The sequence below is a fragment of the Anas platyrhynchos genome, chromosome 4 (assembly GCF_047663525.1).
Source record: "Anas platyrhynchos isolate ZD024472 breed Pekin duck chromosome 4, IASCAAS_PekinDuck_T2T, whole genome shotgun sequence".
In the NCBI taxonomy this organism is placed as follows: Eukaryota; Metazoa; Chordata; class Aves; order Anseriformes; family Anatidae; genus Anas; species Anas platyrhynchos.
Genome location: NC_092590.1, coordinates 54,975,937 through 55,120,115, shown reverse-complemented (window position 1 = coordinate 55,120,115; position 144,179 = coordinate 54,975,937). Strand labels below are relative to the sequence as shown.

Sequence of the window (144,179 nt, the reverse complement as noted above, 5' to 3'; positions counted from 1 at the left end):
TCCTGGTTGTCAGACCACTCTGGTTCTCTGCAAACACCATTGTCCTCTACAGAGGCTGCAATTGCTTGAAAAGAGGAATGTGAAATCACCATCTACACCACCAGGCCCTCTGGCTAAAGACCATCTGGGCTGCTCAGCATCCCTCATCCTGTCTCTGTGCTTCCACTGAGCGGCCTTGAGTTCAGCAACCAGTGCTACAGGGGCCAGAGATGTCAGCTGAGGAGCCACACATGTCAGTAAGATGAAGCCTACACATACGCGTTCTTAAAATTAATAGTTAGAAATAATCGCAATTATTGTTTAAATAAAGTTCTATGATAAAAAAAAAAATTGTCCTTTCAGTACATGGACAAGTCTTTATCATTTTGATCCTGCAGTTTTTAATAAAAGCAGCAAATTGAATAGTTTTGTTTTCCAAGATCTGACATTTTTCATTAAAAAATATATAAAGGCATGGAGGACTTGTGGGTGGCCGGGTGAATATTTTGATTGAAAAGTCTCTTTTTAATGACAGTGGTTTGCTTTATTGGAAAATGTTCACAGAAAAATGCTTGCCATCAACTTGTGATCTCCCCAAAAGACTGATTTGATTTTATTTAGTAGGTTCAGAGGATTCAGCAATAAGTGAGTGTCCTAGCATAAACATTTTTGGGACATTCATGAATATTCAGTGGCAGTAAAAGGGCACTAAACCCAGGTTTGTGTGAGGACTGTGGGATATTAGATGTGTCAGCATAAGGAGCTTTCTTGCCTCTTGTTTTTATTCTCCCCTACTCTTTATGTAAGCCCTCCAGGTCTTTTATGTATAGCTGTATCTTTCCTGAACATGGAGGACTGCTGGTTTAACCATCGTGGGATATACTTGAGCTGGCATAACTTGTAGATACAGACTAATTCAGTTTAAGTGCAAGTCCCCGAAAGGCACCGGAGAAATCACATCATCTCCTGTAGCACCTGAATGTCACCACTTCCAAGGAAGTCACCTTCAAGGAGAAGTCATTGCAGCATCTCATCGTCCCCTTGTGTCACCGCTTGGATCCCCATGCCGTTAAAAACCAACCTGTTAATTTCCCTGCACAATCTAATAAATGCAAAGGAGTCAGTATGGAACCATCCCGCTCACAGCTGGTTATTTTGTGTTTCTGTAATTAGCACCACGCACACAGTTACGGCTGTCGATACTCTTAGGCTGAGCCTACCTAACAACTTGCTTGCACTGATGGGGCAAGATCCTGCTCCATCCTCCCCAGCTCACCTCTCCCCATGCCCTAAGCCCCCATGAGCTCTCCTGTTCCCTTCTTACACCAGCTTTCTGTTGGCACATGGGCTCTCTGGTGTGAGCTGAAGCTAGAGCCTTTCTATCCGTGGGAGCCATCATTTGGACTTCTCAATTTCATGGTCTATGCTCATTCCATGTGTGGAAACATAATTATTTTTGAGTCTGTAACCGATCAAACCTGGTTGAAATCAGCCAAGGGGCTTAGAAGTTATTACAGGGAGGATAAGGAAGGGCCCAGACAGACACACAAACAGCATGATGGCAATAAGCTTCATTTCCTTAGGAAGCCAGGCAAAAAATTACTCTTCCACTGGGTCTAATTTTGCATGGACAGAGATACCAGAACACTAATGCATCAAAATTACAACTAACGTAGAGGCTCTGCTGACAGGCGGAAGAAATTCCAGCATGCTGCTCCAGACCCGTCCCTTGCAATGCTGTCCCTCCTCCCCAGCACGCATACAGACGGCGTTATTAGTACATGCGGGAGCTGTCAGGGCAAAACATCTGGTGCAATGCAAACGGTTTGCCTTCCACAGCTGCCGCAATCTGCTTCTAATGCTGCTTTAACAACCCTGTGAAGAACCAGCCCAATGTATAGGGTGATCCTATAGCACTGCAGGGCTTGCCTGGTGCATAGGGACCTTTGTCCTATGCTTCTGTTCAGCAGAAAAGAAAAAAAAAATAAAAAGGTTTTCCAGGGCAGTTTTGCTGAAATGTTTGGATAAAAATATATTGGATTGTCTAAACATTCATGACCTGTAGTTTTGACTTAATCTGTGTAGGTGTGAGTCAAGCTGGCTACAGATGGCCAGGACATACCCATTGCCCACCACACGCATGCAGTCCTGGATAACACCCACACCTTTATGTGGCTCTTTGTGTCAGGCAGGAGCATCTTCCCAGTTACTGCAGAGTCCTCTGGCTCTCTTACAAGCAAATTTGATTTTCCAGAGCACCCAGGTCCAGGCATGGTTCCCAGAAGCTCAGTTCGTGGATGAGCAGCAGCACTGCACCACAGGCCTGCAGAAACTGTCTGCAGGGTGTCCTGCCACATCCATGGGCCCTTCCACTCATCTGGGCCTTGCCCACCTCAAGCACTCTGTCCATCAATGAATTACTGCTTTTTGTCAGTGTTTTCACTCGTGGGAAGATGCAGGCCACTCTCTCTGGGGAGCAGCGTCTCCTTTGCAGTAACTCACACCGAGCTGTTGCTGCTCTCTCAAGTAGGCAAATGGCACATTTCCTACAGCAAATGGAAAAAACAGGGGAATATCTTCCTCCAGAAGGACAAAGAGGAGTGGGGAGAGCTTGCAGTGCACTCCCTCCTGTCTAGGGGAATTACTTTCTGCAGCTGAGAGGTGCTTTAACTCTGGGGCTCATTCACCTCTTGGCCTCCACGTCACTGCTCTAACGGCGGTGGGCGCAGGGGGATGCAGTCCCCCAGGATGACGTCCCTGCAGCACTTTGCACCTCCTGGGTGACATTCAGAGGGACTTCTTGCAAGAGGGACTTCTAGCAAGAGGCAAGACAACGCAGATCCTGGTCCCAGCCTTCTGAGCTGTCCAGCGCCCTGAAGGGTGTTTTGAAATGCAAAGTGCACTTCATTAGTATTTGCTGTAATAACATTATTTAAGCACAAATGTAGCTAAACTCTTTGAATATACAAGTCAAAAATAATTGGGAATTACCAACCTACCATAACCAGCCTTACTCCAGAATAAGTGAAAATCATCAGCCTGGCTAAATACCAGTGGTGTCTGTAAATGGTGGTCTGGTCTGAAGGGGCTGTGCTTCTCTGACCATTGCTGCCACTTTCTCTGTTAGTCCAGCCAAGTAACTGATACAAAAAGTTGTCTCTAGAGTCACTGATAATTCAGCTTCAAACACTTATGGTATTTTTCAAAAATGCACAGTGTCTGTGGCTTTATTTGAACCTTCTTCATTAAAGGAGGCTATAGTGAAGTGGGTGTCTCTCTTTTCTCAGGTGACAAGTGATAGGATGTGAGGAAACGGCCTCAAGCTGTGCCAGGGGAGGTTTAGTTTGGGCATTGGGAAGAATTTCTTCATGGAAAGTGGGTGAAGCATTGGAGAGTAATGGAGCTGCCATCCCTGGAGGTATTTAAGATATAGATGGATGTGGCTCAGAGGGACGTGGTTACACATCTGACCTCTGATATGTGTGAAGATGCCCACAAAGAGCCCACTGCCACTGCAGACAACCCCATCAGCTGAAGCGTGCACGTACTGTGCAGGGAAGTGGGGCACCAGGCAGCTGCCCATCCGTTTGGTGGTGACTCCAACATCAGCAGCATGAAATTTATAGGTGGGTCACCAACACAACAACAGGCAACTGGATTTGGGCAGTGTACACTGAAAATGCTACAACACCCCCCCAAAATGGTCTGAATCTCTGCAAGTTGGGCATCTAGAGCTACTAGTTTTGACCTCAGTCCCTCTGCTCCTCAGTTTCCATCTGTAAAATAGAAATAGTGATATCATATATATATATTTATTTTAATTTTTAAAATGTGACAAAAACAAATCCATAGATGTTATTTTCTGAAGCACTGAGTAACTGGGATGAAAGCCATACAAGAACACCTACCAAGAAATTAATTTCTTCAGTTCAGATGTTGAACAATACATGGCAAATAGCACTTGGGGATTAAGAAGTTTTATCTACATATATATTATATATATTTATATTTATTTATCTACATATATATATATATTTATATATATTTATCTACATATATTATATATATATATTATATATATTTATATATATATGATTTGTAACAAATATTTATTTTGCTCAGTTAATAAGGCAAAAATCCTGTGGAGAAAACACTGCTTGATTAAGTAATTAAAAAGCCTTGTCTGTATAGGCTTAAGGTTTCATTTACACAGGCAGCCTTTATCCAAAATCTAGGTGTTTAATTTTTCCCTCAGCATTCCTACAACTGTAGTTTTCTGAATGGAACATATATGTGCCCTCCCCTTTAAGGCTGCTTTCTTATCATTTATTTAAGAAAACATTTGAATTGCTTTAGATGTCTTATGAAGTTAATTAGATAAAATTAGGGATAATTAAGTGTCATAAAACATGATATAAACTTGCCGATGTCAAGGGGGATGTTTAAAAACAATGACAATGACAGGCAAATTTGACATATGTCAGTAGTTTTTCAATAAGTTTATGTAATAGATAACCGCATTTGTTTTCTTTTCCAAGCTTCCCTGTCCACATAATCCAGGTCTATTTTATTCTAGAGCCTGATTACAATAAACCCATTCTTATTTTTAAAGGTAAAACCATCTTCTAAACATGTGTCTTGAAATGCCTTTGTCAAACACCATTTTATATTAACATTTTAAAGGATGTAAACGATTGGGCTGAGTTAATTAAAATATATCATTAAGATTGTATTTTCCTATATTAAAAAATTGATTGCATTTTACATCTTCCTTGCTTTTGTTCAAGCAGTTCCACTACAAGTTGCTGTATACCCGCCTGTTGTCTAAGCCTCTGCACATTGACCTTTGTTGTAAGATCTGCTATAGACATCACAAACTCTCACATCAATTTACTACAATTGGATGTGGCATCTTCCAGCTAATTTGATTTACGGAGAAATGCACCTGGCTCTGTTTTTCCCTATAGAATGTTGAGGGAGTTCGGAGTCCTCCCAGATGCCATCTATCTGAGTAGCCCATGTGTTTTCAAGGTCTAAGCGGTTTGTCTTCATCTACCAAAATGTAAGCCACTACAATAGCAGAATAACTAAATTACTTAATGCAGAAATGCATTTGATTTTAGGTGCAAAATACATACTTATATATGCATACACATATGTGCTCGGGTATATATCTATATAATCTATGTATATGATATATATTATATATAAAAATATAAAGTACATAACATATATACAGACATATGTAAATAAAATCATACATATATTCCTATGCTACAGCATATATTTAATATTATGGCTGTTCTATTATTTTTTTTATTTTTTTTTTCACTTTTAGCTGTTACAGGAACTCTCTGCAAGAAGAAAAACGTTTCAAGTCCTAGTGAAACTTTCCAGGCGCTGAATTAGATCACGTGAATCAAGCAGGTTATGAAGATCAATCCCGTTCCAGTGGCAGGAACAGACAGAGAACAAGCCATAGACTTCTGTTTTCTATTTCATCCCACAGGTCCCAAAGTAAAACCATGATTTAAAGTATATACATTAACTGTACATGCATCTTGAGCAATCAAACAAATTAAATCACTGGATATACAGTTGCAAACAACTGTGGTAATTAAAACGAGTCCAGACATTTTAATGGAGAAGGTTGGTGTGGTCCTACTGGACCAAGAGCTGCAGTGAGCAGAGCCAACAGAGACCTGGCCTCCAGTATTTAACAGTATGCTGGATGGCTTCAGTGGTTGATTTTTTTTTTGGCACACTGGATGCATGAGGGGAAAGAATTGCTATCTGAAATATTTTCATGACAAACTACTTTATTTTCTAAATACACAGGTAAAATATACTTAATATTGTAAACTCACCATACTCCACTTTACCACAAGTGGAAAAGCTAAGATCATTAAAATGAAATGGCCTGAAAACTCCTAGGTTTAGTTTTTCAGAACTGCATTGATTGTGTTTACTGGAGAGCTGGCTGACAGTACCCAGAGCAGCAACCCAGTGCTGGACACCAGATTTAACATTCTCTGTGAACCCAGAAGCTTTCCCTGATGCCAGCTGTGGTCTGACTCTTGCCTGCAGATAAAAAGTGATTTTTAATGGAGCCAGAGGATGCTGGAGCTATGCTTAAAATGGGGTGAGGGTGGAGTGGAGGGAGAGAGCAAAATATTGCTTTTGGAGGTATTTGTTTGGAATAAGAATTCCAAAGGTTAAATCAGACCCTGTGAGAGGGAATCACAGGTAGCGTAAAACTACAGAAGTTTAAAGCATAAATGCCTGCTCTTAACACTGTGGTAGATATTCAGCATCAAATATGGCTTTGGAATCAAGAAAATAATATTAAGGTGATTATGTTGGCAATAACTTGCAAAATTAAATAATAATAATAACCACACAAATGGTACAGATTTTTTTTTTTTTGGTACTTTGATCTCTAAAACCATAAATCTCTGTGAAGAAGTAAAATGAAATAACTTGTTAGAGCTGAAGTTGGATAACTGGTTTATTCTGAAGTACTTTGACCTCCCTATCTGCTCTTTCTTTTCCTGTCTAGTGATTTGTGATTACAGAATGTATCTCCTTGTATTTCCACCTTTAATAAAGTAACTAAATTAGTGAAACCAATAAATGAGTACTGGTTGCACAGTCTGAGCCTATTTTGGTTATACCTTTACAACGAGATCCTTCAATAATTTCTGGACGTGTTTAGAGTAACTGCCTTTACAAATCCCAGGAAGTTAAAATAAATAAATTAATTAAAATGCTTGTTTAGAAAAGCAGCTTGCAATGACGTGTAGATAAGGTGCTGTTAGAATACAGCCATCATTTACTTAACAAACATATTTATTTCTCTTCTCACAGAGTAATCTTTGGTAATGGTTTCTCCTTTCAAACCATTTGTCTGTAATTTCCATTTACTGCAGTGACACCTAATGGTAGGAGAAGAAGAATTGATCTCCAGCCGCCTTGTTTGCTATGGAACAAAGGGGTTTTTGCATTTTAAGCTAGTGGGGAATGTATGGATTCTTTCCTCTCTCCTCAAAGAGCAAACAGACTCTACTGTGATCTGGAAAGCATTCAGCTGCAGGAACAAAGGCATCCAAACTAGAGGTCTAAAGCTATGGCCTTTAGAAAGCCAAAAACCTAACCTTGCTACTTTTATAAGCTTTTAAGAGCTAAACTTCCATTACAAGCAAGGAGGGACAGCTACAGCTGAATATTAAAATGGCTAATAAGAAAACAATCTTTCTCCATGGCATATGGTCATGACTATACATCTGGAAGTTTCAGGCTCAAGGGGGCTAATGTTTGTGATGGATATTTTAAATTCATCTGCACTAAATGCTGCCAGAAAGTGAGTTATTCAGGTCAGAATAAAAGTTGGCAAGATATATGCCAAAGATGTTCAGAATTTTGTTCTATATAACAAGCTTATAAAATACCTTTTTATGCAGCTAAGACCAGCTGGGCGAAAGTTAATCAGCCAAATGCAATTATAGGAGGTGTAAGTCTTATTAATGTATTAGGAATTCTCAGGGTACGACTGGACCATTCCAGATGTGCTGCTGCATAATGAGTACAGTGTAACCTTGATCAGGAAGCCAATCTGCCCGATCTCCTCATATCTTCTGATAATCTATATAATATTTACTTGTGATGGCTCAGAAGGGAGTAATAGAAGTAATAGGTTCTCATTCAAATTGGGACTTCATTTTGTAATAAATACAGCTCAGCCGAAGCCTGAAACAAAATTTCACTTCATCTGAAGTAGAAATGGCATTTCTTTAAACTTGCAGTTAAACAAAAGTAGCTCTTATTTAATATTCTGGCTAGGACAGGTGTATTTTGACAGTGTAAAACCCAGGTAAATGATGGGTTTTGTGTTGGACTAGTGACAGCTTCCACGGGATATTTTTACAGAAAACAGTGGTTATCTGCACGAGATGCATGGCTGCCAGCATTGAGGAGGGGGTCCTCCAGGCTGCTCCAGGGAAGTGACAACCAGGCAGGCTGGGAGGGAAGAGCAGACTGCAAATCCTGGAGAAAAAGTAAAAAATAAAAATCAGGACCTGTGAAGACAACTGGAGGTTTGTCTTTTAGGGTTTTGTGTTCTTGTACTGCAACAGAACTGCTCTGCTGGAGAGCTGAGGAAGATGCAAGCTGGGTCTCACTGAGCCGCTCCTTCCTCTGGGTTATCTAACCAAATAAGAGGCTCAAATCTGACCTGCCTACTGAAGGTACCCACAAAAACAACCCTACTCTGCTTTTACCTTCTGTTTGTTAGCACAAAATCTATAAATCAGCTGCCTTACCTGCAAGTGTGCTATTGACTGGGTAGCCAGGAGGACCAGCCCTTATCCTCAGACATTTGTGCTAATCAGTGGTCATTGGTAATTACCTCCCATTACAAGGGCTGCCAGCAGCCTCCACAGCACGCTGTTGTTCTCGGAGTATTCTGGCATCTAAAGAGACCACAACAAATCTACGTGTCTTCCCCATTTGTAATGACAGATTCCCCAAAGGAGACATGGCTCGTCTTAGGGACCTATTGTCCTCTTTGTACATACAGTCAGCTCCCATTAATCTCATTAACGAGACCTACATTCCCAAACTAGAAGGAAAAAAAATCAGCTGGTCAGAAACACAGATTTCCTGGGGAGGCAAGAAGGGAGCTAAGGAGACTGCCAGCCCTTTGACCCTCTGCTCCCCTCCCCACTGCACCCCAAAAATGCCTGGGGTGCTCCAAGGGGAGCACTGGTGGAGATGTGTGGGGCCACCCTGTTTCAGGCCACCCTGCTCAGCTCGGGCTGTGACTGATTGCACACGCAGAAGGGCAGGGAAGGAAGGGGGAGGAAAGTAAAAGAAAACTAGTGTGATATCCCTGTTGCCCCTTCCAGTCCCTGGTGGCATTCAGCGGGTGTTTGTTGCAGTCCTCGGGAACACACAGGGCCTAGGGAGGCAGAACAGTGTGGTACCTCCACTTGTTTTCATCTCAGGAGAGGAAACATAAGCAGCCATTTAACCTTTCATATTCGATAACACATTTCACTGAATCACGTCTGGAAACACTGTTGCAGGCTTAAAATAACCCTCATTTGGCTAAACTCCTTGGGAACAAAACTTCTCAGTGGTGTCTGCTGGAAGGGATGGGTTCTTGCAGGAAATATAAGCTGAATAATTAGTGTGTCACTGTGGCATGCTTTTCCTGCCCTCCTGATGCCATCTGCACAGGAGACTTTCCCCAGCTCCTGTCTGGAGGTAAGGAACCCCTTAGTCCTCTCTTATCAGCAGAAAGCCTAAGGAGGTGGCACATGCTAAGCATAAAGCAACCATCTCCTGGGTGTCGGGGTGCTAGAAGATGGCCCTGAGCTACCACTCTGTTCCTGTTCTTCGTTTTAGCTGGATAATTAATGATGAGAAACGTTACTGTGTATGTATGTACAACAGAAAGTTACCTGAGAACTGTGGCCAGAAGCTCCTGATTCTGGCTGGATGCTGATGCTCAGGGCTGGGAACAGGGTGGGAGCAAAGGAGGGGTGGACACGCAGGGAGAGGGGCCAGGGGAATAGGCTCAGCCTTGGTGCTCTGAGTCATCCAAGAAGGCTGGTGCCAAGGAGCTGCTCTGCTGCGACTGGAAAATTGAATTCAGCTTGTGCTTACTGGGAAGCCTTGAGTCAGCCCTGCTTCTGCTACTGTGTGCGAAAAAATGAGCATTGCCCAGATTATGTGGCATTACCGCCTTTATTATCTACGTCAAATGAGTCCGATGTTTTTCAGACTTCATGGCCTGATGATGGGGCACACTAATGTCTATGTTCAGCACTGAAGATTGAATTTAATTGCCTGCCAGCTGTCTAGCATACCGTGAGATGAGGCTGTAGCCCACATGTGGCAGGCCAGCCATGCCAAAGAAAGCCCACCCTGGCAGGCCACACGGAGCCTGGTCAGAGTGCTGTGGGAACACATAGCTAGGATTTAAACATGAACTGAAAGTGAGGGGTGATTTTAAGGGATTCATTGAACAGAGTTTGCTTTGATTGTATGCTCTGTTAAATCCTTCAGTAGAACTAGGCAGAAAGGAAAGGGGCGTCTGAAACAGACAGCCCAGTGCCACAAGCACAACAAAATGTTCAAAGTCCCACCACCTTTCTTCTTGTCTGTGAGGTGTTTGGCGTGGCTGATGTTGGCTGGTGATGTAAATCACCAGCTTTAAATGGATGCTTACGGGTGAAATGGATGGAACAATGCTCCTGCTGAGGGGCTCCTGGACTTCTTCCACCTCCACCCATCACCAAGATCACTGCCCTGCTGTATCCAAACTACACTATGGGCTGAGAGATGCCCGGCTGTTGTTGTCTTGGTTGTTTGTTTCTCAGAAGCATTGTTGAAAATTTTTGTTGAACTATAAATTTAAATATTGTTTAATTTCACCAGTCCACCAAGGTATGCAGTGTTCCCTGAAATATGGTTTTGGAGGCCTTGTGGAGAGTTTCTTAAGCAAGCATTTAATAAATAAAAATAAAAATGGATACCTGAAGTCTGAAATAAAATATCAGTGATACAGCTTGACACTAAGGAAAGTCCTTTTGGCCACTGGAATAACACCTCTCACCTGACTGTGCCCAGGGTGAGGTGCCCTTGCATGTAGCTGGGACATAAGCACTGCTGACACGCTGCCTAGCTGAGGTTAAGGTGCTGAAAGGAAAGTGCTGGGGGCTGGAGGAGGTCCTGCTCCATGCTGGTCAGAGGACACCCTCGTCTCACTACTGGTTTGGTCTCTACACTAAGAAAATGAGGGAGGAAGGCTCCTGTCTTGGAGCTGTATTAAATGCGCTCATCCGGAGACGTGTGCCGATATTATGGAGCCGAAGGAAGACCCAGAGCCACAAAGTTTGGATTTATGTCTGGAAAATCAGTTCCTCTTCAGTGTGCAAAATTTAGCTGGAAATCTAATTAGTAAAGATTTCAATATTTATTTATTTATTTATTTAGTGAGATGTCCTTATCTCAATTTCCAGTAAGGTATCAGATACTAAGACACAAGCCTCCCCATGATGATATGTCTGCTTCACTTCCAGTCACTGAGAAAACCCAGAAGTCCACTTATTAAAAAAAAAAAAAAGGCAATCCAACACTTCAAAAAATTTCCATAGCATTTTACCTTTAGCTTGTTTCAGAAAGATACAAAAGTTGGGTTTGTTTCAAATTTTACTGTTTCAAAATTGCAGGCAACTTGATACTTCGATTTCAGTGTGATTTGGGACTTTTATTTTCAGAAAGAGGAGAATCACCTGCAAGTAAGTAAGCTGCTTACAAATTATTAGCTGCAAAATGGCTAAAGCTATACTGAGGTGATGGGACAGCTTTAATAACCCAGTCCTGCTGCAGAGTGCACGCTAACCCCAACTCCTTTAGTGTCCTTTTATAATAAATATGAGGGACCGGACCAGTGTGGGGAAAACCTGAGCTGCCCTGAAAGAGCTGCTTTCTGTCCTCTTTGGCATATGCTCCATATTTAATCCAAGAGAAAAAGAAAGGTTTGTCCTTAGTTAGATCCTGCGGAATCCTTTGGTGTCTTCAAGTGATGCTGTAGGGAGGCAGCTTAGAGATCAGCAGTGTGTGGACTGATGTGGGAGGGTTAGTAATGATTTTGGAGAAGTATTGCTTCAACAGAAGATGATCTACAAAAATAATCCCCTTTTTTTCTCCATATTTTGAAACAATCCTCCCTAGGTTTTAAAAAATAACCTCAACTTTTGAAATTGCAACCAATGTTACCTCTTCCCAGAGCTCCAGATCTACCTTATAAAATCATCTCTGTTACCCAAGCATGACATGTGTCATTCTCAGAGACTTTTGTTTGTTTGTTTGTTTGTTTTTGTTTGTTTGTTTGTTTGTTTTTTCTTTCCCATTAATTAAATTACTTATTCATTACTTGTATTGAAAAGGACGGGGCCTTCAGATGATTCAATTAAAATGCCTGTTACAATCACAGCCAGTTCTCAAAGAAGCTCTTAAAAAACACCTATATCCAGCTCTTCTCCTGGCTACTGTGTTTTTTTCCTGGAAGTCAAGTTGTTCTGGGTGTCTGGTTGGGTGGGTTTATGCTTGGGAGCCCTTGTGGTAAACCGTGCCCTGAGACATCTTGCTTCCTCTGAGTACTCAGTACCAGGGATTAGCAAATTGCTTCAAAGCATTTCTTAAAAGCCAGGTTAGCATCAGCTCTACCTGCAATTTGACCAGAAGCTGATGTACTCCTCTTTTTTTTTTTTTTTTTTTTTTTAGTTAGTTATTTAGTTAAGAAACTGAAGGCAACTTCATTCAAGAAACTAGAGTTCTTCTGAAAAAGAGGCAAGAACAGTGCTTCTACTTTGGAGAATGGGAAGAGGATTTTTATGATCTTATTTCTGTTATCAGACAAAAAAAACACAAAGCAGCTGAAGACTGACCTGAATCTGGACACTGGGAAGAAGAGCACAAGGGGAAGAAAAGGTAGGGGGAAGCAGAGAGGAGAAGCAAAAATTACCATTACCGTACTGTTTGATGGTGACTGATACTGTGTACAACTTGAAAATTATGAAGTCTGTTCATTTTAGTAGCTATAAATTATATTATAATTAACTGAGCATAGTCATGGCTACTCTTCTTAGTTAAATGCGCTTAGAATAATATCCTTTTGCATTATAAAAATGGTTTAATTTAGTCTGGTTTTAAATAATAATGTATGTTCCCATCATCATTTTAAGCGACACACAAATTGCACTGCAAATCTGCTATTTGTCATGTTTTTAAAGCTTTGAAGTCAATATTACTTCTGATTGCACTCATCAGGGAAAGCAGGGACTTCTCCTTCCACTGCAAAGCAAGAAATCCCACCTGTGCCATAAGGGTCACGTGGAAGATGTGTTCAAGAAAAACCTAAATAACAATAAAATGCCAAAAGTTGGACAGAAAGCCTGAGACAGAGTGCCTGAAACGAGTCCTGCTGCTGCCTCCTGCGGTCTGTGCATCAGGTGCAGATTTCTGAACGCTCCCTTGCACATCCTTAGCAGCCCTGAGCGAGTTATACAATGACAGAGCCCGAGGTTGTTAAGTTCAGGAGGAGCAGGAATGAGCCATTGATGCTGCTTGAAACAAGGGAAAACAATAGGTCTTTAAGACAGCTTCCCTTGCTGAATGTAAATTGTTTTTTAATAAAATGTAGACAAAACCAGATGATGTCAGAAGAATTCCTCCCTTGTGCCACCCTGGAGATTGTTCAATAAACTGCAAGAAATGCATACATTTTGGGGAACGTTTCTGTGTTTGTCATGCCCATTGCATCCGTACATGTGACCTGATCTTGGAGGCCCTTTCTTGCATACCCAATTTGTTGTTTCCAGCAGGGCTGCTTGTGTGAAAATGCAAGGTATTGGGTCTGTGGGATAAGGCTTAAAGACAACAGGCACAGGGCTGTTTTGTTTCTACCTTCAGCTGTGCCTTGTGGGATGTTCCACACTTAATTTGCTGTGTTTAAATTTTCCCTTCCTCTCTTCAGCATTTCTTTTCCACAGATTCTGTTGGTGGTGGGTTCTTCCCCTGCTTACCAAAAATCACACAAAAAAATATAGACTCGCCTGTGTGTTTATGCATAGATTTATATGCACAGAAAATAATTCCAAAATAATACGTGTGCACATATGTATTAGTACATATGAGTGCACACAAACACGTAGCAGATGTATCTAGATGTATGTGTACACATAGAGTCATTTTTTGGAGAGTGATGCCTTGTGCTGGCAAGTTGTGCTAATGAGAAATAAATCTTCAAGCTGATAAATAATGTCCTTTTAAGACAATCTATACATTAACTGTTCATGTCTGATCATTTTTGTGAATGTTATCACCTAGCAGTTAAAGTCATCTGATTTCATGTGTCGCATCTGTATTAAAAATAACAGAGTTCCCTGTAATTCCTTCTGCATTTTCTTCAAACACAAGGGAGAAAGCACATTCCCTAATATGTTTTATGGGTACAGTCTCTTTGTAATATTTCCTTTGCAAAGGTCCTGCTCATATTTGTATCTTATTACTTTTCTTATACTGGATTTATTGATAGTTTCTAACAAAAATATGATTTCAGTATATTTACGGAACAAAACTCAATATAACAGCCCTCAATTCAATTTTTTTCATCAAAATGGAGAACAATAAAGAATCTAAAATCTTCAGTTCAGACACATAGCATCAAAAAACCCTATATTGTTAAAAGAAATAACTCAATAACAGGGAAGTGATAGATATTACTTAAAGAACAGCATTAGCTTTGTTTACCTTATCTGTGTTTCTAATAATCCAGGCTGCAACTTGGAGAGTTACAAATATTTTGCTCCTGAAACATGTATAAATTCAGTCATATCCTGTAAATGGGGAAAAATAATGCCTATACATTAAGGAATATTTATTGCATATTGTTACTGCTAGTAAAAGTGTTATATACATTCAGATGCATTTCACACGAAGAAGGTTTTTGTTCTTGTTCTCCCACACTTCTCCCATAAAGGCATTTTGTTTGTGGGGTTGAATTTTTCTGTTAAGAGTTCATATTCTGCATTTCTAATGGATTACTTGCAGAGAAACACCGTGGAGCTAGTTCAGGGGGGTGTTTTGTTTGTTTTTCTATTGACCACTAGCTAAAGATTTGATTAATAACTTTGGCTAACAATAGATTTTTAGTTAAATAGATGGATGAATTCATTATTTACCTGTTCTTATCCTCGTGTGTATTGCCCAGTGATGATTATAGCTGTTTTAGAAATGATCCTTATTTATGGTATGTTGCATCATCCAGAGATGTAGTAATGATTTTAGATTTTCCACCTAAATTACAGGGCACTTTCCACTGAAAATGGTAAACAATATTACAAACTTAAAAAAAAGAAGTAATCTGATTTCAGGGAAGAGGGAACCCAGTGAAAGATGTGTGCTTTTATAAGGATGGACAATGGAAAGCAAAATAATAACTCCTAAGTTTGATTGTTCAAATATATTCTGCAATACAGAGAGCTGCATGCAGGCTGGAGCAGGCATGGGGCAGGAAGGTTAAGTAGAAGAGAAGGCACAATACTTCAGATTGGCAGTAGACTGCAGCAAGAATAATCTAATCAAAACTAAATTAAATTATCTAGTCCCAGGGCAGGCTCCTGGGACTGCTGCACTGAATGCTAGCAGAGCTCCTCCTAGACATTTTTCCCCAGTCAAACTCACATGATGAATGCAGATGAAATTTGAAATATGAAAATCTGAAATAATTTATGGAAGTTGTCAGAAATTTGGCCTGCTTGTGGTGTAATTTCCTCTGAGACGAGGCAGGCTGGCTCATTGCTTCTAGTCTCAGAGCAGTTGCTGGTCTTCCAGTGGATGGATCAACCCCTTTAAAATGCTCTTCCAGACAAATTACAGCTCATTACAGACAGCCTTGCACCATGCCATTATGTCAGAGGAAATCTTTTTTCATTTGCACAAATTTGCTTGGAATTCTCATATTTATTTGAGCATCCATTATCGAATCTGAACATTGAATTATCCACAATTATTTTCTGGGTAGGCGGATGTTTGTGTATATGGAATAGATAGTGACTGTGTATATAAAAATATTATAGCATTGCTGGAAATCCTACATATTTCTAACAACTGTGTTTATGTAGAGAGTTGCCACGTATCTATAGAAAGGTTATTTCCTGAAGATGGTCTTTTGTGTGATGCAGGAGTCATCTACAGAAAACAGTTCACTTCCCAGTGACTCAGAGTCTGCTCCTTGCAGTTATCACAATTAGGACTTCTGTCTGTGCATATGTAATTTGCGTATGGTCTGGCCCCGTGTGAGACATCTCCAGTTGTTATTTACTTCAAATTATGTTCTGTAACAAACACGCTGGCTCCATTACCACCAAGCTCACATCTAGCACACTTCCCACCTCTTCCTTATGCTGAGAGTGGAAGTAAGGGGTGATGTGGAAGAAAACAAAGGGCCAGTGATGGAACCCATCCTGAAGTCCTCACTCCATTGCTCTCAGGTGAATTTTGCCTATCTTAGGACTATGAGCTAAATGATGCACTCAGTTTCTACATTTTCTTGTTACTCAACCCTGTTTCTAGGATACCAACATTACAACTTTATGGTTGTTTAACTTTAGAAATACTCTCTGGAAGAAAGATTTTACAAGTGGTAGATCCAGAGTGAAGTTGGCCCCTTAGTTTATCTCATCAGGACAACTGGGCTCCTAGATGCAGACATTTCTAAGGATAGGAGTTGCTATAGTGTATAAGGCCATTGCACCACTGAGACCATTTTTCTTCTTTGACTGTGGTTAATGTTAAGAATCTAAAAATCTTGGTGTTGGTCCTTCCAAGAAGACCTGCCCAATGAGGAAGAAGGTTTGTGTCACTGAAAACATGGGATTGGATCACTCACTGAAAACATGGTGAGTTATTGGCTTTGTTTTAAGAAGCATTCAATTGCAAACACTCTCAGTTCTCCATATAAGATTGATCAGATTAAAGTTTTTTTAACTGCCTTTTGTATCTCATTACATAGATGCCCTTCAGCTAACTCCTGTTCTATTCCAGCACCGTAGCCCTGATCCCATCTTTGTTCATGGCTTATGAACTGCTCATGGAAAGCTCTGTTGCAATCTTTACAGAGGAAGGGCTGTAGGAGAACAGAGAGCAGAGCTGCTGTTGTTTTTTGTTTGTTTGTTTGTTTTGTTTTGTTTTGTTTTGTTTTGTTTTTTTCATGATCACACAAATTCTCTTTTATTATTCGGTCAGGTTATTAAGCACTGAGAAATGGCTCAGATCTGCCACAGCCAATGCTTTACAGACTCATTTAGGACTCTGGTATTTCTAGTTTCTCAAAAGAAGTTTGGGTTTGAAAAATCTTTCACAGCATTGCAGCGAAGAGAGCAGACATCGTTTTAACAAATTACATTTACCCACACATGCTTGCTCAGAGCCCACCCCGAGGGCCCCTCCTTTGATTTTGCCAGGAGCCTGCCCAATGCTCATGGAGAAGGTGCAAAATTGTCTGTGGACTCTTCCTCTCCAGGTACTTGCAGCTAACCTTCAGGAGAGGTACTTGGCACTGCCTATGAATGGCTTTGCTGGAGCAACCACTTCTTGCTTTGTGCTAGCCGTAGGAAATGGAGATGGTCATGCTGATGCATTACTGAAGATGTGCTTTTGTCACTTTTACCCCTTCCAACTTTTTTTCATTACTTCTCTAGAAAGTAACTAGAGAAACTTCCCTTTCTATCAGGCTGGAAAGATTGTTTCTAGTCATGTGATTTTTTTTTTTTTTTACCAAGTCCTCAAAGGATAGCTTTCATGATGTTAGTCAAATACTATGCTATTGATCAGAAAACTTTCCACCCTGGAGTATTTGACAGGCTTTATGATGTACTGAACTTTCTGATAGATAACTTTGCACAGGAGGATCGAGTCCTCTGCCTTGACAAGGAGACTTTTCCCCATCTGGCAGTTCAGTCTGTATTCAGTCCCTCAGTGGAAGTTGGATATGGTGGGATTGTTTGTAGGGTGCACAGTATTTGGGACAGAATGCGAAACACAGATGGTTCATTGATCTCAGGACAGTAGTCTCTGCCTTGAGAAAGGCCTCCATCATTGCTAGCAGAACCATCAATCACTGTAATAAACACATGAGAACAAGGCATGATGGCAGAGGGTATGTGCAAGAACTTTACAGGTAGTGCTTAGTGACCTGCAGATAAAAACTTGGTCAGGGGACCCCCTTGATCCCAGCAAACAGACTCTAGAGCTCCTGGTCAATTCAGGCAGCGGAGGAAAAAAATTCATTACAGGAGGCCCTTGAAACATCTATTTATGACTGGGCCCAAGAGGTGTGAGTACTTGTAAAGGGTAATTGGCAGTGTGTCGGGGTGATAGCAGAGCAAGAATGAACCCTGATTGATTATGGGGCTTGTGAACATTAGCCAAATGCAGTCATCTGTGCAATTAATGCAATGATGCTGAGAACAGCAATATCTAGCACTTTATGGTAATCCTCTGGACAGAATTTTGAACTAAGAAGGAGTCATTTTGCTGCTACGGAAGTTATTTATGTTAAAGATTCATAATGATATTAGGACTTCAAAAACTAGAGCCACAAAATCATTAAACTGAGAAAGCTCCGAGCTATTCTGTATGACTTGTATTTGCATTTTACTCATAATAAATATAAATTGAGAAAATTCCATTTTAAAAATGTCAGAAGGAAAAATAATTACCTTGGAATCACGATTTGTGTTTATTAGGATTTCTGCTTCTTTTTGTGTTACGCATTTTGAAATATCACTGAAGTCACCTCCCTGCCCCCCTCTCCCCCTACAGACCCTTTGATAGTGTTGCCAAGAGGAGGGAAGAAAAAAAAAAAAGTCACAGAAACATGTAATTTATTTAAGTCACCACATTCTTCCTTTCATCCGGATAGCTGTTGCATGGCTGGAATAGGTTGTAGCCTCCCAGCTTCTCTTTGCTGCAGGAAACTTTGTAATAGCACTTAAATAAATAAAGAAACTGGGCAGGAGATTATTGCTTTCATTGTGCTATTGTATATGTGTATTATGGAGTCGCCCCACAGACTGACACAAGCAGTTGAAAGCGGGACAAGACAAATGTTGTATATGACAGTGGGGTAGTATTGAGAGATGACCCCATATCTGGAGGGCCGGGAGTTATGGATCCATTGATCGCTGCTGCCTGCGTTTCGAAGCGTGGCTGTTGAATTTTGCCTGCTGGCTTCTGGCTGCTGGCCTGCCTGCCTGCCTGCCTGGGCAACCGCGCGGCTGAATGGAGCTGCAGGCATCTTCGGCACTTTGTTCTCCTGTAACAACTGACCACTGGCAGGAGCAGCCCTGCGAAAAGCCAACGGGGACACGCTGATGCTGAGCTTTGTTGCTTGTCTCGCTGCCTCTGCTTCTGTTGTTGAAGCGGTCTGAAGGGCTGAGAAGCTTTCAAACGGCTGCACCGGTGGAGAAAAGAGTGCCTGACCACAAAGAAAATATTCTAAATAAAAGCGTGGATTTGGCATTTCCTCCAAGGAAAGAGGCACTATGTAGAAAACTTGAGAAAAAGACCATAACAAGATACCTAACAGTGACAGCTCAGCCTCTCTGAACACACAAAAAAAAACATTTTGCATGTAGATGCATACATGTGCCCCAGACACGTGTGTGCTATAGAGAGCCAACTTGACGTATAGCCTTGAGGACATTGGCAGAAGTTCCTGTATGCTTTGTTTTGAGTATCTGTCTTCATAAGTAATAGGTATAAAGATTTTATATCCCTTTTTAATATCCTTTAGTCTTTTAGCTGCCACTTCACCTGTAAATAGCAAGGCCACTATTTCCCTGTTTGTTTTTGTTTGTTTGATTGATTATTTTTGTTTTGTTTTGTTTTAAAAAAGGCATTTAAGTAGATGTTCCAAATTTTTATCAGCAAAAAGTATTTAGGAAATGTTCAAGAGAGTTGTCAGAGTTCCTGGGTTTATGCAATCTCACTCTGTGCGTGCATGTCAGTGTGTGCATGCACATTTGCCCCAGCTTTTCCTGTATATGTAAATGCTGGCACCCGGAGAATGGTGTGAAATAAAAGGACAGTGAGCCAGTGGGTGATATCACAGAATCACAGAATCACAGAATTTCTAGGTTGGAAGAGACCTCAAGATCATCGAGTCCAACCTCTAACCTAACACTAACAGTCCCCACTAAACCATATCCCTAAGCTCTACATCTAAACGTCTTTTGAAGACTTCCAGGGATGGTGACTCCACCACCTCCCTGGGCAGCCCATTCCAGTGCCTAATAACCCTTTCAGTAAAGAAATTCCTTGCACTCCCATTAAATGGATAAGAACTGGGTTTTTCCTTCTAAAGAAAGGAATAAAAAATAAATAAATAAAGCTGTTTGTGAAACAAAGAATCCATGCAAGCAAGACCTTCAAAATACATTAATCAGAAGAAGAAATCTAGCTGCATGTCCAAGAGACAGGGCCAAGATCTGGAAAGTCTGTAGGCATAAACCTCTGCTAGGAAAAAAGGGAGAGAGAGAGAGAGAGAAATGTCTGTTCGACTTTATATCAAAAAAGCTAGGCACTTGGTTGACTTTCTCAGGGGAAGCCACTTCTACCTCATCTCATAAAATGCTGGTTATTAAACATGTTCCTCACAGGATATATCCACGCTGGCTCAAGTTTGCTTGATTTTGATGGAAGAAATTCTACATTTGGAGGATGGTAGATGCTTTTGCTGGACTTTTCTAAACTAGCAGGAGTATAGGGATGAGTGATGCTCAAGTACGTGCTAAATGCAGGTTGTCACTCAACCCTGCACTTCACTGGGGGAATATTCTGCCTGTACTCACCCATGGATAACTATGGTGTAAGGAAACCTCTGTTGTCATAAGCTGAAAAAGTCATCATATTAGTACGGAGTTTTGTTATTACTGATGAGGAAGAAACCATCTTCTGGATTAAAAGACCAAATGAACTTACTGTTCCTCTCTTTGCATTAAAACCCCATGGAAGGGGGAAACTTACAGCTTCCTGTGAGCAGTTCCCACCAAATTACTGTGCTGGGAAGAAGCTGGGCTTTTGCATTTGGATTTTCCACCCAGAATGAAATGAGACCTGGCAGGCTCCAGGCCTTGGTGCCTTCTGTGCCTCTGGCTGCTGTGCTCCCTTGGCTGCTGTGCCTGCAGAAGCACCACGTGGGTGCTGCCTACCCCTATCTTTCTGGGCTCTCTTAACCTCTTCTTTTCCACCTTGCTTATTGGGAAGGGGTAGAAAACACTCAGAACAAAGTCACCACGTGTGAGGCAGTGTAGTTAGCCACAGCATTGACTCCATGCATGACTGGGAGATGAAATCACCAAGAGAGTAACCACTTTACTGATGAATTTACCTAGCCTCCCCATCATCAGCAAGTTTTAGAGAAGCTCTGCAGCATTTTCTGTGGAGCCACCTGGAAAGGAGAGGTGTTGTGCAGGGTGGGATGCTTGGAGCTTCCCCTTGGAGCTAGCAAACAGTGGTCTTCCCAACCAGGAGAAAGTTCAGTATTAGCAGTGGTAGAGGAAAGACGTGGATTAGCTGGTAAGAAATCAGAAGGTCTTTATTTAATACTAGAGAGCCTTACTTTCCAGTTCAACATGCCCTCTCGTGGCATCTCTTTTTCCATATAAAAAGTAGGTAAATAAAATTTGCCCCAATGTTGTTGCCAAATTGTGAAACTTTGCATGCTTTTAGATCTCCAGGAAGAAGATGGTATCTAAATATAAAATACTAGGTTTATTTTATGCCCTGCTCATTCATTAATAATTGTAAGATGCCTTGAGATCCTCGGATCTAGAGTAGGATAAAATATGCTGTAATTTTATTGTAAATAATAAAACAATGATAATTTAGAGATAAAAGGAGATTGATAGATGTAATAGAGTTCTTGTCTAGGAAGAGACAACCCGCAGTTTCTTGTCCCAAGTGTCTTTGTTTGCTTTTCAGAGACAAATCACAATGTACTAATAATTTCATTTAACTCACTGATTTCCTTTATCTTTTTTTTTCTTTTTTTTTTCTTTTTTTTTTTTTTCTTTCCAAAGCACTTTACCATGGCTTTTGCAAAACAGCAGCAATCCTGACTCACCCTTCATGCCCATTTCTTAACAAAGTTGTTCTAATATTCTTTCTCAACTTCTTTGTGCTCAGGAAATTTTGCATGGGGTAGAATTAGTGGAATTATTCTACTCGAGAGGGTTTTTTCTCCCTTGTCAGTGTGAGCACTCCTACCCCAAGGCAGAAGAGGAGGCACTTTACATCCATCAGGGTTGCTACTTTGGTATCTCTTAAATCTGCTCGCTCTGCTAGTGTAAATGGTTCCTTGGAAGTCCGTGGGATTTCATGAGTAAGGTGAACACGATTTTAGCTTTGCTGACTTCAGTAAGAGTTTATCTGATTCGGGATTGAGGTATTAGTCCCAAAGGTGAATGATCAAAGCCAAAGTGGTAGAGAAGAAGTGAAAAAATGAATAGTCATCCTTTTTCCTCTCCAACCTGTCCTCATTGCTTTATTAAATTCTATCTCTGTACAAGTAATTCCAACAGCCTCTTTTCATGGTGCACTTTCAAGTAGCATAAAAGATTGTTTCTGGTAGTTTGCTATAATGAAAACCACAGGATATTGTAAAGGACTTTTTATCTATCCCAGGAGCCCTAAGAGCAGGGTCAAGGAACATCCTTGCCTTAACAATCAGGCTGTGTTTGGTTGTGTTTGATTGTTAAGGGGAAAGCTGTAGACAGCTTTAGAGGATCGTGACTTTAGAGGGTATATTTTTACCCAGGACTTTTTTTCCTAACACTGATTTTATGCAATATTCGGGCACACGTAATGTCTGTCCCCATATACTTGAGGCACCAGCTTGCACATTTTAATCAGCGTTTCACTCACTTCTGTGGGACTTGAGGTTCCTTCATTGTAGAGCATTATTCTCAGTGGGACTTCTTGGCAACTCAGGTTTTATAAAATAAGGGCTTTCCCATCCAGTCATTATGTGGCATTACTTTTAGTCGTGGGGCCTTAACCCGAGGAGGCTTGGCACAAAGCTACCTGTGCCACCACAGTAAAACACTTGGCACTCCTTGAAAGTGACCGTGAGGATCTAGGGTTCATTTTGATGCCCTGCCTGCCGGAATCAGGCATCACCAGCAGCATCACCACCAGCACCACCCATCCTCTTGGGGTCCCCAGGCTCTGGGTGCCCGAGGGCTGCCGTGCCGTGCCATGGGGGGAACCGTGCGGGTGCGTGTGTGCGGGTGTGAGCGAGTGTGTGCGGGTGTGAGCGAGTGTGTGCGGGTGTGCTTGCGGGTGTGAGTGCTTGCGGGTGCCGGCAGTGCCCCCCCGCCCCCGGGCCGCTTCCTCCGCAGCGCCGTGCTGCTGCAGGCGGCTGGTGGCTCAGTGCAGGCGGTGATTAGGCGACAAGAGAGCACCTTCCCTCCTGTTCTCCATCAATGCGCCTGGGCCACGGCTTTTGAGGGAGCCCGGCCCTGCCACTATCCAGCCATTATGACGGGCTGTATGGGGCTTTATCCGGAAAAAGCTCAGCCTTGCCCCAGGCTTCATCAATCATTTAGACCGGTTCAAATCCCCTTCATCGCGTTCCGCCTCATTAAACCTATCAAGGGGGGACTGAAGAGAGTTTGTATAGGTCCAGAATGCCGCTACACTCCTCCTCGCTATCGCAGATAGCGCGGATGAAATAAAGCCGAAGAAAAAGGCCAGGAATCGATTAAGAGGAATTTCCCTGCCCTGGCCGCTGCCCGGCGGCCCGAGGAGCGCTTCCACACCGCCGCTGCTCGTCCATGGGACCGGGGGGGAGCTGGGGGCACCCAGCAGTGCCGAGGGCACCCAGCAGTGCCGGGGGCACCCAGCAGCCCCCCCGGCCGGGTTCCCCAGCCCCGACGTGCCCCTGCCCAGCGAGAAAGGAGCTGGCACAGATCCGCGCATCAGCCGGTTCCCACCGGGTCCCTCGGCTGTCTTTCTGAACCAACCCGTTATTGTGTGCCCTGGGAGAGAGGGATGCATCAGCTCCGTTCCGGGGGCGGGGGTTGGTATTTATAGCTATATTCTTCCTCGGAAAGGGCCTCGTTCCCCCGCCTCCCCCCGGCTGCCGGCCGCGCAGGGCCGCCCCGTCGGGGCTGCGCTCCGGTCCCAGCCCCGGCGCCCGGTTGCACTTAAACCAAAGAGGGACGGCTGCATTATCGCCCATCCCTTCCGGTATTAATAGTCATAAAACCCGCGGTGATTACCGAAGGGGAACGTGTTAAATGCCAGGAGCCTGGGCAGGGTTGGGTTTAAAATAAAAAGGGAGAGAGAGAGAGAGAGAGAAAGGCAACGCACTGAATCCGAGTCTGTATTTTAACTTTTTTAATAACGATTTTTCCTGTGCTGTAAGCTTGCACCGAATCCTGGAGGAATTGCTAAATCAGATTAAGGTTATATTTTGCAACAGACTGGATGGAGCAATAAAGGAGAAAGCGCGGAAATGGGACTTCACCCATCAATTAGATCTCTATTAGCAGCCAATGCAGGCTTCACCACAGGAAATGTCACGTCCCGGCAGAAGCAGAGCCTTTCACTTTCCCCTGAAATTAAACAATTCTTCATGCTCGCGGACCCGGGGCGAGCCGGCCCTTTGTTCGGCGGCCGCAGAGGGTGCGCGGCCCGCCAGCACCTGCCGCCTGCCCGCGCCGAGGAGCCGCGGCCGGGCCACCGCCTGCCCAGGTTGCCCCAACACCTGCGCTGCTCGCCCGCCTGCGCAGCGCCCAGGAAACCGCCGCCTTGCGAGGCTCGATTAATATGAAAGGGGGTTACCCCAGTCGCAACCGGGCCATTACCAACACAATGGGCGATATTTTCAATAGCAGGTCGGCTCATCTGCCTCCATAGATCATATCTGCCAAAGCCGCTCCCTCCTCCCCCCCCGGCGGCCCCCGGCTCCTTTGGGGTCCGCGGGACCAAAAGCGGGGCCGGCCGGGTACCGCATCCCTCTCCCGCATCCCCGTCCCGCATCCCCGCAGCGCAGCGGGGCCGGAGCATCCCGCGGGGAGGGCACGGGGCGGCCCCGCACACGGCCCCGCCGCTCGGTGCCCCCTCCCGCTCCGGGGAAAGAAAAGAAAAAAAGAGGAAAAAAAAAAAAAAAGCCCCTCGGCTTTGCCCATGAGCGAGAAAGGTGCGACAGGCAAGGAATGACCGAGCAGGGGGAATTTGCAGGGGGGATAAAGGGAGCTCTGTTGCTCCGGTCCTTGTTGTTCTTGCTGCTGCTCCATTCAGGCACCGAATTCAAATGGATATTTTACAGCTCGGCCCAGCTGAACGGGGGCTCAATGCCTGAAAGCTGCCGAGCTGCCTCCGCGGACATGCTCTGGGCCTGATATTATAATTTTCATAATGCGCTTTTATGTAGCTCCAGCCTCCTCCGGTGAGGAGCCCGCAGAGCGGCTGAAAGGGGCTTTGAGAGACCGGGGAGCGGGGCTGAGCGAGCTGCGAGCCCCCCGCCGGCCTGAGTGGCACCGGTGCCCCACCGAGGGCATCTCCCTCCCTCCCTCCCTGCCTCCCTGTCTCCCTCACTACCTCTTTCCCTGCCTCCCTCTCTGCCTCCCTGCCTCCCTCCCTGCCTCCCCAGCCCTGTCTCTCCAGCTTCGCACCCCCCAGCTCTATCCCCAGCCCCAGCCATAGCAGCCCCCTGCCCGCCTGGGGCCGGCCCCACTTCCAGGCGGTGAGAAAGGCAAGGGCAGGGGGATCCCCACTGCCAGGCAGGCTGTGGGGCCGGAGCAGGGCTGTCTCTGTTGGTAAAAGCCAGGTCGGCTGAAAAAAATAATAATCTTCCACGGTGTCTTTGTCATCCCGGGTAAGCCATCCGCTTTGTAGCAGGGTGCCCGGCTGAATCGTTAGGCGGCTGGTGCCAGCGGCTCGGGATGACATTCAGGAGCTGGTTATTGATTTCCCTTCGGGGCCAAGTCGCACGGCTCCGCCCCGAGCAGCAGGTGAGTGAGCCGCGCTGGCCGTGTGAAAACATGCGAGGTTCCCCTACGGAGAGGTCCCTGCAGCCCCTGCCCTGCCGGGGGGCACCTTTTTGCCGGGGGCCACGCCTGAAGAAAGAGCACCTGTCAAAGGAAGGGGCCAGAAATCCCTACAGTCAGTCTTAGCTTCAAGTGTGCCCTTGAATATTTGCCTAACAGAATAAAGGAAGAAAATAATAATAAGGAAGAGCCAACACGGGGCTCAGGGTGGCGGCACAGGGGCTTTGCTTCTGGATACAGCCGGGGAGGATGCAGAGAGGAGATGCATTTACCTGCTGGCGGCCACTTTTGAAGCTTAGTGCGGGGTGGAGGAGTCTCTAAGGAAAAAATTGCTATTTTGGTCACGCTAACTGCAACCCCAATACGAGAGTTTTGTTCCCAGAACTGTTGCAGCATGCCTCCAGCTCGGCTCCTGCTGGAGTCGTGGCTGCGCCGTGCCCGGGGATGCTCGGGGCTTCGCCTCCGTGCCCGGCCTCGGCAGCAGAGGCTGCGGGGAGCCTCGGGGCCTCCCTCCGGCCTCGCACACCAACGGTGTCACCGCTTGAGAAGAAGAAATGCAAAGAATGATATTTAAAAATACAAATGTAAAGTTGTCTGGTTTAGGTGGGGTTTCTACCCAAGGTGCGCCTCGGGGAGGAGAGCTGCAGCCTCCGCATGCCGGGACTCGCTCTGCTTCTCACCCACGGGGCCACGAGTGGGCAGGGGGCTCGGGGAGGGCCACCGGCTGTCCCCAGAGCCAGGGGACATCGCCAGGCCGGGGCCAGCGGCTGCCCCTTGCAGCAGGGCCGGGGTGCTGCGGGTGGGTGACTGCGCTCCTGCTGCAAAAGGCGATTAATGGCAAAGGCGGCCTTTATCTGAGGAGCGGGAGGCAGCTGCACACCGCAGGTCATCATCCATTAGCGGGGAGTGCTCAGCACTTAGCTGAACGAGGAGAGAAGGGAGGAAAAGCCAAGCCGGAGCCTGGTCTCTGTTCCTCCTCCCTCCGCCGCCTCCCCGCTCCGGCTGCCCGGCCCCGGGGTGGTTTTGCAGCATCCCGCCCTCTGCCCCGTGGAAGGAGAGGCTCCGTGCCTCAGTTTCCCCTCCCTGAGCACCCAGCCCAGCTCCAGGGAGGTGATTTTCCGAAACACCTCCGGAGCGGTGCCCTGCCTTAGCGCTGCTGATGCTACAGACTCTTCCACAGCGTGGCTGGGGCATGGGAGTGGGATCCAGAGAGCCACCCCAAGACCTGGAGGGCTTCTCCCCACCTAGATGAAAGGCCAGGTCTCCAAGTTCAAGCACACAGCGAGCGGTGTGTCCCACAGACCCGGCTAAAGCTCGCCGGGCAGAGCGGTGAGCTACCTACCAGCTGCTGAAGCCTTGGGATAAGCAGAAATAACCTATTGATTTAGCCGCTAAAAGAAAGGGGAGGACGAGAAAAGGAAAGGAACCAAAACAAAACAACTCTTTTCTGTACTCTGGAAGAAAAAAAAAAAAAAAAAAAAAAAACACCTCTTCGTAGCTCAGTGGGGAAAAAGGTCAAGTTACTATTGACAAGTATGTAAAGACATCTTCTAACCATGGGAAAACATGTATAAATTGTTTCGACTCACTGCATTCAGAACCAATGGAAGTGAATTACAAAACTGCACTTCTTGCATTGTTGGACTGAAAGGATATCTATTTATCATCTTATAAGACAGCTCGAATGATCTTTATCTGCTTTGCCCACTTTCTGACCCAAATTCAGGGTTTTTATGGAAAATTGCAGTCAGTTTGATTGATGAAATCCAAAGATGTCTAAAATGGCACCAAAGATCTCCAACTGTGCAGACTCCAACCGAGGGCTTCAATGTTGGCATTGTTCCTACGAAAAAAGTTGAGAAAACGAGCAAAAGTTAGGGAATTTCTGTTAAAAAACTTCAAATTTCAATGAGGATCCCGAACCTATTATCCCTATTCATGGGGCGAACTGTGTGAACATAAAAGTATTTCCCACACATGGCAAAACAACAACAACAAAAAAATCCCTTGGTTTTAAGGCGTGCAATAAACCTTCTTTGTATGAAACGCTGAATAACCCTCTGCAGAAAATAAACCCAGCCGTTCCTGGTTAGAAACCCAGTAAATTTAAATGGCTTAAATGGGAAGCACACGAGATGAAGTATTTATAGCGACTGGAGGATATATATATATGGATATATACGGATATATATATACACACACACATATATATATCCATATGGATATATATACACGGATATATATATGGATATATATAAAATCTATAAAATCTGATCTGTGCATTCGAAATTAAAGAGATTAATTAATTTAAAATCCGGAGATGCAATGGATGCTCTAATTTTATTTCTTTTATTTTTTTAGCGCGCCGGAGGAGGACTGAATGCAAATTTGAAGGGATGCAGCAGGTCCTGGGGACAGGCTCCCCCGCAGCCCCTGGCAGGGGGCTGCAGCACACCGGTGCCTGGCCGAATTTAGGAGGCGAGGCTCTGCGGTGCGGGCTGCGGGCTCCTGAGCCGAACGAGCCCGGAGCCGAGCGGCTGCGGAGCCCCGGCGCTGCCGGTGCCGGCTCTGGCTGCGAGCGGCTCCCTGTCTCGTCCGGGGCCACCGTTATTGTGGGATATTGTCACCTGCCTAATTGTTCTAAATGGCCACCTCCTATTATTAATAATAGCTGGAACGTGGCTCCTAGACACGTTGCCGAGGCCGGGAAGCTGATGAATGAAACCCCTACCAGGGAAAATCTTGGTAGCTGTCTTCTGTCGCATTACCCAAGGGGGCCGACTATAAATCTTCCTTCATTTTAACCACGTTTACCCTCATACTCCTCCAGGCTAGGGATGCTGTGTTAAGATTGCACTGATGTGCCAATGCTTTGGACCAGCTGCTCCTAAATACAGACAAGTCCTTGTCAATTAAGCCATTGAGGAGCAGGGCCTGGGAGCTCTGGGGCATTTTAGCAGGCAGCAGTGTGCAGCCCCAACAATTAGCATCCATTTTGAAGGGACCTCCAGGGCACAAGCGCGCAGGCAGGGAAGAATCGAAACACCAGGCGACTGCAATTCTGAAAACCGGTCACATCATGATGCTGAACAGAGCGGCCGAGGCGGAGCGGGCGGGCCGGCGGGGGAAGGAAGGCAGGATGCTGCCCCGCTCCCCCAGCCCAGCCGCGGGGCCGAGGCTCGGAGCGCGGAGGAGGAGAGGAGATAAAGGGCCACATTCATGCGGCCGTGTGAGCCCGGGTTTCCTTCGGCTTTGTGCCTCGGTGTCACCTCAAGCAGCTGGTGGCACGCAGTGCTCCCGGGATGCTGGCCTTTGGCCCAGGAGGAGCCGGACAAGGCAGCCCGCTCCAAGGAGAAGAGCTGCGATGTCTCAGGTCAGGGAGGCCACGGCAGCAGCGGGACGGGCAGAGCACCCGGAGTTCAGGCGAACAAAACCCCGAGGGGATCGGGGAGCCCCGGGGGATCATTAGCGGAGGTGTTTGCCCAAGTCATTAGGGAGCCGGTAGCTAGGGGGGGAAAAAAAGGCTCGGGACACAAGGCACCTCCCCAGCGCGGCCGGGCTGGACATCACAGCGCAAGACTATGTGACCCCTCCAAGTTCAACAGCAGAGCAAACAGCACATGCCGTTAGGGACGGCAGGCAACCGGGAGGGAACAAAGAGGGGAGGGCACCGGCAAAAATGTTCCGGAATTAAATATGGAAAAGTATGGGGACGAGGGCAGGGGGTCAATGAAAGTCAACAAGAGAGCGGGCGCAATGACAGCAAGAATTTAATATCAAAAATACATAAATCTGCGCGGGAGGCAGCCCCAGAATAGGCAGAAAGGAAGGCAGCGCCGGAGTCAACATTCACTTGGTAATAGGGCCAGGATGGATAGGGCCGGCCGCCTTGTGAACGTTTAACACAAAAGTTAGCGGCGGATAAAGGGCGGCTGTGGGTCCGCCAGGGATTTCCATATGTCACGCTAAATGGATCACAGCTCTGCTGGGGAGCTCCCTCTCCTCTCCCCCACCCCGTTACCTCCCCGCCCGCTTATTTCTGCGCCCACCGCCCCGCAAACCCTCGCAGGGGCCCGAAACAAAAATCCCTTTTGGCTCCCGTCGGGAGGTGCCCCCCCGATGTGGTCTTAGGCTGGGAAATTAAGGAAACCTTAAGGAAAGCAGGTATAACCTACGGATAACACCACTGGGTCCAGGGACCCCGGGCCCACGGCATTGGGCGGAGCGGGCTGCCTCGAATACTTATGGACATAGATTTCCCCATATTCGACCCCAAAAGCAGAGGGATGGGGAAAGAGACCGTCCTTGGGCTCCAGGCCTCTGGGACGTGCGCATCCGTCGGCGCTGCAGCCCAGCTGGCGTCGCGAGGGGTTGCTGGCTGTCGCGACATGGAATTTCACTCTCGCCACTTTCTAACCGTGGGAGGAAGGATAATAATAATATTTTTTTAAAAAAGGGGTCTGAAGCCAAAGGCCCCCACTGTCCCAGCTCGGCACCGTGCGGGGGACTGGCCGGGTCCTGCTGCCGCCCCCGCTGGGACAGGGACAGGGACAGGGACAGGGACAGGGACAGGGACGGGGACAGGGACAGGGACAGGGACAGGGACAGGGACAGGGACAGGGACGGGACGGCGCGGGGGAGTGCGCGGACCGGGGGTGGGGGGCGGCTAAAAAAAAAAAAAAAAAAAAAAAAGGGAAAAAAAAAAGGAAAAAGCCGAAATCCCGCGCCCCTGATCAATACGGCAGTGTTTCCGCGCTAGTTCAGGAGGTCACGCGGGCGTAGACACAGCATGGAGAGTTATTTATGTCAAGTCGGGTTATTGTAAACGAAATCCAGCAAATTGCACATAAGCTCCTCGGGGCCGCCAGTGGGCTCGTGGGCAGAGGTCAGTGTCAGTCAGTCTGTCCATCCCTCTGGAGACAGTAATTGTCCGGGGGCTGACACCGCGTCGGGGGCGATAGGCGGCTCCATCCATCTCCATCCACTTAGCCCCGGCGCCGGGGCCGGGCCGGCCCGCTCGGAGCGGAGCGGAGCGGAGCGGGGCTGGCAGGACGAGCCCCGGGCATCCCACGGCTCCCACGGGCCGGGCCGGGCCGGGCCGTGCCCCGGCAGCCTCCAGGATCCGGCTCTAGCGCTCCCCCATAATCCCCTTTATTAATAGGGAAATTCTTCCTTTCTGACAATTTAATAGTCCAAAGTAATCATCTGCGTGACATTGCCCATCCGTCTTCTCAAAAAGAGAAAACAAAGGGGACGGTTTTTTTCTCCGGGCCTCTCCAGATCCTTTTCTATTTTGAGAAGGGCTCCCCACAATGGGGTCCTTATGAACCATAATGGTTATGTTTATGAAGCCAGCGATACCAGTGTATGAAGACAATTTTATGCCTAATTAGCAAATGATGTAAGCAAGGAGGAGACAAAGAGGGCTTGTTTCCCGTGCCTGGGTCCCCGGCCATCACTCCTGGGCGAATATATCGCCTCTTCTGTGCCTTACGTCCACTATTTTTATAACATCGCGTCCATTAGCCCCTCCGACTGTTTGTGATATCGCGGACAGTTAGTAAAACAGCTCAATTTAGCGGTGGATTAAAGCAATTTTGAAACATGCTCCGAAGGGAATGGCACGGGAGGCGACGAGCAGCCCTCCCCGCTGCCATCCGAGGGGACCTCACCTCTGGGAAGACTCCAATAACTGCAGCCCCAGCCCCACTCGATTAAGGGATAATTTTTAATATATATGCAATAAATGTTCACTTTGTTAGATTGAATGACAGACAATAATATCGGCAAATCTTCATATCCATCCATTACCGGCAAATGAGCCGCACAAAGAACATATTTGCTTTTGATTAATTTATTTGCAGGCTCTGCTTGATAAAGCAATAACTATTTGGTTAAACTTGACATTCGGTCTTCGGGGGGTTATCAGACCAATTCCCTCTCGTTCGCGGCTGATAATAAAGCTGTTTAAACGGGATTAATTATTAATTGGTTGCAATTAATTTCCCCTCTTCTCGGCGCTGACAAACAATGCGGATCACCCGCTCCCAAACAAAAGGCTGCCCTAAGAGTATCCTCGCCCCATCCCATCGCTCCCTGCCTGTCCCTGGCCCTCTCTGCCCCCCGGCTTCCTCCCCCTCAATCCCCCAAATTGCTGCGCTGGGGGTCAGGGACTGCCCGGCTCCCTGTGCCGGAGGATGGGGAGTGCGGAGCGTGTTATATCTTCATCAAACGGCGAAACCCCTCCCTTCGCTAATAATCTGTCACCGCTTCCCAGAACACACACTGAGACCAAAGGCAAGCCCCTGCCCTGCAGCCTGCCCCTTCCCTCCCCTGTCAGGAAGGGCTTTATCCGGGCAGGGGGCAGGCGGGACGGGGCAGAAACCTTTCCCCCTTGCCCGAAGTGCCCCGGTAGCCCAAAGTAGCCCAAAGTAGCCCAAGGTAGCCCAAGGTAGCCCAAGGTAGCCCCGTGCCGGCAGCGGGGCCGAAGCAGCCGGGGCAAGGCGAGCCGAAAGCACCGCCGAAAAGTCTCGGCTTTCTGGGCAGGGGTTTTACGGCTGGGAGATGGGAGGCAAGGAGGAGGGAAGCCGGCCCTTCTCCCCGGGCAAACGGAGGAGTGGGGATCCATCCTCCTCCTCCACCGACAGACCTAGCTCTTTCCACTCGCGTTTCCCTAGGACGCACGCATCTCCCTTCTCTTTGCTGGGAGTTACACTTCCAGCAAGCGCATCCTCTCGCAGCGATGCCCTCTGCTTTGAAACGCTAAAATAAAACCCCGAAACAAGCCGCTTAAAAGCAGGGAGCCGCCGGGAGATGCCGGGGGGACGCAGGCATCCGTGTGCCCGTGCCCCGCAGCTCCAAGCCCCGGAGCACAACCTCTGGCGGCAGCCCCGGGGAGATGCCTGCCGCTCTTCACCTAGAAAAAGGGTCGTTCCGGATTATCCTACTGTTAGAGGGATAGGCATTGCTCCGGCCGGGGAGAGTTTAAAGCGTAAAAACCGCTGCAGTGAAAAGACATTAGTCTAATGGGGTTTGTCGTGTAGAAGCTGTTGATATTATGTTGTCATTCATCTCATTTAAAGTCCGAAGAAACGCATTCATGAGATTGTTTCTTTATTTTTTTGCCCCTTTCTCCCCCTTTCTCGCTGTTTTAAAAACATCGCTTTCTTTGGCTGTTTGCTTTAGGGGCTTTTCATCTGCGTGTTTCAGATAAGAAAAGAAATCAGATTCTTTTATTTTTCGATTGGATCCGAATTCCTTTTGATGTCCCCATTTAGTGCCTTTGACTTCTCCCGTGAATGGCAGCCTTTTGTTGCCGTCCCACATGCCCTTTAAGAAATTCTCCCTTAAACGCCTGGTACCCGCTGATGGATCCGTTTTCAAATGGACCAGAAGGAAAATGCGCGGCGAGAGAGGCCCGTTTCCTTAGTAATTGCTCGCGTTTGGGTGAAAATGCAGATATTTTTCTCTGATGGGGGGGTATGGGGAGCGAGGAACATCAGCGGGGGTTTAAAACAAAGATTGTCAGCTGCGAGCTCGCTGCATAAGGCGAGGGGCTGTGCCCGCTCTCCAAGCGGGGTGGCCTCGGCGGGGAGCCCCGAGCCCCCATCCCCTATCCCCGATTCCCGAGCACGAAGCCCCGATCCCCGATCCCCGATCCCAGAGCCGTCCCGGTCCGTCTGAGCCCCTAAACCCACCCCAAGGGGCTCCGAGCATCCTCCGCTCGGCTCGGGCCGGGGGGTCCCGCACGCGTGTGCGCCCGGGTGTACGCGTGTGCCCCTACAGCCGCACATCGGGAGGAGGACGGGGGGATGGCTTAAATGTTGCCGGCACCAAGGATCCCTGCCTCCCAAATTGCGCGGCGGGAGCCTCGGGTTGCGAACGCCAAAAGTCACGGACGTTCCCGAATTTTTAGTGTTTTTTTTTTTTTTTTTTTTTTTTTTTCCCCAATCTTAAATAAGGAAACTTTTCCCCATCGTGCCTCTTGGTGCATTAAATATCTGGGACGTGCTCGGGAAGTCGTTTGCATCAAGCGGCTCCGAGGTCCGTGGGGCAGGAGCAGCGCCGTGCCCAAGCCGCAGCCCGCTGCCCTTCCAGGCGCTCTCACGGTTGCTCCTACATCGCGGCAAAACCGTTTCCTAACCATTTTCCTTTTCTCCCCTTTCTCGTATAAACTCTCCTCCATTACACCGTGACACCTCGGGACGCTGAAGGACAATGAAATGCCAGCAGAAATAGCAAAAGGGCCGGTACACGACTTAGCGCTCTTTACATCCCCTCGCCGGAGTGCGATATTTCGGGGATGTGTCGGGAAAAAGCTGGGGTGAGCCCTAGCAGGGGACCCGGTGAGCCGGCACGGGAGACTGGGGCTCCCGGCAGGTAGCTAAAACCTCAGCCCCCTGCTCCTGCTTCTCTCTTTTTTTTTTTTTTTTTTTTTTTTTTTTTTTTGGCCAGACACTGCAGCGGCCGACCTGGAAGCATCGCTTCTCCCGCGGGGAGCTCTCCAGGACAGATGCCCTCTCCTCCCCAAGCAGCAGGAGCTAACCCCGGTCCTCCAAGTCATTTATTCTCCAAGGGGAAAAAAAGCTCGCACTGCGGCAGGAGGAGAGGGGAAAAAAAAATAATCAAGCGAGATTTTTCTCTAGAATACAAATGTGGGAGAAAAGGTTGCGCAGATTTGGAAGGAAATCCGTAGCCAGAGATAACATTTCGATCCTGCAAAGACAATGGCAATAAGAGCGGAGCGAAAGGTGCCTTACTTACGTTTTAGGCGAGCGCCTTCCCTTCCGCACTGCCCTGCCTCCTGTGCTGTAGATTATTTTATACATTTCTCCCAGATACACTTATAAACAAGTGGAAATTTTGCATCCTACCCGCACCATTTTATACATGATGAGCCATCAGTAATAGGATTATTAAACAAAAACCGTCTGAGGCGCTGGCGTTAACCTTTTTTAAAATGGCTAATTAGGTTTTGCACAGAAAAATTAGATTTAACATTGCTTACATTGCCTACATTTTCAGTTGATGCTACAATAATTTGGGGGGTAGGACGGGTAAAACAATTCGAAGACATAATAAAAAATTAACTATTTTAACATATATTATAGGTTCCCTACACTAGGATAAGGCAAGGAATATTTTCATGATCAAATATTATATACATAAAACTAATTATCTCTCGCTGCTGCCTCCATCAATTACGCGGAGCACAGAGAGGCGCAACGTGCCCTCTCGTGGCTGGCTGCCGAAACGCGCCGGGTCCGCCTGCTCCGCCGTGTTCCTGCACTCCCAGCCTGCGGGAAGGTGGCTTTTACCTGCCTGATGTGTGATCCGGGCTGTTCTCCAGGGAAATAGCTACGGCAGGTGGTGGGGATTGCCTGTGAAAGCACCAAATTCTGCAGAAAGACCTGATCCTTCCTTCCTTCCTTCCTTCCTTCCTTCCTTCCTTCCTTCCTTCCTTCCTTCCTTCCTTCCTTCCTTCCTTCCTTCCTTCCTTCCTTCCTTCGTATTTTCTCCCTTCCTTCCACTATTTTCCCCTTTCTTTCCCTTCTTCTCCCTTCCCCAGTTCCTCCCTCAGCCTTTCTCCCCCTCTCATTATATATTTAAAAATTATTATTATTATTATTATTAATAATAATAATAATTTATTTTTCTCACTCTGGGCCAGGCCAGGCCCTGCAGCACCAGGACAAGCAAGCGGGGCACCCACCCACCCCTGCAGTCTTCCAGTTCCTCCACCATTTTCAGGAACAACATTTCCATTTGCTCCTGCTTTTAAGAAGGAAAGCGCTCGCAGGCAGCCAACATCACCAGCGTAACCTCAGAAGAACCCACAGCTAATTTGGGGCGAAGCAGCCCATTTTTAATGCCCGCTCTCCCCCCTCCCCAGCTGTTTCCCAGACACAGCTTGCTTTCCAGCATGTCTCAGCCAGCATCCTGCCGTGGTGCCTCTTGTGCACGCTTGGAGAACAGGCACCAGCTAAAAGGGCTACCAGAAGAGGAAAAGGATTTCAGTTGAAATGAGATATAAACACTTCATGTCTGACACAGCAGCATTCACTGCTAAATGGTGAGGCTGTTTCTCATCTATACTGTAGGCCTTTCTGTTTGCAGGATCCTTACGGGGGAAGGCAGCAAAATGGAGACATACTCCCTGTGCAGCAGCAGCAGCAGTAAGCACAATAAATCAGAAGGTGCTCGACTGAGGTTTTCTTAAGCAAGACAGGTGGAAAGAGTATCAGTCCTTTCTTAAACAAGCCTTTTTCCATCAGAATAAATAACAAGGTCAGTCAGTAAAATGTGAAGGTATAATATTTAGAATAAACAAAGCATTATTCAATTTAATGTTTAAAATGCAATGTTAAAAGTATTTTATAATCATCATAAATACCCGCTGGTTAAACCTGCTTTGGAGGCACGGGAGTGTCTGTACTGAGTGTCATGTAATTTCCTGATGTCACCATCCTGGTTCTCCATTATGTTATGTCTGCAGTGTTCAGTCTCTTGGACTGTGCTTTGTGCTGTTCCTACATACACACACACAAACAAAACAAAACAAAACAAAAAGCCTTGATTTTTGTTTCGTTTTAATTTCCTCTTTTTTTTTTTTTTTTTTTTTCAGGAAAGCTCCTGAATTTTGCTGTTCTTCACTCAATGACTCTGCACTAAAAGCAATATTTGGCTGAAATCTGAGTTGCACAGACAGATAGTGCAATTCTGTATGGAGACACCGAAGCAAGTTGCAAATGAGCTCATTTTACTCTGGCTTGGAGAGCTCATTTTACTCTGGCTTGGAGAGCCTCAGATCCATAAGCAGCAGAATGTAGCACAGAAAGGAGAAACCATAGAGCAGTTTCCCACCCGTGTGACCCAGAACATGTGCTGCCTTCCACAAAATCTGCTGAAGACCTAAACTACACAGGTAACTGCATTTCTCTGCTGGCATAAAATCCTGCTTCAAAGCATCTCCTCTTTGCTGTCAGGCTGGAATAGCCTGGTGTGTAGCTCCCTGTAACTGCTGTACAAAACTAGGCATCTCTCCCCTTATTTTCCCAAGAGGCAGGGTGTGGTGGTCAGGCAGAGGATGCCCACTTCACAGCCCCATGATCTGGTTCTGTTGCCTTTTACATGCAGGCTCCTTCCCCTAAATTCAGCTCGGTTTCCACAGACTCCGCCAGGGGCGGGTGAAAGCTGATAATTCACTCACTGGCCTTCTGTACAGAGGCAGATGGCACTTAATAGACGGCACATGCCCAATTTGCAGGATAATATTCACTTAACTGCCCAGGAAAGAAATGAACCCTTTTGTATTCAGTCATTATCGTTATATCAGCAATAAATGGAAAAGGTGAATCGCTCATATTTTTATTAAAATACAGAGCTCTTCTACTTTCTCCACACATTTACCTCAACTGTGTTCTGTAATATGCTACAGATAGACATTTTTAATGAAAGTATGCAAATATTTGGGATATAAGACTGAAATATTCAACCTTTATTTCAAAACCTGCTGTATTACGTAGGCCTGCTGCTGCTAGAACAGAGTACTAATACATCTAACTTAACAACTTTCTCCAAGGACTCTAAATCTTGGCATGTAATGCGGAAGGTTTTTTATTGAAAACAAACAACTGAAATAGCCCATTAGGACGGTTAGCCCAGAACCCTGCCTCGCCATGCTCATTGCTTACAGTCAGGACCTGTGGTATAATGCAATTACACGGCTGTGCGTTGTGCGGTATCCTAGGAAAATATATCTGGTCGTATGTCTTTCCTTCCTCTGGTAAAAAGAGCTTGTGGACAGCTTGATGGCAGGATATGGCTGGTCTTTGTGTGCGGCGATAGCCAGACTAATGGTAAGGATTAAAGACTAAACACTCTAATTGCCTGCGCTTTTATTTGGTTTTGAACAACATTTTGAATAATTTTTATATCTGAGTGGCCTGTACTTGCCCATACCTATTTGATTGTTACAGTGCTTGTTGGCAAGGCTTGGGCCCATTCCCAGCTTAATTTGTGGGGAAAATTTGTACCTGGGACTGTTCCCAGTAAATAGTACTGGCAGAATATATGGACAGCAGTGGTATTTTCTTATCCAGAAGCCTGGAGAACAGGCCCTGGCCCATTTTATTTACCATTTTTAATGGTAATTTTTTATTTATTTGTCAATTTTTATTTTCTCATACAGTCTCTTTATAAATACCTGCAATAATGGGTAAGTTCTTCTTATGCTGATTGTCTTGTTTTGAGTGGATCGTGAAAGCTTATTATATAAAAGCCTTGGACTAAATATTTTCCTGCAGTGCAGTTAAACATCCAGGGGAAACAAATTCCATTTTGATGGAATCAGAACTTAGTGTATGCACATTTGCTTTGGTTAAAACTTTTATAAATAAAATCTTGCAGCAAAACCATCTTAATTACTACATTAATTATTGAGATACCAAGAACAAGAGATTGGATTTGAGGAGCACATTTCCCTTATGCTGAGAAATTTCTTTCAAAACCAGCAGGAACTGCATAGAGTTGATTTTCCCAGTTAAAATGTCCAGTTGATAAAGCCACTCCGAGCCTAGCACATGACATGGACATGGAGAAAAGGGCCAGAATACAGGGTCTGCATTACCCCTACAGCTTCTTAGTTTTAGTAATGGGCAAGAGCCATGTTTGCCTGTAGTAAGTTGGAAGGTGGCTGTGTATTATCTGTCTTGGTGATAACTCGCAGGTTAGTTATTCTATAACAAAAAAGATCTGGGGACTAGGTGTTACTGCTAAGGCTAAATGGCCATACAACTTATCTTCACACTGCTTTCTGGCTCCTTTAGAGATTTGCTTTGGAGAAAGTTAGTCAGAGCAACCTAAAACAGTGAAAAGGAGTAAAGCAGGAGCTGGCAGTATGGACGATTTATCAGGACTGCTCAGATTCACTTTCTGGATCTTTTTTTATTAAACAGGCTAAATGTCCTCAGTGTCATAATAACTACCCTGGATTTCCGGTGCAATGAGAAATGATGGTGTGGAATAATCACATGAGTCTATACTGTTTGTATTCATGCTCTCCACCTCACTCCAAGGTGCACATCACAGTGTCAAGGACATACCTTCTAACATACCTTGTCCAGGTGCTGTATATAATGGACAAGTATGCAGGATGGATTGCATAGGATGGAGTGCTCAGGAGTCCATAGCATCTCTTATTAGGCAGAAACAGGGTCTCTGCAGGTAGTCTTTGAATTAAGGTCATCAAAGCACTTTGTAAGGATTTGTTTCACCAGCCTGAACAGCAGTCATAATACTAAGGAACAGGGTTGCTGCCACTTATGCTCATCTAAAGACGTGAGTCAGTGGCACAAAAGGAACAAACTCCACAGCCCTCACACATGCATTCTTGCTGCAGTTTAAAATTTAGCTCAAACTGTATTTTAGCTGGAAACACATTCTGTCTTCTCTAGTTGCTTTTACTTTTAGGCTGCTAAACACACTGAATAGTCTGGTGATTTTGTTACCTAGACAAATGTCTACATAGAACAAGTATGAAACCACTAAACTGATTTTCACTTTTGATTTTAAAACAAGATTTCGCAGTAGGTCTCTAGAGGCGAGATCTAACAAAAGATTAATCCCAAGTCACCTAACTGTTTGGTATTAGCCTTAGGAAGTTTATTGTTCATAATACAAAGCTCTATTTTGATAGCAGATGTTAATGCCTTTACTCAAACTGATCTCAGCTGATAGCATTACTGAAAAAAGCTCTTAGCAACCTAGAAGTTGAAGTGCTATCTCAATTTGTGTATGACAAATACATATGGCAGACATCAGTTTAAAGTATTTCTCCAACTAGACAGCTTGATATTCAATACTCAAATAGGAAAGACAAATTATTCACACAGATCTACAGAGCAGAATGAAATCAGATGACTAGCAACTGCATAAGCTAGGTTCATGAAAACAATCTTTGAATATTATGGGTTGAATATAAAGAACACACAGAACAGATCAAATCCAAAATGCAATACTGTATTTCTATTCACTGGGTATCAATGTGCCCCTTTTATTGGTCTTTCAGCATCCGAGGAAGTCGTGATTAGATGGCATGAGTGTTCCATTTTCAAAAGAATAGATAAATAGCATGAAAGTCCCCTTAAGAGTGTAAGAAGAAATCCCCCCGCACTATTTCTGGTTCCTAGTAAACTTCGCTGTTCTTTGAGAAATACCATTCCTTCAAGATATCATGCAATTGTACATCTGCAAATGCCAGAGATACTATGATGATGCCAACACCACTGAAAAAGTCCTTCAATGTATTACATACTTCTCCTAACTACGCTTCTTGTCCCAAATATTATTCACTATTCATTTCTAGTGACCTTTTTTCAGTGTTAGACACCAGCGTTGGTTTATACATTAAACAAGAATCTTAATGTGAGGGTCACCAATGAAATGTTAGGAGATAATTATACAGTAAATGATGAACAGAATTTACCACTACTATTTTATAATCATCATCATTTGGGCTTTATTGTTTTAGTGTTATTGCTTTAGTGTTATTGTTACCTCTAAAGGCGTCAGTTGAGTGTATGGAGGCTGTTGAATGTTGCAATTGCTCAGATTATTATTATTATTTTTTCCTGGACTTTTGGAATTTGAGTTTGCTTGCAGTTATGCAGCCGAGCTGGAGTAAGTGGGGTCATAGCAACAAAACTAAGTGTACCTCAGAAAACAATAAATAAATAAATAAATGGAGTGCCCAATTTAGTTTTCAAGAACAGCAAGCAGACACAATCCAGTTTCTGAATAACTAGAAATCTGGATTATTATGAACAAAATTACTTGAAAGGAAAAATAGGAAATTATTATTCCATTATAGATGGAATACAAATCATCAGATTACAATGCTTAAATTTCCCTTAAATAAGACCCTGAGAAAACTGCAGAAACTGAGAATTCATACATTTCACTTCACCTATTTACTGTGTAACAAGAAATTCTTCATAACTCCAGAATTTCAAAAAATGTTTTAGAAATAAGATTGCTAGAGATTTTCTACATTGTCATTGAGGTTATGCTCCTTAGTTTGTTCATTCTCTGTGATTCAGTGGGAGGAAAACATGAATTGTACCTGATATGGTTATTTATCAACAGAATCTACTATGAATTTTTCCAGCAGGCACAGGGATATGATGAAAACAGATCTGCCTTGTGACCTAGCTATCTCTTGTGGAGTTAAACATGGTGTGTTCAGAAAGAGATGAGAAACCACTTGTTATTTTGGAGTAACGTAAAATGTTTAGGCACCGAATATGCCTTTCCCTTTAGCTACTATTTGGCCCTCCACTCTCTTTTTTTCAGGCTTGCAATGTTCATTCTCTTCTTTGCACCATGCACTGGAACACAGGATATCATCTTGTTGAGGATTAATATAAAAGACATTTGTGTCCTGGTGATGGAAATCTATTTGACCAAATAGAGAGGACAAAAAGACATTTATTTTCCTATGCTAAATATTTTTTCTTGAATTGAGTGTCTATTTTAAATAATATTCATATTAGAAGTTAAAAGACTTTAGGAATAGAAATACATTCATTTGATGATTTAATCTTATGAACTTAACATTCATCAGAACTTACAGCTGGAAGACAGAGCTACGATCTTACTTATATTCACTTTAAACTCATCTATGTTTGACTATTGAATGACTATTTTCCAGTTTGATTGCTAAGCAGTAAATCCTCCGATAAGCACCATGAAAAGCTAAGACAAATAAATTGATTGACACAAGTTTGATTGTATTGCATGAGCTGATGACCATGGGTAAAATTAATTAAATGTTATCACTGATGCCTCTGGTTTAAAACTGTAAAAGAACTGGATCCCATTTAATTGTTAGCAGTGTACACTGCCACTACAGGACAGTAAGGTCATTAGGCTAGCAAATGTTACCAATACTCAGCTTTGTTATGGGGAAAACAAAAACACCACCACTGCCACCACCGCCAACAATAGAAACACACTTTATTTGCTTCTTTTAAGGTCTTCATAAAAGCAGGTACACAGGAAAACATTCTTGAAGCAGTGAGTTTTACACAGGACTGTAGTTAATTGTGTCAGTAAGATCTGTTATGGTTTCCATGCTTTGAACCCGACAGTTCTGATGGCATCCTTATCTTGGCCGTGGGCTACTCCAGAAACTTGGTACCATCTTCACTGTGTGTATAATGCTAGGTTCTGGGCAAAACAAAAACAAAACACAAAAACAAAACAACAAAACAAACAAACAACAACAACAAAAACCCACATCTTTGTAGTGGATTTAAAGTAGGCAAGCCCTATGACCTGTTCTCTGTTTATATTTCAGGCTAGTTCATATTTCAGGTAGTTAACGTCAGGTTGTTAACATCTTTGGTTCAAAGCATCAGACAGTACTGAGGAAAGACTTATCTTCGGATTACAGCTGACGAACAAGGTGCTGAGTCACTTGGCTTGGATGGTGTCCATTCAAAATGAGGCCAAAGATTGACCTTTGGAAAGATTCAGTGGAAATTGAGGCTGGTGTCTGGAAATTCTGATGAAAGGTAGAAATAAATTTTACCTTGTGCTTGGAGATAGCACTGGCAGACCTTTTTGCTACCTGGGCTTGTATTTTAGGGACTCATGAGAGGCTTTTGTTTCCAGCTCCAAAGTTGGGGGCAAGCTTTTAGAGAAACTTTAAACATTTGACTATGAGGTCCACATGTAATTCTCTCGTTTTAGTCACAGAACGTCTGTGATACTTTTAACCAGCTATCTTTCAAAACTGCTTTACCTTAGAAATTGCAAGTACAACATTTTTTTGTTTCAGGTTATCTTAAAAAAAATCACAAAAGTATTTGATTTCTGTCTGTTCAAGTAAAAACTCCTGATGTTCTGAAAAAATGAATCAGTGTTTAGAATATTAATATATCAGCACTACCAGTATTTATTTATTTATTTATTTATTTATTTTCAGGAGAAATGTACATATCAGGAGATTTCAAAGGATGAGATCTAGGATGAATTTCACTAACCACTGAAATTTTCTTCATTTTGTGGATATGGTCACAGCTTCATTTATACCAAAACAGTAAAAAAGTCATGTCTGATGCTGTTTTACTCCTCCCAGTAAATTGATATAGTTAACTGAGACGCTGAAAGAATGACTGAAAGAGAGTTTCTTTTTTGCATCTCAGGAGGACCCCTCTGAGTTGGCAAGCTCATCAGGTTGTTGTGCAAACTCACAAAGCTTCATTTTCAGAGTATGTAGATTCTTCGCTTCCGCTGTTCTCACTGGAAGGCTGTTACAGATTCTGAATGTTTGGTTAGGAGGTTTTCTGTTTCCAGTCAAAATAAATTAATAGCAATTTATATCTATTTATTTTTGTACCAACATTAACATAACTAATAGCATACCTGCCCCGATATTACCTAATATACAGCAATTCACTTCTACTATCCTCTCATGAAATCAGCTCTTTCCCTGAAGAACCAGGGACATTTCTGATAAAAAATAAAAAGCTTAGATAAATATCTTTTATATTATGATTCTTTAATTTATTTTAAACAATAAAAACTTGCATTTCCTCAGTGCAGGTTTATTTTCAATATATGTTTATTTTACAACATTTGCATTATTTAAAAGAGGTAATATCTCAGGTTGTTGATGCAGTATTGATGAGGAAAGCTGTGAGCTGTGACATCTAAGAATAGCTGCACTGTATGCTTATTAATAACCCATATTCTTTATCTGTATCTTAGATTTCAACATTTTCTTTTCATAATGATGCAATTTCTGAGAATACTTACTCTGTTATTAACTTGCCTTGCTACTCATCACTTCATTTTAATTTCTATGAATCTGTAAGAGTTCTCATCTTTCACTATGCATATAACCACGACTGCTCTTTCATTGTGTATTTGTTATCCTTACAATGGTGGACATCATACCCTTTACTAGCTGTTACAGTTTCTTTGTTTCTGCTTCTTTAAATCCCCACTTTTCACAAAGTCCTACAGATATTAATTGTAACAGACCCCAGGGTCTGGTAGATCCATCTTTCCTCTTGAAGCAGGACCATGTCCAACATCAGATCAAGTCACCTGTGGCTTTTTTTAGCTGAGTCATTAAAATCTCCAAGAATACAGATTCCACTCTAAGCAATATACTGCTGCACGTAAATTAATCTCTCATTGCTTGTTGTTTCTCTCCTGTTCTTCAAACATATTCCTTTCATTAAGTACTCTCTCTACTACAGCTTTCTTCTTAATGCTTCAACCTTCTGACTGATGTTCCTTTATCTTTTGATACCTCTATTTGTATGAATTTTTCTATTTGTGCTAAAATAAGCATGCGCATTACACTTTTCCATTTTAATCTTCTTTTCCCATTTGCATTTTTTTTCATCTCAGTCCTAGAATGCAGCTTAAGAATTCTTATCATGAATGACTCTCAATGTTCAAACATCTTTGTATCTTTCCACCCTCACCCATCATGATATTATATGTTGAGAACATCTTCCCATAGCTTCTTTATCCCTGATGGAGTACGAGAGGAATCATATTAAACACTGGATGGGATCCTTCTTTAAGGATCTTTCCCAGGATACTAATTCACCATTTAATGATTGCAATGTGAATTTTGTCATGTCATGTGAACTTCTGGAACTTTTTGCCTGTTCCTGTCAGATTTCTTTTAGGCTTTGCACCTGCATGCTGTTTCCTGCTGCAGACGAATGACAATGAAGGAATCACATGAAAAGTATGACATAATTTTTATTATTTCAAGGCTTTTAATAAAGGCCCTGGCTCTAGTAAAGGTTAAGACAAAGATGAAGTATATGTTATCTTGCAAGAGAATTATTCACAGTGTTCTTAGACACACTGTAATGTAAGACAATCTTATCTATGACAAAGAAGAATTTTAAAAATCTTTTATATATGTTTTGACTAGGAAAATGAGATTAAGGACACTTACTTAATTTTCAGAAGTGTGCAACTCAACAAAATTCTTGTAATCAAGAATAAATTGTATGACTCACCAAAAGCCTCTGGGAAGAAGCAAATAGTGAGGATAGATGGTTTTCTACAGTCAGTTCCTGAATTCCCTGTGCTTCTCTTCCTGCCTGTTCCACTTTCCACTGACTGATACTGACTGATATACCACTGACCATTATATTGCAGAAACTGTAACCTTGCTCTATGTTTATCTCTTTTGGCTTACATATTCCTTTTTATAAAGCCAGATATCTCTCTTGAACCCTAATTCCCTTGTATTTTACCTTCTTAATAAAGTAATTGCTAGCTCCTATATACAAGCGACCCAAGATTGCCAAAGAAGAAATGCAAGATAGCTCATTTCTGCAAAAGATGTAACATGGAACGCTGAATTCAATAAGAAGTTATGAGCCTCAGAGAATAAGCTTACATTATTGGTCACCACGGTCTGTATATAAATCAGAAGCATTATGACTGAGTGAGAAACTTATCCTTGACTTACTGGTAGGCTATCTGACTAATTGGTATCCTTGAGGATTGTTATATCTCACAAGGAACGTTTCTGGGATATGGACAGCTTGGTTTCATTCAATTTCACGCCACTTCAGCACATGATTAGATCAGATTTAAATGGATGGACTTTACCTATAACTGTTTGGAAGGACAAATCTAATTAACCTGATTGTTTTTCTATGTATTCTTTATCTTTTCTAAGTTCTGAGCTCTTATCGATTACCAGTAGCCACAATAAAACAGTTGGATAAAATACGCATGTATTTTTTGGCAATGATTGTAAACCTAGATTAATTTAATTAAATTATATGGGATAAAATAAAAAAAATAGAGAGATTAATTATATTAGCTGGAAACCATGGAGCATTTGACTCATGTTTGGTGAATAAACACCAATGAGTAAATATATCCCCCCCTAAATAAAATAAAGTAAAATAAAGTAAAATAAAATAAAATAAAAGCAACAGCATATCTCCAGAAGACATGTCAACTCACTGTGTTTAAACAATTCAACATAAAATGTTAAAAATATTTCCACATATCCCTATCATTTAATCACCCACCCAGTCTTCTTTCATTATGAATTTCTGAATGGGATCTCTCAAAGAATATAGAAAGCCACTGATTGCAGAGTTTATCTGCACCCCAACAAATGTTTGAAAATTCAACATTGACAGTACATGGTAAAACATTGAGAAGAACTTACAAAATATAATAAATGAGACTAGTGAAACTTAGAGTGGCTAGGAAACTATACATGATTGAGTAAAAACTGTCCAAAATCAAAAGCTTCTCTCTGAAGCCTCTTCTAATCTTAGTAAGGATTTCTGTATACACCTGTAAAACAACTGCTTCCTAGGTACTTTTGCAATACTCTTAAGAGTGCAGATAATACAGACAGATGTGAGAAAAAAATCTAAAGACATATGTGGATGAAACCAGAGGTGGCTTTGGAGGTACAAAGAACTAAACCTGTGCAGTCTCCACATTTATTCTAGTAGTGAGAAAGGTTTTGTATGTGAATCGAGTGGGATTTCCGGCTTTCTGACTGGTACAGTTATGTTGAGGGAAGATATCTAGTGTTTGACTTCTGCTGACTTCAGATAAAAGCAGGAAACTTCTTAGTAGTTCATTATCAGTCAGCTTACGTGGGTTGAAATAGAACCTAGTTCTTTATCTGCAAAAAGATATCACGATAAATGAGTGGCAGAAATGTAACTCTGTTCATGAATAAACCTGCTGAAAATGACTGGACCACAGATTATGGTGCTATTGGTCTTTAGTTACACATGCTGTACCATGTGAAGTGTCAAACTGTTGCCAAACTTTGCAGGTTTTTTGATTGTTTTTGCTGAGGGTGGTATTTCAGAAAGGGAATCTTTCTTTGCATATTTCTATCCATACATACAGCTAACATTCCTTGCATCATGAATGGAAGTTTTCACTATGAAAGTTCACAACTTTTGGGATTTGTTCTCCTTGCTCTGTCTTTTTATTGCCTTGTTGTAGTCCATAGGTAGCAGGGGAAGGGCAAACTTTTATCAGTTAACACAATACTTAGTTCACCATTGATCACTACATCTTCAGATATTTCTTCAGGCTTGCAAGAGGATGTCTGTCAATTTTTCTGCAGCAGCATTTCCAGTCGGTCAGTACAGGCAGTTGAAAGCTCACATCTATAATTCACTGTATTTCCCCATTTGTTGATATGTTCTCTTGCTGCAGAATTATAAAATCTTCCTTGCATTTATTAAAAGAACACTTGCCCATCTTTCTTTCCATACTTGAGTTTCAAGTATTTTTCACACCCTTGGTGGGCTGAACATTACAAATAAAATACATATCTCCACTCTTAAAAAGATACATAGAGAGTTATCATAGCTTTTTGTACCATCTTAAGATTACACTTGCAGCTTCTGTGTCACCCTCCCTAGTAATGTAGGGATATACCAAAATCCTGCAAATTAGAAAATCACAGAAAGCAAATTGAAGGACTGTCTTCCTATTTTCCACATCTTCAAAAAGGTTGTGATTTCTCTCTTTCACTGCTTTGGCAGGCACTTAGTGATTAAAAGGCTAATCCTTCCTGGAAGGGTGAGTAAATGGAAACTCCAGCTGTGATGGAAAAGAAAGAAGACCATGTCTGATATTGCTACAGACCATCAAGCAAAAATCACAAAGCAATCTAGTAGAGAGAGACAGAAGACTTCTGTTTCTTTTTCTGAAAAATGTAACAGGCATTGACCCGATGTCCTTTATTGTTTCTTGAAATTTGGACAGCCAGCTTGAGATAACCACTAACAAGAACCAAATTGTTCATTACAATTTTGCATAAAAACTTATTTTAGCTTTGCGTTATACACTACTGATACAAATAATGGAGCTAGTTTGGCCATGAGGAACTGCAATCCTATCGACCTTGCAAGAATGTTCTCTCTTTTATTTGAAATAAATGAAAACTGTGTACTGATGTTAGCAACAGTACCTTCTTTCAAGTCCCAAAGTACAAAATAGATAAAATCATCCTCTGAACCTAAAGTGCTCTGTGCTGCAAGGTGCTGAATGCCACCTAAATGATGATACACAAACTACTGTTAAAGTAGTTGAGAACTGAGGATACTGAAGACCATAAAAGTTTTTATGCTGCTGGCTGTGATGCTATTAGGAAAACAATACAATGTCCAACTTTAAAACAACCTATAAAGCTGTAATGCAAAGTACAAATATTTTATTATGGTTGTCCAAATTCATTTAACAATATTTATGGTTTATAAAATATTTCCATAGTATCTGTAATGAGGTTTTCAGTAATTAATTTGAAACACCATAGAAGCCTCCCTCTTCTTCAGATATTCAGTCTTCAAATGACGTGTGGAGTTTGGTATAGGATTGCATTTGGAAACACAAAGTGACTCAAAGGAAAGTGGCAAAGGGGAGTTGGGAACTGTGTGTGGATTCCCTTTCCAGCCCAGCTATGCCACTGCTTGTGTGTATACACACAAATCTATTTTAATTTCACAAATCTATTTGATTTTGATCCATGCAATATTTAACTCTTAGCGATGTTGTGAGCATTAGCAAACTTGCACTGTCTGCAGAGTCTCAGTCTGAGCTAACCAATGCAAAGTATTCTTTAACTCTTAAATATAGGAATTATTTTACAGACATACCAAAATGCTTTATTTATTTTTTCTCTAAGGCTTCAAATTGGGTTAGTGGAAGTAGGTGTATATGTTTTGGCCTGAAAAATCAAGATATATCTCCTAGCATCCATCATTTTTTAAGCTAAGAGAAAGCTGATCCTAGGTACCTTAACAGCCAGTAATTCTATATAGGCTTATAAATGCACTGGGGAGAAACAGAGATGTGTTAGTTATGATTTCAGATATGTCTACCTTGATTGTGTCAGACTGCCATGGAGAAGAAATGGGACTGGATTGCTAATAAGACAGATAAATCCTTGGCAATTACAACAGTACTCTTCTACATATCTGAACAATCAATCATCAGTGGAAGCAGAAGTAAGCAAACTGGTGCCTTGATGGTACGAAAGAATCCCCTTACAACTGTCGGAAACCAAATCATTAATAACATGGGAATCAATTTCTGCTTCTCTTCTCTGCTCATTCAGCAATATCGTAGCAGCAAAGAATTGGGAAAAGGAGAAGCCAATAGCCAAAATTTAATTTTTGAAACTACGACTTAATGTCTTTTCTCAAGTTGAAGTGAAGAGTACTGTGGTCCAAATCGCTCAACAAGAAAGACAATATCGAACAAGAAGTAACGACAGACACAGAATGAAAGTGAGGGGGAAAGTCAGGAAAAGAAAAACTGGTACAAAACAAAGGAAACTTCTCAGCTGTAAAGACACAAGTGTAGTACTTCCTGTTAAAATTTCCTAATTCCTAATTAAGTTTGTTTCAGTATGGCACTTTTTAAGCCGTTAAATTTTAGGAATAAATAACAGAATAACATTCTATTTAAATTAAATGAAGGCCGATCTGTGAAAGACAACTTTTGCAAAAACAGAACATAAAAATTAGTGTTATGACACTAAAATGACACTAGACAGACGGCAAAACAGTCCCCAGAAGTGAATGTTTTGTATGTGCGTACATTCAGTCATCCTTAAGTTACAAATGCTAAGGAATAAACAAGCATTCCCGACAACTACATGGGTTTGTCATCCTAGGCCAATTTAAGAAGCATATAATCTTGAAGACTCATCAGAAGGTGTTTTTTTTTTCTTTGCCCTTTTTGACATTTACGTTTTGTTGAGCTAAATTTCTGATGGTCTTCAATATGTATTTCAATTTTGTTGCTTTACCTAAATAAATCTGTGTATGTTAATATTTTCCTTTATAACAGAGAAAATAATCTCACAATAGTTAATTTACAGGGGCCACTTTTCAAAGCTTTAATTTCAGTTTAACATAAGTGTGTGCTGGTATTCTAACTACACATTCGAGAACACCCTGTAGACACTCTGACTGTTTTAATTCTCAAGTGTTGTTTACCCACAGAGTGTCCTCCACCTGTAGAAGAATGCCCCCCAAGTAGCAGGTAGTTCTTGTGCCTGCTTTGCAGCCACTTGAGCATGAGATGAGTGGTTGGGAAACTAAATGAAAAATCAGGTTCTGCGTCTTCAATTTGAAACGTGTTGATTAGCCTAAAGCCTTAGCTTGCATGTAATTGTTATGATATTAGAGTCCCTATCAGCTGACTCTTCTTTTGCTCCTTCCCTGTCAATACATTTCATTACACATTCTCCTGATGCTTTCTCAAGTCTTTTCTAATCAATCTTCAAGTTCAATTTTCACAAACCAGAAATGAGGCTGATTGCAGATGTTGATTCCAACAGCCTCGGTCGCACAAAAAAAAAATATTTTTTTTTTCTGCTAAAGAGTAATTAAAAGCATCTGGGAATGATTAGAAACTTGAGCAGGTGGCTTGTGTTTCTGGAATCCATGTCACCAGGAGGGGGAACCTGTGGCACATCCTTGTGAGAAACCCTGGCGTTCAAACCACAGGAAGCTACAGAGGCTAAAAGGCAAAGGCATGGGCATAGGCTGTGTCTTATTTTACTAGATGCCACTTCAACAGAGTAATACTTGATTCACAGACCTCTAACCAGGCACAGAATCGTGTTTGCATGGCTATCTGGCACAGATCAAGTAAAAAAAAAAATCAATATTAAGACAAGGGACAGAGTAATGAATGGAGCATTAATCCTTTCCAAGAACTTGCAAATGGGATACGCTACATGATACAGAGTGAGTAGGAGACTTGTGCTTTGTGCTATCCAGCTCAGTCCTCACATCAAGGACAAGCATATCTGAAATGCTGATTAAAGCTCTTTAGCTTTAAAGTTTAATGATTTTTGAAACTCACTTCAAAGCTGCTGCATTTTAATTTAGTACTGCTCACAGCATGAATGTTGGGGTGCATACAGCTTTGAAGAAGCTCCCTTTTTGCCTTTTTACATGACAGGGAACCAATGACATCAAAACACACGGTTACAGCCTGAGGCGGCGTGACAGTTAATTTGCAGGTTGCATCACTGCTGTGCGATGTGACCCTGTTAGTAATGCAGGACTGGGGCACGTCCCGCCTAGGCTCTGCGACCTTGTGATTCCCATTTACATCACTAAGGCATAGCACCAGGCTGTGTGTTACTGATGCGTCCTGCTAAATGGATTTGAAAAGCCTGTTAGGCCCTCAGTGGGTAAAAAACTCCCTGGAGCAGCATTGCAGCAAGCATTAATGTTCTTGCTGTTTACCACCCCGCTGGGAGCAGGTGGGGAGTGTGGTCTATATGGTGTGTGGTCTATATAGAAGCACAGGATCACTAAGGTTGGAAAAGACCTTCGAGATTATCTGGTCCAACCATCCCCCTACCACCAATGTCACCCATGTCCCTAAGCACCACATCCAGCCTTTCCTTGAACACCCCCATGGATGCATATGGGCACCCTGGGCAACCTGTCCTAATGCCTGACTGCTCTTTCTGGGATAAAATGTCAACTCATTTCCAACCTGAACCTCCCCTGGCATAACTTGAGGCCATTCCCTCTATGGACCACACAGGGTGGAGAAAACGAATGTCACACCTGGTGGGAACGGGGGCCTGAGGGAATGGCATGGCTGTGCTGTGTGACACAGGGACATGCAGTAGACGTGACCCTTGAGGAGGAGGGTGAGAGGGAGAACCCACACGCCCATCCCACGTTAGTGTGAGGCGACGAACGCCTGCTGCTGTGGTGGTGTCACGGATGTGGGGGTGTCACTGTATGCAGGGATGTCACTGTGTGTGGTGGTGTCATGGATGTGGGGACGTCACTGTATTTGGGGATGTCACTGTGTTTGGGGATGTCACTGTATGTGGGGGCATCACTGTATATGGTGGTGTCACTGTATTTGGGGTTGTCACTGTATGTGGTGGTGTCACTGTGTGTGGGGATGTCACTGTATGTGGGGATGCCACCACCACCACGCAGTGTAGGCCTGTGGTGACATCTCGCCATGTCGTGCTTGGGGCACCGCCTGTGCGGGGACACCTGCCCCACCCAGCCCCACAGGGAAGCATGGGGCGGGCTGGGGGGTACACATGGCGCCCCCCCACCCCATAGCGACGCCTTGTGACGTCACGAGGCGGGCAGCGTGACGTCACAGGGCCTACATTCCCCGGCAGGCCCGGCAGGCGGCTGGAAGTGACATCAGGCCGCATCCGGGGCAGGGCCGCGGCGGGACGGGCGGCGTGCGGGGAGCGCTCGCTGCGGCCATCGCGGTGGGTCCCGGGCGGGCGGCGGCGGGGCCGGGGGCCGAGCCCTGAGCCCCAAGGGCCGCGTCTGAGGCGCTTCTCTCCCCGCTTCTCTCCCCGCAGGCGCGGCCATGGCGGACTCCACGCAGAACGGGCCCATGCAAGGCGGAGCCGGCGGCGGGGCCGTGGTAAGCAGCAGCCCCCGGCCCGGGCATGGTCCCCTCTGAGGGCTGCCTCGGTGGGGGCGTGCTGGCGGCGTGCGGCCGCTCGGGGGTGGCTGGGTTGAAGCTGGGCTTGTGTGGAAGTGGTGGCGTGGTTGGCGTGCGAGGCGGTGCAGGACGATAGCTGCTGTTGGCTTAATTTCTGGTCTCCTGTATAAAAGGGGCTGGCTTCTAAAACTGGCTTCTAAAATTGGGAGGGGTGGAAGGTGAATGGGGAGCTCCTGGCAGACCCAAGCACAAAATGAGGCATGAAAAAGGTGGGAGCAAGGATAGGCAAGCTGGGAGGAACACAGATGGAGGAAAAAATGATGATGTTTTGATGCTTCTGTTAGGCTTGCAATCACTTAACCGTGCTGTGTTTCATTAGGGCCCTTCTGGTCCTGGGACCATATAATGGTATGAAGAAACCTGTGGTTAGAAGAGCTTAACAAGAGAACTTCTACATTATTGAGAGCTCTTGTGTTTTTTTGAAGCCAGCATTTTGTAGCTTAAAACCCTGCTGTTGCTTCTGATGTGGTTATGGTAACTTTAAGTTGCTCCATCTTTTTTCCCCTCTGTAAGAAGGGTGGCATTTCTAGGCCCAGTTGCACGAAGGGCATGTTTATAACAAGCCTTGGAGCAACAGATACAGGAGTCAGTCAGGTTTAAAGACCTTACATGATAAGTTTTTGAAGTTGGCTGCTCAGTGACATTGGCATGTGTTGAAGCACTACCTCCATGGAAGATCTTAACAATGTATTCTGTTGTAGAGTGTAAAGGAGCCTTTTGATTCTGAGGCGGTCTAATTATTTTTGATCTGGTTAGTAACATCGAGTAAATCAAATATCACACGGAATGAAAATAAGCCCTTTGCTTCAAGCTATAATTTGATTCAAGGTTGTTGGAGGAGTTGCAATTTAACACTGAAGGAAGAACATTCAATATATGCAAATATTAAAATCCCAACTTCTGTGGAAGTCGGTTTTCTTTATCATTTCGTCTTCTTCTAATGTAGCAATTTCTGATGGCTAACAAGCTGGATACAGCAATGTGGATTTCCCGCTTGTTCACGGTTTACTGCTCTGCTTTATTTGTCCTGCCTCTTCTAGGGTATGTACTTCAATATTGAAAAACAGTATTTAAAAATTTACAAAGTAACTATGCTCCATTTTCATAGAGTGGTTTTCATGTAAGGATCAATTTATAGTTAGTATACTGGGTTGGTTTGTAAGTACAGCTTTTGTTAAAGGTTGGCTTAAAATACTTGTTGATGTGTTTAGAAAATGCGTTGAATAATTATAAAGTATTGGCTATGTTGTTGTTGCGTAGTTACAGAATGATATATTGAGTCGCTTTAGCATTGTCAGTAAGTCAGTATTACCAATTTTTGATTTTTTTTTCATACTAGTTCTTATGTACGATAATAGAAGTACTTCAGGTATTGTGCAATTGTTGATGCAATTCTCAAGGGTGAAAGACTTCTGAGCAGGGGCTTGGTTCTTATGGTAACGTCTCCTCTGATGATTTGCAGGTTGCATGAAGCAGCAAGCTTCTATCAGCGTGCCTTGCTGGCAAATGCTCTTACTAGTGCTCTCCGACTACACCAAAGGCTCCCGCACTTTCAGCTTAGCAGGGCATTCCTGGCCCAGGCTTTGCTGGAGGACAGCTGCCACTACCTGTTGTACTCTCTTATCTTTGTGAATTCCTACCCTGTTACAAGTATCCTTTGCTTGTGTCATCCTGGTAATGTTTTTAAATATATTTAAAACCGGATTATTTTCATCACCTGTTCTGTGATTTTTAAAAAATAATTTAAAGTAGAATGTTTGCTTTTCATAGAACATACTCTATGTGAAATAGGAGAGGCTTATGTCGATTGATCCATATCCAGGTTAATCACCTCTGTAACTAGTGCACTAGGAGCCAGCAGTTTCTGGCTTCTAGTATTTTCCTGAGACTTAAGTTCAGCATATTTTATTACTAGTCTCACGTGATCCTTTCAGAGAAGTTGATAGCTTTCGTTTATTACCAGTACAGGGTTCACATACAGCTCCTTACTGCAAGTAGAGCGTGTAAAGATGCAATTTTTCCATAAGAGGTCTTTCAGACACATTACTAGGCAGATCAAGTCTGCAGAAAGGACTTACTCCTGTGGCTCTTCAAAGCTGATGTTTAAGAAGTAGCTCTTCTTTGTGCAGTTTTGTATGTGTATGCTTAATGTCCTACTCTGGCAGAGGAATGTCTGTGTTCTTGCACTCTAAAATCTGAACTGCTGGCAGCTGCATGTTCTTTAGTGATGAAATGCATTTTACAGCCTCTGTTTATAAAACTGTGATGACTACATATGTATGATAGACTTTAAGTAGTAGCCTTACGTGTCTTTCATGTAGAAAGAATACAGTTCAATGGAAACGCATGGTGTATAATAATGCAAGTTGTACTTTCACGTATGTATGTACACGCTGATTTTAAAGCTGATAAAAATGCGTAGCAAAGAAAAGATGTAAGAAGAAAAGGGCACAGCTATAAATGCAGCCTTAGACATAGACATGTCTTAATCAAGTATTACTCATTCCATCCAACCTCTTGCAAAGAGCCATCACTTGTGTGTTAGCATAATATCGTGGAGAAATTATGCACTTCTGCAGCCTTTAATTTTCCTTATCGCTTGCTTCAGTGAGTATTTTCCCAGTTCTGCTATTCTCTTTGCTTCATGCTGCCACATACACAAAGAAGGTTCTTGATGTAAGTATGATTTGGTATATAATTAATACTGGTGGTGTGTTTGGGAATTGCAGCTATGATTTCCTTCAGTTATGTTAGAGGAGTTAGTGAAATTGCAGTGTGGAATCCCAGCAGAGAATTTGAAAAGTCCTCTGGTCTGTTTTGCTCCTTCTGCTGTGACTTGATAATAATATACTGGAGTTGATGCTAATTATTTTTCTTCAGATGGCTTTCTTTGAAGGAAGCAACTACTGTGTATCAGTGGAGTATAAACTTCTCAATGTCTTCTCAGGGTAAACCATGTGCTATAAAGTTGAATGTTCTATATCAGCAGTTAAATAACAAACTTCAGGGTGAGGCTAGGAAGCACAGTAGTATTTGCCAGCTGAACCTGATGCTCAGTGTACCGTCTTGAACAGCTTTATATAGCTCCAACCTCCTAACTAGGCCATATTGCTACCATAGGCACTTGATCCTAGTGGACTGAATAATAAGGCTATTGGCTAGCGCTGTGTAGCTGGACCTGAAATGGGTGGATGAGGGATTTGCAACACTTTATGTTTTTAATTGAACTTTATGCTTCTATGACTCCTGAGATTGTTAATGATTATCCTAATACGGGTTCTACGCTTTCAGTGGTTTTCTTTGCAACACTGATCTCAATCCCTTTAAAGGATCTAGTCCTAAAATGCCAGAGTGAGTCATAAATGGTAAAGGTTAATGTTTTGATTTCTTTTGCTAGAGAAGATCAGTATAACTTGTATGTTTTCTGGCACTTTTTTCTTCTTTAAAGGCACGAGGTTCGAATAGTCTGCCCTTTCTGAGAAATCTTTTAGAGAAACTGAATGCTAATCAGCAGAATATTCTAAAATTCATTGCTTGCAATGAAATTTTTCTGATGCCAGCTACAGTTTTCATGCTCTTCAGGTAAGAATCATCATAAATATTTTTACAATGAGAAACTTTCTACCCAAGTATGTTTTGCTGTGGGTTACAAGGATCTCAGTTTGATAGTTTAAGGCTTGAACTTAGTTTATTTGATTCTTTGATGTTGCAGTTGATGCATTGTGAAATCAAACAGCATTCATTCTGATACAGAAACAACTCAATTTCATAGAATGAGTGACATTGTTGGATTGAATCCAAGTTTTTCCACTTCTATAACTTAAGCGTACCTATGTAGTTTAGTAAGTATAATGTTGGTTAGTGTAATCGAATATTGATCTTTAGCCTCACTGAAGGTGTCTGTTTACTCTTATTTTTGGTTATTGGATCACAGAAGGTTAAGTGGCATAGAATTTCATTGTGCTAGAAGCATACAAGCAGGAGTGGGTTATATCTTCTCCCATGTTATTTCTCACCAGAGACCTTTGCCTCTTTCTAATTCATTATTTTTGCCCACTGTGTCTGTGCAGCCTGTTGAATTCATTTTAGGGCTCTTAAGGTTGCAACTTCAGTAGGATTCCAACATGTACAAAGATATAACGACCTGAAAATCACTGAAGTTTGAGTTATTGCCTTTTAATATTTGGAGAGGGATTAATGCCCTTTGTTCTGTGTATGCCATTGCACAGTGAGAGCATTTGTCCTGAGGGGTCTCAAAGGCAGCAGAAGGAAGGCTTTATGTTCCTGGAAGTTGACAGAAACATAATTTGTCTGCATCTTATGACATGTCAGCTGAACCCTTCAGTGCTTCAGCTCTGATAGATTCTATTACGCTTTAAGGCAACTTACCAGCTGACAGATACTTGAATGTTAGATACTGGATACAGAGAGTGCTTTACAACTTTGGGGAGATCTTTTTTTTTTTTTTTTTTTTTTTTTCTCTCTATGGAAAACTTAGCACGTGAAGTGTAGCTACTTGGTAAGCTACCTAGTAGATTCTGAAGCTTTTAAGAGATCGTATACCAAATGTTAAAATAGTATAAAAGTTAGATGAAACTACAGTGAAAATTTTGTTCTTCAAGCTGCTAAGCATATTAAATTGCTTGTAATTACTATACAGATGAAAGACTTGGAGTCAAGAGTTGGACTTGATGATCCTTAAGGGTCCCTTCCAACTCAGGATATTCTATGATTCTATGACTTCTCCCCTGCCCTTGTAGCCCATCTCCCTTTTCACTTTATTTTTTATATTCTGGCTAAAGATACCGTTCATATTTGAAGGAGCTAGCTACTGGTGCTGCGATGCAGTGTACAATTTGACACAATTTTAATATTGCATTATATAAAGAAGCTTCAGTCAATTAAACTCAAGGTATTTCTCTATTTTGTGAATGGTTTGCAGTACTGTCACGTGGAACAGCAGCTTTGTAAGGTATAAAGACCTAATTTCAGAGTAACTAAGTCAGTTTGATATGTTTAAGTGTTATATCTCAAAACATACAGTTTCCATTGTTTTCTGAATTTTTAATAAAAAAGATAGTACAAATATGGTCCAGACTCCCAAAGTGCTATGCTTAGGGCTGGAAGAGTTAACTGTAACACAGGAGTACTACTGTCAGCCAATGTCCATACTTGTCCAGCATTAGTTTTCTTAATACTAGACTGGCCTCGCTGTCACTTTGGTTAGTCTTAGTCACCAGAAGTGAGGTGTATAGAATGTTTACATATAAAACAAATGTGAAAACTGTAATACTGCATTTCTGTAAGTCTTTTGGCTTTGTTAAGGCATGTTTATGTACATATTTTGTTGTCAGATCTAGATTATCTGAATAAATATGGCCATAGCCTGTCTTTTTTTCACTGAAATAGTTTTCTTGCTTTTATTATGGGAAATCCTGACCTTTTTAAAACTGGTATTAAGCTCTGCTTCTCTGTTCTCTTTCAGTGGTCAGGGGAGTCTGCTCCAGCCGTTCATTTACTATAGATTTCTAACATTACGCTACTCCTCCCGGCGAAATCCATACTGTCGGTAAGCATTAAATTGATTTTGGAAGTTAGTATTTAATGATGTAGTGTTCAGGCATTCAGAATTTTTTCTTTCTGCAATGGATGCATAACTCTTAATAGTAAATGTGCAAATGGTAACTGTAGAATACAGAATATACCTTCGATAGCTTTAAAAAAAAAAACAACAAACAAAAACTAAAAACCACAAAATGTGTCAAAACCCTACTACACCTGATTCAAGGTCATGCTTATTTTATGTAGCTGAACTTTTCTGGAGTGTAGTACCATCATTGAATAGGAGTTTTCAAAACATGCTTGTATAATTAAAACTGTGCTTTGGGGGAAATAAGTTTGGAAGAAGAAAGTCTTTTTCATTGTTCTGCAACCACTTATCAGAACGACATCCTTATTTTTAGGTTCCATGCCTATCTAGGACTAATCAGACGTGAGAATAGACGCTTACAAACTTGTTTGATATACATCAACTGAAGAAGTAAAAGATCTTAAATATGTATGATTTAAAACATGTTAATTACCTCCTTTAGTTAGATTTGTAAATCAGCTTTATTATAATTGAAATAAAGCCTTATTGATTAGCATTGGCTTGACCAGCTACCATTGCTTTAAATTTTGAAATTATAAATATTTCTATGAGGTTTTGATCAGGTCAATGCTTTCCTGTTTTTTTTTTTTCTCATGACAAGTTTTGCATAACGTTAGATTTCATGAATGTACTTTCCAGTCTGATAACTGTCTGATTAGAAAAAGGCTTGATAAAGTACCAAGGGAGCAGCCTTGATGCTGTGGTATGCCAAGACAGGTCAGAGAATCATAAGCTTGATTGCTTCCTATTACCTACTATTTTGTAAGAAATCAGTTGTTCAGTCTTATGTGTATTTTTTTAACAAGAAATCTATGAATGCACTTTATTTTTTTGGTTAAAAAAAATATACATATTTGTTTGGTTGTGCACTAAGAATAACTTCATGGAATCAGAGAATGTTTTGGCTTGGAAGAGACCTTTAAGGATCATTTTGTTCCAGCCTCCCTGCAGGGACACCTTCCACTAGACCAGGTTGCCCAAACAAACTGTTCTCCCAGTTGTTTGATGGTATTTCTGTAGTTTTAAGTGAGGATACTGTTATAAGTTTTTTTTTTTTTTGTTGTTTTTTGTTTTTTTTATTTCTCAGGTTTGTCTCTTTAAGAGTTTGTTCTAGAGTGCGATGTTCTTGCATTCAAGTCACATTCTAGTCAGAAACAGCACTAACACACCACTTCCATTGCCTCCCAAACTCTTATGGTACTTCTGAAAAAGCATCACTCCTCTGTCCTGCCTTCCCCCAGTGTGGTGTGTTTTTTTTCCTTGAATATGGGATTTTATTTTTCTGCTGTTTCCGTGTCCTTCAATGGAAGTGGCTGAATTAAAGTAGATTAAAAATATTAATGTTTAAAGTACAAGAAATCTGAAGCTCTTGCAAGATGCTGCAACACTGAGTTGATATCACTTCTAGTTAGCAAGTTCTATATATGTGTTTTCTAAGTTTGTTTATTTAGAAAATAAAGTCACTTATTTAGATAAATTAGAGTTAGATTTAGAGTTTAGATTAGATTTAGTCATTTAGATATGAGTTCTGGTAAATGCTATAGCATTTTTAATACAATGTTTAAGTATGATTAAATCTTTTTTTCAGGACTCTGTTCACCGAGCTGAGAATAGTTGTGGAACACCTAATAATGAAGCCCTCATGCCCTGTTTTTGTAAGAAGACTATGTCTCAGCAGCATTTCCTTTATAAGCAGATTGGCACCAACTGCTGCGTAGTTGAATTTCAGACACTCATCTATTGTGAACATTATGAGCAGCTGGCACTTCTGCTGATGATTATAAATTCCTGGTTTTACACTGATCTTACTCCAGGCTGTATAAAAACGTGTATATGCTTTTCTTGGAGATAATATAAAATTTAGCATATCAAAAGCAAGTCATGGAAACTTAAAATTATTGTGCTATATTGCTAACTGGTGTGAGGGGGGGGGGAAGTAGCTGCATATATCTAAAACATGCCCAGTCTTATGGAATTGTTTTCTAGAAATCATCAGTTGTTGGACATTGATTAAAAGTTTTTAAGTTTGTGCTTTGTAGGTTTACGTTAACTGGAAGCATCGCTACAGTAGGAGGTCTCCAGTAGGTAGCACTGGTGCACATACCTATGCAGTACACTTCGGACAGTATTCTTCTGCTTATTAAATGTATCTGTAGAATTTGTCTAAATTACTATGTTTGGTATAAAATTACGTCCCACTTTGAATTCAACAAAACAAATTAAAGACTGTCAAACTGGCATAGTTAACACTCTTTCTGAAGGAGAGCCTATTTCTGTTAACATTACTTAAAGATAACCCTTCCAAGCTTTTACCTTGTGATAGTTTTGCATTAGGCTGTTGGGAGAAATCTCAAGACTGACCATGGAAAACAGCTATCTTGACATAACAAGATGTTTTACCAAGCCAAATTGCTGACCTGGAGGCTTTTCAGACAAAGATGTAATGCTTAAACTTCTAACCATCTCTTAAGTGAACTAATCAATGTAAATGTAGTAACTTTTGGAGAATCATTGCGGATGTGTTCTTGTGTCTACACAAATGTGAGACTGTGGTAATTCAAGCATGTCTGCTCTTTAGGAAATTAATCTGTAGCTAGCTCTATATAAATTGTTCTTCCAGTTTCTGAGACTCATCATGATGGGAAATTTGCATAAAGGATTGCACCTATTCAGGCAGCTATTGAAACAAATGGCTGTGGGATTTTTTGGCGTAAATCCATTTTATGATGCTGCCTTCAGATCAGTCATAAGTACAGAAGTGAATATTAAATTGAGTGCTGATTATGCATTCACCCAACAGCTGGAAGGTAGGTCATGGAAAAAGAATACTATCTGTCCAAATACAATGCCTTTCCATAAATCCAAGGCAAAGTATTTGCCTAATCCTCTGTAGTTTATGTTAATATTCTAATTACATACAATTAAGTGGGATTCATTGGCCTTTTGTAAAAATAGTAAAGTACTGTGCTTCACTATTCTCCCTTCGTTGGAGGAGTCTTACATGAAACACTTCTGCAAACAGTCTTGATGCAAAGTATTTTATGTAACTATTGAGTTATCTTTTGTGATGTGGGTATCATTCAGCCTTTTCAGTTGTATTAGCGTGCTAGTTCAGAGATGTGTATTTATACACTTATTTCATTTTTTGCTCAACCTCTTGGTACTGATAAAGACCTGTTTTTTGGTAATTGAATATGATATTCTTTGACTTTTCATCTTGCTCTCTGAACGTGATTAGCTATTTATAGAACACTTGCATACTGCAGAAGCAATTGCATGCAGTACTGCTCTACAGCTGCTAAGACTTGCAACAAGTTTCAATATATGTATATCCTGTGACTTGAGGATTTTATAAAAACTAAAATTTCTACTACAAATAAAGGAGTGTTAAATGTAACTTGCTATGCTCTTCAATCTTATTTTCTGTTTAACAGAACATGTTGATACTCGAACCTGGAAGTTGAGCAGAATGCAGTCCTGTGCGTATATGTGCATGTTCTCTTATTCCCACTGGGGCTCCTGACATGAGACATAATCAGTGTCTTATGCACCTCTGAATCATTTTATGGGAAATTTTTGCCTTCTAAAATGCAAAAATTTATGACACTTTGTTTCAAAACTTAACCTATGAATAAGCACTGTAGTAATGGTATCAGAGCAGAAATCTAGACCTATTTCTGACCATTTCAACTCTTCAGCACCGTTCTAGAGCCTATTTCATGTTACACAGTATGTTTGGGCAGTGACATCAGGTTCTGTTCAGCCCTCTGCTGATTTTTAAATTGGTTGTCTAAGCTGGTCCCCCATACTGGGAATGGAAGGCAAATAAATGCTTTGTTAATTCCTCTAAGGAGAGTGACATGTTTCATCTGAGCCAGTGCTTGTGGTCTCAGCCTGCTGTTACAAGTGTGGTTTACTGTTCCTTTAACTGTATGCTATTATTATTAAATTAGTGTAAATTGGAGATGATGTATTGCAACTGTAACTGAAGGATGTTAAGTCAATCCAACTCTGAATGGGCAAGGATGTTTAAAAGGAATAAGTGAATGAGATTGCAGTAAGTAGAGAGTTGGAAGACAGTGTCGTGAAGTAAGAGTTTTAAATGTGGATATGGAATCTTTTGTGCAGTTTTTCTTGAAGTGGTACTAAAAATGGATTGAGGAGGAATATTTTCATAAATGGAAGCTGATTTGTCTAGTATTATATTCTTGGCTTTGCCAAGAGCTGCTTGACAAAATTGAGGCCTGGATTTTGCTTGTGGCCTGGTAAAACTTACCTGACTGTTGTACCACAAAAATATGGAACAATGGGATAAGAAGAACTTAAAAGCAAAATAAATTGGGCAACTGACCTGCACTCTGCATCAACTTTGGTTTTATGTTCTGTAGCCTTATGCTGCCTAAGTGATAAGACGCAAATTTTCTCAAGGCTAGCAAAAACACACTGTCCTTGTGCCTGTTTCCTTATAACTGTGACTGTTTCTCTACTAACAACTAAATTAGCACATGAAATGCTGGTTGTGTCCTGACAGCTTGAGCAGCTTGAGATTTTTTTTTTTGTGTTGCTTTGCTGTCAACAGCTAGCTGTGATGCAAAGGCTGTAACAGAAGTCAGAGAAATTTTCCAGCTGACTGTAAAATGTTTGTGACCCCCAAATACAAAGCAGAAGAATTTTTGTCCTAGTGAAATGTTGCCTACGTGTACAGTGGATATTTCCACTAGCATAAATCACACTGGTCATTGTTTTAATCATCTTAACATTTCATGAGTCAAAGTGCTGTTGGATACGTCTGTGGGCAGACCCACCTCTTGCTGTGCACAAGCCTGCTGTAGAAGTGATATTCAGCATAACACTTGTCTGTTCTCACCTGCAGATAAATAAAGCATCAGGACCAATTGGGGCTGTTGGGAGCAGCTATTGCCAGTTTAAATTCCTTAACAAAATAATCCACTACTACATCTATCCTTTCCTTTATTGTCTTTTAATTTTAATCTTTCATCATCATCTTTGTGCTGTCAGTGTTATGTTTTGTTCCATTCATAGCAGAAATGCTAACTGTTCCGTGGTGGATGTTCAAAGGGAGCAATATTTGTCAATATTTTAAGTTCCATGTTAATGAACTTTATTATAGTCATGAGCCAGTACTTGTTCTGACAGTTTTTGAGCTGCTAACTGTGTTGGACCTTTTTATCATTAGGCACCTTGCAACATTTGCTGTACAGATCCCTTGTTAATAAGTAAATAGAGTTCTTGCCCATTTTACAGACAGGAACTGAGATGAGGGAGGAAATTTCACTTGCCTGAGGCAATACAAGAGCTCTGGCAGAGCAGGGAAAAAAAGTAATAAAGTTGGATAGGCGCTGGGGAGACTGATTTGTTTCTGTATCATGTATGACTTGGTCCTGTTTCCAAAAGGTACTGTACCTTGCAGGGCTCAGATTAAGGCTGGTAAAGACCATCGAACTAGAACAGCTTCTGTTGTCAAAAACTGCTTCCTATGTGCGAGAGCTAGATTTGGCCCCTGGTGTCTTCCCTCTTCTGCTGAGGGAAGAAATATGTGACAGAATGAGATCACGAGCACTTTCCTGTGCCAGGTGTTGATGGGGTGTGCTGATCTGTTGCAGTTCTCTATAACTTTTAATTGCTGCAGTGTACATATTTGTGGCTAAAATTATATATATATATATAAAAATTGGTATCTTTGTAACTTTTAACAGGGTGTAAGCTTCTTTAAAAAATCACAGGAAAAATTAAGCCTTCATTTTTAAATCATCTTTTAAGGATAGATCCTTAAGCAAGTCTTTATTGCAAAGATGCATTATCAGTATGGATAATGTAATTGAATTTATTCTTAAATGTGGATTCAAAAATACCTTTTTTTATAAACTGTCAGCATTAGTTATTAACTTTTCTGCAAAAGCTAGGTTTGTGATAATAGCAGATATTGTACAGGTAAGGGAGTTTCATTGCTTAGTTTGGTGCCATCCAGATGGCACAAACTTCTAAAATGAATTGAAAAATTCATCTTTTACTTGTATTCAAGGACTGAGGCACAAAATGCTAATGTAAGGCTCAGAGGGGAAATATAGTTCTCCTGCATATTTGAGAAAATGTGAAGCCCTTTCAAGAAAATCTAATAAACATAATAATAGCAGGCTGCTGACACTAAGGAAAAAGCACCTCATTCGCTCTTTCTTTTATGCAGCGATTTACTGGTCCCTACTGATTTTCAAATTGGATCACTGCAGTAAATTATCCATGCCAGTACCTGTGAAAGAAAGCACTGGGATCCATATTTGTTTAGTGCTGTGCTTAAATCAGCAAGAATGATAAATTTGATGGTATGAAATTGGAAATATCAAGGGCTTTTCTCAGCGAATGAGCAAGTAACTCCATTTGTAATTTATTGTGACCCTTTTTCACTGTATATGCTTTGTATGTCAAATATTTATTTCAAAACAAATTAAATTGTTTTCTGTATTGATATAGCTATGGTTTTGTTGATGTTGTTGAAATCGAATTGTATAGTTTTTTTCTGGATTTAAAATACTACCGATGTTATGTTGCAAAACTGCATTTGTTGTTTTAGTTTAGATTTCTGTGTTTGAGTTCCTGACCAAAAGCTTTACATGCTGGATGTTTTAGGTGTGCATTGGGTGTTTTTTGTTTTGTTTAGAACAGAGCAGGATGTAGTGAGCTTTTGCAGTTTATTTAATTTTCTAGAGGAAAATGTCAAGCTGCATATCAAAATGAAAAGCTGATCCCTGTTTTTTCAGTCACTGGAACTATTCTCCTTTACACTTGTTATATGTAACACCAACTTCTGTGAAAACTTACCTATGTGCTCGGTTTACTGCTATATTTCGGTGCAGGTGTTAAAGCAACTTACCTGTATGTTTGCGTTTTTGGCAGGAGTTCTGTCTTGTTCTGTGAATCTTCAGGTAGATTACTTGTGTGATATAATCATAGACACATAGCTAAATAAGAGCAACTGCTGATCTGAAATCTGGTCTCAGCTAATACTTGATTACTTGGAATTTATATCTGTTGAATAATCTCTTCTGTAAGAAGTAAGTAAAATCATGAGCCAGTATAGTTAAAAATGTGACTGTTATCCTCTTGTGGGCTAGACTTAGCTGTTTAACATGCCATCATAAATAAGCTGACTTCTGTTCAACCCCAGCTCAGATCATACAGGTTTTATTTTATCTAGGCTAGTTCTGGAGAAACATCAGTGTAGATTATATTCTAAAGAGTCACAAAAGACCTTGCTTTTAAAACAAAACAATAGTTAATGGAAGTTCACCCTTTATCCAGAGTCCCATGTGCTTGACCCTGATACCTTGCTTGTGAGGCAAGCATTAGAGCAGTCCAGATTCCTATGTGGGAAGAGGAAACTGGTTTCCTGGGTAATAAGTGAGGATCATGGCATTTTTAATTTGTGATGTGTGTTTCTATGAATCTGCACGTTGTTGCAGAAGTGAACATCAAGAGCTTGTTGGATGAATATGGTGCATCAGTTGGTCAAGATATTTTCAGCTTGATTTTCCTATGAAATGAGAGATGATGGTGTAGGTGCGCTATGGAGGGCTCTAGCTTTCACAAACCCCAAATCACCATTTGTGGTTTTATGACATCGGTATCCTCTGGACAGTACTTAATTTCTCTAGCTGTAAATAGTCTAATTTATTCTGTATTGAAACACCATTGGAATAGCATCTTCAGATTGCTGTGTTGTATGAGAGCAGGCAGGCTGATTTTGGTCTACTTAAAATGGAAAAAGCTGCTGTGGGATTGTGTTCCTGTCCATTATGTTTGAGGCTCCTGTAGTGGAAAAGCAGAGAAATAAAGATTTACTATGGCCTATGTTACTGCTGGGCTTCTTGGCTTTTTTAAGCTTTTCTCTTGTTGCTTTGTTACCTTTTTATACTGGTGATATAGGCAAAGATGATGTATGTGCACATCCAAGGCTTTTTGTCCTGGTATACGTTCACTTCAGTGTGCGAAGACAGGTACGGAACAAATACAAATTCAGAAGTGTTAAAGTGTATTATTTAGATTCACATCTTTTGTCCAGAAAATCTGACCAAACTGTGTTTTGAAATGTTTGCCTGTTGCAATCATTTTCAACATGATTTCTTTCCACTATAGCAGCTTAAGCTAGGGTCTGACCAAAGCTATCATTAGCTAGGGCGTAGCAGTTTTTTTGTAATAGCACGTGGGAATCTGAAGTTGACTTAAACACTTCTGAATTATGGCATGTCCATGGCATCACAACACTGCTGGAAGTGTATAATACAGAGGAATTTTGAAACCTTAAATACTAAATAGCTTCAAGCATCAGATTAGCATGCATTTCTGAAGTGTCCAGTGGGTCTATTCATACTTCTTTCATTCTTTACCATCACTCTTTCCAGCCAAACAGCTTGCTTACCTCTGCCCCAATGTTTATGTGCTGCGGATTGATGTTGTGTATGTATACTTACAGCAGCAGCAAAGTAACTTAATAAATAAAGCATATAGTATTTTTCTTTGTTTTTCATTTAAATATGTTCATGCACTTTGCTGTTTGATTAAAAAAAATAACAACAAAAAAAAAACACCACTGCCAGCCTTCTCTTTGCAGAATACTACACCTTTGTAAGGGAAATATTTCTGTAAAGATACTTGCTCTGTGTAAGTGCTCTTAATGTCTTATCTTTGTACGTTCAAAAGCATTATGCTAGCTGTCTTCATATTCCTTAAACTAAATTTTTTTTCTTAATTTTTGGGGGGGCAAAAAAAATGATCTGCTTTTAAGCTGGTGTTTGATTTGTTCATGCAAGATTGTATGACATGCAGTAACAGGAGACCGGGGCTGATGATACCGGAAGCTTTCTCCTGTCTCATGTTCCTATGCATGTCTGCATATAGCTATTCAGGTAAGAGTAGCTACTTCAACAGAGTGAGTATTATATACCTAGCACTGTTTGTTTTTTAATTTTGAACTAGTTTTCTGCTTTAGGATGGAAGTAAGTTCTCTTTCAGAATGGCTGGAAATTTTACCTGACTGATTCGGTCAGCTGAAGTGCAATGGAATTGTTCTTTCATGTGCTAACTTTATTCCAAACAACTGACCTCTAGTGGCTGCCTTGCATCTGTGAAGCAAAACACGTTAATGTGCACCTCAGGTCTATTGGCTACGCTAAAACTTTTTCCTCCTGTTTCTCAAGAATGTTATTTTCATGAGTCACTGCACTTTGGTTTCACAAGCATCTGCTTTCCTTATGCATTAGAAAGAAAATCAAAGGGAAAACGAACTTGTGACTCTTTAACTAATCAGTCACAAGCCAAAATGCTTGACACAATTATTAGTAAACTAAAAGGCCCTATGATCTCAGAGCATCCCATAATATTCTACCTAAGATTTTAAAACCTTTACTGCCAAATCCTTGCAGACATAAAGCACAGTAATTACATTAAGCAATAAGGAGTGGGGATTCTGCTAGGCTATTGCTGCTTTACAATCGAAGTCTTACCTACATGTGTAGTCAGTGATGTGTGTAGGTGTGGGATTATTGATACAGGAACAGTGATCTTCCCACCCCCATTTTCTCAGATAACCACTCAGTGCACACTTCTGGGTATACTCGGCGTGATTATAGGTGCACAGCTGTGTGAATCTTTTCCCTGATTTGATTATAGCTGCATGTGACCCATTACAAGTCCCACTGATTCTTGTTTAGGCATGCAAGTGTCCCCATTCACCAATGGGAGAGCAAGTTCTGTAGAAGCATAATACTTTCCTTTATAAAAACTATATTTAAAGAGTATTAAAAGAAGTGTCTGTGTTGGCATGTTAAATTATTGATTTTTGATGCAAATCCACCTGTTATCACTTACTACACCCCCTCCTCTGGAAGATCTGCTCCAGGTTCACTCCAGGTGAGCCCCAGTCTTTGACAGGGTTCTGAGGGCCTGACCAGGGTGGGGGTGCACCACTGCCCAGTTCTCCAGTGTGTACCAACAACAGCAGCAATGGAGGATTCCCAAACCATGGAGATGAACCTGTGCTGTCCTGATGTCTTGTGCACTAAGTAAAGGACTAAATGATACATCTGCCTCCCTGCTTGCTGTCCATCTCCATCCCATATCTCATCTTTCTCCTACCTTGATATTCCTTCCTTTCTTTCCCTGCCATATTTCCTGTTGCTTTCTGCTCTCCTCTCTTCTGGAACTCCCTTTCCACCTCCACCCTACTCTTCTTGTTCTCCTATTTCCACCAGTACTGACTCCTGCTTTACTTCCTAGAAGATCAGGCCTGTGACACCTGGAGGCCCAAGGAAAATAATGAGGTGGTCAGCGTGTGGTGAGAGGGGACCAAGAGCAACGTTGGGGACCTCTTGATTATTGCTGGGAGCAAAAAGGACTGGTGATTGTAGCTGGATGAAGTTCAAGAAGCTGACTGCTGGTGTTTAGGTGGATGAACTGCATGTGAATAATTACAAACTCCTGCCCACATGCAGGAAACTAAAAATATTTACTTCCAGTTTATTTTGATCTTTGACCTAGTAGCAATTAAATACTTACAGACCTGGAGTAGTACAGGACTTGGAGTGGAGTTGTACATTTGTCATTTTCTGCTTCAGAAGAGCCATTTCCCCATGCACCAACCTGCCACAAAATATTTTTTCCATTAATTTAAATATGTTACCTGGAAAATTTAAAGGCTATTTAGGATCACTGGATCCCTTTCTGTATTCATACATTTAGGAAAAAAAAAGCACAAAATTATCAGTACACATTTTGTGTTAGCAAAATGTGAATAGGATCATAAGTTACAAAATCAAAACAGTCTCTTCCTTTTGAAAACACTGCCGGTGTGTTTTTCATTTAACATATCAATGTTATGGGAATACCGCAGCAATTTCTTTAAACTATATGAAGTCCTTACCTGAGATCTTGTGGCTGTTCTGAGGTCATGCAAATCCCCTCCAGTGTACTTGAAATTGTTAATGAATTTCAGAGTCGGAAATATTCCAACTGGCTTTGTTGCATCACTTCTTAAATAAAGAACGCTAAAACCCTTCACTGTATATTAGACTTAACCAAGTCACAGACTTTTTTTTTTGATAAGCAGTAACATTGGAGAATTTCAGCACAAGGTCACATTGTAGCTTCAGTAATTCAGTCACTTATCAACTTCTTTTAAACAAACAGGAATGCAGAAGTAAGTTCCCAAGGTCTGTATTTCAGTTCACTCATCTGCCTTTATTTAAAGTTGCTTACAGCTAAATTTTGCAAGCTTCTCATTGGGTTCTAAATCTTAAAAGGGTTGGACTATGCAGTCCCTGTACTTTGTGAATGACTTTGTAATGCTATAAAGCAACTTAAGATCCTTAGAAGCCTTTACTGAAAAGGTAACACGCTTTATTCAACACAGTTCTAATATTATGGTGTTTTCCTTTTTTAAAAAAGCTTTTTCTGCCCCCCAAAAAAACCACTCAGGAAATGACCCTTTTATGGTAGCCAGCCTTCCTCATTCAATGAGCAATATATCAAAATCTTCATGTGATAGTTACATCAGCAAAGGGAGAAGGGTAAACATCCTCATCAGTGGCGCTGCTGGGCAGGATTGGCCCCAACTGTCTCCACAGGTATTTCCAGGTGGCTGTGTGGTGCAGCTGGTAACCTGCTCTGTCCCTTTGCCAGGTGCTCAGAAGGCATTGGTGCAGCATATAAGCAGCATATAACCTTGAAAGAAGAGTTCTCCAATGGCTCAGTGGCCTCTGTCAGATTCACTAATATACAACTGCTCTGCAGCACCACTTAATGAATGGAAAATCCTGTAAGGGATTATTAAGGGAAATGATCTGCCTTCTGCTTTCCCCTCTCATAATGGGGATCTCTGAGGAGATTTTAAATATTTTTTTTATCAGTTCAAAATGTAGAAAATCAAACATGAATTAGTGTTTTTTTTTTTTTTTAAATATTGGCTTGATTTCATAGCATAAGGGCTTAAAATAGCTACTGAATAACTGTTTTTCTCTGTGGAAACCTTAGGATGCAGTTCTGACTGTTGAAAGTAAGTGTTGTCCCTCAGTGAAAACTGATATCTTACCCATTCACTATGGCTGTATCTAGTCTTTTGTTGTAGGTGAAAACTTATTTAATACAATTTAGATGTACTAAAACATGTAAACAGTTCTCTATTGCTTGGAGGGTTTTTCCACTCACTGCTTGTGACTGACAACTAAGGATCATGATGTTATAAATAAGGATTTGGGATTTTGTCTTGGGATGCTGCAGGAATACACTGAGACATGGCAATTCAGTATCAGTTGCTTTATGTATTTGGTTATCCCATGCTAATCAGGCTGTTATTGATGTTTTGGTTGTTGACTTGTACAGGTTTCAGCCTTCATCAGTGTAGGTTCAGTTCACTTGGAGCCCTTGATCATGTAAATTCTGGTTGACTTCCATACCAGTAGTATCTATTGTCTATGCTATTCTAGCTTTGTTATTTTTCTTCATGATCCATATTTATAACACTTATGGTAGGAATTTAAAAAACAAGGATTTTTTTTTTTCTGTTAGGCTCTTGCCAAAATAACAAGCAGCCAGCAAACCATGCATTGGTTGAATGTAGCATACCACCTAAATTGGTGAAATGACTCCACCTTTGTAACTTTACAATTTGCAGTTAATTTAGTATTTAACTCAATTGCTGTACATCTGGTAGGTAATGATACAGCATCTGTTGCTCCTGATTCACCTGGTATGGCTGTGATTGGGCTACTGGGAGGATGGGTGTTAAGTTAATTATTTCATAAGTATTTTACTTCAATCTGCCTCCACTGAGTTTATAGGTAAATGTACGTTGGCAATACCAATCACTTTTTGACTGTTAAAGAAGTTATGTGCTAGTAAATCTAGTTGGAAATCTAATTGAGTATGTTAAAGACAGGCATCATAATAATTCTCCAAAGTGGTCAAATGCTTTGTGGGTTATCGGATACATTATTTACCAAAGCTCCCTGCCAAGCTGACTAACTCCTGGTGAGTTTCCGTGTTCCTCCCAGCATGCAAATGAAGACAAGGCAGCCGGGGCCAGTCTGTCAGAGTCATGTAGGCGATTACCTAAGCTATCCTGGAAAATCTTCAAGTTGCCAAAACGCTGTTTATGAGAGTGACGTGGTGCCGGTGAGACTAATTGTATGCTTACAGTGGGAACTTTCACGGCTCCGCAGCCAAAATCCGGCTGAGGGCAGCAGCAGGAGGCGGCGCAGGCAGACACCGTCACCACCTGCCGCCCGCTCAGCCGCTGGGCCCTCTTTTTGGGGAAAGAAACAGGGTTTTTTATGAGATTATGCTTTATTAGCATCGACCCGGGAGCTGTGTTTTAAGACAGCGCTAGGGGTAGAGATGAGGGTTTTCGCACAGAAATGCTGCAAACTTCGCAGGGAACTCCTGTCAGCAGCTTCAGCAGGCGTGTTTAACGTGGTGTCTGCAAACAAACCCACCGCACGTCCCGCACGCTCCCCGGTTATCTCTTCCCTATGAGGGGAGGACGGGGCGCCCCCGGGGTGCCATTCAGCCCCGGCCCGCACCCCTGACCACCTCAGCACCGCTCGGCCCCTCGGCCAGCAGCACCCCGAGGGCGTTTCTGGGGGACCAAAGGGGCCAAACCCCGCGGGGGAGAAGCGCGGCGCTGAGGGGAGGCCGGGCCGGGCGCTGAGGGGAGGCCGGCGGCGGCTCGGCGCAGGCGCGGCGGGGGCGCCGGGTGAGTCAGCGGCGGCCCCGGGCCCCGCCGCACGTCCGCCCGGGCTGCGGAGGGAGAGGAGGAGGGGAAGGAGGCGAAGGACGGGAGGGAGCCCGCCGCCGCCGCCGGTGTCTCCGATGCGAATCGCCGGCCGTTGTGCGGCCGCTGGCGTGCGGCGGGGAGCGGCCGCGCTCCGCCCGAGCTCGGCGCCATGATGCCGGCGCTGGCCGCCCAGCGGCGGGGCTGCCGCAGCCTCTACGGGCTCTACCTGCGGGGCCAGGCGGCGGCGCTCCGCCGAGCCTGCCACGGTGAGTGCCGCACGGGCGGGCCCCGACCGGCCCCGGGGGACCCTGCCCGGCCCGCATAGCTCCGGGGCTGCCGCGGTGGGAGGGTCGCGTCCTGCCTCGGCCTACGGCCCCCCCCCCGCCAGGCCTGGGTTAAGGGGTGGGAGGCCAAATTTGTAGGAGTTAGGTGAAATAAAGCCCTGCTCTGTGGGGTTTGTGGGGTGTGTGAAGCGGGCCCTGCCTGTCCTGCAGGCCACGGAGCCCCTGACGTTAAAATCCTGCTCAGATCTCGTAAAGGCACTTAGGTTGCATCGCAGCACTATTTTTTTTTTTTCCTTATTTGTTTCTTCTACTTGTGTAGAGTAATGGGAAAACCGTCAGCTAAACGTGCTGATAACCTTCCTTTAACGAAGTGCTCCGTTGGCACCAAAGCTTCGGGAGCAGCGTCGTGGCAGGTGCTCACCGCAGCCTTTCCTTCCTAAGTCATCATCAGCAAGCTCCCTGAGCGGCACCCAGGTGGCTGGCTGGGCTTTTGCCACATTGGCAACAGTTTAGCATTCATAACAGCTTATTTGACTTTTTTTTTTTTTTAAGTGAAATTATTTTTCTGGAAGGTTCAAGTCAGTGCACCCACACATTTAGGTGCCAAAATATAAAGGATAAAAGTAACAGGAAAGTTCTTTGTACCTTCGTGGGATCCACAGTTATCTGAAACGTAGTTATTTTGTTGAGTAGTGCGTTATTCATGCATGATTAGTCATACTTTGTATGACTTGATTTACCAGCATTGCTTGATATATATATTTAATTTCTTTTAATGCGTGCTTTCCAAAGCAAATAGTTTGCCTGTGGCACATCAGGTTGGAGGAGTTACACTGAGTGTCTGGTGAAGCTTTGTACTGCCCAAAGCAAGCTGCTTGCTAGCACAGGTTGGTCTGTAGGGCATCCAACTCCGCTTTTGGCCTGTCTTTTAAAATTAAAACTACTTCCCCAGGGTGACCTCCCATCTGACTTTTTGCTCACTTAAATTGTAATCTAGTCTGTTGTAAAGATAGTAGAATTTTACGTTGTTCTTCATTAAAGGGTTTTGTACAACATAACACACCTTTGAGGGTAACTTCTTTAGCAGGTGCTCTGAAATTGAACTGTGTATGTTACACGTTTTGTTAATAGGTAACAGTTTGTACAGAGTGTACACAGTGAAATGAAACAGCAACACTGGCTAATAGTTTTGTAGTGGTTTGTGTTTGTTCACTAATGGTTTTATTTGAAGATCTTGAGGCAGTATGACTAGAAGAGTACTGAATACATGTATATCAGTAAACCAATCTTAATCAAATAGCTTAGTATTTTTTTTGTTCTTAAGATCATCTAGAGGTATGTAGGAGGTTGTATAAAGGGGGAAAAAATGGCATTAGATTGGATTTTAAAAGTGGATGTTTAAAAGGAGGTAACAGAAATGTACTGTGTTTGTGCATCTGTTTTGTAAATCCTAAACAGAGCTAAAATAAGCACAGGTCAGTACTTAAACACTGACTTTCTATAACCTGTGCTGGTGTTTCTGGGCCACTTTCCTTCCATTTTCGTTTCAAAATGGTTGTCTGAAAAGTCTTATTTTCCTTCCTCCTGTCAGGATGGCAAGCTTCAATGAAAAGCGTGAGTCTGCCATGTATTTTACCATGCAATCGTCTGCCTGTGCAGTTGATGAGTCAAGTGAGAGTTTATACCTCCAGTGGTCAGAAAAAAGATCTTGGATCAGAAGATAAAAATGTACCAACCTCTGAAGAAACTGTGAACAAAGTCGGAACAGGTAATACTGGACTAAAATAAAGAAAACTTTTGTATAAATGTTAAAAAATAAAATAAAATAAAATGTGTATGTCACAACTGATACTTCTTTAATTCCACTGTGTGACATTACAGCTGCAGAATTCTTAGTACTTTTTGCTTCTTGGCATCTGTATATTAATTTCAAAGGCACTAAGGAATTCTGAAATGTATTCCTTTGTTATTCCATAGGATTCCCAAGGATTTAGGTTTAGAGTTAATCAAACTTAGTTGTGATGATAAAAACGTGTTGATGTCAGCAGGTATTAGATTGTATAAGGGATAAAGGGAATGCATCCCTTTTCTTTTGCTGCTTTCCTTGCTTACTTGAATTTTTGTCGTACTATTGCAGGTTTGTTGTGTTAAATGAACTAGTGATAAAGATTGAATTAGGGCGAATACTGAGTACTGTGACTTCTCTGGATCAGGCTTTAGGTGACTGCTGAAAGAAGGTTGAGCTGTTCCTTCTGCTGGAGCTTTCTGATGTGATGGCTGTCACACCTGCAGCATTCACATTAAACACCTGATATAATGGACATAACTTCTGACCCTACTTGCTGCCAATCCTATTTTCTTGTCAATCTTGTGTGAGTTAGGTGTTTAAGAAATGCAGAACTGTCTTGTCCTTGCTCCATCCTAGCATCTCCTTTTTTTTTTGTGTTTATTGAGTGTAGAACTTCATAGATGCATCTTTGAAAGACTAGCATGCTCAAGCGATTACAAATGCTTTTTAAAACAAAAGCTTTCTCTCCGTGTGCTTTTGTCTAAAGCTAAGTGGTTTATTCAATAACATTTTATTCTCTTTAGTTGTCATGTTGGCAGGTCTAAGTTCTAACTTTAGTAACTTGTAAATTCCTGAGGCTTTGCAGCAGTCTTTAAAAAGCTAGTCTTTAAAAGCTAGGAAGTATAGTCAGCAAAAAGTATTATTTTTCTGATGTTTGGAAGTACAACAGATCTTGGATGTTGCTCAAAGTGTAGCAAACTAGATATGGTTTCTGAAGATTATAATTGGATTTTAGAAAAGGACAGTACCTCAGACCATTTATGGTTCTTGGAAAGTCTTAAGCTGCAGGTGAATGCTATAGGGTGAGAATCTTGCAGAAGATATCTGCCTAGTTGCCACGAAAGGCTGTAGAGTCAGTTCTAGTTGTTTTTTTTTTTTTCCTGGGTTTTTAATGTGCAGCTTCTGGTGTTCTTGAAGTTCGGACATGTGAAAATAGTCTGGTGACATTGCTTTTGTGATTGCTCTGAACTTGTATAATTGGTGACTGTTGTCTGAGGGACTGTTCCCACCATCTCCCATCCCTCTCTGATTACTCCCCCTCTTGTGTTGACATTAATAATGTTTAGATTTGCTTTGTTAAAAAATGAATTGTGCTCTTGTTTTTTGGAGCTGGGGTTCAGATGGATCCTCAAGCTGATTCTGCTCGCTGTCTCTATAATGGCTGGAAGAGAGATACTGTCCTTTGTGGTCTTGTGGCCTTAAATCATGCTAAGTGTAACTGCACCAAGTGGCCACCTCAACAACTCCCTTTTTTCTGAAGGTTGGGGGCTGGCAAGTGCACCTGGAACTGCCCCCTGGAGATATTATGTGTAGATGGATAATTGCTTTGAGGCTTGTTTTGGGATACATAGAGTTGTATCCATGCTTCATATAGGGGATCAAACGTTATTTCTTGTGTAATAAGATCAGCTTTGTACAATTGAAAGTGTTTTCCTTACCTATAGTTTCCTGAGAAAGTATACTTGGGTTGCTCTTAGCCTTACTCCTCAGTTGCTGTAAGGGCATTAACTAATTGCCTGATGAAAAGACAGTTATGGAGTCCAAGCTTGAAGAATATCTGACCTTTGTACAATTTGAGTATCATGTTAAACTAGCTTGTTAATTAACGCTAACCTGCTTAGAAAAAATCTTAATTTTTTTTTAACATCCCTTCTAATTTTGTTGATGACTGTTGATATGTGGCCAACCTATAGTGTTAGGGCACAAAAGAAGGTGTTCGTTGGTTCAAGATATTAATATCATAGGGTTTTTATTCTGAAATCTGTGTCAAAATGCGTGAGAAAAGATGCAATATTTGTCTAAACTATCCTGTAGTACTTCTAGTTTCTACTTAAAATTTTCACTTTAAACTTAATTACCAAATACCACTTTTTACCAAATTATGGCTTTACAATAAATTACCAAAATTTATTAATTTTCAGATATTAAGATTCACTTCATGGTATTGTAAGTTATATTTTATTGAATTCTTCTAGAGTCATATTGTCAAATTTCCAAAGCAAAAATACTTTGTGCTAAATATAACTCAAATTTGTGACATAAGAGTTGTGGGTTCTAGTTTAAATATTCTTTATTTTAAAGAGTGAATTTTTGTAAGTTAAATAGTTTCAGTCCCTTAAAATTGAATAGCAGCTTGAGAGCTCTATGAGACTTGGCTGATGAGCAGTCATAAGCCGTGTAGAATTCTTTCTGTTTACTAGTCTAAATTTTGCATAAAATTTGCCCCAAATGATAAGTACACTGTTAAAATAGTTTAAAAATTCAATATATGTTCTGTTATAGATTGCATGTTTGGACTGCTTTTGAAGCTGCTAGAAGTTTCAGTACTATGTTAAATGTCTTTTGTTGTTACTTATTTTTTTTTTTTACTATTCATGTTTCATATTTTAAGAGTTTTCAATGTTGGAAATCCGGCAGGTTTTTTTGTATCATCATGGAAAGCAATATTAAGCTGTATTCTTACATCAAGGAAACTCTTTACTAAAAAGAAAAGAAGGTTTTTCCATATTTGCCATGATCTGTATTTTTATTTTACAGGACAAGGTACCAGCAATGCAGATCAAAAGCAATCTTTCCTCAAAGACCCAATCCAAGTAAAAGGTAAAGAAATACCTTATGTATCAAAACTTTGTTGCTGTTGACAAGTAGTCAAAAAAGAAGTGTGTAGAGTAACTGGTTTCTGTTCGATTGTGTAAAAAGTTGTGAGAATAACATTTTTATAAGTGCTTGTATGCCAGCTTTGTTTGGTGCCTGCTTTTTTTAAAATGACTTAAAAAAGAAAGTGTATAGGAATGTTCCTTCTAATTATTCACTCTTTTATGACTCTTTAATTCATTTCAGCTGATGTGTTTCTCAGGAAAAGACAAACTTGTTTTCTCATCTGTTATGACAATCTGTCCTCCTTGCATCTCTTTAGGCAAGTCCGTTCCCCATCTCAGATTTAATGGGGCTAAGCTGAATACTTGAGCTTCCCCTAGTCCTTGTTCTAAGTCTTCCTCTGTTCCTTCTTATTGCTGAGTTAATCTAATCAGTGTTGTTTCTAAATATATTTTGACCACATGAACAGCCTAATCTGGGTCCTGTAGTGTCCCTGTTTGTGCCTGTAATAAATACAGGTTTTTGTTTTTTAAACACTTAGGTTTTTAAACAAGAGCATATCTTACTTTCATGTTGTTAATTTATCATGTTTGATTTCTCTCTTATCTTTCTTTATTTTTTTATTATGTTATTATGAGAGTTAAGCTGTAAGTTCTTTTTCTTTTGATCAATCCTAGCCTCCTATGAATGGAAGGAACTTTATCATAACAGAAATTGCCATTCCTCTTTAAACTCCTTTAAAATAAATCTCTTTGAACTGGAACTTAGTGTGCAATAACTTCTATCAGAATTCCTTCCTGCCTTTTCCATAGCTTAAAGAAACATCAAATTCTCATACTCCTCACTAACAAGGTGAGGTCGGTGTCTCCTATTCTCCATACATTTTTGTCTGCATCCCTTATGTTAATTTCTTTGGGTTTATTGTCACTTAGTGCATGAAGGCAGGGGGAACATACAAGGTGGACAGGAGAAATTAGAGTAAGACTGTGAAATTTATATATTTTATGTATGTATATTTTGGTGAGAAGGGGGTTTTGTCTCTGTACTCACAACCAAGAATGATTATGTTAAAGATCTTGATTCTGTCTGTGAAGTGGAAGTCTTCAGATGCTGCTGTGACATAGAAACTTATTCTTAAAGGAACACTAATCTTAAAAACTCTGTGCTATTTATAATGTTGTTTATACATCATCTTTTATTGGACTTTGTCCTTCAATTGAAAATACCAAGCTGATTTTTCCTTTTCTCACTTTTTTCATCAATTTTAGGCAGTTATTTGAACTAAGGGGTAGGATTGTTGGGTTATAACCATTGTAACACTGTTGCATAGTGTTTTATTTTAGTGAAACTTACTTGTGTTTCTGCAAGGTGCATTAGTGTTTGATAAATCCACAAATTATTTTATATTAAGTTTAATACTTTGGGTGTATATCCGCATTTTAAATCAGAAAAGGTGGGAAGCATTCTTCCTGTTTAAAAAAAAATGTTCATCCAGTTTTAAACGTAGTAAATAGTGGACCTTTTTATGAAATCTCTAGTTTGATGTCATCTTTGCTCAGGAGCATCATGTGATGAATGTGATTACTCAAGTACTTTAACACAATTGTTCACAACTCAAACTGGATGACAAAAACCAGATCATTATGGTAAACATTGGTATCTACATAGTTAGCAAATTGTTAAGTGTCAAGCAATATATTTTGCCTTTAAGCTTTCAAAACACAGAAATAAGAAAATGTGAAATTGTGGGATTTTTTTTCTTAGTATTTAGATGCTGTAAGTATTCTATGATTTCATGAGAAGTTTTGGACTAGCTGTAGAAAATATTGGCTGAGATGCTGTGATACACAAGAAATTCATGTGTTCATAAGTCTTCTTACTGGCAAAGTTTCATATCTTTGTTTTTAGATGTGTTCTTTATGCTGTATCTTTCAGCAGCTGTAACTCTTCTTGCAATGTGCCTAACATTTTTAACAGAAATAAGCATATAATGATTTTCTTTTGAAGATAAGACAAAGATATATACGTACCTAAAGACATGCAGGAAATAAAGGCATAAATTTAAAATTCCATTTATTTCAGAGTTTATTATCTATTTCTGAATAGCTGTGGTATCCTTTCTTAGGCATGAAAATATGATGCAGTATGTATTCTGCACATGCAAAGAATTATAAGTGAAGAATATACATCTTAATTGTTAAAAGCATCTAATATTAAGTGTGTTAATTTTGACAGTAATAGCTGAGCAAAATGACACATGCAACCATCTGAGTTTTCTCTGTGGTCTACAAGATTAAAAACCTTAACCAATTCCAACTTCTGCAGGTAAATAGTAGGGGAAAAAAGAAGTAGTGTACTTTGTCATTTAATTTGCCAGAGCAAAGCTTTTCACACTGCCATAATTGAATGCTGTCTTAACAGGCAAAGCCCATCCCTGACATTAAAGTTGGGTGCATAGGTGACAGTTAAGTATGTGGGATGTTTGAGGGCCTTGAACTACAACACTGCAAGTAGCATTTTTTGAGGTAGAATCATTCTACTGTTATGCACTTACACAGTTGTGAGCATTTCTGTCTCTTCTTGAAAGTTTTCTGCCTCACTGACAACAGTGTTTTTCAGAAATCCACTTAGAGCCATCGCAACTTGTTGTCAGACTGAATTACCTCTTTGGAATTTCTACTTCGGTCTCTGTCAGTGACTGACTTGTTCATCTATTTCTGTTTTTAAGTGAAAGCAGTCCTTAAAAAAAGAGAGTATGGACCAAAATACACGCAGAATAACTTCATCACTGGAGTCAGAGCAATAAATGAGTTTTGTCTCAAATCCAGGTATGATGGATTTAAGTTGAAATTGAAATTGTGAATATTTGTTTGTATGTGTTTCAAAAGTAATAATGATTGTAGAGTGACTTAGCTCAGCAACTTTTTCCCAACGCTTTTGCAGTATACATAGTTATAAGTGGCTCTTGTTTACTAAGTGTAACTGTGGTTGGGAGCTCGCACTTAGTTTGCGTTATCCCTGTAGTAGCCTCTTAAACTAATTTACCTATATTTATATGACCATAAGCCTACCTAGGGAATGTCTGCCTCTAGAGCAGCTAATCACTAGAAACTTCATGTTACATGAGGTCTGTAATTTGAGATAAAATACAACCTGGTTCGTTGCAACCTAACTATTTTTACTTGATTCATAGTTACTGTCTTTTTACTATGTGTCATTCCTGCCAGGAAGTCTTACTGAGTAGTGTCAGTTGAGCTGTCTGTCAGATGTGATGCATGTTGTGTGTGACCCGTATTAAATCTAAAGGCTTTGTGTCTTTGTTCATAACTTTTTCTGCTGTCGCTGTTCTTCCCCAGTTTTCATGTGTAGCATATGTTACCAAACCAAGGGAAATCCTCTGACATTATGCTTAAATCCTGTTTTAAGCCATTACTGGTAAAGCTTCATAGGGGGCCACCTCTCGTATGGAGAGAGTTTGGGTGGTTCAGCCTGGAGAAAAGAAGCCTCCAGGGAGACCTTAGAGCAGCCTTCCCCTTCCTAAAGAGGGCCTACAGGAAAGCTGGCATCAGGGAGTGTAGTGATAGACCAAGGGATAATAGTTTTAAACTGAAAGAGTAGATTTGGATTAGACATTAGGAAAAAACTCTTCACTTGAGGGTGGTGAGGCACTGGACCAGGTTGCTCAGAGAATCTGTGGATGGTGTTCAGGGCCAGGTTGGATGGGGATTTGAATAACCTGGTGGGAGGTGTCCCTGCCCATGGAAGGGGGGTTGGAACTGGGTGGGCTTTAAGGTCCCCTCCAACCCAAACCATTCTGTGATTCTATGAACTAGCATACTTTGCAGTGATAACGTTTTGCTAAATTGACCAAAAAAAAAAAAGAAAAAAGATTAAGACTAGATTGGTTGGGCTAAAAGTGAAATGTTCTACTGTTTTCTTTGTTGTTGGTATTTTTTTGCCTGTTTGTTTTTAAATTAAAAAAAAAAGATGCTTCTAAATGAAATTTAGATGTCCTAATATGTAGGTCATCACAGAGAATTTATTGGCTCCCCAACATAGTTTTATCTCCCACCTTTTGCAGCTTACCCTAGTTGCACAGTTTTTAAGGATGCATTTGTTAACTTTTCATGTCATGTGACTTCTGATATTCCTTCAGAAGCGTTAATCTGTTAGCCTTCTTATCGAGTACTTGTATACAATCACTTAGATTCAGATCATTCACTGGAAATGTTTTATTGCTCTGTCTTCCATGTATAATAGTTCATAGTATGAGGACATGATTTGCACTTCTGACTGTGGAAAACAAAGTGGTTTTCAATAACTTCCTATTGACAGCTTGCTTTTTTATGTGTTGTATCTATCCTGGCTCAAGTAAACAAGTTCATTTTTTTGTACTGTGAATTAATAATGAAACTGTGGAAGATCACACAGATACAAAAGTAGAATTAGAATAATATGCATTTTTTTTCCATTAAACTTTCTCTGCTTTCCTCAGTGATTTAGACCAGCTGAGGAAAATTAAACGACGAAGCCCACATGATGACACTGAGACTTTCACTGTGTACCTGAGGTCGGATGTAGAGGCAAAGTAAGGTCATTTTTTTGAAGGAAATGTTTGAATTATTTAATAAAATGCATTATATGAGAGAGAACTTTTAGAACTCAGGGCAATAATGTTTTCTATTTTTTATCTGAACACATTTTATATCCTTATTTTTGTAATAATTACATGGCATATATAAACCTGGAGGGTATGTTTCTTGTGTCCAAAGATGAAAAACTTGTCCCATGCGTCCTCTCTCCCATTTTTTTGTTCTGCAAAGTAATATGTGGCTTCTTGTCAGAAAGAATAACGTGATGTTCTGTTTTTAGGAAAGTCATTTTTAATGCAGTTAAACCATAAAGAAGTTACAGGTCTGTTGTTTTTATCAAGTGTATCTTGCATAAAGCAGAGCAATTGTTAAGGTACTTTTACTCTGTGCAGATCTCTTGAAGTTTGGGGTAGTCCAGAGGCTCTTGCTAGAGAAAGAAAACGACGCAAAGAGGAAGAGATCAAGTACAGAGAAAGTGAGTATAGAATCACAGAATCATCTAGGTTGGAAGATCACAGAGTCCAACCTCTGATCTAACACTAGCAAGTCCTCCACTAAACCATATCACCAAGCCCTACATCTAAACATCTTTTAATGACCTCCAGAAATGGTGACTGAACCTCTTCCCTGGGCAGCCCATTCCAATGCCTCACAACCCTCTCAGTAAAGAATTTCTTCGTAATATCCAACCTAAACCTCCCTGGTGCAACTTTAGCCCGTTTCCCCTTGTCCTGTCACCAGGCACATGGGAGAACAGACCAACCCCCAAATTCAAGTGTAAACAACAAAGTATGACTGGAAATCCACTAGATGGTGAGTGTGTTATTTCACTGAGAACATACAAATTTGAAATTGCCAATTACTGAAAAAGATTTTATAGCATAGTATAACACATTGTTATCTATGCAGTTGTTATCTATTAACTATCTTATAATTTATTAATTCTGTGATACAGCAAGAAAATACATTCAGTTGAGGTTTACAGTCATATTTTGTTTTTTTGGGGATGGGAGCATCTTAGATAAAAATAAATATCTTAAATGGTTTTGGAGAATATTCAGAAGGCATAAAATAAATCTAAGTCTTGATATAATATCTTTACCAACTTATTTTTCCCCTGAAATGAGTTCAGCTTGTCTCTGCTTTGGAAGGGGGGAACCTCCCCCCCATCCTCTTAAGCAAAAGTCATCCTTGTGCTTAAAATGAAATTATTATTGTCATCAATAGCAGCTACAGTCAAATCAGTATAACTTTTAATAGATTTTGGACTGTCTGGTCAGTTAAAGTCTCAGGAGAGGTAATACCTCTTCAAGGTACTTACTCCAATTATGCACTTAAAAATTAAAGGTCTTTTTCCCTCTCTCTCTCTCCCTCTCTCTCCCAATTCTGCAACTGGAACTTCCTGATAGTAAAACAAAATAACTCTTGAGCATAATACAGAAAAAAAAATACATTAAAAAACCTACTTATTCATAATAGCATTCTGATACAATGTATACTGTAAGTGGTAACTTCCTTTTTGTACAGACTATCCTTGTACTCCACTGGCTGTTTCAGAGTATTTTGTACAACTTTGTAGGACTACATCTTCTTCCGTAGCATACCTGTGTTTATTTTGAAGTTATTGAACACCATACACGGGTAGGAAAAATATTGAAATTAAGAGACTTGCGATGAAACATCCTCCCTTCTCCCCATCATGGCAAAAAAGGTTGAGGTAGGGGTAGTAGAATGCCTGAATTTGGTTCTAAAGGTGTCATCATCCCCACCCTGGGAAACTGAAAGGCCAAAAAAAACCTTAGCCAAAATAGTGTATTTTGAATTTTTCCCTCTGCATGTAATCCTTTGTTGGCAAAAATGGAAACAATGTATGGGATCATAGCAAATTATATTTGGCATTTTGTGCAAGTACATAATATGTATTTCTGATTAACAATATTGAGAGGACTTTTTCACAAACAAATATCCCTTTAAAACATTTTTATTTGGTAAAACCATCTTGCTCTTAATAGAAGTTAGCTGCTGTATGGAGAAAAAAAAAAAAAAAAAATTCCTGAAACTACTGGCTATTAGTATATACTCATGATAACAATTTTTTATTACAGATTTATTTAGAAACCAAAGGCTGTTGAAGGAATACAGAGAGTTCTTTGGAAATACTAAGGTAAGAGTTGTTTTAATGATTTTGGTAAGAAAAATGATTTTTTAATGATTTTGGTAAGAAAAATGCTCTGAGATGTACTTGGCACCTTTCAAAGGGAAAAAAATGTTACAGAACAGTTGCATAAGTGTAACTACTTGAATATTACTAGAAGATTTATTTTAACTGTAATATGCCAGCTGTAGCTCTGATTATAATGCAGTGGTAAATGGGTTGCCAGTTTAAATGAGTTCCAACTGTGGTGGTGGTAATTCAAAAAACTGGTAATTTTTTTTGTCAATTGCCTTCTTAATAAAATTGCAGCTTCGTTTGGATTCTACCTATAGTCCATAAATGTGTAGTAAATACATTGTTGATTTTAAACTGTAATAGATTTCTTTAGCCAAACAAACACACCAACACTTTGCTCTGCACCTTGCTTTACTTTTGGCCTTTCCTCTTTGCTTAGGCAAACTATTATCTAGATACTCTGTCACGGTAGGCTGATATCTTAATCTTTCAGCTGCACAGCTGGCTTCAGTTGTTATGGTTGCAGTGGCCTCTGGTGGAGGCTGGAGGCTCTGTTGGTTGTTTGTCTTTTTTATAGCCATCCATTTGTAATAATGTATAAGATTATGTATCTATATGTAGTAATGTATAAGATGCCACTGCAGTTTGGGTAAACGTTCAGATGTAATTAGTAGGCTTCAAGAGTTGTATCTTCACTTTTGCAATACTGTGTAAAGCGAAGATTTTAATAAATTGTTCAGTAGATACTTTGTGAGGTCTTCAAGATTTGGTTATTTTGTTTCAGTGGCTTGTTTTAATAATCTCTTATTTCTTTATACAGCCACGCTCCAGTACAGCAGCTATGTTTTTCAAGGGACCAGGGAAAGTGGTAATGGTAGCTATTTGCATGTAAGTTTAAAAAGGAAAAGTTTTGTTTACGCAATTATTAAAAAACATTGATTTTTTTGTTGTCCTGGAAAAGGAAACTACAGTCTGTGTATTCAAGCTAAAGATACCTTTGTGTAACTCAAATTAATAGATTTGTTTATTCATTGTTGGTGGGAGAGATGTTCAGTAAGTATATTCATCAATATATGGAGGTGAGAGATGTTTTATCACTGATTAGAGAAGAGCAAATTTTTTGAACGTGATTACGCTAAACAGTTTATTAAAGCAAAGCCCTACATCTTGAAGGACATGAAGAGGGAGACATTTAAAGTTGTTCTTTTCCTTGCTGTCTTGTGAAAGGCTTTTAAACAATCTTCTATATAACAACAGAAAATTATTCCTTTTTCTGGTGTTATTCAGTGTGTTTCAACTGATAAAGGGGTGTTTTAGGAGGTTTCCGCTTCTCACACATCTTACAATTTGAATGAAACATAATGAAACTAGTAATCCTGACAAATAAACCCAGTGACTATCTGGCACAAAATAGACAAAGGTATGTTAAATTTTTCTCAGGATTGCTGGAAAGTTCAGAATGGCTAAAATTTGCATCTTATAACCCGTGAAAATATTTATAATAAAACTTATTTATGAAATTTTTATTTGCTAAGACACTATCAATATAAAAGAGCAAAATAGAAACTTAGGGAAAAATGATTTTTTTTTGTGTGTGTGATGAGAAACAAGATTTTGAGAAAGAAATATCTCTTGAAGTTTTCCTACAAAACTACATGCTTTTTGCCTAAGGAAAAAACATGAAACTCATTTGACCGAAAACTTCCCTCTGACTTTACTGAGTGTTCCAAGATTTCTAAGTTTAAAAAATATAGTTACTGCTAGTATGGATGTTGCACAGTTTTTCTGTGGAACTTTTTTAAAGAAGTTACAGTATCTCTTGATCTCTTGCAGTTCTCAAATACTTGATGACAAGTTGCTGCTTGTTTGGAAATAGCTATGATGAAATATGGTTAGTTCTCAAATCTAGAACCTAAATGCTTTTCTTCGTAATGAATCTGAATGTTTTGATTTTCAATTTTGACTCTTTTTTACCATGCTTTCTTCAGAAGTATAAATGCTTTATGTAGGTAGACAAGAATAGTTATGTAAATCAGACTGATAGCTTTTGCTGTAAGACAAACTGCTGTGGACAATCACATGATGATGCAATACACCATATATATTTCTCAATTCCCTGTAATTCCTGTTCTCTGTGTGCCTGTCAGGGTTTTGGCATGGCTATTTTTGAAACAAATTCAGGATGTTAAATGTATAATGGGAGGTATTAATGCTCTTTAATTTTTCCAGTTTACAGTTCTCTCTGGATTGTTGTATTTGAATTTGTTGTAATTGTTATTTAAATTGGTAAATCGAAAAAACTTGATTTAAATAAGTGATTTTGATCTGCTTTTGCATTTGTGTATTTTTTCAAAGAAACCCTGATTCTCCCCATGCATCAGTACATTTTAAAGTTACCAACTAAATTTAGACTTTGCATTAAAATTGGCAGTACTTCTGGCAACAAGGAGGATGTATTGCATATTTGTTTCAACACTTCAAAAAACAACACTTTTTTCATTTTGTTGGTGAATGTGTGCCTTACAGATTTTGGAACACAAATGCAAAGAGTTGTTTTAAACAAAACTGCTTATTTTCTAGGTGCAGAAGAGAGGCTTATTGGAAAATGCTGTGTATTTTAGAAGTAGCAGTTTTTGGAGTTTAAATTTTATTTCTTGGCATGATGTTCAAAACATTGCAGTAAATATTTTTCAGACTTTACCTAGCTTTGGTAAAAGTTAAGATTTTTTCCTGAGACTAAAATAAATATGGTACAGCATATTCAGGTCTTTGCGTGGAAGGAGATATAGCAAAGATTGCTACCTCTTTCTTCAGGAAGTTGATATACATGTACTCTCATTTGAGACTATACACACATTTCTAAGAGAATGTAATTTGAATACTTTTAAAAATCAACAATAATCTAAACTGAAATGTATTTAAAGGGAAAGAGGAGAAGATAGTACAAAGGAAATCAGACCATAAGCTGTGACTGTAATGACCAGCCTACTGATTGATACTTTGAACATCCATTATCAGAATGTAATTAATTAAATTTTACCATTAATAGTTACTCTGCTCTGTATACACCGTAACATAATGCTTATTTTTAACCTAAAAAAAAAAAAATACTTGACAAGGCACATTGGACATCTCTGTGGAGAAAGCCCCATTGATATTTTTTACAGCATTATCTTCCCATCTGGTGTCTTCCTCTTAGGAATTTTCCAGCTGAGATTGGAGTGAGAAACTTTCCACTCCAGTAGTAGGAGGGGCTAGATAGGAGGCAAAGGACTGAAGTAAGAGAGAAGGAAATTAAGGCTGTTTTTCCACTGAGGGGAAAAGCTTGATGCATATATAGATAGGCAGTTAGTCTTTCTGACTTGTGAAAACAATGGTAGCTTTTAGGAAGTGTAATTTATTCAGGATTGCTTAGAAATTAATGATTTTGGAAAAAATAATTGTATATCTTTGCTTTTTTTGCTTGCTGAAAGGTTTTTTAGCACAGTAAACATGCCAAACACGTGTATGCCTTATCTGCCTGTACAGGTCTCTAATGAACTAATGTTTAGTTTCACTACTTGCTGGCAGGTAATGCATGATTATATAGTGCTTGTGTTTTTACTGAAAATACTAAAGACTGAAATTCTGGTGTTCTTTAGCTTATTTCTTCTCTTTGTTTTCAGAAATGGGTTGAATTTTTTCTTTAAGCTACTTGCTTGGGTTTACACGGGTTCTGCAAGTATGTTTTCAGAAGCTATACATTCTTTAGCAGACACATGCAACCAGGTGAGTATTTTTCTATGCTGCTTAGGTTAGCTCTTGTATCTGTCTTTATTCTTGCAAAATAATTACTTATAGTAGTTACAATTTGAAAGCAATAATTCAGTTTGCTAGTGTTCGTTAGTTTGCCTATAATAAATGTCTAAATAGCAAACACCAGAGAAATGAAAGCATTTTATTTAGAAGGATTTGAGTGAATGGCAGAATGTTTTTTCTTTTCAAAGATAGAATGTAAATGATGTTGGTCTGGAAAAGAAGCCTAGATACTCTGAGTTTATTAGCAGCAACTCTTACTAAAAATGCCTTTCAGATTCAGCTGTGTAATATGTCTCTTACATTGTTCTTCCCGTTAAATACCTGTGATTGTTTTTTTGTATTGACTTATATGGTTTACGTGCTGCTTAGTAATACAGTCTAAGAAGAAAAAGTTAATATTTAATCTAAAGTTCCTTTAAAGTGTTTTTAACTGAACAGTTACACCTGGGAGAGGGTGTTTGTGTGTGTTGCTCAATTATTAAATAATTGGTGGTTTTAGTAATACAGATTACAAAGCCTGCCCAGAGTGTGACAAGCTACACAGGCATGCAGGGGGAGCAAGATGCACTCTTTTGTGTGCACTTGTAGTGGACACATACTTCTTTCTTTGTCAGTTTCCTGGAGACAAGTGCAAATCTCACTTTAAACAGAATGTTATTATGTATGGTTTTTATCTAACTGTAGACAGATGAAGGCATATTTTGTCGGAAATGCACATTACTTAGAAACACTGCTGAACGCAGAGCTCTTCCTGCTGTTCCACAATCTGAATGCCAAGCTGTTGTTACCCTGTTGCACATTTAGATGCCAAAACTAGTGGTTTCTATTAGTGATTCCTACAGGCTTCAGTGGCTGTTCTTTTATTCCTTATACTAATGTCAGTAATTTGAAGAGTTTATAAACTAACAGTAGAATAGTTGACCTAGTCTAGAAACCTTAAATGCAGAGTTTAGAAAGAGTCATTTGTAACTATATATAAAACTGGTTTTAACTAGTGTTTCTGCTGAGGTAATTCTGTTTGTAATACATCTACACTATTTCTGTCCCCCTCCCCAGTTACTTCTGTTCTTTTATTTCAAGATACTGTGTTTTTTTTTCCCTATATAAGTCATTGTTGCCTACCTCTGTAGCAACTTAGGTTCCCCTTGTCTAACAGGATGAAAGTGCACTGAAAAAGGTTAAATGGGTTAAAATATTACTCAAAGATGCAAACATTAGGAAATAGCCTTAACATTGTTTGTCACAATGCATATGCATAATGTGACCAGCCTTATCTTTTGAAAGCAGCGTCAGAACCAAATGCCTGTGATTTGGTTTACGTGCTCACTCCTCTCTGCTTGATCCCTGCCTGTCCCAGACAAGAATGATGTATTTGTCATCTTGAAGTGGCACTGAGTGTGTGTCCGGGTACTTCAGAAACTAAATTATGTATTTTAATTTCTATTAGGGTAAGAATGAGACAAGTCAGAATGTAGATTATAAAAGGTTTTTAGAAGCAAGTGGAAAGAGAGGAGTTGTAGTAAGTAGAACTACAGTCAGCTCTTTCATGGATCATCAGCAGGAGTTGAAACTAAGATGACACAAAATACACCTCTATATTATTTTGTTTAAATGTTGCCTGACAGTAAGAGTATTTCAAGTTATGGTAAGAGAATAATAGACTTGTTAGTCATCTGTTTGTAAAAGAATGGTGAGAATTTGAGCATCATGGTTTCTTTTACTAGATTGCCTTAGTGGCTACATGCAGTGCACACTTCCTTTGATAAGGTGGTGTGCAGACTCAGAGCTGGGTGTGTAACACTGGTGTGCAGGGACAAAATTTATGCTGATTTTTCCACTATTTTCCTTAGCATGCTTGAGACATACATCAGGAGACCTTGAAATCTCACTTCATCCTAGTGTAGGGAATCCTTTTTTCTGTTTTTGATAAAGCAAGTCTTTGGAAACAAACAAAGTACTTGAAGATGAGTGGCTGGAACCCTCTTGAAGTTCAAACAAAGGGAGTCCTTGGGTAGCTTGTGATTGCTATAAAATGGAACTGTCTTGTGTTTCCTTAAATTTGAAGAATGCCCAGAACCTTAGGTCAGAATTCAATCGTTTTAACGTAATTGAGGCTGCCTTTCTACTTCATTTATACTTCGTACATTTGTTGGTCTGAAAGGACTGTATCGAGAATTTCTGGTGTGTTTCTTATTTTTTCTGTAAATGGTCTTAGACAACTTTTCAGATGTTCCAGCTGTAAAGTGAAGAGAATGCTGCTATTAACTCAAGTGAATATACTTAAGGAAATTTATGGGGAGACAGCTTTAAAGCATGCAATTTTCATTTGTCCAAATTTGTTGATGTATAGGTGAATCAAGTTTGATAGTGGAATTCTCTACCAGTTATAAGTAGAAAAGCAATTCTTTTTTTTAAATGTGGAAGTTAAAGGTTCCACTGGGAAGCTGGTTTTGTTTTCAAATATTTAACAGCGTGGTTTTTGGGGAAATCACAGGAGAAGCCTTGCTGCCTCAAAGCAGCTTGCCTACTGCAAAACCTACAGCGTTCAGTCAATTCTAATACTTCTTATTATGTTTAGATGTAACCACATTCCTAAAATAAAAGCATGTACTTGCAAAATTGAGGCCTAGGTTTATAATTTACTGCATCAATATTTTAATCCATGCCTAATTAAATGTCCCAGATATTCCACTTAGATAGCAAGGGTTTTCTTCCTTCAAAATATTATTTTTGTTCAGTTTGGAGAATATTAAGTTCAGTAGTGAAAGAAGCTGCAGTATGAGATTATTGCTTCAAAATTATATGTCGTCACTGTAGGCTCTGTGTAATTCCTCTTCAAGAGGGATATATTAAAATAGTTTTGTTTCCTGAAGATCTACATTCTTTCACAATGAAGAAGTGACAACTCTTGTGATTACATGTACTGTACAAAATATAATGTTGTGCTATAACTACACAGTGATAACTGTTGTGATTACATGTAGTAGATGTAGTCGCAATTCTAAAATCTTGAAAGTTACAATTAACAATTTTCATGGGGAGGAGAGGGTTATTGGGTTGATATGTGTGTGTGTATATATATGTATACATTGATTATAGGGTTGAGGATTATATTCCAGCTCTAATAAAATTTCAGTAAGAAAGCATGTGTAAATCAGTATACTGCTTCTACTTCTATTTGTCTTTCAAGTTTAGATGAAATCGAATGTTTCTAATATTTTTTCAACTTTTTTTCTTTTTTGTCCTATGTAGGCACTGTTAGCTTTGGGCATCAGTCAGTCTGCAAGGACACCTGACCCTAGTCATCCGTAAGCTTTTGGAGTAAATAATGGTTTCAGTAATCATATATAGGAGTAAGATGAGTTCTTTGTGCATCAACTTATTCTTTTTAAATGTGCCATTTCATACTGATCAGAAATGCAGTGTTTCTGCTTTTATGGTAGAAAAAAGTAAGAATGCTGATTTCTGCTAAACTGCAGGAGTTTTAGCTTCAGTGGTTTGATGCATGTTATATTTCATGATTTTTGTTGTGGTGTGTTTTTTGATGTGTACTATTTTAATTGGCTTTATTCCTTCAAGTTATTCTGGTCTCATCTGCCTCTTCCAATGGATAATTTAAAGGAATAGATTTTTTTTGTAGATATTGCTCATGTGAACAGCAACATTTTTTTTTTAAATAAAACTAAAAAAAATCATCCCTGTCAGCTATTTTCAACAAAGTGCTTTTCTGCAAGGAAGTTACTTGTGTTGTAAGGAGATGTGTTTGACTTAAAGTACTGTTTTTATCTTAGTAACAGGGGTTTTAATTCTATATTCTTACAGCTTCATGAACATTACAAGCTGTAGTCTCCATGATATTTCCTTGCTCTTAAAATGCTTTACGCTTCACATATTTGGGCAAGTTATTATTTCTGCAAGCAATAGTTCATTATATGCCTGATTTACAGAATTAGTTAAGATTTATCTTCATTAAGAGCTCTACAGGTAATTTGAAAAATGTGTTTTCACATTTTTCAAATTTGAAAAAGCTCTACAAAATTTGAAAGAGCTCTACAGGTAATTTGAAAAATGTGTTTTTCAAATTTGTCTTAAATTTGTCAAAATATTATTTGCATCTCCTTCCACTCAAGTTTTTCACATCTTCCTTAGTGTTTGTCTTTCAAACTATTGCTTTTTAAATGTTACCGAAGGAATATTCTGTTTGTAGTAGCAGTTAATATCAGAAAAAAAATAAAGGTACACTTTAGAGGGAAGAGGTGAAGTAATACTACTCATAAAGACTGCAGATGTTGAAGGTTTGCAGTTAACTGTACTACGCAAAGATTTTGCAAGTTTTCTTCTCTTTACATTAGTACCAAAACAAAAATGTAGGCTAGCTGCATATATTTTTTTATAGTCACAAAAAACATTAATCTCCACACAAGAGCTAGTACTACTGTGTAAAAAGTTTATTTAAAAAGGAAATAAATATCAATGCTTGATTTCTTTGTATGTATTAGATACTATTTTTCAAATACCTTTTTTTCATGTTTTATATTGGATTTAGCACCTGTATCATAAGTAGACATGCAGTCTTGATAATCTAAGACATGTAAAAAAGAAAAAAATCAGGGAAAAAACTTGTAGATATGTCTGCAGAGATACAGTAGCTTATTGTCCTAAATAATTTTCTTTGTTTTCATCTAGGTATGGTTTCACAAACATGCGCTATATTGCTTCCCTGATTAGTGGGGTGGGCATTTTCATGATGGGTGCAGGACTTTCTTGGTATCACGGGATCATGGGTTTACTCCACCCTCATCCTATAGAATCTCTTCTCTGGGTAAGCTAATCTTGTTTTGTTATTGTACTTTATTGTACAGTGTACTTGACACTGCTGACTTAATAGAAAGTAATGATACCATCTGAAATTCACTTCCTGAGTCAGTTTGAATCCTAACACAATTAACTTAAACCATCCTTAATGACAATGTTTTGAAGACAAAAAAATCTTGTTACATTTTAGCTATTCTTTAAACCCTTTATCTTCCCTTTTCACCTTTTTCTATTTTACATTATATTGCATAATTCAAATATTGGTGGTTGTTTGTTTGGTTTTGGATCATTTGTTTCTGTTTATAGTGTGTAATGTTGTTCTGGAATTGCTGCATTTGGCTAGTCTGTGGTGATGTACAAATATAGATATAACAGTAACCTAGAGGTGTTTTTGTTTTTCTTCTATACAGGCATATTGCATTTTAGCAGGGTCATTGGTATCTGAAGGAGGTATGTAGTTCCAAGAAATATTTTTATTTCAGTATTCTTAAATCTCTGAGGGTATGCTGTGAATAATTACAGTAACAATTAGTTCTTGCTTACACAACAGTAAAGTTTTAAGCTTTGTTGGTGACAATTGTGGTGAACAAAAGAAGAGTGGGATAACTTTCCTTATCAATCTTATCTAATTAGAAGTTGAAGAATGCATTATGTGAGTGCCTATGTAGAATGCCTTTTTGGCATTTAACTATCAGTGTATGTAACTGTTGTTGATTTTTATGAGGAAATGTATGTAGAAAAGAAGGCTACTTTCTGATTTGTCAAAGTATCAGTTTTCTTCATGATCTATTGCTATAATAGAAAGAAAAGATTCCTCCCTTTCAAAATGAAAACAAGCTGTGTTTTTTTTTTTTTTTTTTTTTTGCCTCTAACCATTTTCAACTACTACATTGGTGTTGTTTCAGCTACTCTTCTTGTTGCTATAAATGAAATCCGCAGGAGTGCTCGAGCCAAGGGTCTGTCATTTTATCAATATGGTATGTGTCATTATAGCAGTAAGGTATGTGGTTATTTAAAACAGGATCTATTTACTAGTAGCTGCTTTATAATGGAAACATTTTTGTCTCTTCTTCCTTCCTGATTCCCCTTGTTTTATTGATCTATTTTCTCTATTCTAGTAACAAATACATTTTACAAATTAGGTGAAAACCTGTTGATTTAAGTAGCACTAATTGAATATTTACTTTTATTAAGAACTTTTATTTTTTTGGATAAATGCTGCTTTACATTTTTCAAATGTTTTGGAGAAGCTTCCATAATTGTTTCCATAATTTGCACAGGGTTTGCTCTTTGTACTTATGAATGCTTTCAAGAAGTGTGAGCACACATAAAATTTCAGTTTACAACTATATACTTACGGATTATTTTTTTTAATTTGATAGTATTAATATTGCTTATAAAGTGCTGTGCACAATGTAGTAAAGCTAAGACTTCCAAAGCAATGTGATTTTTTTTGTTTACACAGTTGTTCAGAGTCGTGATCCTAGTACCAATGTGGTGTTACTGGAGGATGCTGCAGCAGTTCTGAGTGTGGCTGTAGCTGCTACCTGTATGGGTCTGACTTCCTTAACAGGTGAAATTCTGCCTCAAACTGAGGCAACCTGAATATTCTTCATGTGCATTACATGAACACAGATTATTTGGCTTATATTGGTTGACTTAAATCTAGCTCTGCTCTTTTCCAGTACTTGCACTGTGTGGGCTTCCAGAGGTTTATGCTGTTCTCTGATTTGATTTCCAGTAGTTTGAATTTAAGATATATAAAATAAAAATATATTTTTTTTTCATGTCAGTTATTGATGGGATTAAACCTGAAAGAGTACTTGCATGTGAATGGAACTAGCTTCCTTTTGAGCTATTTTACTGGACAAGCTAAGACATTTTAAAAGTATGTTTATTATAGTCACATATGTAAATGACTTAGTGGTATTACATAATTTGAACTACCTTATTCGGTGGCATGCGGCCCCACATGTATGTGGGGAGGATTTAAGGAGGCAGTTTTTCCCTTCTTTTTGCTACATAGTGGTGTTAGCATTATCTTCTTATTTAATAACCGTTCCTGAACAATTGTGGCTAAATCAAGTTGTGCAGGTTGGATGATCTGTATGGCAACTGATTCAAAGTCTGTCTTTACACAGTTAAATTTTATTAGATGGAAGATTAGTTATTTGCCTCTTTCGAGGCTTTGACTTTTTTTCTAATTTTTTTTTTTAATATCTTTTTGTGTTTGTGGCTTTCAATGAATTAGTTGCAAGTTTTTTTAAACAAAGACTTCTGTATAAAAACTAATTTCATCTCTAGTTTCCTTCAGAAAGTTAAAAATACAGTACTCCTTTTACCAATCTGAATTTCAGTAAATACATGTTTAACATCCATACAGTAAATACTGTATTCCAGGAATGGTTAATAATTGCAAGCATTTGAGTTGGTAGGAAAAATCATGCAGGAGATCTGTTCTGTCTTCCATCAAAGTAATGGCTATATAATTATTTTTATAAAACAATGTTGCTTTACTGATAAAAGAGCAAAGACTTTTAGTAGTGCTACTACCTGTGTTTAAATTTATAGAATTTTATGTTCATAAATTTAAGTCTATACCTGGAAACCCAAAAAAACTGAAGACTACTCATCAGTCCTGCAGGAGAAAGGAGAGTATGATGTTTTCTAGCTGAGTGAGAGGAGGTACTTGAGATCTTCTTAAGATAACTTTTTTCTTCTAAATTTGTGTCCCTCAGTAGTAAATAACTGCTAATACCTAAATCAAAACAAACAAAAAGCAAAACAAGACACTCAAACTGTAGTACTTTCAGTGTGAAATCTGAATTATCTGGAATGTTTTAGAAATGCTCTCAAACTAATTTGAGGTGTCTTGTTTAGGAAACCCATATTATGACAGTGTGGGGTCTCTAGGTGTTGGAACTTTATTAGGAACTGTGTCAGCATTTCTTATCTACACTAACACTGAAGCCCTGCTGGGACGATCCATTCAGCCTGAACAGCTGCAGCGACTTACTGAATTACTGGAAAGTGATCCTGTAGTAAGGTGAGAATCTTTATAATTCAAAAACTCTACTAAGAACAGCAAAAAGCAGGAAAATAACATTTGAAAAAATAGTTCAAGCACTTACATAGGAGAAATCTGGTGAGATTGTTTTCAGTTTTCTATACTGGGATTTTTAGACTTAATTATTACTAACTTCTATGTTAAAAATGTAATAAGTGCATGCTCTTACCTCTCATACACTCCACAGCTGAAATGAAATTGCATATATGTTCCAACAGCTACATTAATTGCCAGAATTGTCGCATGACTTATTGAGGTCATGACAAATATAAAAGTAACTTCAAATACATGAAATGCAAACAGAAACGATGCCACAATGTTGCTTTCTTAGCTTATAATACTTAAATGTTTTAATATGATGTTACTGTTAACATTCAGTGTATGGGATTCTGTTACAGCTGGCAGTGAAGTGCTGCAGTAGTGTTCTAAGAGATTCTGCATGCTAGATGTTTACAGAATGAATTTAGTGCTAATTTCTCTTCCTTTGGATATCTGTAATTTGAAATAACAAACTTATAGCTCATCGTAATTCTGAAATCTTATTTAAATGCTTTTAAGGAGCTGTTTTAGATTACTTTAACGTTATTAACCTTAATTTAGAAGCAAAAACATTTTTGTTTTCTTCTTAATCTTTAGTCAGAAATGTATTTCCAAGTAAATTGTCTACAGGATTTTAGTTCTTTTTATTATTATTATTTGTGGTCATTCCCAAGTTATGGGGGGAGGGGGGGACGATGACACCAAAATTAGCTTCTTTCAATAGTTCCTGAATTTCATATCCAAAGTACACAGATTGTTGGCTCTTTCTTGTCCCAAGCTGGAATCCTGAAATCTTTCCTGTCCCAGACACTACTTACGTTATACTCAGTTTTTTAGGCAGCTATAACTTATGAACAGAGCAGAGTTAGTTCATCTCCTTGATGAAAGCATTTTTATAACAGAAAATAACTTAATTTTAAAGAAGTACATAGGATAATAACAAAGTGAAGACTTAATTAAGGAACTGACTATACCTGAGTTTTCAATGCAATCCTCCTTTTTGCAGTTGCGTCTTCTCAAAACAGTCCTCTCGTTCTTTGAGAGAAGGTTTGCAATCTTTAATTTTATATGTTTTCTGCAAGATATGAAGAGGATATATGTGAAGGAGAATCGTTTAGTATTCATCAGAAGATATTTTAGATCCAAATTGACCAAAGGATCCAGAAGCTCTGATTTTTATTTCCCCATGCCATCACCATTCATAATCTACTTTTCTGTCAATAGATTGCCTGAACATCATGTTCCACTGCTAATTATAAATGATTTGATTCATCAGACAGTACTAACTGCTATAGTACTAAAATAAATGATCTCTCTTGCTAATCTTTTTTCAGCTAAAACTTGAATTTTTTTTTTTAACAGAGTTTGTTTGACAAGACCTACATTTACTAAAGCCTTAATGACTGACATTAATGCTCTTACTATATATTTTTTTCCACCTTTTTCACTATTTTGCCTTTGGTTGTCAGGTGAAATTGTCTTTAATGAAATGGATCATCTTATTTGTAATTCTTAAATTTTTGCACACTGTTAATCTTTTTTTCCCCACTCTCATTAGTGTTGCAAGATGAAAAATTAATTGGCTTTCACAGTTATTCCTAGTTCTTCTGACTGTCAAATACAAATTACAGAGCCTGATGAATTAGAAACTTTTTTTCTTTTAAATGTCCAGTATGCTTCTTGGTTACTAAGAGAAGTGTGTTTTTTTTTTTTTTTTTTTTTTGTACTAGTTTATTGTTCAGCCTTTTTCAGATTAAGATGATGATGCTTATTACATGTTTCTTCCTACTTGGTATCATTAGTAGCAATTCTGTCATTTCCATCTAGTAGAAGGCTTGTTTCCAGGTTATCTTTTGTTTCTGCTATCCTTACAAACCAAGTTTTATTTTCTTTTGATTTTATCACAGTGATTGCCTTTTTCCATTCCTGTCAGTTTCCTGGACAATTTGTTTCTGTTTTTTAAACTCATTTATTTCCCATTTCTTTTCCTTTTGCTTAATAATTTCTAGCTGTAGCCCTTAATTTGTGAACTAGAATGGTCTTTCACAGTTATTCTTGGCTGCAAAATTACTTGATTTTATTTTTTGCTACGTGAACATTCCATTTGTAACTCTTGTTCACACATTTTGGTGCCTAAATCTTTGTGTTGAGTTTAACTGAAATGTTAGGAGGTTAAGCTTTTGGAACTGTGAGATAAAATATATGACTTGGTACAGACTGTCCTCATCCTGTTTTTATGGAATGTAATCATGGGCCCCTAGGCATCAACTATTTTTGGTGACAGTTTCATCCTCAGTTTTAATTAATTGTAAAAGCTATTAGGTAATTGTGCTACTGTACTGTTGTAAAATCTTTTTTTTTTTTTAAACACGAAGAATTACTACTGATGGCTCAAAACTCGTAATTTAAACTTCTTGACAATAGTCAAGTGTGAAACTTGCTTTTTTCCTTAGTTTGAGTTCACAGCCTGTTCTAGCCACCCACAAGCTTTGTAACTTAAGCTTTAGCTGGTATGCTTGTATTTGGAATTGTGATTTTCTCCCCTTGACTTATGGTCTTATCTTCCCTGGGCAGGTTATGAGCAGGTAGATATTTTTTTTCTGCATTTACAGAATACGCATCATTCCACTGAATTCTGTTATCAAGTTATCATCTAATTAGGGTCTGACAGATCTTTTATCTTCTTTCTTAGCTCTTGATGTATCTTCAACATTTTTTAATCTCATGGATTTGAATTTCCTTCAATAACCCTCATTGAAACACATCTGTTACCTTAAATACCCTCTTGTATGAGAAGATGGTTTGATACACGTTAAGTTAACTCCAGTTAATACCATTTTGATTTGGTAGCGTCCCACAATATTGCTGTACAAATTTGATTGGAGCTGGAAATTCTTTATTGCTACCAGTAAGCTGATAGTACTTCTAATCTGCTTAAATATTTGCTATGATTTTTTTCGCTGTATCTGTATTTAGTTCATTCTATTTCTATTTTTTTTTTAAAAAGTTCTTGACACACGAAGAAATAGAATTAGAGTATTATAAGAGAATTTCCACTAACGCTTTCTGTAACTCATCATCTTAAACTTCTGCCTCCTGTTCTCTGTAGGCTGCTCTCTGTAGGGAGAACAGGCTACTTCAGAAATACTTGCCTTCTGCTTTCTCCCTGCACCTCTTGTGAAGTTATTTCTAATTTATAAGCATTCATATGGGAAGCAACCTTTCTGGTTGGGAAGAGAAAATTTGCTTAGGAGAAAAGGGCATGCTAATTCTAAAGATGCTGTGAAATTGCACAATTTAGTAAAACAAATAAGGAAAAAAATAGTACTTCCTATCATGTGAGCTTTATTGCTTTGTCTAAATGTTACATTAGAATTTAAAAATTTAAGATTGAATTTTTCTGTCAATAAAACATTCACTGGAACTTTGTCTGCAGTTGACCTCAGATATTTGTTTTGCTCTTTTGCTTCAGAAATGTTGGAATAAAGAATTTCAAGATTTTGAGACTTGTAATTTATGTCCCATATTTTAGTCTCATTTTTTTTCTGGCCTTGATGGAAAAATGTGGAGACTTACTATGCAGTGGCAACTTTAAGTTCTACTACTTTTAAGGATAAAGTAAATTTGTGTTAATCTAAATGGGGGGGGGTGGGGGTGGGTGGGGGGAAGGAAATTACACATCACGATTTTTATCTAGCAAATGGGAGCAAATGTTGCTATAAAGAAACAAAAGTATTCACTGGTCCAAAGTACAAATGTATTGCAACATCCACATTCTAGCATCTGTTAGATCTGTTTTGAATAAACAATAATAAAAAGTTTTTGCTATATACAAACACCCGTACTGTGATTAGTTATGATCAATAACTTAATATGATCAAAAATGAGTTCCAAATACAATATCCGCAACTTTTTCATATATTACGTATATAGGAAATAGGAATAATAAGAATGGGAAATTCTCCAAATCATATCTTTACAGACTGTGTAGTTATCTAGGAAAGGATGCTTTTGGAATTGCAATGAGTCCTTCCAGTATCTGGCTATGTATCATTGTTCTTTTTTCAGAATTGAGGATACTTGAAAATTTTTAAGTAGTTGTATGTATTTTTTTCATTGCAGAATAAATTATGTTCTAGCATAGGAGAAAGAAAAACAAAAACAAACAAACAAAAACAAACAAACAAACAAACCTGTGTAGTAGCAAATAAATTGAACTTAAAGGCTTTTTCCTTTTTTTTTTTTCAAACACTACTAATCTAGTTCTGCATCTACCTTGTTTCTTGTAGTCTCTCTTATTGTAGCGAGCCCTTCAAGGATGTGGGATATTTGTGTTGGTGTAGCAGGTATCTGTGGAAGAGGTGCAACTAGTTAAATAAATATAAAGTATTTAATGGAAATGTGTGGTAACAAAAAGAGAATATGTTAGTCAAAGGCAGTGACCTTTTTAAAATTAATCGATCATGTTACTGTATCAATATTGTTAACTAGCTAGTTTGACTTCTGGTGTTATTTACTTTGTGGTGTTCTACTTTTCTTTAAAAATTCTGCGTTTCAGAGCGATTCATGATGTGAAAGCCACAGACATGGGAATGAGCAAAGTGAGATTCAAGGCAGAAGTAGACTTTGATGGGCGGGTCGTTACTCGTTCTTACCTGGAAAAACAAGACATTGAACAGCTGCTACAGGTATGTTTAAACAAAATGATTTTGTTACCTTCAGCATTTCATTTTGCTTTCTAACTTCAAGTATGTTTTAAAAAAAGTTTTTTCAAGACTTGAAAATGACTTCTTCATTTCGAAGGCTTGTAGATGTCTTTACTTTGTGTTAATGTGTTCCGAACACTGTGCATCTGCACACAGAATCATGTTAATGTGCTGCTGAAATAGAGCCATTATAGAAACAGGCTTAGCAAGGCCTGGGTAGGAAGAAGGGCAGATTTTTAATTCAACTTTTCACTAGAAAATGCAGACTTGTCTAAAACCATGTTATTAAGAACATAGTTCATCAAATAAGTATTTATTAAGTTGCAAGAACTCTGGTTAAAACTAGAAGCCTGTCACATGAGAATAAGCATCTGTTTTGGCAGAGGCATTCACTTTGGGTGCTGAAGATGCAGTTACGGTTTACAGGTCCTGCCATTCAGACTGGGCTTGAGTATAGATTGCTTGCATCACATGACTTAGCATTTTGACAGCATTAAACATCTGTGTCTGTCTCCGAATCTAGAGTAGTTCAGAGGAGCTTTTTTTTAATCCCTCTCTTCAGTACAGAAATGCAAAACCCCTCTCAGTTGAATTTTACTTGGCAAAGCTATGAAGTTTGAAGTAAAGAATTATTTGTCTAAACTACAGAGAGTTTTAAGTAGGCAAAATGTTTTTGCTTATCCATCTGTTTTCACTGGTAGCAATTTCTTATACACATCTGTATGCGTAGCTGTAAGATTTTTCATTGCTACCCTTTCAAAATGAAGATTAGATGTCTGCATGTTATGTCCGTCCATTAAACATGACTTAGCAGTTATCTGAATTTACATTTAATTACTGCAAATTTTTAAGCCATTAGTCAGTGTGTGAGTTTATAAAAAGCACCATCCTTTAATAATAATAATAAAAGATGTATATTATATAGTGCAATATGTGATTTGTGTGTGGATTGGATTTCAATTTAATATGTTTTTGGAAGGAAGAGTGCTATTAAGTTTGTGTAACTGGGGCAATGCAGGTTTGCTTGTTTTTTTTTTTTTTTTTTTTTTTTTTTTTTTTTTTAAAATTGCTGAGTCCCAGTTCTTTTGTGTCCTTGCTAATTTTTGTTCTTTACCCACTATTCCCTTCCCTTGCATAGAACCTTCACTGTTTCTTTTCTTGGTTTGGTTCTAGATTGACAACTGCTTCATATACAGGTCATTGTAGCTCCATGTAGTAACCCTGTGTCAGTTATCAAGCCAACATTGAAGAAAAGCTCCTTTCAGCAGGACTCCATCTTTCATAGTCAAGGGCAGACATAGTGCTTGCCTTTTGATGTGCATTTTTGTTTTTTAAATAACTGGCTTATCCTGTATTGATATCAACACTGCTTATTCTATAGGTGTGAAATTTTATGAGTTGAAGTGCTGTCATTCAGATTAATCTCATTTATTTTGCTTGTTAGACTTGCCCTTGTCTTAGTCACACATTAGTGTGGTTGGGAGACATATTTTAAGCTCAATCAAGTACATTATTAGTCCTTTCAGTTTTAGAGTAATGGGACAGAAGAGAAATTGATGTTGTTTTGTAGTTGTATGCACAAGACAAATTGTCTATTTGATTATTACCAGTCTATTACCAATAACCTATTCGTCCTGCATTGCAGCTGTTATCATCTAACTGGTGACAAAGATATTAGAGGGCATAGGGTGGCTTCTGGCTGGCTTGGTTCTTGGTGTGAGAGCTGTAAGGAAAGCTTATAATAACATGGTGATACCTTCTTTGGTGCTTCTGATGTCTGTTTTTTTGGGAGATGAGGAGTGGATGTAGCCTCCTGTCTTTCTTAACCTTATTCTTTCAGTTTGTTATGCACTTGGTCTCCTAGTCTTAGTTCTTACCAACTGTCTTTGAGGGGTTTTTTATATTGTTGAGCAGCAGTATTTACATCATCATTCACAGTAGTGGTGGATTTTAAGATGAATTGATCACATGGTACCCAGAATAAGTATTTTCCCCTCCTCCCCCTTTCTCACCTTCTCAACGTTTTAAATTTGATTTCTTGCTAGGAAATTCAGCAAGTGAAGACCCTTGAAGAGTTAGAAGCATTCATGCTTAAGCATGGTGAGAACATCATTGACACACTGGGAGCTGAAGTAGACAGACTTGAAAAAGACCTAAAGGTAAAAATTAGCTACTTAATAGGAAATGTTTAAAATATATCAGAGTATGCAATACCATTGGTTCTACTTCTTGTGATCATGCTTGTAAACATAAGAGGGAAAAAGGTTGATGATCTTAATGCCAATTTTCTTGTGGTTTCACTAACTAAATTCTGAACAGCAGCAAACCCTTTGCCTTTGATCCGTTTTGCATTTTGGTCAATTTTATACTATTGCATAACACAGTTTCCATGAAATGAGAACTAACTGTTCCTCTGTAAATGCTAGGGTATTCTCAGTGTCAGGTTATTTACATGCTGTTGAATTTTGTTTTGGTTCTAAAGTAGCAAATTTTTTTCAATTTAATTTTTTTTAACATGGTACTTAGCGTGTAGTCAAAACTGGTATCACTGTTTCAGTGCTCTAATTACTCAATGGCTTTTGCTGATGTTGAAGCAGCACAGTGCTTACTGCTTTTAAAAGCCTGTCATTACTTCTTATCATTATGTTTTTTTGTTATACAATTTAAATATCCTTTGATTGATGTAACAAATGATTATTGCTATTTTTAATTGTTTATTTATTTCATGGCTGTTAATTACACCTTTTCTGGTGTGACTATAGAACTGTAAGTATACTGATTGCCAGACAAATACAGTCCTGTTATGACTCTCTTTTCTCTTCATGGGGAGACACTGCTCAAGAGTATGTCCATCCTTGCCTATAATTTTTGATAAATATTCTAGTTTCAGTTTATTTCCCTAGAGTGATGCTGTTTATAAATCAAAATGTTTTCGAGTGTAATTGCATCAGCAGATCCAGTTCCTCATGGTTTTCGAGCAGCAGGCTCATAACTAATTATTTTATTAACATGAATACTACTGTTTGGTATAGTCAGGGATTTCAGTGATTATGTTGTCGTTGAATATGCTTTACTGAATACACAAGTCATACTCACAGGCTGGATGAGTTTGAAGTAGGTGACTCTCAGTAAACCTGTCATAGATTGTATAGTTCATGTAGTGATGATAACATTTCTACCTCATCAGTGAATGCATATTTCTTAATGGAAATAGTATTTTAAATCTTTATAAATAGATCCAACAATCTTTATAAATAGATTCAACAGAATGCCATTTCAGAAGTTATCCATTATTCAGGAAAATACCTGTTAAACACATGCATATGACTTTAAGAAAGTTTTATTTGGACAGTTTTACATAAAAGTAATTGTCTTTTTAAAATCAAAAGAGCTGTTTAATACTATATAAAGCATAAGAGCTAATTCAGTGGTGAAATTAAAGAGTATTTGTCAAATAAAAAGATGACTTAGTCTTCAAAATTGCTTATAACAGCTGTATTTGTTGAAGTTATTCCTTATTTCAAAATAGTCCAGAGACTACAAGAAAAAGGGATTTGTTATGCATTTGCCAATATTATATGAGGAATTGATTATTTGTATCCATGTGCAAAAATGTTTGAATATTTTCAATTAAAAACGTATTTTTTTAATTTCAGCAACGAAATCCTGATGTTCGTCATGTGGATTTGGAGATACTATAGACTTGACAGAAGAAATCTTTATGTTGATACCATTTTTGAAGAAATCACGTAAATGGCTGAAAAGCTTCTGAAATTGCAGTGACCTCAGCACCATACCTTGCTTACTTTAGCTGTAGGCTTCCTGGGCTGTTAGCACTGCTTCTGTTTCTGGAAGAGCATTAGAGTTGCAGACAACAAATTCCATGGCAAAATCAATTTGAAAAGCTACTTGACTTAAAGTCCACTGGAGAATCTGTCTGAGCATATTTACTGCAATTCAGAACTTCAGACTTGAGGGTTAGTTAGGCAAATAAAACTGCCTGAAAATATACAATATACATTTAGTTTTTCAATTTGTGTCCCTTTGCAGTCAGTTTGCACTTGTTTAGTTTCTTTCAAGATATCATTAAAGGTTCTTGGGAGATATTAAGATTAGCTAGGAAGAGTTTGTTCCAGTGGAACCTGCCAACCTTAAACTAATTGTTATATTTCAACTGTGTGATTGTTTCACAGTTCTTCTTTTCTATGAGATAAATTCTTTCAAACAGGCGCTGGCCTTCTCTTAAGTACCATGACCTGGAATCTTTTTGCCACCATTGTGATTACCAACAGCACTTCAGAAAAATCAGGTTTTTCTCCTCGGTGGTGTCAGCTTTATGTGGTTAGCCAGAGTATGTTGAGTTACTGTGAAGAAGTTACTGTGTAGAGACTTCAGTGAATTTCCTCTGTTTAATTTTTTTCCTACTTTTACACTTGTTCTCCGTTTTGTAAATATCTTCAGATGTTATCTGGGAGATATTTATGGTAGTGTTTATTAAAAGTTACCTGGCTTTTTTTTTTTTTTTTTTTTTTTTTTTTTTGCTTTTTATACTTTTAATAGGTGATATTGCCAGAAATGGTCATTGCTAGAAGATGTAAGAAATGTATTTGGAACTAATAACAGTCAAAACTGTGTTAGAAATATTTATAATTAAACAAATGATACATTGTATTTTTTATTTATTTACCTGTAGGCATTATCCATTATCTGAATTCTAAACTGCTTACTTTGTGTTTTTTAAGAATTGACCCTACTTGTTTGGGAAAGGAAAAGAATTTTCAGTGGTCCTCAACAATCCAGAGATAAGTGCCTAGAATTTATAACTCTGAAACTTGCAATTCTAGCACTATACAAGATCAGCTTCAGGGCTTTCTGCAGCAGGCACCCAAGTCATACCAGATTCTTTGAGAACCAGTCATTTAATAGAAGCTATGGTCGTGCACGTTGAAATATAAGTGAAATAACTACATATAAGTAACTCTGAGGAAAATCCTTTATGCACTTTAAAACCTTTCAGTAAAATGAAAATTGCTGATGAGTGAGAGGTGGTAATAAGAACTTCCTAGTGACTCCTCTGCTGAGTAATGACTGACTGACTGAGAGAAGAAATGCTGACATGAAACACAAGTCATCAAAATAATTTATTAAGATTAAATTATAAGCATTGCAGCAAATAATGATTGTGGAGACCAGTATGTCCAGATTTGACTAAAAGCTTTTTAGACTTTTTTTTGGTATTAAATATAATTTACCAGAGAATTATAAAAATTGAAAGTAGCATGCATTTTGACAACTGAAAAGCACTTTGCATGCTGGCCATTTTAGGTAGAATAACATTCCAGAGTTTATTTGAAGATGGGACTTACATGCGGTGATTGTGGGTAAAGGATCTCTTTGGTATCCTTGTCCATAGTTCCTATTCACCAGTGGCTTATTTGTAGTGTATTGGTTTATTGTGGCTGATCCAGAAGGCATCATTTGCCTCTTTTCCCCTATTGTAGAATTAGTATATTTAAGCCTGATGATTAAAAATGCATTTAGTAAAAGAGTTTAAAGGTAATCTGCAAGTGTACTGTATCAAGTAAATATTACTTAAATTTTAAAGTAATTAAGTTTTCAGTCATTTACCTTACATTTTAAATCATTTACCTATCTCCTCGCCCCTCCATGTGAACTTCATCTCAAGTCATTATGCAGTGTGCTGATGTTAGTCTTATTCATGAAGAGCACTGGAATCTGATAAATGCATAACCTCTTTCCTACTGCCTAAAATATCTATGTGGATTTTAAATTTGAATAAATGCTTAACAATTGTTATTGCAGAAATGTTAAAAACTGAAAGAGGAGTAGAACTGGGAAAACCTTCTTAGTGTGGGGCGATAGTCAATGTGATGTAAATGGTTTGTATGCGGGTGTCAGTGATGCCAACAGGATACAAATTTCATAAAGTCTGCCCCATCGCAGGGCAGAAATTTCACAAAGTTAGTAAACACTATATAGATACTGAAGTGTTCCAATATCTTTTTAAAGAGGAGGCATAAGTTTATATCTTTACAGGACCTCTGCTCCAACAGCCTGTAAAAATGTTCTCTTACTCATCAGAGATGTAATTCACATGAATTCTCATCTTAATTTCCTTACCTGAGTCAGAAGTATATTCACCTACACACCTTTTGTTCACATTCCAATAAAAAATTTAGACCTTTCTTTCCTGATTACATTCTTGATTATGTCATTGCAATATGTTAAATTTAAGAACCTAGAACTTGGGTTTAGATACATAATTAATTGTGTAGTTTGAGGACCTGTTTCCATTTTTAAAACTGATCTGGATGGTGGTATACCCCAAAAGGCTGGATGACTGTTTTTGGCAGTTCCTTTTAAGCTTGCCTGTCTTGCATTTGGGTGAAAATATTGATTCATTGAGCCTGTCAGATTGGAAAGGCAAGGTAATTCCAAGTTGTTACATTTTAATATGTATTATAATCTATAGATTGCTTCTAAAAGTTTTGACATTTTTACTATTTTTTTTTCCTTAAAGCTTGAGGTGATGTGGGTCCATACTTAGTTTACTTTTGTTTTAGTGTTTTGGAGGAAAATATTCAAATAATCCATTTACCTGATAGAATCCTCAGAATTGAAGAAAAATTGTAAAGTCTGAAGGAGTGGATTTTTTCTTCACCACAAATACAATTGCATGATGATCCTTTAAGACTGATTTAAAGGTGTGTAGTTAAGGAAAAGGAGTGAGGGTTAGCTAACTGCAGCTATATTCTAGGAAATATTTCAATAAAAATTAGTATGTTAAAATAATTATTTTTGTAGACTGGCATTACAGGTGCTATTTTTTCAAATTGTGTTCAAAGTACTACTGCCCTTTGCTTATTTGTTGTCATATATCATAATTCTGTAAAAATTATGCTTTTAGTATAAAAATTGTTTAAGTGTTTCAATATCCTGAGTGATCATAACATATTTTAAGTCAAAGTTGGCTGGACACTAGTAATATGCTTTCCTACACTCTGTAAGATAAAGATAAAATTCTGAGGTGATTATATTTGCCCCCATGAGTCAATTTCAAGCCTAAATTGTTTATAAACTTTGGAATTCAGTACTTCATGTGGTCCCACCCCTCTGACTTTCTAAAGCATTTGTTAAGCCTGTGGTACAAGTAAATCCTTTAGTGCGCTACAGAGTGTGTTACAGAGACTGCTTTGGGTTCTTGTCTAGGAGGAGCAGGGACTTGGGGAACAGGAGAACATGTTTTAAAAGACATGTTGCATCCTTTTTCTGCTGTGGTTTGTGCTCAAAATGAAGGTTTTTTTAGCCTATGCTTTTCTCAGTCCTTGAATTCCTACTTTTTTTTTTTTTTTTTCTTATTTAATCTCTTACTTGGAAAGGAGGAAGCCATAACATGGAGCTTATGTCTTAATAGCAGGGCTAAATTCTACCCTTGGTCTCTGGATTTTTGTAGTGGCTTCTTGTTCGTTGGTAGTTTACAGCAGTGATCACTGTTCTGAAAGCTTCAAATCACGCTAGCCAAAACTACCGGCGTTCTCTGATCCCAGTAGGCAAAGCTTTTTCATCTGTATCTAGAGATCTGATTTTTGTTGGTCTCCCTTTGACAAGGGGAGAGAACAGGGAAGAGTTTTTGGTATGTTTTGTCTACGTAATACACTGATTGCAATTCTATGTCCTCCTTATTTGTTATCACTTTAGCTGACTTCTATTTTCTGCTTAACAAAGAAAAAATTATACATTATGAAAGTCCCTCTATTAGTGATGAGTGCATCAAATATGGCTTTCCTGCAAAGAGTTTTTGGGCTTTTGTATATCAAAAGGAGTGCTGCAATTTTCAAGAATTCTCAATTAAGTAATCCTTGTGCTAAAGATGATCTAGATGTGTTTCTCACAAAAGAATTCACAGAAGCATATTGTCTAAGACTTGAAAGAAAAGTATTTCATTTGGTCGTCATGTTCTTAAGGCACTTTGGCTTGGCAGAATAGGACAATTGATTAATATTGACTCCTGCACCAGAGCCGAACTTCTGTGCATGCCTAAGGGCTTACACTGCAGAAGTGGGTGTAAAATGAAAATGCACATTCTTCCTAGCTTAAATATTGTGCTGCTTCTGTTCTTAGTGTTAGCTCTGAATAGAGAGAACAACTAACATCTATCTCTTCTGCAGTTTGCCTGCTTAATGTAAATGAGAAGTTGAGATGTACCAAACAGATTTTTTGTAGAGGGGTTGTCTAGCTTTAGTCTTTTTTTTCCTTTCTTGTCAGTGAGACAGAAATAATTAAGATCAAAAGAAAACTGTAGCTGCCTTGCATATAAAAAGAAATAGGAATCCAGGCTTTCAAGCACAATAGTCTGATTTCTGGAAGACGTTCTGAGGAAAATAAAAACTGCCATGTGGTTGTTTGGGCTGTAGAAACTGCAGTCAATCAGTCTGGGTTTTCAGGCTGAAGCAAAAGAATAGAAACTATAACAAAATGTGGTAAAAAAAGAAAAGAATGAAAGGAAGGAAAAACCTAAGATGTTGAGTGTTGGGAATGGGGAGATATCAATACAATCTAGAAAATGTGGCCAGAGGTAAGAAATGATGGTTGGAGAGGGGAGGAGCAATACAAAATAACGTTTGATCAGAATGCCTAGAACAGAGTTTCATTTTTTTTTTTTTTTTAAACAGTATTAAGAAAATTGAGTAATTTCCCTCCATCCCCTACTGTAGTGAAAACTTGTCTTTCTGTAGTGAAAATCAGTGACTCAGTTTATCCGTTGCCTAATCTGGTATTTAGTCTTGCAAATGTGCACCTGTTTGCCCTCTGAAAACTGAAGGGTAAGGGCATAATCTCAGTCTGGATCTTTGTTGAGGAGGAGGTGTGTGTTTGGTGAGTGGAGGTTGAGGAATTTTAATTGTGGAAGTGGTAGCTGGAGTGAATTAAAGACAAAACAAATTGCTTCTTTCAGCCAAAAAGGATTGAAAAACCATACAGAAGTACAGAAAAGAGGGTGGAGTACTGTAAGGACTACAGCATTGTTGCAATGGATTACAACTGTTATTGAATGTTAGTCTGTATTATCAGGTTGCTTAAGTGTCTCTGGATAAGCAAGATTTCCAGTTAAATCATGACATTGTGGGAAGGAATTAAAGAGAAATTTCAATGTGTAATGTAAAGAAGACATGCATTTTATAAAATACCACAGAAAATGAAAAATAGATATGGAGAAAATCATCCTTCTACATTGCACTAGGTTCTTAAGGAAAATTTCTTTTTTTTTTTTTTTTTTTTCTTCTGTGTAAATGAAAAGCACCAATTAAAATAGAAGGTCTTGGTTACTTTTTAGAAGTGTTACACTAACAGTAAGCCTGGTCATATTTTTGTATTATCGGTGTTTGTGGTTCTGTTATGGGGACAAGGAGTCTGTTAAAGTAGCGGAATACAGCTCTACACTCACTTAATCTAAGATAAGTTTGATTATTGTAACCTAAATTTAGACTGTATTTAAACCATTTGAGGTTTTGACCAACTGCTTCAAATCTGAAGACAGAAAAAAAAGCAATGTTGTATAAATGATGTAATATAAAGCTTTTTGGTAAGTTTCTCTTCAAAATAAAGACTGGAAAAGGATTTGAGATGAAATACCTGAAAAGTGTCTAAAGCATTTGGAAAGCTTTTTGGCTATTGCCAAAACTATTAAATCTGAAAGCCAACGGTGAGGGTATTCACTGGTGGCAGAGCTTTCAAAGGGCAATCTCAAAACTGAAATGTGTTTTTCCATGCAGCCTTTTAATCAAATGTATTTTCTACCCCACTTCTTCCCCCTTCCGATGCTTTATGGTGTATTGGCTTTCTCATTCTGTCTTGGTTACTTCAGATTAGTATGGAGAAGTCAGTTTGATTTGTGAGATGTAGATATTTAAGTATTTTGCTGCATATGTTTTCTCCTGTAATTATAATTGAATTTGGTACATCTTGTAAAATGTCTGGAAGCTGTAATTATTCAGTAAAATGTTACATAGCTGGTAAAGGTTGTGCTCTGTTAATTTAAGCTATTTTATGTGTGTTTGGAAGGCAAACAAAGACACTGGCTTTAGGCAGTTAATGGTGACTTGCCGTGTTTTTGAATTCGAAGTGCACAGAGCAGCATTTTATGGATGCAAAACAAAGGTTATATCCATCTATTTTTACTTGTTAAATTGCCTTTGTGTGGTGTGGAGAGTGTGTGCCATTGAATAACGCGTGCTTCGTGAGTGAGCAACCTGCCTAGGGTAACCAAGCGGTATGTATTAATGCTCTGTACTTCAGTGACAACTGAATCCTTTCCACCTGACCCCCAAAGAGTGAAACTCCTTCCCCGGTAGAGTCAATTCTTGGTGCCTGTGTCAGATGCCCAGTGGTGCCATCTCCAATCCAAACCTCCAGTCCTGGCTCAGAGAGACGGCTTGTTCATCCGTGTATAGATAGCCAAGTGTTTCAAATTGCTTCAAGAGGTTGGGTTTATGTGTTAGACTTGTGTATTAACAATAATTTCACAATACCAGCAAAGCTGTCCAAGCCTCTTAAGAAAATGCCAGATATCGTTCACTTGAAATTGGTTAATTAGAAGTTAGCTTAGAGAGGATTTAACATAGTGACTGGTTCACTGAAGTGCCTCTTCATCATTAATGCTGACAAAATCGAGTGAGTCTGGTTATGGAAAAAAAACATTTCTAACTGGGCTGAAATAAAACCTGGACATGGTTATAGAAGGAAATATACAAATGCAAGAAGCCTGGGTGATAAAGTGGAGAAACTTGGAAGAAAGCAGAATATCTGTCTGTATGGGGTTAGACATCAGAATTAAGTTGGTCAAGCACAGTATTTCAGGAAAAATAAGTTCTTCATTTGAAACTTTGATTGATCAAGTTCAGGTTGTTACAAGAGCCGTGTTCTTCAATACATGAAGATAATCATAGAATCATGAAGGTTGGAGAAGGCCTCTGGTCCAGCTGTCCCCATACCACCTCTATCACCCATTAAACCATATCCCTAGTGCTTCAGACACCAGTTTTCTGCATTCAGAAAGAAATCAGGTTAGGGTATGACTTGTCACCCCAGCACAGATCATTATTGGGAGTGTTCCTGAGTTGTGTTCCTTTTAAGAAAAAAATCCCTCCTTCAGTTAGTTCAATAAATAGTCCTCTTGGCTCTTACAGTTACACATCCTGCAAGAAGACTCTTTGGGTTTTCACTCAGGTTACTACTACAGGGCATTTTTGTCAGGTTTAATTAGAATTTTTTGCTGTATTACTGACCCTGTTCCCAGATGGGAACTAAATTTAACGTTAACTTTTCTAATGGGTAACTACTTTGAGTCATTAGCAAGCCTGTTTCTTTCTACTTTTCTACAGACTGCCTTTGTAGTGGCAATTACATCTGCTAGAGTGGGAGGGTTTAAAGTGTCTTTGATAACAAAGGGTCTCCCCTCCACCAAAATTATGTGAAGATTTTTTTTTTCCTGTTGACTCAGGTAATTAATCTGTAGCTACTTGTTTATTTCTTCCTTTATATATCCGCGGTAGGAGCTGCTTTTATGCACCTCAGGTGTTGATGAGTCTTCGGAGAAGTTTTGTATTCATGGGGCAGGTCACTGAGATCTGCTGAGTACTCTGTGGGACTCCACACTGCAACAGGGAGCATTTCTCCCTGGAGGGGTTTTCATACATGAACTTGTTAGATGACTGAGACAGAGCTTTTGATTTAACTAGGTGAGACCACGCTGAAGGCAGCATCTTAAGGATTTACTTGTTTGGAGAGAGGCCACCCTCTCCCTCAAAACCCTGTCTTGCTCACTGCCTGTCTGCCTGCATGGCATACACAGCCAGAATTTTTCCCCCTGCTTTAGAAAAAGGATTTGCCTCCAGATGACGTTCCTTGTGAGGTGAATGAAATGTGGGTCCAGTGCATGAGTGCCATGAGCCACACATAAAGAAGCTGACACTGAAATGAGTTCCTGCGTAACTGGGCTCCCAGGGGCTAGTTTTGCAACTTGAGCCACCTTCTTTTAACAAAAATTTATATCGTGATTTTTATAATATAATAAAATGTTAAAAATGAGCATTTTTAATGCAAATGAAGTAAAACTCTTTCTTACCCATGAAATTTAACAGGTGACTTGGACCTTGGGAGGTCCCCTTCAGGGTTATCCCGGTACTTGAGCAAAGACATAAGTGCCAGCAGCGCTGCTATGCTCCTCTGACTGGACAAACCTTGTAACAGAGCAAAAGCACAGCTAAACTATTGCTTAATTACAACTTTTCTAAGAGAAGTTCAGTGTGTGTGTATATGTGTGTATTGTGTTTCAGAGGGATCAGTGCTATACTGCATTTCTCAGGATCACCTGCAATTATCTGGACTGTGGCTTCGCAGCCCTATGACCTTAAAATATCAGCCCAAGGGGTTAAACTTTTGCAGTATCACAGGGAAACACCAGCACCATGATTTTGTACTGGAATTATCTGGCATCCTTCTCTAAGAGGAGGCACCAGCCTGCAGTTGGGCCGGGCCTGCTCTGCTGGGTGGATGTGTGCTGCTGTACAGGCCGTAATTTCTCTGCAAATCATCTGGAGCTGGGATTTTCTCAACTGGTTAAGAGAACAGGAGATGCTTGTCCAGCACTAAATTTTGAATTAAAATGGGATTGAAACTTCACTGCTTGAAAATCCAGGTCTTAAGGCAGCAAATGGGTACTTTCTGTGAGTGCTCTATCTGACCAGTGCATCAATAAATAAATGTTGTCATGTTTTGAGGCAGGAATGATTTATATGATATTTATACTTGAATTCTTCATGATCTTCCCCTGCGCTTGCCAGCACTTCATACCAAACAAGCATTTAATGAAAAAGACCACTGCTCTAGCCCTTTGTATAAATCTAAATGTAAAGCAAATCCATACTTAGAGCCCTTTGTATAAATCCAAATGTAAAGCAAATTTATACTTAGAGCCGACTGTGGCTGCTGCCACGCTGATGTACCAGTGTGCACGGAGAAAGAGACAGACGGGTTAACCAGAGACCAACTTTTATTGTGCATTGTTAATGCAACAGAACAAATGGAACTGGAGGTATGTAGTAATAAAACCAATATTCAAATTAGGATTAACACCTGAAATAGTAAACTGTAGGTAACAAATGTCTTTATAATTAAAAAATATTGACTGTTTAAAAAATTCTCTAAGATTTTTATATTTTTTAAAAGAAATGTGTGTTGCCACATAGAAAACAATTCACACATCCTATAGAAATTGTCACAAAAACCTTACTAGTCTATATTACACTATGCACTTTTTTGTACAATATCTGGTAAAGGTCTATCCCTAACCTGTACTTACTCTACACAGTACAATCATCATTAGAAAGTATTCATAGAATTAACTACACCATAACAATAAAAATATCGGGATTAATGGTTTTTTAATCACAGTTTCTCCACAAATATTTGTCATAGAAAATATAGCGAAGGCATGTTGGCACAGATGGGCGTGCGGTACTGCTACACAAAGTTTGAGAGAAGGCAGATACATAAATGACAGTAAGATTAAAGAGTATGGAAGGATAAGACAAGGATCTATCCTCCTGGGACTTGCTGGAGTGACATGACAGATAGCAGCTTCCTTCTGCTGCCAGCCTGCTGCCTGCATCCAGCTCGGAGAAGGGATGTGCTGACTTACAAAGCACGGTGCTTAAATATGGATATCTCGCTGTGCGAGGGCTTACAGGCTATCTATTATTTCGGGTCCCGTAGCGTTATACCTAACATCTTGTGGATACATAGATGCTTCGATCTGCATGGATTCATAATGCCTCGTGAATAAGCTAATTGGAACAAGTAGTTGTGAAAGGGTCTTTAAACAAACGGGGTGGGTGAGGAGTCAAGTGGCCATGATGGCAGTTAAAAACAAGAGAGATGCTGCTGTGGTCTATTATTGTTAAAAAACAAGCATGAACAAAAAAAGAGATGAGCTCCTGTCTTCTGATGCCTGTCTGTGACTACTATTCATGTCACTAGTGATTGCACAGAAGCAGCTGAGGGCAAAATTTTGTTCATAAAGAACGGTCCAAACCTGCCAAGCCATTTCTAGTGCTAAAGTGGCTTTCAGGATGAAACTATACATTTGGTTATTTTGCACAATATGAGAGCACAGGATTGTGAGCGGTACCAGGACGCTGGTTACACTTCTTACACTAAAAATAAAGCTAGACTTACAAGTTATTTGCAAAATCTTTAGGTTATTAAGTGAGAGAGGTCTGTCCAGTCCAGTAACTCTGTTCTGCGACTATTAAAAATGAAGCATCTGTGTTTTTAATCTCATATGCTTAACCATTTGAAAGGAACCATCACAATGTTTACAAAAATACAGCATGATACATATCGCTGTGGACAAATTTACAGCATAATGTTGACTCGCACGCTCTGACATGTTTTACCAAGTAGTTCTGGCAAGTGTCACCACATTAAACATATACCAGCAAGACTTACACCATCTGAGCAATGTAACATCTTCTATTATAGTTCTCTTAAAAAAAAAAAAAAAAAGTGTTAAGTTCAACACGGAAAAGCTACTAAAGGATATCTGTACTGTGACATTTTTATACACTGAGTGTCTTCCCCCTCGGCCACCGCACACCACTGACTGGTCAAAGAGAGTCACCTCCTGCCTGCACGAGGGATGCTGCCCTGACCCCCTTGGCCCGGGAAGGAGCAGTGTGACCAAACTGCTTGTTCTCTGATAAATCGGTTCGTCTGGGTCAAATAAATGCCTTTCGACCCCCTTTTAAAAATTAGCAAAATGAAAACGAGCTGAGAGGTACTGGGCATTTAAGGGCCTAAAGCATATCCTGGCTGAGCATGGCTCTGTCTACTGTGGCTGGAGCCATGCGCCGTTCATGGCAGCAGGCAAAGGGGAGGCAGACAGCAGGGAGAAATGGTGGTGTGGGTGAGCTGGCATTTGAGAGGCTGCCCCAGTCCTTCATCCATGGACAGGCACGGGCTGGGTGCTTCCCCCCCTGCCCGGTGTGCGGGGAGGAGGTCGGGAAGGAGAGGAGGATGGCAGAAGGAGCAATTAGTAGCTTCTCTAACGGTGTGCATGGGGCAGGGAGGAAAGCTGGGGAGCATGAGATACACGTTCAGCAGAATCAACACTGATGAGGTAGCACTAAAGGTGATCGCAAGCGGAGTGGATTTTCTTTCCCAAAACCGGTGCCCTGTCCCTGCCGGCCGGGGAGCGTTGCTTCAAGGAGAGCTGGGCCAGGTGGTTGTGGTGAACACCAGCACCAGCCTGAGCAACTGGCCAGGGCACGGAGATTGAAACACCCTGACGCTGAAAGGAAAGGGTATTGTTTCTTTGGCATTACGTATTTCTGGAGTGCGTCAATTTGGAGGGACAAGGGACTCCCAAGCCTTTGAAAGTAAATGTTTTTAATGGGTGGATTATTTTTCTGTTGAGCTGGCATCTGCTTCCCATGTTGCACTCTGCTGTAAATTGGCTTCTGCTCTAACACACGTCCTTTTTTTACAGCTTAGTCTGGATCCCAGGTTTACTTTTCTTACAACAAAATGCTAAATTAGGCTTTTCTAACTCAACCCCTCCCTGAATGCACCACTGAGCATCTGACTATTGAGACCAGCACATTGCCTCATCTATTTCAAGGAATGGATATAAAACACAAATGAAAGCAAAAACAAGAAAAGGCAATTTAAAACCTCTAAAGCTACATAATATGGCTGCAGAATAGCAACAGACAAAGCAAAACCTGTCTTCCGAAATGGCGATTTGTTTTTAGCAATCTTTTTTTTAATGAAAACTGTCATGATCAACTCTAATCCCTTAGAAATCTAGATAAATATAGTGTCTATCCGATACACAAAGCAATTTTTATCTATTAGAAGTGCCTGTTATTGTTCTGGGTCTTTGAAGGATTCTGTTGCTGATGAGTGCTGATGTTTTATCCAGGAAGCTTAATTTCCTGGCATAGCTGGCTAAAGGAAGTCCCTGAATTTTCCATCTCGTGTGGTATTTTAAGGTAGCATTTATAATTATACTGCTTGCTGTTAAGAAATGAGCATTTTTTGGTTTTGGTCACATGCATGCGGACTCATTCTTACATCTCCTACTCAGGAAAAGCAAATAGTACCCGGTTGTTCTGTCTGAGGGTCCAGACCTGGGCTTGTTACCAATGGGCAGACAAGATGGTAGCTGTTGTTTCTTTTGAAACTTGTACAATTTTTAAATGATCTTTCCTCTAGAACTAAATGGAATGAACTGCAGCTTCCCCTTGGGGGTGCTATGAAGGGTTTGCAAATTATAGGCACTGAGAAGTCCCATAGGGCAGGTCTTGAAATGGATTTCTTTCTGTAAACGGGGACATGGTAGGATGGAGAAGCTGAAATGTATGCAGTATGTGTTCAAACATGCTTTGGACTCTTAAATGACTTCAGGGTAAGTATGCTTAACAAATAGTCTCTTCTAAATTAACTGCTTGCTACTGTTGCATGAGTTTCCTCTCACTGCTGTCAATCGCCAGATCCGTCTTGCATACCTCTATTGAAAACTTCGTCCTGTGATCCTGGATGGTCAGTCCCTTCATAGTATGAGTTCCCATTGTGAAGGAAAGTCCCCACCGCACGCCCTTGCCGAGCGTGTCCTACTGCATCACTGAAGACCTTGTTTATTTGCTCTTCGGATGGCATCCACCAGTCAGGGTTGGAAGTACAATGCATTCTAATGAACTCTGCAGGAAAACAGGCAAGGATACAAAAAACAGCTTGTCTTGGCAGCACCTGGTATTGCCCAGACATCAAAAGCTCATGGGAAAAAAGAAACAGGGGCACCATTGTTCTACTGAAACGGAGGTAAAGCCTTATGGGAAATGCCATGATAATGCCAGTTGGAGCTATCGTACTTCGGCACAAGTGTGCTTCTCCACATGCAGTGTCTGCTCTTATACCTGAGGGGATCTGCAGAGAAAACCCCTTCTTGCAGAAAGAAAAAGAATTACTTCTAAGTAACACTTATGATTCAGCACCTACAATACATGCAAAAGTTAAAACGAACTGGGATGTATTTCATTGAAGTCTGTTTTGTATGTGTGTGTGTGCCTTAACGTGGTTAATTTCACGGACTTTCATCATCTCCCTCTGCTGACTGCTTGAACATCTGCAGGTTGCAGCAGCCCATGACCTGCTTGAAAACGTCACTCCCGTGACTTCAGTTCAGTTCTGCTTTCTGTTTGGAGTATCTTTCATTTTAAGTCTTGCTCCTTCCATCTCTTGGAATCTAACACTTACTTTTCAGAGATTAAACCGGCCTTAGAAATGGGTGAGATGAGAGTGCTAGTCTGGGGAGCCATGCAATAGTTTTCAGTGTGTGAGAAAGTGAATCGTACTGCAAGTAATTTGGCCGTTTAAGTAGCTGCTGCTACAAACAGCTATTTGTATGTGATGATTAGCTTTTAAAATTTCTGTTCAGATTCCCTGACATGCAATGGCTACACTTGCAGAAGGCACCTTACCAGTTCTGGAGTTTTAACTGCTAGGTGGATCTCCAATAGGTGCACTTGGACATAGAAACATCCAAATACAATTTTAAATGTGAGGGTACCTTATTAAATATATTGGATACACAGTATCTTATATGGAAACACAGCTTCTTATTTGTTCTGTAACATTAGTTATTCCCTCACGCTGTATTGTGTCTCCCAGGATATTTTTAAATTCCATTTTCTCCTGTTGACAAGCCAACGGCACAGTAAGTGGCACAAGGTAACTTCATTACTGTTACATCATCTTGAGACCAGGGAAAGCTGTGCTTTTACATGAGTTACTGTGCCTGCAAGGTATCTCATCTGTTGGACAATTAGGATGTGATTTTTGCATAGCTCTTCCAGCAGTGTGTCTGCAAAAGTGATAGCTATCTTGGTTTTAAATTCATTTCCCTTAAAATCCACATAGGCAACAGTAATTCCTAGTTACGTTCACAAGAGGCTTCAGACTGGCATTTTTCTCAAAGAAATGGTCACTATGTGAAGGAGTAATCTGATAATTTACCTACGCCAGGCTGTTTTAAAGCTGGTTCCAGGCATCGGTCAATTGTAGGAATACACTGAAAGTGTTTACAGATGTTTAATCTGCTCTGAGAAAGTAGCAGTTTGTTTGTCCTGCTGTGGCATGAAGGCATCACTGGACATGCTGGGAATTAATTGCATTACCTGGGCTTGCAAATGGGTAGGTGTCAGTGGCTAACTCTTGGCCCTGTAGAAAGCTGTCATCTTCCCAGTGTTCCCACCCACACGCAAGCGTCCAAAGGGACAGCTGTCTCTGTGGCTTTCTTAACTATACTGAGTGTTTTGGCTTCCTGTTAAAGCTTCTGAAAATTAAGGCAATTGTCTTTTCTCTTTCTCTAATGAACACTTCACACCTTCAGTCTGTCTAGTGCCCCCAAAAGGCAAGTAGTTATATGCATATGCTCATCTACGGATGGAATAACTGTTAGTCTTAGTAGGACAAATGGGTACGAAAGAGGAAGAAAAGGGTATTAACTCTCTGTTTGTGCCCAAATCATTAGATGAAAAGTAAGGCCATTTAGTAAATAGTAGTCAGCCCTTTGGCCTTCCATTTCCAGGAGACCTTCTGAGACTCTGAATGTGGCTCCAGACCTTTGTGCAGCTTGCTGTGCAATGGACTTGCCCTTCTATTGGGCTCTGATGGAGGATAAGGTCTGGCAGAGTATTCTACAATAGTTGTAGTATATGAAGAGCACCTTTGCCTAATTTGTCTGTATGTAAAAACTGAGTTCATTACCTCGTTACATCAATGTGCTACAATTAAATGTATGATCTGCTTGGCCTTGTTGAATTTTTTCTAACCCAAATGGGAAGAGGCTCCATCTTATGTATAACCACTTTGGATTCCTGTTAAATGACTAAGAATATTATTGCCGGCTGTTGAAAATTTAGCAATTTACACTGCATTGATTAGGAAAACAGTCTTGAAGTCAGTCCAATCTAAATTTTATGTATGTGCTCATAGAGCGCTATAAATTAACTGCAGAAATGATAAGCAGCTGCATTTATGAAATGCAGACACTGATACTACAAAAATGTTTCAACTGGGCTTTAAAAAGTCCTGTTTTTGTATGTTTCATTATAAAGTAACAGGTCTTAAAAATGTAGAAAACCAAAGTATGAACTGCCACTGCGGAAAATTCTTCCCAACGTAGGTCCCTTCTCTGTATTGTCCAACATCCTCTCTCTTTGACATTGTGAAATACTTGCAAAACTCCCCTCCTATTGAGGCCAAACATGAGGGAAAGTGATTCCCTAACTTTTGCAGTTGATGTTGCATCAGCATTCCAAAGAAGAAGTTAAATCCTTGACACTGCATTTCTGTACACTTTGTATCTAACTAACCTGTAGATGTTCTTGACCCTATAAAAAGTTCAAACCTACTCTGAATCTTGGTAAGGTTTTGACTTCAATAATGTACTGTAGCCTTGAGCACTAACTACACGTTTGGCTAAAAAATATTCTTTTTGTTAATTTTGCTGTATATCAGTGTCAAAGAATGCCCTGTTGTTTTACTATAAAATAAGGCAACCAGGACTGTCTGATTTTCCTTTCAAGTACCTTGGTGTCATGCAGCTTGTATTTGTCTCCTCTCCTTAAATAAGCAGCCCTGTTTTTTTCCCATTCAAATATCTATATACATATACATAATACATACATATATGAATGTATGTATTAAAAAAAATGGGGAGGGTTTCTGGCTGCTTGCCACCTGTCTCTGAAACCCCGTCTAGGTCTGCAACTGTCAGCCGAACACTTCTACTGAGCCAGAGCCAATGTGGTGAAATGAGATCACATATGGTGGACACTGAGCGAAAGGATGCAGTACCTCTGAGACATGTTACTTTTACGGGATCCAGAGGACGTCTTTCAGGACCTGTCTCTCCTGACTGCACTGACCTTTTCCTTTTCCCAAGGCCGCATGAGTACTTAAGCTCATCGGTTGTGAAAACAAATCTGATGAGATATCGAAGGAGTCGCCGTCCGTCTTTCTTGGAAGAGTTTACAGCCTCATCCCACTGTTTACTAGTGATGTAGACAGGATAGTTGTTCAGCAACTGCTTGCTCCCCTGGAAAAATGAAATATTTCCACTGCTTATTTTACAAGGCAAACAGGTAAAATGTCATTTGCAATAAATAAATATGCATTTTAACTAGCTGAGATGCTGACAGTGAAACACACACCGTGGTGAACAAAAACTGCCTTTTCTAAGTACTTTTAAAATTAGATTTCCATTTTCTACAACTACAACTTGGCGAGGTGCAAGGCACACATTTTGAGAGATGGCCATTGATAATCTGCACTTTAACAAGTAGGTTAAAAAGTGTTAAGAACTAGTGACTGGATATGCTATTCAGATATAACCTTTCTTCTTAATATGTTAAAATGCATAAAAAGGGTCTTTGAAGAGCATGATCAAATGGATCACTTCATACCACCTGACAGCTTACTTCAGAGGTGGCTCTATTTTTATAATAAATTTATTACTTCTGTAGTGCACACCTGAAATCTGACAGCAGTTATGTTACTGTGAAAAGTATAAAGAAAATAAATAAAGCAACTACGAAAACTAAAAGCTTCATTACTATTAATGAATGCCATATTAACTCAAATTACAGCTTTACGGAAATGCCACCATGTCAGCTGGAAAGAAATTTTGCTTTTAACCTTTGTAATTTGTGTGCTTCAATATTCCAACGTCAAATGAATGCTGCAGGACTAATTATGGGAATTCCTGTAATCCACACACATTTATAAGCCCTCTCATTCAGTTGTACCTAAACTGTATTACTTGAGTTCTTGCTGCCTATAAAATAGTTCAGGATTAGTTGATTAATAAAAGATGGTATTGTTAATAGCATCTTCTATTGAAAATACTGTTAACTTGCTTGTTAACAAGTAAATAAAGCATACAAATAACCCAAACCACACACTCCTAGACACTCATCCACTTGTACAGCTACACCTGTTTATCAAAGCATGCAGATCTGGAGGCCCAATTAGTGCAAGCTTCATATAGCACTCAGCTTAGGTAGGGGTTCACAAGAAATGAGAAAAACCTGTGTCTGAGGTTCAACAGAGGCAATCACCTGCTTGCTGCGCTTGTGGCCAACTGTTGCAAATTTATCCTCCTTGCTTTTGCATCTCTTGATATCTGAAAACTATTTTAAGGACTTCCCTCGCCTCCTTTCATATGTTTATAAAAGTGTGCTGGGAGGCAGCTTAGGAGCATCTTTGAAGGTATTTGCTTTTATTTTCTTTTGCAAATTTGATGAATACGCAGAAGGTTGAATTTAGTGAAGACTGTGATGAGGGAGAGTCTATTTGTATGAATTGGGACATTGGCATCTCCCAATGTAGGGGAGCACTGCTGGGAGCTCAGCCTACATGATAGGGTGCTGCTTGTTCACCTTGGTGCAAACCCAACAGCCTTGGTGCAAACTGCTGCAAAGTCACCTGCAAGCAAACCCAAAACTCAACAATGGAAGCCACAACATAAAGGGGGAGAAGGGCTTTGTTGTTCTGATGGCCAAAGATCTCAACCCAGTGGGAGCTGACACTAATACTTCCTTGGCTTTTTCCATCAGAGATGCAATGCACAGGACCACCTGATCCCCATGTTGATATATATATATATATATATGCATATTTAGCAGCTTGCTCAACATCCCTTTTATATGAATCTAACTATTTTCCAACCAAGAACCTTTCTTACTGGTACTGGTGGGAAGTACGAGCTGCAGCTAACTGTGGGTATTGCCTTGCTGTTGAGCCTGAGAGGCAGAAGCAGCGCAACGCAAGTCATCGTCCAGGCTTGCTCACGTGTCTTAGGGTTGGATGCTCATCTGTGGCTTTGCTAAGCAGCACGTTATCCTAAAAGCTACCGTTTAACTGCATTGCACTGATGGAAATATGGTCTTCCAAGCCTAGCGCAGAAAGGCCTGACATCTAAATTTCATGAGAGCTCACATTACTATTAACTATGGAGAAGGTAATAAATTTTGCCTAATTTCCTCAGACCAAATTTTATTACACTTCTCTCTTATTCCCACTGAAATTTAGGATATTTTTCTTCATTCTTCTCTAAAGGCTTGATATAGTGTTATGATACTCTGTTAAACAATTACTGCGCTCCTGCTACGGATACACTTTCATTACTTTGTGCGAAAGTAAAGCACTTCTGGGCAAAAGATCCTTGGTAAATATATGATGCAGTTTGGTGCGTCCAGCAGTCATTACACTAAACAAACAGAAAACCTTCCAGAAATGAAATAAGCAGATCCTGGAGGAAGAGCCACAGTAAAAATGCGTTCGTGCTTGTATTTGTACATGATTAAATTTATGAATAAAAGATTAGCATCTATGTGTTTAATTGAATAAAAAATTCTGTCACATCATGACAAGCTATTCCATGTGGGGCATTACAAAGCAGCCTTACTTTTACAGTGCTGGAAAATTTCAGTTAAGCAGAAGAGCATTAAAAAAGGAACATGAAATATTGGAATATATTTGAGTGATAACAGCTAATGATATATAACCATTATATACATCAATTTGCATGGGGTAAAAACTGAATGGAGAAGCAAACCGATGCAAAGCCTGAACTGCTGCAAAGCATCTTCAGCAAAATGATGGGATATTGGACTATGCGAGGCTTGCATGACATATAATTTATATGAGGAGCAATAGGAGGTCAGACTAGACTTTTGTCTTCCCTCCTATGGTTTTGTTAGCGTGAATGTTGGGTACTGACAAGTACAGATTATATATATGAAAGCATGCATAACGAGATCCTGAAATATAGATGGTCTCAACTAGAAAAGTCTCAACAAAACCACTTCATCTGAGGCATTTTTACATGCCTAGATAGAAACATATTGGAGGAAAATTAACATGAGTTACATTAGAGCTGATACCTACATCTATACGTCTATTTTCTAGAGGAGAGGACTTGAATTTTCTTTTTTTTTTTCACTGCAGCACTTTCAAAAGGAACATAATTGCAAAATTCCTAATATCTACATTAAGCACAAACTAGCCAAGACACAACATGTTGCTTGGGATACTTTCTGAAAAGAAAAGTGTGCTCCAAAGACTTTCCGAAGTCTTATAATGGTTGTGGTGGTAAAACCACAAAGAGAAATAAGGTGCATTTCAGAGCTCAGGGATGCATTTGACAACAGAAGGCTCTGTGGGAAGGTGTATGAAGCCTCACTTTTTTTTTTTTACAAAGCAGATTTCCCCTCTCCATGCTGTCCAAGCCCAGCGTTCAACTTAACGCTCTCCAGTTCCTCCCTCTCCTACGTCTGGCAGTTCCTTGGCTCCACAGGATGAACGCCCTGTGTGCAGCCACCCTACACCTTCCTACTCTCTGGGCAAAGGGGAGACTACAATGGGCTCCATGCTTCCAGCTACATTTTTCACCAACCCAGCCCTAGCCTGAAGTCCACCTATGACCCATCAGTGATGCTCCAGAAGCAAGGGGAGAGAAAAATTATCCGTGCAAGTGCAGTGGATGCAAATGAAGGGAGTTATGCACTGCTCACTAAGTCATCCTATATTACAGTAGTGATGACGCTTTTCCATTTTGGGGATTACTGTAGCTAAGAATGACAGTTTAATAAAAGATTTTACATATTTTACTACTACATGTATTCTTCCAGTACCTCCTGATTTATTTGCCTACAGGTTTTCAATGAATTTTCAAACACAAGGATATGTAGCTTGTCTTTGCTGCATACTACCTCAGTCGGATGGTCTGCTGGCTGCGGTACCAGAAGTTGGTTGTGATGCTGAAGTACAGTCTTCAGATAATCTAAAACAGTCTGGCAGGGCACTGCATGAAACAAATTGCAATTACTGTATATTAGCTAGCTAGCACAAAATAGAACAACAATATTAAATCAAGCAGTGTTTTTCAGGATCTGTGTACTTCTGTGAGATTTATTTCAAATAGGAAATATACCTCATTTTGATTTGTGCTGTCATTTCATTCAATAAATACACAACAGATGCCGCATTTCCTACGTTGAGATTTCTGACATTGCTTTTATTTTCTGCCCAGTAGTTTTCAAAGGCTTTCTCTGGTTTGAAATTATAATTATTACAAATATAAATTAGGTCAGCAGTAATGATAATAACAAAAATCTGTAAATACTGTAAACAGGCCAAACCATACAAGGGAGAAAACATTCCTTGGACCTAAATCATGCGCTGATTAACATGTAAATATGCTCATATATTTTAGAAACTACAGTCTGATTAACTATACTGAGCAGATTTAATGATTCATATACTTTAATTTCTTTTCCCACCCTCCTCCCAAATTTGTTATAAAACTAGGTGTTACGCAAATTGCTTTCGCTCTCTTTCCTGCATCCTTCCCTCTTTTCATCCCCATTGCTCTCATCCATTTCAGTGGTGGTACCAATATCTCATTGCCTTCTGCTGAGGTGATAGGTTAATTAGGGATGATTCAATTATGGGTCTCTCTTAAACAGATGCTGCCACATCCCTGATTAACTCTGGAGTATTTTTGAGATACAGTGCTTTTCTCCTGAGCCTGAAACACAGTAGGAGAATTAAACAGATATTAACCCAACATTAAGACTGGCTTTTCCAAGACTAAATAAGCATCATTTTTAAGGTACCTTCTCAGACTTATTTTGTGTGTTTTGTTTCAGTAAAGTATTCAGAGATAATGTTAGCTTCAAATAAATATCCAGAAAAATTATCTAGTGTTCCTTCTTTTTCTATTTATTCATTGGTTTTTGGTCTTTACACCTGTAAAATCTGGCATTTAGGGCTTTGTCTTAAGCTGGCAATCTAAAAGCAAGCACTTGAATCACTGAAAAAGTATTAAGGCAGGCTTTACAGTGGTCTTCCCCCAGTACTTTGCACTATTCTCTGAGCACTCAACTGGACAGTAACTACGCCCCTGCCTAGGCACCTTCTCTGCTTTGAACATGGACAAAGCAGCGTTATGTTCAGTAGTTTGCATACAGAACCTATGCAGAGTGCCTCACATGGGTAACAAATTCCTACAGTGTTTCATCATGTGCTATGTATCTGTAAAGACGAGCAATCAATGTACTTACCCCTGTTTCATTTGACATACTGTACTGTGCCATGTGAGTTTATGGACTTTATGTTGGACAAAGTTAGCATTTCCAGAGACTTGTACCCGCTTAATATATCTGGTGTAGATGCTTCACTGCTTATTGCTAGACCACTGGTGTAGGTGCTATGCTGAAGTATACAAGCAGGAGAGTGTAGATGCTTTTTTTTCTTAGGGAAAAAAAGGCTTTTTTAAGTGTCATCAGATGGCTTTAGAAAATGCTTCGATTTTGAAAAAGTCAGAAGGGCAATCAAGCTTAACAGTCTCACCAACCTGTTCTGTATCCGTCTTGTAACGAGAGTTGTGTATTTAGCATATAGCAGCAATCAAAAAATTCAGTACAAGTTCTTGAGTGGAATATAGGAGAAAAACATGTAAACCACAGCTAGTTTTAGTACACTAAATATTCTTCAGAGGGTGTTGCAAGAAAGTGTTTGGATTCTTTTTCCCCAATTTCATACAGAAGAAAGGTTACGGAGGAAGAAGAAAAAAATTCTTCTTTTGCCCCTGTGTATGGGCAGAAAGATGAGACACTGTCCGGAGACCCTTTCTTTACATTTTGTTCAGCAAAATCAAGTCCCTACTGTCCTATACCAAGTGACTTGCCTGAAGAGCTATATAAACCAGTACTGAAACCCTACAGAAAATAAAATGCTGACTGAGGACATCATAAGCTGGTGAATAGGAGAAAGTTCCTTTTAGTGACCTGAATTCTTAGCATGAAGTTGGAGGTGTCCTAGTAGCCTGCATGTAAGTGCAAAAGGAAACTGTGCCCTACTCAAAATACACCACTTTTGTATGTGTTTGCTGTATGATGTGCACAAAATTAAAATTAGCCTGGGAATGCCCATGTTACTTTGTGATTAAGTGATTAATCACAAAGATGTTACTTTGTGATTAAATCTCAAAGATTTGTCCTGGGTAACTTCACAATCCATCTGACAGGGTCAGCAAAAACTCCCATTCAAGTGGAAGTTACTGCAGGCATCTCCTGTGAGACCCTGGGATGTTCTGGGAGGTGACAGTGAGGATGGAAAGGGCCAGGATGGGTGATTGCATTACTGCCTGAAAGAAAAGATGCTTGGACTTGGAGGAAAGCTGAGTGACACTCGGGAAACTTGAGATACTTGAGAAGAATCCTGTTCCTGCTGCCCTAAATGTGTCCCTTTTTGTTTAGCACGTGCATTTTGCACATACAGCCAAAAGCATCACTGCTACCTGGGAGTTTCAGGTCCTCACGAAGCTGGGTTCAAAACAGCCTGTGAAGTTTGCACTTGCCTTTCCAGCTGCCTCTATTAGCAAGAGTCCCTGTTGATAACGTGATGATTGTCAGCCATACTCGGTCCCTATTACCTGAATAATGTGTCAAAAATTTCTAGTTTTTAGGAACTGATCTCACAGCAGGGTACCATTTTACTCACAAAAAGTAATTTCACTGCAGACTATTCAAAGATAGATTTACACTTGTTCTTCCAAATGAATGGGGCACAACTGAGAAAGGAAAATACACAGGTAAATATCCAACTCGTTGTGTCCCTGGCCCAAGAAATACAGCTATGCAGCTCTCCTTTAACCATATGCTGCTGATACAAGGCTTTCTCATTGCTGGTGAGAAATGCGAAGGCGCTAAGAGCTGACTGAAGCTTATAAACACTCTTATCTTCACAAAAGCAGTAACATTTCAAGCACAAAACCGTATGATTTTGTTATCATTCTGATGGCTGGAGTCCTTTGAGCACTTTTGACTTGTAACACCATCACACATCACACCGTCTGCTCTTGGTGCAAACAACGCCAGCCTTTCAAACACCAGATGCTACTTGCAAAGCCAGGGTTCTTGGCCAGCCTTATTAACCAGCCCCAGAAGGAAGCCCCAAAGAGGGCAGTGCAAGGCCCAAGAGTCAAAAATTCCATTTTGCTTCTGCGTCCTATTTAGGGCTCTACAAATATTCTCTTTGCCAAGAGGTAAGAACAGTTTCCTGCAAACCCCACAGTAAGTTCAACTCTGTAAGAGCCTGTGGCTCCCAACTGTATGAATAATCACTTAAACCTGCCTGCTTATTCATTTTGTATTTATTTTACTTTGATGTGGTCTCTAGAGAGTTAACAGGATCACAACCTGGAGAGCTGATTCTCTGCATGCTTACGCATGTACTCACTATCAGTGACATTACCAACAGGGCTCTCTGCTTACTGTAACCAATGCGAAAGATGCTAATGTGGAAATAACAGTTGCTTGCTATGATTTAGTAGAAAGCCTGAGGGGAGGCAGCGATTTTCCTGCCCATTAGGAAGAAATTCCCGTGGCCTTTACTTCCTCTGAGTGACTCAGAAAAGATGCTGAGAGTGGCAAAGCAACCTGGCCTGCAGGGAGGGACAAAGGAGCGGGATCTTTGGGTAAGCTCAACAGCGAGAAGGAGGTGCTGGGGAGTACTTAGTATGCCGGGGAAAGTTGCCCATGCTAAGATGCTGAGCAGTGACTAAGCAGGACATGCTTAGAGGTGGCAGGGCTTCATTGTTAATTGATCAAAGTTACGAGACCTTATTGTTATTCTGGGCAGAAAACTTTGTTTGCGAATGTTGTAACAGCGGTCCTTTGGCACAGCTTGTCACGGCTTTCTCTGCGGAATATCCTAATTTCTAATAAAGCGTTGACTGGTGTGTCGGCCACCGGCTGTGCTGCGTACAAAAGGCAGGGTTACAAAATCCCTACACCACCCATGGGTTTGTACACCAAAGGCCACACCAGCCCTTTGGCTGCCCTGAGCATCAGTATCCAGCTGGGAACCCACCACGGCTTCCAAAAGCCTTTCCCAGCATCCATTTCCCAGTGGCTGAAATGAAGCCAATATTCAATATTTAGTAGTAATATTGAATATTTGGTGACATTGCTCTGTGTTAAATGCACAGCGTTCAGATGGGTCTGTAACCCATCATCTTCCTCACTCTGTTACCTCTGCACTGCCTGCAAACTCTCAGTAATGATTGTAAGTTTTCTTCCAGGACACTGATGAAACCATTAAAAACACAGGCTACAAACAGTTTCGCAAAGAATTGCTCTATAAATTCATCTGCCTCATGGCAATTTCCCAGTTACAAATGTGTTTGCATTTTTTAAAATCGCTCCTTGTTACATAATGCTAAGTAACACCCTGAAGAACTGCAATATCCTCATCAGCCAAACTTTTCATCTCATCAAAACCATTTGGCAGGATCTTGACTGGTACCAACTCCATTATTCTCTTTTAATTCTCTGTCAGTTGAATCAGGAATCAGTTGTGCAATTATTTTGCCTGGGATCAGCATCAGGCCAGCAAGCCTATGATCATCCCAGTTATCTCATGTATCCTTTTAAAAAATACATTATAGAGCATTTGCAAAAATAAATTATAGAATATTTGTGCCTTTCAGTCTTCTGGAGCATCCCAAATATTCCAAAAGACAATCAAAATCAGGGTCAGGGCCCCCTTTGTCCACTCTCATTTTTTTAGCTCCTGAGGTGAGCTGTCCAAATCTCATGACTTTTAAACCATCACACTTTCAGGAGGGACTCCTGAATCCACTTGTGAACCACTCTCTGTTGCAACCTGAACTGAAACGCATCAGCTTGTACTGGTGTCAGCATCTGTTTGCCACTTCCAAAACCAGTCGCAACTCTGGTGCTCCTGAGCACTTTAGTTGTCCTTGTCCTTAAGGCTGTCTGGGGAGTGTTGCAGGAGACAGCTGAGGCTGCAGTCCCACCTAGAGCAGCCACTGAACTTGTGCTAACACCCAGAGACAGGGTGGAAATGAAAAATATTTCCACCTGTACAGTGTTGTTGTTTGGTGGTAAGACTGTGTCATTTTACTCCAGTGTCAGCTCACAAATATTCAACGAGCAGTTGCACATTACCACCAAAAAACACCACTTCCCCTTGATAATCACCCAGTACTGTTACCAGAACCCTATTTTTAACCTTTAATTTCCTAGGGAAAGAATGCTTCCTCCACAGATGGCTCCAGGTTTAAATTACTAATTTTCTACTGCTCCTAACCTCTGCTTTTTATTCACTACCAACAACTTCCCCTTTACCCCATTTGTTATGTTTCTAACTGTGCTTTGTGTTCCCTCTAAGGTGGTTGTTTCTGCAACCAGCATGAATCTCTGTCTCCTAGATAATCTTTGGGGACCTTCAATGAAGCGTTTTTAATGTTTCCCAATTATCACCCACTCTTTCCTTCCTTCAACTCTGGTAATTCTTGTTGGTTCCGTGAAACCAAACTTTTACGAAGTGCCAGGGGTATTTTATTATTGGTTTGGGCTGCACTCTTTCTGCTCATAATAAATCTTACCCAGTCACCATCACTTGTACTGGTATCTGCCAAAACGAGGGCTCTCATTTCGCCTCTCCAAAATGTGGCTTTCAGTGTAGGACACTGCAGGTGGAGCTCTGACCTCCCCCAAGTAAGCAGGCGGCAAGAAATCTGGTTATTCTGTTGCTTAATGAGACGTGGTGGTCTGTAACTGACACTAGCTAGCGATCCTCCCGGTGCCTCGCAGAGCAGAACGCGGATTTGAGCATCCGAGCCCATTTACTTCTGAGCTGCCAGGGAGGAGGAGAGCCAGGAAGCGTGCACATGCACATCCATCCCGCTCCGAATGGCAGCTGTTCGTTAAGGCTCTCTCAGCATCGCAATGCGTCCTCCTTCGCTTGACCTTGAGTCATTCTTCACTTGGGAGTTCATTTCAGGGCATTTCCAAATTGATGCTCGACTGTCAAAAAGACGTGACATATGATATGGGACCTGCTGGCAGGGTGAATTTCTTATCACATTCACTGAGCCCCTTCCCTGCCTGAGATTTGGACAAGTGTGCAGTATAACACGGCTTGTATCACTTTAGCTCATACACTCATTTATTTCAATAGCAAGCTGAAAGCTGCATGGGCAGGCTGCAAAGAGATTTTGGGGTGCGTTGAGCTGGAAAAAGAGGGGCAAGGAGAGATGGGGGTTAGCAGCGAGTATCTGATCTCGGTGCTCAAAACCTGGCAAATTTGGATTCTTGTAATTGGATGGCAAAATAAAAGCAGCACACATTTTTAGCGAGAGCAGCCAGCAGAAAGCCAAGAGCCGAAGAATCAATATTACACGCACAAAGGCGTTAAAGATTGGCTGAACTGACCCATCGCTGCTGCCGAAAGCAGGGAAAGGAGAAAAAAGAGATAGCAAATATCCTGTTACTTCTAAAATCTCTCTCGGTTGTGCTTTCCAGGTGGAGTGGAAAACCATGTTACTTCTGTAAATTTGAATCTGAAAAGGCACTTTACTTCTCTTATTTTTCTTTTGGAGAAAGATTTCTACCAGAAAGAAGAATGTTCCCCTTCCCAACCTCCTCTGGCTTTTATTTGTGCCTGTGCTTCTTTCCCTTCCTTCTCCTTAGTGGATCTGTCTCTTCTTCAAGCCTCAGTCTCAACTGTAAAGTCTTCAGGACCAGGACCTCACCTATAAAACACTACACATCTGAACCACTAATGAGTAACAGTGAAACCAAGGAGCCCCCGATGAGCAGGGACAGAAACTTGTGTCACTAAAATACTAAGGGTGACCTGCAAAACCCAAACCGAAGCCCAGACAGGTCAACCACAACTCCCTGCAAAATGGCAAAAAGACAAAACCCTGCCCATGCAAATCCTTATGATTTTTTGACAAGGGCAAACCTTACTCTGAAGGGGACAAAAAAAACCCAACATAATAAAGCCTTGGTCTGCTACATTTAGATGTTTTTGAGCTCAGGCTGGTTGAGCTCTGTGCTGCAGCAGGCAGATTCAAAGGGGCTCTCTTGCAGAAGAGTCCTGGTAAAGCTGGCAGTGGCTGCACTCAAGGCTCGCCTACTAAGGGAACCTCACACTTTGAAGCTGAACAGGCCAGAGATCAGACCAAAACATCCCGAACATCAAGGGAAACCAAGGAACTGGTTAAACGCGAACATCAAGAAAAAAGGACAACAAAAAAAGACATGAAAAAGCGTTCGTCATAACCCTTGATGGCTGCTTTATCTGTGCTGTTGCTGTAGTAGAGTCTTTGGAAATGCGATGCTCTGAAAGTATAAAGGAGACAGGATTTGTAGGGAAAAGTAATATCTTTTATTAGATCATTCGACATAGTCAGGAAAAAAAAAAGTCAAGCCCTGGGCACACAAAACGTTCTGGAAAACTTGTCTGACTTTTTCAATTACACTGATATTAACTCTACCTGCAAATCCCACTTTGCTTTGGCTACTTCCAGCTGCCACCAGCATCTTCTCCTTACGTTATCACCTCTACTTTTGAGATTTTTTTTTCATCCTTGTTCTTCCTCCTTTCGCTGAAACATTTTTTGCTGCTGGGCCAACGAGGCAAGAATAATTACTGTATTTATCACACGTCGCTTCATCTTACTTGTATCTTTATACTACTTTCAGGCTGGTTTGCCTGAAATTGTGCAGCAAAGCATAGAGTACTGGGGGCAAACCTTCACACACAACTCCAGGCCTTTGCTTTGACCACCCACAAATATTTCCTCCTTTTTAGGCTGAAAGCTGTGAGAAAATCTGACTGACAACAGCAAAGAATGGCGTAATGTTCTTTCAAATTATTCGGTCTAGATCCAGGTCTTACATGCAGTTTCACAAATAAGTCTTTAATTTAACTTTTGGGAATGGATGGCAGCCCTGGCAATTTTTATACAGAGCAAAAAGATTACACCACATTTTTCCCCTCATATAGATGGATTTACTCGGTTCTTTATGGTCTCAGAACCTTAAAGAGATAACGGCAGGTTTGCCAAAGTCCCTCCAGGAATTACCTAATCTTTCTAAAATTGTTTTCCAAAATAAGACAACACACCGCACAAAAACCTTTTTTTTTCACTTGAACTCTAAACTGAAAGTGTTCAGATAATGCTTTTGCCTAAAAAAAACCGAAACAAAACAGGGGAACTGCACAAATTGCAAGACATCACATCACTCCAAACAAAAGCACTGAAATAAGAGTTTTTCTTTATATATTCCATAGCTGAAACAATTAAGATTTCATACAAATTTAGATATTGTTTCAGTCAAATCAAATGGGTATTTTTTTTAGAAAAAAAAAAAAAACAAAAACACCAACAAACAAAATATAAGCAATATTTCTCCCATGTAATCATTTTCTTCCAGTGATGATCTGCCAAATGGATGATGCTAGGCTATGGGTAAAAAGATCTTAAGGTACTGGAGGGCTCCTACAGCAACAGGACCACAGGGCTGAAAACAGAAAAAAATCTTATTTTCTGTGTCCAAAAGATACAGGAATGTATGTTTTCTGTAAAATCTGTTAAAAAAACACAAAAGTTATCGCCTTCAGATTTGCTGAGGAAACACTCTTCCCTTCCTGGCCGCCTTTTTGTGAGCAATGCAAATGCTCCGCAGAGCTCCAGTCAGAGATGTGCAGGGGCAGGTATTTTTAGAACACAAACTCTCATGGATTTTGAAAGGCTCTTTGCATATGGAAAGTAAAGAGAAAAAAAAATGCAAAGTATTTCAGGAAAAGGATAAAATGATTCATCGACAGTTATAGAACAGAAGGGACGGGCTGGTGCTTTTATCTTCTGTTTATAGAGTTGCTCATGTGAGCCTCAGCCCCTGTGCTGTGGGGACTTTGTGTACCTCGTGTGCACCTTCCACTGCCCCCCTGGGCTCCGCAAAAAAGCCTGACACAGCAGCTGGAGCCCAGTTTGCTCACTGCTGAAAGGGCTAAGTCAACACCTAGTCAATACAGCACTCAGTCAGTGGCCTGGTGGGACAATATGGCAGCCTCCACGCTAACCTAGTTGCCTTCACAGAGGTTTTTCTCTGCACTCATTGCCTTGCTTGGCGTGTTGGACACTCAGAATTAGATGTATAAAGGAGCAGGGAAGAAAGCTGGTGCTCCAAAATGCCTCTGATGTGACAGACGGTGGCAAACACCACTGAAATCCTCTGAAGAGGGCCTTCTGGATCCCACCTGAGGCGTGCAATGGCTTGATCGGCAAAAGTGCTCTGGGTGCAGCCCCTGCCTATGTACAGTTGGGCATTTCAAGCCACAGGACAATTTCTGTCACCTGCTTTGGTAGCTTAACCTCACTGGAGCAAAACCAGCACCTGAGACAAAAATAATTGGACGTTGCCTGGAGTTGATTAAACTCGCCCAGTGGAGGCCCAGACCTTGCGCCAGAATCAGATGGGGCTTTCTGTGGTTCTTAATGTTTCCTCCAGCACTTGGGACACCTCGGGCCTATCTGCACGTGTCACCCAGACAACAACAGAGGCATTTGATGATCATTTTATGTTGGTGAAGTCATACGTCCTTGCACATTTAAGGTTTTCTGCCTCCTTTGATACACCACTAACAAGGCATTTCGTTATTGCTGGGGGGTGAGAAAAGCCTACATTTATGGAACTTTCCTCTATTTTAAAGTGAGAAGGATAACTGTGATGACCCAGGGGAGAAGCAGATGCTTAGCCTGGCATTAATCCTGGCACAACACAGGAAAATGCGATGAAAATTCAACTGACAAAGAACTAACGAGTATGAATGTAATTGATGCCAGTCAAAATGGTTTCTGCAAGGTGGATCTTGTCAGACTAACCTGATGGCCATTCTTTGATGAGATTACAGGTTTGACTGAAAAAGTTTGGTTAAACAGGTATAAAATACCCAGACCCCTGAAGGATGTTTAACTTACTACCATGTGTTATTTGACTGCAAAGCAGCAACATACAACATCAGTAGACTGTGACACACATTGATTAAGAAACTGCTGCTGACATCTCAAGTATTTGTCATTGGGGGAATCATCATGAATAGATGTGTTTCTAGCAGGGCTCTACAGGGACTGATAGCAGCCTCAACAACATTCAACATTGCTAACCAGGATCGGGAAGTTAATTTAAAAACAATCGAAAAAATTCTAGATGATACAGAAATCGACGAAGCAGCAAACAGTGGGAGAACAGGGCAGCCAAAGCAACCTGGATCACTTACTAAATTAATAAAGCCAAACACAAAGTAGGTATGGGTAGGAAGAAATGCACACAGAAGGAGAAGCTGCCTTCTGGGAGCTGTTTCAGGGGAACAGAGTCTATCTGCCTTTCGTCAGACAGACATGAACATATTGTACTAATTTCCACTGCTCAAATTTTAAAGAAATGAGCAGAGGGGAGTAAAGAGCTACAAAGACAGATTCAACTCATTTTGGTAGTTTTGGTAGTTTTCCCTTTGTCAAACAGTGTTTCAATGTGATGTACAAATCACTACTAAAGCCATTAAAATTTTATGAGTTATGGTGACTCTAAATTTTGAGAGGAGTATGGGGAAGTATTCTAAATTTTGAGTTTTCTCTGTCCTGACAAGTGTTGGTTATGGGATTTGCTTGTACCACCAAAGGACCAATACACAAAAGGAGAAGACAAGACAAATAATTAATAATACTTCACTGATAGCTGGGGAAGAATAATGGAAACTACAGCTCCTTTCCTGATTGCTTTTTGCTCAGATTTTGACACTGCATCTACATATTCGGGCAGTAGTTGGCTTCTGGGTTCTTCCTTTCTGCATAGTTAGCAGGTTTGGAGTATTTTCTCTCTTGCTGACTGTGCTAAATTATCTGTACCTTCTTGCCATTAAGGGATTAGTTTAATGAACTTTGCATGGATCTACCCTCAGCACTGCAAAGTTTAGCTAGTGAAGTTGTATCTCCCTAGCATTTACACATGTTGGAAAAGAAGTGTGTTTTACACAAATTTTCTTTGCTAGTCTCCAATTTGCTTTTACTATCACTATTTGAGGTGCATTTTTGCCTGTGCTTAAAGTTTAGAGGATATGGGTTTAAGATACTTTGTTCTCATCTGATACCACTCTTGAAGTATCTCGGTGCATTGTAACGGTGAGAAATTCTAAATTAAAAGGGGAATGAAAATCATTTCACAGTGGGGTTTTCTGTTGGATAAGGTTTTTCTGTCTAATTCCCCTCCTCCAGCGCTAGGTATCACTGCAATGGAGAAGTTGTTACCAAGTTTTGTTTTCAGGTTTTATTGGAAGATGAATGGGAGGAGATGTATTTATGCTTCTCACTGAGCTAAGAGCAATTTAAGAGATACTGTTCAAGATAAAAGCTAAATCCATTTCATTAGAAGTATGGACATAACTTTGAATAGTTTCTTTAAGTAACCAAAATAGGAGCCCCAGAAGGGAATTAGGTTTTATAAGCTGCAGCATCACTTACAGAACAACACAGGTAATTAGGTATAAAAGCATATGGTTGAAATTACCATGACAAACCACCTGACACTTGGAATTTGAGATTGCAAGTACATCCCATCCTGAACACTGCTCATTAGCCTAGAACTCACAGTTCACATAGACAAGTATCAGCAGGTAATTTTTCAGTGGGAACAGCTATGGGAGTTTTGGATGAAGACAAATGCCAGCGTTTGATAACTATGACTGCAACCTCAAAAACCAACTAGAACTTAAAACAAATTACTGCTCAAACTACTTTTATCACTGACTGGAAATATTACGTGGCAGGGGATTGTTTACCTGGAATGCTCTCCAGTTTTCTGCGAAGCTCCTCATTTTCTTGTTGCAATGAAATTACCTCCTGTTCTAGCTCTTGACACCGAGGGCAGTAACCTTCTTCTTCTTCCTCCTCTTCCTCCTCTGGAAGTGTAGAAGATGATGGGTGACCATGAGATTCAGAAGTTGCTGGAGATGTCCATCCACCTAAAGTGTGCACTGGAGAGGTTGAAAGCGGATCCACATCTGCCAAATGGCTAAAATCATTTACTGACGAGGTGTTCTGAGAAGGGAAGCTCCCAGAAAGCAAATAGTTCTGAAGGGAATCAGTAAAAACTCTCAGAAAGGCTGAGGTTTGTTGTTTCTTTTGCATATACTGCATCTCTATGTCTAAAATGTCTGACGTCTGACTATGGACCATTTTCCCAAGCTGACATTGCTCTTGTCTTTCACTATAATTTGGGTTTTCCTGCTTTATACAAGAAATCATGGACTGAGAGTGATTGTTGTCCAGTAGTTTTCCACCACAATTTAATAGACTTAGAACCCGGCTGCATTGTTGGGCAAAGGCATCCAGAATCATTCGACTCTCTGAAACAAAAGAAAAGATGAATCACAGAAACCTAATGCAAAAGGTTATGCCAGGCAGCAGCAGCAGCTAGATGAACGTACACAACCATTTACAGTAGCATGCATTTTATTTCTGAACACATTAAAATTATGGCTTCTGCTTTAATACTTCTGCAACACTGTGATTTAAAACAATCCTGACTTTGCTTCTATTTTGAGAGTGCCCTTGTGCCCTTGCTGTTAATCAGAAATGCATTGTGATGATAGTCACCGCTTCGTGCCATGTTCTTTCAGAGGGATTAAGGCAGGGAAATGGGGAAGAAAATACAAATTCCACTCAATTTGCCACAAGTAAAAGTTCAAGGAAGTATTTCTTTTGAAGCATATTTCAAGCCGCTGGTGGGCATGGCCTGTGCGTATTTGCAGGACATTGTGCTACACCTTCTTCCTATGCCCTGTTCCTCCCTGACAAGGCTTCCGAGCTTCATTTTTTCTCCTTTTCATCTTTGCTGCACTTGCTTGACATTGGGCCTGGGCCACCTCCCATGACCCACACCAATTTTATGGGCTTTGTTTCTGTTCCTTTTCCTTTATGTTCCAAATATGTCCAGAAACAATTCAGGAGCAATAGGCACAAAAACCTCTTAAAGGCATTGAATGTATAGCATGAAGCTCCCCTGGTCTGAGGACCAATGCTTTGTCTCCTGACTTCCTATGAGCTTGTGTGCAGGCCACCACCACGCCGTGCGGTTGTGGGGCTGTGCAGCAGGTTTTGGGGGCAGCAGCTGGGATTTGGGGGCAGGATAAGTGTGCCATGCCATACCTGGTCAGACCTACCCTGGCTGACAGGAGGTGTCAATGGTCTAAACCTCAGTAATAGTAGGATGGTTTACTGCTGCAGTGCCTGTCTATGCAGAGTCAAGCTGCCCTAACAGTGCTTGGACCACACATAAAATGACCAAGATGTTTGGCTCTGACTTATGGTATAACCTGTCAGGTTCCCTGGTAACAATTACGACTTTAAAAAAAAAACAACACTTATTTATGGCTTACTCATAGCTGAGTTCCTCTAGGTGCCTAACATTTTGCATGAAATAAATAAATAAATAAATAAATAAGTGGTAGATTTAAGTGCTGCCAAATTTGGAGAGCTCTTCTCAGACAGGCTTGACTTTTAGAAAGTGACAAACGCGTTCCCTTTTTGAAAAGGCAGCCTGCTACAGATGCACGAAAACTAAGCACCCCAAACCTTCATTTAACTTAACCTTATCACTAGAGATGGAACGCCTGGCCTCATCACACTGATAAAGTGTAAAGCACAGAAACCTTCAGAATTCAGTCCGTTAAGAGGTGGTGCTTCTCACGGTACTTCTCCGTGAGCCAGGAGATATGCTTCCTGGTGGAAAACCTACATCATCCCGAGGTTAGTACAGCTGTCCTGAAGCATATCTGAAATGACACTAATTTGGATTTTTACCATTCTCCAGCTGTCTATAAAGAGGAAAAGGTCTTGGGCAGCATACAAATGCTCTACGTCTTGAATGCAGCTGGAGGAGACAACCCGAGGACATTGCCTTCTGAGGTAAGAGGTAAGAACAGGGATGTGAAATGGACAGAAGGGAAGGTGCAGTGCTGGGCTATGAGGTGGCCAGGGATAAGCCGAGAGAGACCAGCAGCCTGGGAAGGACTGGGGGGGGCTGAGACCACTTAAAGCAGCCCTGCAATCTCCTCCTGTGCCAGCGAGTCACGCCGCACCCTCGGTCCCTACATGGGCTCTACTCACCAAGCAGGACAGATCCTTCTGACACATCTCTTTATGATCAAAAATGCAAACTAACGTGCTCCATCCATATTGCAAAAGCAGAGTGGGTGCCAGCACGGAGCAGTGACTACTTGGCTCCTGCAGCAGCAGGGGCTTGGTAGCCTCCATACCCATCACCACTTCTTCCCTTTCATATTTTCAAAACATGTTTCAAAAGCATGGAGCCCTGGCATCACTGTGTCTTTCCAACTGGGAGCTACCGACAAAACAAAAGGAGACCAAGAAACCAAACTATCCCTGACAACCTCGAGTTGTGCTTTCTGTACCTCATGTCTTTACTTCACACATTTTCCCTTTAAAAATATGAGAGGATGATATCGATTGGAACTTTGCAATCCTACTACAGAGCGGTTTTTCATTCATTTTAATCCTATAATCCGATTCCAAACCTGAAGTCATATTTACTGTTTGTATTTTAATCATTATGGTCCCTGCTGAGAAAACAGTTACTCATTTTTTTGCGTCTCCTTGTTGCAAGGGGACAAAATATGAATGAAACAACTGAAAAGGGATTAGATTAGTTTAAGAGATGTTATGCTAATATTATGGTTTCTGCTAAAATATGGCAAAAAGTAACCTGACATTTCAAATACCAGTTTTGAAGAATGCTCTAATACACACTACCATCAGTAAAGATAAAATTAATGATTAGTTTTGTTGTAAAATTCAATGCATTATGCACATTCACTGTGATAATGGCTTAAAATGCAACTGAGATTTTATACCGAAATGACAGCATTGATTTAATCTTCAGTTCAGTATCAGATCTACTACAAAGGCACAATAACAGCAATTACTATTTTTCTTCTTAACTTTAACCCATACTCAAAGATATAAAAAGGAGAGCCGTGACTAGGCAGGGTTATTCTGCAGTGCTAGCACAAGGAGTCGGAGATGCTTTCTGTGGGTACCACTGGGCAGCAACAGGGAGGGATGCTCTCGGCACACGTTCTGGACACATCTGACTCCATGCTGAAGCGTGTACCACTGCAAAGTGACTGGTACACCAGGAACAGCACATGTACCCATGCTCTGAACAACCCTGAATGAGAACGATAACTACGGTTATTTCTTGTGATGGAGAAAAAATAAAAACAAATGCTGCCCATTTAGCATTTATTGTGGAGCTCGGGATTTCAGCTTTTACAGAGTGACTGCAATTAGAAATGCAAGCAGTGTGCAATGTCTAATCGCTAAGAAATGACAAAAAATTATTTTTATGTGAACACTACTGAATAATCACTGATCTAGGGTTCTTAATTGATTTAACGTAATGTATATATTTTCTAGGAAAGCAAGATTCTCTTGAAATGACTGTACCAGACTGAAATAGTGTAAACCGTTTATTAAATTCTTATTGTGACATTCCTCTTCCTTATTATGATGCTCACCAACCATGTAATTCTAATGTGTCAGCCCCTGCGCAGTCTTTAGCCTTACAGAACTTGTACTGACTTTAACCCCAATTGTGCCTGAAGGTGGACTTGCCAGATTAGGCCCATCAAGTGCCAACAGATCGTGATTAACTTGCTAAAAGCGTAAGCAGTTCGAACCAGGCGGTTTCCTTGGAGTGTGCCAGCAATCAGATGTCAACACATGGCAGATCAGGTACCAGCTCCCAGATACAGCTTTCATCTTTACCTCTCACTGCTGCTGAAACAGGTGGTTTCTTGGCTATCCGACTGCCAGACCAAAACTGACGTTTTAGTAGGAGCAAATGTCTGAAACTCAACCTGATGAATTACACGGATATATCTGAAAAGGCTGGTGGGTATAAATCATGTTTCTCTACACCTGAAGATCTTTTTAGTACTAAGCCTAGAAAGCTTTACTAATAAAGCATCGTGCTGGGTCTCAGTGGATCTGGATTCAGGTGTTGGTTTTTCCTTATCCTCCTTTTTGACCTTGGTCAGATGGTACAGAGATGTCTTTGTAACTATTGAGGGGGTCTGAATACCGTATGTTCTCCCCTTTACAGATTTTCACTGAGATTTGAAGATCCAAGTTCCTTAGCAATAATCTCACCCTTCACCTTGCAGTGTTTCAGATTTTTCTCTCTCCATTTGTTGTATTATTGTATTTTTATTGCTTTAGATTCCAGGGTAGCATCTTTGTACCCCCAAATGGCTTTGTCCTTGTACATAAACATTTTCATTACATATTGAGATACAAACCCTGCTGCAAATGCCCAAGTCACAAAATCGAGAGCATCTGACACCCTGACTAAGGGATGCTTTTTGTGGGTGTTCTGCATGAAGACACTCCAGCAGATGAAGATTACACGTCTGGCCATTTCAAAACTGATCTGTCTACTCCAGATAAGCGTTTCCAACTTCTTGGTTAAGGGCAAGATGATGATCTTCACCTTCTCTATTCTCATAAAAAAAAAATCTGTCTGGACGTGATAGAACTTGCTTAATTGGTCTCGTCAAACATGCCAAGCTCTTAGCACTGGGATGACACTTCTAAGACAGCTCTGCTCATCTTTTTTTTGCTTTCAAGTAAGCAAGGCACAGCGTAAGGTCTACATCATGCTATCCCTAAGAAAAGGAGTTGGGTTTTGGAGACTGTGATATGGCTTAATGTAAATGCTACCAAAGACAAAGACACGTTATTTGGATTATTTTCAGGGTATGAAAAGAGACTAATAAACAACTCATAATCTAAAGGAGAAAATGGGTATCTGACCATGTCTTGAATGTGCATGAGTGGCTTACAGTCAGTCACTGTTTGCTGGAGAAGAGGGAAGGGTTGTGTTTGCAGCACAGCTCCACATTTCTCACTGTGAGATGACATTTCTCAGGCTGCGAGATGGGACCTCAAGCTAGATCCTTCCTGATGATGATGCAGGGTGACCCCCTGCTCCTCTTCCTTCCCACAGCCCCTCTCCCTGCCAGTATTCTGGAGCCTGGTGGCCAGGGCAGTCTCTCAGAGGACTGAAGATGATGCCATTAATTCTTGGCATGAGGTCTAGCCATTAGGAAATGCTTCAAAAAATGGTAGCATCCCTACTCCTCCCCTTGTGGCTGTGTTTTAAGTGCCCACTCTCAAAAGCAAACTTGGTGCTCTGAATCCCCAGGTGCCAGAAACATCATGCCTAAAGATCAAGAATCAATGCATCAAGTGTTCAAGTTGTTAGTCCGGATTTAGACATCCCAGGGACAGGGCTTTGCCAGCCAGCTTGCTCGCTGTGGCCTGCACATGTCAAGTACCAGCAAAAAGAAGGGAACCACTGAAACAGGTGTCCCTACAAAAGTGTGATCTGCAGCCCTCTACCATTTAATTCAAGGAAGCCTCTGCCATGTGCTGTGGCTGAGCCAAGTGGGAAAACCCTGCAAGCCACCAGTGGCAACTGTCTGCCTTCTGCAGAGCAACAGCAGGCAGCACACAACTGGTGGTAACAACCCGTACAGAATTCCACATCTGCACACCATAGCAAGTTTTTGGTTTGCATTCTTCAGTTTTGCCTGATTTGCTTGGTAGCCAAGTCTCAGCTATGAGAAGGGATCTACAGGAAAGCCCAGATGCCCAGGTGGTGGGGCAGGGACTGCAAAGAACTTCAGTGCACAAAACCAGCCACTCCTTAACTATCTTTTTCAGCACTGACTGAAATGAATGACAAACTCTCAAGCCAGCCCTAGCTCCTGGTTAGCGCAGTCCACAGAGGTAGGAGAAAGTCCAAACTTCTGCTCATCAAAGCCCAGCGGGCTTTGCTGTGAATATGGCCTCATATATCATCTACCAGACAGCTGAATGTCTTCCATGGCGTAATCTGCTTCTGTGAAGAAATGTAGGTGTCACATTTATCAGCAGCATTTTGATTGTGGGCCACAAAAATACTGAAATAACAGCATTCGGGCATTTAAAATAAGCAGTAGTTTCAAGAAAAAAAAAAGGCAAATATGACCTTCTGCTATGGATCCTGGGACCGCTCATCAGAGCAGCGAATTTTCAGACTGATCTATTCAAGTATTAAACTTTTTTGGTAAAGTGCACGAATTATTTGTAACAAGACATGACAAATTCATCCCGTACATGGCTGCTTGTGAGTGAAAACACACATTAAAACATAGCCATATATCCTATTAACTAGCATATCGCCCTGTTTAGTAAAGAAATGTCATCACATTTGTTACAAAGGCAAACAGCAACATACCAAAACAGGCTCCAATTTTTCTAAATAAATAAATCAATGATGTGTCAAAAATTAACAGATGAGTTAATATACCCGATGTTATCAAAACCAGATGGTGCTTCATAATATTCATCCTGTTCAGTCAAACCCTGAATATATTCCGGACCATCAGTATATAAAATAGGATGCTGCTATTTGTGATGGCAAACAAAAGCAATCATGCCTGCCAAGCACATACTATAACAGGCAGCATTTCAGCTCTGCTAGACAGAAAGTAATTAGAATGCTTTTAATGTCCAAAAGAATGATGCTGATAGGCTGCCACAGATGTGTAGATTTATGAATATTTATATGGTGGTTTATAGCTGACACTTTTATCAGTTGAAGAAGATAAAATATCTGCCTGACTCAAAAGCTTGACAGTCAGGTTAATAAAATCTCATTAAAGAGAATGACCTATGCAATTATATAGGATTTATTGTAATTCATTTTTGATTGTACTCTGCTTAAAGATGCAATTTCCCATTTCCTGATGCCAAATTTAGGTTGCATATCAAGATCTACGTGGTTTTTAACTCCGAGCCATCACCAGGAGAAAGATACGCGCTCGGCATCTCGCTATCTTACACCTTCCAGGAAAAAAAAAAAAAAAGAAAAAAGAAAAAAAGAGCAGAAAACCACCCCAAACCCAACATCTCTATTCCGCTCTCCCGCTCCTCGCCGCGCTTCGTGCCCGGGGAAGCCGCCGCGCCGCTTCCCCCCCGCCTGAACCGCCGCCCCTCCGCCTGCCTCCCCTCTCCATCCCCAGCCTCCTCCTCTCCCCACGGGGACCCCAAAGCCTCCTCCTCTCCCCCCGGACCCTCTCCGAGTGCCGCTTTCCCCCCAAAAAACCCCGGAGCTGCCGTGGCTGCGCGCCCCCCCCCCCACCAAGCCGCTCGCCCCGTCGAACCGTGAGGAGCGCGCCCGGGACGGCCGGGCAGAGGGGACAGCGGGGCGGACAGACGGACACAGCTCGGACAGACGGACACACAGGGCGGCCAGACGGACACACAGAGGGAGGGGTAAACCCGCTGCCTCCCCCGCTTCAACGCCAACTTTCCTCGGGACCTGCCCCCCCGACGTGCGGCGCTGCGAGCCGGGGGTCCCCCGGCGGTGCTTAGGGGGGGGCTTCCCATCCCTCCTCCCCCTCGGGCGGGCACCCCACAGCCCCCCACAGCCCCCCCAGCCCCGCCGAGCCCGAGGCGAGGAGTTGCGGGTACCTGCGCTCAGCTCCGCGCCGCCGCCCCCCGCTCCCCCCGCCGCCGGCCCCGCCGCCGCCGCCGCCGCTCCCCCCGGCGGGCAGGGGCCGTAGCGGCCCGCGGAGCCCGGGGCCGGCGTGCGGGGGTGCCCGTGGGCGGCGGCGGGGCGTGCGGGCCCGTTGGGGAAGGGCGGGTAGGGCAGCGGCTCGGCGGCGTGCGGGAAGGGCTGCCCCGCGGCGCGCCCCCGGGGCACCTCCACCATCGCGCCGGCTCGCTCGTAGCGCCGTGCCAGCGCCGCCCGCTTGCCGGGGAAGGTCTTGAGGACGCTGTAGGGACCCCGCTGCTTGTAGATTTTGGGGGTGCTGGGCCCCTCCTCCGCCGCCCGCATCTCCTCCTCCTCCTCTTCCATCCTCCTCCTCCTCCTCCTCCTCCTCCTCCTCCTCCTCCCCCGGCCGGGCTGTGGCCGCCACCGCTGCCGCCGCCGCCGCGGCTCGTCTCTGTGGCACGGCGGAGCCCCGGCGCGGCGGGGCGCCGGCCTGATTGACAGGCGGCCGCGCCAATGCCTGGAGGGAGACGGGCGGCGACCGCCGAGTGTTTGGGGCGAGCTCTGCTAATGGCAACGGGGCGGGGAGGCGGGACGTGGCGGGGCCGCCCCCGCCCCGGTTCCCCTCACGGAGGGTGCCGGGGGGGCGGCCCGGCTCGACGCGGCCCCTCACGGCTCGGCCCGGGCCGTCGTGGGCAGACCCTAAAACTTTGTGGGGTTCCCCCCCTCCCCCCCCCCCACAGCCTCACGGGGCGGCCCGCAGCGGAGCGGTGCCCTGAGGGTCGCGGTCCCCCGCCGAGAGAGCGGCGTGGTGTGTGTCTGTGTGTGTCTGTGTGTGTCTGTGTGTGTGTGTGTGTGTGTGT

General features: G+C 40.5%; 3 protein-coding genes across 5 annotated transcripts; 2 read left to right on the top strand and 1 right to left on the bottom strand.

Moving 5' to 3' along the window:
• The first annotated feature begins 51,768 nt into the window (after window positions 1-51,768).
• TMEM33 (transmembrane protein 33) lies at window positions 51,769-61,204 on the top strand. Its single transcript, XM_027457181.3, has 8 exons — window positions 51,769-51,915; window positions 52,012-52,076; window positions 53,104-53,198; window positions 53,620-53,807; window positions 54,766-54,833; window positions 55,606-55,739; window positions 57,643-57,726; window positions 59,396-61,204. The coding sequence occupies exons 2-8, from the start codon at window positions 52,020-52,022 to the stop codon at window positions 59,523-59,525; spliced, it is 756 nt and encodes a 251-aa protein (XP_027312982.1). The 5' UTR covers window positions 51,769-51,915; window positions 52,012-52,019; the 3' UTR covers window positions 59,526-61,204.
• Window positions 61,205-70,968: 9,764 nt separating this feature from the next.
• On the top strand, window positions 70,969-109,763 carry SLC30A9 (solute carrier family 30 member 9). Of its 2 annotated transcripts, none has more exons than XM_038178939.2 (18): window positions 70,969-70,989; window positions 73,466-73,642; window positions 76,481-76,543; window positions 79,269-79,368; window positions 81,036-81,128; window positions 81,525-81,607; window positions 83,238-83,296; window positions 84,123-84,190; window positions 86,968-87,070; window positions 90,353-90,408; window positions 91,787-91,922; window positions 92,326-92,365; window positions 92,821-92,892; window positions 93,381-93,488; window positions 94,796-94,961; window positions 99,580-99,709; window positions 101,773-101,886; window positions 103,384-109,763. In XM_038178939.2, exons 2-18 carry the CDS (start codon window positions 73,480-73,482, stop codon window positions 103,426-103,428), a joined length of 1,599 nt encoding a protein of 532 aa, XP_038034867.1. In that variant the 5' UTR covers window positions 70,969-70,989; window positions 73,466-73,479; the 3' UTR covers window positions 103,429-109,763. The 2 variants fall into 2 exon arrangements, with proteins under 2 accessions (XP_038034867.1, XP_038034866.1); XM_038178938.2 differs by lacking the exon at window positions 70,969-70,989 and adding an exon at window positions 71,546-71,856.
• A 3,015-nt stretch (window positions 109,764-112,778) lies between these two features.
• Window positions 112,779-143,772, bottom strand: BEND4 (BEN domain containing 4). 2 transcript variants are annotated; one of them, XM_038178940.2, is made up of 5 exons: window positions 143,295-143,771; window positions 135,533-136,099; window positions 123,583-123,674; window positions 119,666-119,906; window positions 112,779-116,505 (listed from the first exon to the last, which is right to left on the bottom strand). In XM_038178940.2, exons 1-5 carry the CDS (start codon window positions 143,680-143,682, stop codon window positions 116,288-116,290), a joined length of 1,506 nt encoding a protein of 501 aa, XP_038034868.1. In that variant the 5' UTR covers window positions 143,683-143,771; the 3' UTR covers window positions 112,779-116,287. The 2 variants fall into 2 exon arrangements, with proteins under 2 accessions (XP_038034868.1, XP_038034869.1); XM_038178941.2 differs by having other exon boundaries at window positions 116,362-116,505; window positions 119,737-119,906; window positions 143,295-143,772.
• Between the last annotated feature and the right edge of the window lie 407 nt (window positions 143,773-144,179).

What these genes read in the sequence shown, in the direction of transcription:
- SLC30A9 (XM_038178938.2), top strand. Translation starts at nt 71,760, where the DNA reads ATGATGCCGGCGCTGGCCGCCCAGCGGCGGGGCTGCCGCAGCCTCTAC. An exon ending in AGACCCAATCCAAGTAAAAG is followed by an intron (nt 76,544 to 79,268) that starts GTAAAGAAATAC and finishes TCTGTTTTTAAG; the next exon opens with TGAAAGCAGTCCTTAAAAAA. An exon ending in AGTTCTTTGGAAATACTAAG is followed by an intron (nt 83,297 to 84,122) that starts GTAAGAGTTGTT and finishes TTCTTTATACAG; the next exon opens with CCACGCTCCAGTACAGCAGC.
- TMEM33 (XM_027457181.3), top strand. Translation starts at nt 52,020, where the DNA reads ATGGCGGACTCCACGCAGAACGGGCCCATGCAAGGCGGAGCCGGCGGC. An exon ending in GAGCCGGCGGCGGGGCCGTG is followed by an intron (nt 52,077 to 53,103) that starts GTAAGCAGCAGC and finishes CTTCTAATGTAG; the next exon opens with CAATTTCTGATGGCTAACAA. An exon ending in CGGCGAAATCCATACTGTCG is followed by an intron (nt 57,727 to 59,395) that starts GTAAGCATTAAA and finishes TCTTTTTTTCAG; the next exon opens with GACTCTGTTCACCGAGCTGA.
- BEND4 (XM_038178940.2), bottom strand. Translation starts at nt 143,682, where the DNA reads ATGGAAGAGGAGGAGGAGGAGATGCGGGCGGCGGAGGAGGGGCCCAGC. An exon ending in CGGCGCGGAGCTGAGCGCAG is followed by an intron (nt 136,100 to 143,294) that starts GTACCCGCAACT and finishes CTTTTGTTTCAG; the next exon opens with AGAGTCGAATGATTCTGGAT. An exon ending in AAAACTGGAGAGCATTCCAG is followed by an intron (nt 123,675 to 135,532) that starts GTAAACAATCCC and finishes TGTTTCATGCAG; the next exon opens with TGCCCTGCCAGACTGTTTTA.